This window comes from Oryctolagus cuniculus, chromosome 6 (genome assembly GCF_051225735.1).
Source record: "Oryctolagus cuniculus isolate XC-2025 breed Fujian yellow rabbit chromosome 6, ASM5122573v1, whole genome shotgun sequence".
In the NCBI taxonomy this organism is placed as follows: Eukaryota; Metazoa; Chordata; class Mammalia; order Lagomorpha; family Leporidae; genus Oryctolagus; species Oryctolagus cuniculus.
Window position 1 is genome coordinate 111952942 of NC_142872.1, and position 111704 is coordinate 112064645.

Genomic DNA, 111704 nt, shown 5'->3' on the forward strand with positions numbered 1-111704 from the left:
GAGAATGAAACCCCAGAATAGCAATTCTGAACCCCTGGAGACTTCTGGGCATAACTCCCAGGCTCATATTTCATAGATTTGTTTAATTAATAATTTATAAAAGATATACTCCACAAGTTATAATGCAGCTTCTAAAGAGTATTGCACTGAAAGGACTTTTTAAAATTATGACAAATCAAAACTGCCTTGAAGATGTAAAAACTATTATTTAGGGAAAACTCATTTCTCTTCTATATGATTAATATTGGTAGAACACATGAAAACAGTGTACAAGTGTTTTATGTTCTTTTCTGTTATCAGTCTTTCATATACTTCAGTAAAATGAGAGCAGGGGGCCGGCGCTGTGGTGTAATGGGTAAAACCGCCGCCTTCGATGCCGGCATCCCACACGGGCGCCAGTTGGAGTCCCGGCTGCTCCACTTCCAATCCAGCTCTCTACAGTGGCCTGGGATAGCAGTAGAAGATGGCCCAAATCCTTGGGCCCCTGCACCTGCATGGGAGACCCAGAAGAAGCTCCTGGCTCCTGGCTTCAGATCAGCGCATTAAGGCCAACTGGGGAGTGAACCAGCGCCTCTGTCTCTCTCTGCCTCTTCCTCTCTGTGTAACTCTTTCAATTAAATAAATAAATAAAACTTTAAAAATAAGATAAAATAAAACAATGAGAGCAAAACAAGTCCTCAGGGGTATCCCAAGGAGTGATACACTAGGAAGCTCTATAATATAATACCCACCTAAAACCCAAAGACATTTTTAGCTGGCGAAATGAAGAATTCACTTCATTTAGTATTAGTGTAGCTGCATTTTTTTTTTTCTGTTTTTCAAGTTGTAGTTTCTTTAGAGCCCCCTACTGGGATTAATTTTCTTTAAAGTGATCTCCTGCTTTCAACATCAATTTGAAGGTGTTTATCTTATTGACTTCCTTTTCCCCAAGGTGTGGGATTTGTGTTTGTAATGACAACTAGCATGGGGTTCTTTTAAGCCAATTTCACATGCACCACGATGTGTGGAATCAACAGTGCACAGCTACTGTCAGAGCTTTCTTCCATAAACAAAGAATGAGCCTCTGCATAGGAGCTCTTTGTCTGAAACGCAGAGCTGGTAGGGACTTTTCTGCCATCCTGGCTGAATTATTTCTCACTAACACTAATTCAGAAAAATTGAGACAAGTTAGCAATAACTTTCAATTACTGAAAATATTTTCTTTCTCTACACAAATGAATGATTCATGCTAACTTGCATATCTTTACATTTAGAACCAAACACAGAAGGAGTGGCTTCTGAACAATGTCAATTTTTAAAAAGCAATTTGTCTTATAACTACCTTAAAGGAGATGCATATTAGTAGTCATAACAAATTATGGGTAAAAATCCCTTCGACCAAATAAAAACACATGCTTTGCTTTTTTATGGTAGTGATTCAAAGAAGTCACTATCCATAGCATTGAATAGAGCGTCCCTGTTTCAGTACACAAATTTAAAAAAATAAAAGAAAGTATATGGCTATATTTTAGTGAGGTACCTAAAGGATTCCTGTCTTTTCAAGTTAGTAATTTGCATCCCAAGTCTTTTTAAAAAGGTAGCTAGAAATAAGCTTAATTACATGGAAAAGTATTCACAATATGTTAGTGGATGGGAAAAAAAGCCAAAAATAGCATATTCTCATTTTTTAAATCATTAGTGAAATAAGTTTCTGTGATGAGGAATGGAGGCCTCCAGCTAACAGGCAGCAAGAAACAGATCTGCTGACATCCATATGAGTGGACTTGGGAACAGATCCTGGACACACAACAGCGCTGGCCACTGCTTAATGTCAACTTCCTGTTTACCAAGCTCTGAGTAAACTTCCCAGCTTCCAGCCCTAGTAACATCGCTTACCCCAGGAAAGTTATGTAACTTCCTTGTCTCTCTTAGAGATTTTATCTGTGAAATTGACATCATAATACAATGTCATAGGGTTGTGAACAACTTAATTCCTGTGGGCACCTAAAACAGCACCTACCTAGACTCTTAAAAATGAACAAGAAATATTAGTTCTTGTGAGTCAATGGGCATTAAGGAGTTGCACCTGTTATCTACTGCCACAGAGCAAATTTTCACCAATTTTAGCAGTTTTAAAACAACAAACATTTATTTTCTCACATTTTTCTGAGGATCAAGCATCTGAGAGGTGAATCTGTCCCTGGGTCCCAGGAGGTCGTAGGCGTCTCAAGATTTCACTGAAACTGAGTGCCCCAAGTCTCTGCAGGCCTTCATTGGAGGCTTCCACTCCTCACCATGTGGGCTTCTCCCCGGGCTGTCTGAGTGTGCTGGAGTCTGGCCCTCCCCAAGTTATTAAGGAGTATGAACGTGGGTGATCAAAGAAGCAGGACAGCACCCAAAAAGAGGCTTCGCACGTTTCTAACGAACGTCATCTCAAAAGCAGAGAACAGTCACTTTGTCTGGGTATCCTTGGTCAGGCAGCTGGATCAGTGTGGGAGGGAACCACACAGGAGTGTGACTCCAGGAAGTGGGGACTTGGGGAAGCCATTTTGAAGGCTGGGTTCCCCTAGGATTGAACCAGGACTGCAGAGTCAGAGTGGTCTGGAGACAGACACTGTGAAGCTGTAGGGTCTCCATCGCTAGAGCTGTGCGAGCAGCTTTGATAGTGCTGGGCCTCTCTGGGGAAGAGCAATTTCTTTCTTTCTTTCTTTCTTTCTTTCTTTTTTTTTTTTTTTTTTTTTTTTTTTTTTTTTTTTTTTTTTTTTTACAGGCAGAGTGGACAGTGAGAGAGAGAGACAGAGAGAAAGGTTTTCCTTTGCCGTGGGTTCACCCTCCAATGGCCGCCTCGGCCGGCGCACCGCGCTGATCCGATGGCAGGAGCCAGGTGCTTCCTCCTGGTCTCCCATGGGGTGCAGGACCCAAGCACTTGGGCCATCCTCCACTGCACTCCCTGGCCACAGCAGAGAGCTGGCCTGGAAGAGGGGCAACCGGGACAGAATCTGGCGCCCCAACCGGGACTGGAACCCGGTGTGCCGGTGCCGCGAGGCAGAGGATTAGCCTAGTGAGCCGAGGCGCCGGCCGGGAAGAGCAATTTCAAGCACAGGTATGGTGGCACTTGAACATCTGTGTCTCTTCCAAACCTGGGATTGGAAGACCGTTTTTGATCATGTGATCAACACTAACCATAACGGGATAGTAAGCCTCTTGAGTCCTGGACCTTCGTGTCCATGCAAGTGTGGAAACCAAAAAAGAGATTTCCGTAAGTTTTTGCTAAGTCTGTAGCTCATGTACCGTTAAAACCATTTTCTGATTGAATAATTCAGAATTTATTGTGATCTCTGTGTTTATATATTTTAAAATGCATCTGTACCTTTGTGATCAAGTTTTTTGGTTTCACATTAAGTCATCTACATTGACTTCTGTTACAGGTCTTAAGAGACTTCTTCAGTATTGATTTATTTAAAAGGCAGAATTCGGGGAGGTGGGGAAGAGATCTTCCTCCACTGGTTCACTTTCCAGATGGTTGCAACATCTGGAACTGGACCAGTTTGAAGCCAGGAGCCAGGAGCCAGAAGTTTCTTTTGGTTCTTCCACGTGGGTGTTGGGGGCCCAAGTGTTTGGACAATCTTCTGCTGCTTTCCCAGGCCCATTAGCAGGGAGCTGGATTGGAAGTGGAGCAGCCAGGGCTCCATTTGGCACCTACTACATCAGAACATCAGCCCCCATTTTTCAACTTTTTAAAGGTCTAAGATAACTACCAACCCATATGATTTCAAGTAAAATATCTTGCAAGTAAGTTCAGCTGCCAGGAGGTATAAAAATGAATAAGAGGATCAAATCAGCCAAGATATTTAGGAAAAAAGTAGAAATACAATGAGAATAAATAAACACCAGTGACAGCTCAGTAAAGCTGAACATTTTAAAATTCTTCCCACTGCAGTACAGATTGTAGCTCCACATTTTTCTTTCATGAAAACAACGCATTTCTTTACCTGCACTTCAAACAGGTTGCCACTGAAACCTCTGATTAGAATATAATTCTGAGGGAAGAAACTACCAACAAGAGACTGTGTGATTCTAGGTCCTCTAAGAAGCAGATGTCACGACCTGACTAAATGGGCAAGAATTTTATTAGGTGAAATGTCCACGTGAAAGAAAGTAGGAGAGTGATGGGAAGGACTAGGAGAGCTGTTGAAGAGGTTTGGGACAAGGTGTCCTGCACTGCAACACAGGAAGTCATCAGGGAGTCCTTGTGCCCAAGTCAGCTGGGACGGGAGACCGCTGTCTCCTGGGAACAGATCTATTTAGCCTCCCCTCTATATTTAGTCATCAGGTGAGGAGCTGCTGTCCAGCCCTGTGACCTCTGTGCAAACTCAAGGGTGGATTTCAAAGTTCAGACCTGTGGCCCCCGTCAACTGTGTTTCCCACAGGAGTAGGTTACAAGACACAGATCTCCTGGCTGCCTTAGATACCCATTGCAGCTGTTATAAAAGAAAGCAACATTTAAACATCTATTTTCAAATGAACGTTTTAACAAATAAAAATCTTTTCATTACTTCTATTTGAAAATTTTGCATAGTTTTCCTAAATGTTTTGAAATTGATTATAGCTAAAATAAATCAACATTTCTTAATTATTTACTCATACATAAATTTCCCTACATCATTGTTTAAGACAAAAAAAAAAACTTTAATAGTTGACATGGAAAAGAACCTTGGCTCTTGTTTGACTTGTGGTTTCTATTCCTTTCTACAACTCATACAAAATACTTCTCATCTGTCTCTGATTTCCACACAAGTCTTGCTCTCCAAGGAAATACTTATCTCTTTCTAAAACACCCTCAATTGCATCCTTGCAATACTTTTCTCTCCAACAGTTAGTCTGCAACCAATTTTTCTCTTTGCAATGTTTTGGAGAAACCTGCTGTGGATTGAAATTGGAGGTCACAGCTTCCTTCCAAACATTAGTCTCAGAATGTAGGACACAGCCCTACAGCCCAAGAGAAGACTGTGGTCAACCAGCTGCAAACTGTGAAAGCTTTCAAGATCCAATGCTCTTCCTCATATTATCAACTCCTCTGGTGTCGAAATTTGTCAGGTGTCATTGGTTTCAGGAATACTCAAAATGTTTAACTCAAGATCTATGTCTCCATTATGTGAAATGCTATTCTGAAATGTTCTTTTAAGACATTGCTTCATGGTTAATTTACTTCAATTTACAAATACATGCTGAGTGCTTTAATGAAATAGTAAATTTTTGGGGAAAAATAAGCTCTTGGGTTATTAAAATTGCATTATTGGTTTGTCCTTATGTGTTTGTCTTTTTGAAATGTTGACTGTGTCATCACTTGTCAGGAAAACAGCTCAGACAAGAGTCAGATAAATAAAATTCACCATTTAAAAGCATCCAGTGGTTCAATATATACAGTCCATTGTTTCTCACCCTTGATCTCATGCATTATCAATAGTTCTCAAACTTTAACATGTATAAAAATAACCCAGGGTGCTAATTAAAATGCAAATTCTAAGATGCCCCAATATCAAAATTTCAGAGCCATTGAGCCTAGGAAAGAACCAAGAATCTGTGTTTTTAACAAGAACTCAATGCAATAAATGGTCTATAAACCACAATTTGAAAACCTGGTTTTGGAGCTTCAAATTTAGAAGTCATTAAAATTTAAGCCAAAGATGTACAATAATTCACCAATATTACTTATTGTCCTCCTAAAGAGTCACTTCATAGACCCTGATTCTTTAATCTCTAGGTGATAGGGATATGAAGCAGCCTCCATGTGAGCGCTCCTTAGCTGGCAGGCTCTGAAAAATTTGGGGGGCAGAGCACTGTGCACTTATTACGTCAGGAGTGTTGCTTTACTAACTCCTGCAGGATTTAGAATTTGAGGATTTTTCACTAATTTTGGAATATGTGCTGACTGCAGACTTTTTGAAAGCAACAAATAAAAGTTTGCTCTTAAAAATGACTATAGGAGCCAGCGCTGTGGTGTAGTGGGTAAAGCTGCTGCCTGCAGTGCCGGCATCCCATATGGGCGCTAGTTCGAGTCCCGGCTGCTGCACTTCCAATCCAACTTTCTGCTATAATCTGGGAAAGCAGTAGAAGATGGCCCAAGTCCTTGGGCCCCTGCACCTGCATGAGAGACCCAGAAAAAGCTCCTGGCTCTTGGCTTCGGATCGGCGCAGATCCGGCCGTTGCGGCCAACTAGGGGAGTAAGCCAGTGGATGGAAGACCTCTCTCTCTCTCTCTCTCTGCCTCTCTGTAACTCTGCCTTTCAAATAAATCTTTAAATAAATGACTTTAATTTCTAAATGTATGTGACTGTTCTTCTCTTACATTTTATATGTTATTACTTACTGAAGGTCTTACAGTGTATATAGTGCAATTTGGATTTTTTTCTAATTAGTGCATTCTTTATTTTCCTAAGACAAAAAAATATTTACCTAAAAGGTGATTTTAAATGGCTGACATGGAGTGCTATATAATTTAAGTACACATTCATTTATTACTGAATATTTAGTTCTCCCATGTTCAGATAGTGGGTTGCAGTATGACTGTCTTCTTCAGGAGTGAAGCATTTTCACATGTTTGTAGAAGTGCTGTCAGAAGACAGCCTACCTACAGTTTTCAATGGGGGTGTGTTTGGCTTATCTGACCCCTAGAGAAAGCGTTGTTTCAATATCCTTTTCCAACTTTACCACGTATTTATTTTTCTTATAATCTTGAAATAAAAACACAAATATTAATAAGAAACACAGGCAACAAAAATTCTTTTATTGAATTTTGCTAATATAAATAATTAATATTATGGTACAAAACATAGGTTAATACTTTTAGATCACTTAATGTATTTTGGAGAGAGAAGGAGAAATTATTTCTATTTATTGGTCTGTAGTAATACTAAATAAGAACACTGTGGTTCCTGGTTTTGAGCTTAACTTCTGCTAGTTTGTCCAAGAATTCATCAAAATCAATCTCATGATGCTATTCAGCAGTCCAAACAACCAGTTTTGTCTATCAATCTTCACTCATAATTGACAAAACAATTCTTTTTATTAATGTTAATCTTGAAAAGCTTCTTTGGCATGAAGTAATAGACACAAATAGGAAGAGTCTCACATGTGAAGTTAAATTGCCAAAAATTAATAAAAATCTAATTTTTGATGCAGGCATTTGGCTCACAGTTAAGGCGCTACTTGGGTTGCCCCCATTTGGTTGGAGTGCCTGGATTCCAGTCCAAGCTCCTCTGCTACCAATCCAGCTTTCTGCTAATATGCACCTTGGGAGACAGCAAATAATGGCTCAAGGATTTGGGTCCTTGCCACCCACACGTTGTAAGCTTTTGGGGAGTGACCAGTGAATCTAGAATCTCTGTCTATCTATCTTTCTGCCTTTCAAATAAAGTGAAAACAGATTAATGAGTAGTTTTTTAAAAAGAAAAATCTCTTTTCACAATAAACAAAATTGTAATGTTAATCATGTTCTCTGAGGTCAATACTAGTGGCTTTCAAATATTTTCCTTAACAAAAATTTTTCCTAATTTCTTTACAAAGCCATTCAATATAAATTTCTTTTACATTTGATAAAACTTTAAATGTTCCACCTGTTCAAAATTTGTTCAAACACACTTTAGGAACATTCATATCTCCTGGTTTTTTTGTTTTGTTTTGTTTTTTGACAGGTAGAGTTATAGACAGTGAGAGAGAGACAAAGAGAAAGGTCTTCCTTCTATTGGTTCACTCCCCAAATGGCCACTACGGCCGGCGCTGTGCCCATCTGAAGCCAGGAGCCAGGTGCTTCCTCCTGGTCTCCCATTCGGGTGCAGGGGCCCAAGCACCTGGGCCATCCTCCACTGCCTTCCCCGGGCCACAGCAGAGAGCTGGACTGGAAGAGGAGCAACCGGGACTAGAACCGGCGCCCATATGGGATGCCAGCGTCGCAGGCGGAGGATTAACCAAGTGAGCCACGGGGCCAGCCCAATCTCCTGTTCTTGTATTCAAAATAAACAATGATAGACTGAGTTTTTATTCTCGAAGCTAAATGAGGTATGGAGTTTTTACATGTTAAGAGTCAACTGTCGCCGGCACCACGGCTCAATAGGCTAATCCTCCACCTTGCAGCACCGGCACACCGGGTTCTAGCCCTGGTCGGGGTTGCTGGATTCTGTCCCGGTTGCCCCTCTTCCAGGCCAGCTCTCTGCTGTGGCCAGGGAGTGTAGTGGAGGATGGCCCAAGTGCTTAGGCCCTGCACCCCATGGGAGACCAGGATAAGCACCTGGCTCCTGCCTTCGGATCAGCACGATGCACCGGCCGCAGCGCACCGGCCGCGCCGGCCATTGGAGAGTGAAACAACGGCAAAAGGAGGACCTTTCTCTCTGTCTCTCTCTCTCACTGTCCACTCTGCCTGTCAAAAAAAAAAAAAAAAAAAAAAAGAGTCAACTTCAACTGTCTTCCTTTAGGATCTCTCCAAAATCATTGCCATGTAAAGTATAACACTTTATAAAAGATAATGTTAGAAATAGGAGAAACCACTGTTTGTCCTACACTCCCACTCAAAACAGCATTCGGCACAGAACACTTCACCTCCAGCCACCAAAGTGTGTGCACCTTTCCCCTCCACACACTTAGAAATTCTCCAGAGGACACCAGTGGGAAGACTACAGTTCACATCTGACACTGTCTACCTGGAGATAGCATCAGCTCCTCAGGGTATGGCTCAGTCCCATATAGCTACCCCACTTCAGATGTCACTGCAAGTCCCAGGTTGTGACCTGGGCTTCTGACCAATTGGCTACACCCCAGAGTTCCTAGGATCTTCTCCTCAGTTTCAATTAACCTGCTAGTACATCAGGAAACTCATTTACTGGCTTATTATAAAGGATGTTACAAAGGATAGAAATTATCAGCCAGAAGAACAAGTACATAGGGCAAGGAATGTGGGAAAAGGCTGGCCACATTCCAGGTCCCTCCATGTGTTCAGCAATCTGCTCTACCAACCTTGCTCTTTTGGGTTTTTATGGAGAATTCATTAAGATGTGATTGAAGCATTCACCATTGGTGATCAACTCCACCATGAGCAATTCTCCCCTTCCCAGAGGTGGGGTGGGGGCTGTGCTGAAAGTTCTGCCCCTCTTGTCACAGGGATGGCTCCCCTAGCAGCTAGTTCTCCATCCTGAAGTTCTCCAGGAGCCCTACGAGTCTTCTTTTTAGAATAAAAGATACTCTTATCACCCAGGAAATTCTAAGGGATTTAGGAGCTCCACGTCAAGAACATTAAAGCAAAATATTCTGGTGCCCCTATCTATTTTTTTTTTTTTTTTGGGACAGGCAGAGTGGACAGTGAGAGAGAGACAGAGAGAAAGGTCTTCCTTTTGCTGTTGGTTCACCCTCCAATGGCCACGGCGGCCAGCGTGCTGCAGCCAGTGCATCGCACTGATCCGAAGCCAGGAGCCAGGTGCTTCTCCTGGTCTCCCATGCGGGTGCAGGGCCCAAGCACTTGGGCCATCCTCCACTGCACTCCCAGGCCACAGCAGAGAGCTGGACTGGAAGAGAAGCAACCGGGACATAATCCGGCGCCCCAACCGGGACTAGAACCTGGTGTGTCAGTGCCGCAAGGTGGAGGATTAGCCTACTGAGCCGCGGCGCCGGCCCTGGTGCCCCTATCTAATAGGGAATTAGAAGTCCTGTGTAATGACTGGAGGTAAAGACTAATGAATCAATATTTATATGTTTCCAATTATATCACGATATCAAAGGTAAGTAGTAAAACTATATAAATTTGAAGCTTACATACTTACATATGTATTATTAAAATCCATAGTAATCCCAATATTTTTGCCTTAAACCAACAAAAGACTTGAAGGGAGATCATTTTATCAACATTGTTCAGAATCACTGGCACACAGTGATATAAAAAACAAATCCACTTTTTTTTTTAAGTTTTATTTATTTGTTTGAAGTCAGAGTTACACAGAAAGAGAAGGAGAGGTAGAAAGAGAGAGAGAGAGAGGTCTTCCATCCACTGGCTCACTCCCCAATTGGACACAACAGCCAGAGCACCAAGAGCTGTGCCAGTCCAAAGCCAGGAGCCAGGAGTTTCTTCCGAGTCTTCAACACGGGTGCAGGAGCCCAAGGACTTGGAACCATCTTCTACTGCTTTCCCAGGCCATAGCAGAGAGCTGGGTCGAAAGTGGAGCAGCCAGGATTCAAACCGGCGCCCATATGGGATGCCGGCACTGCAGGCAGAGGTTTTACCGCTATGCCACAGCTCCAGGCCCAACAAATCCACTTTTTAAGTGTGTTTTGCTTTCAAATTCTGTACAGACGGTGCTCTTCTTCTTCTTCACCTCAATGGAGGGACACCTGCTCCATTGCCCACCCTCAGTAAGCCCCTGACTGATTCCTCTTTGTGGGTGCCTCGGCTAAAGAAAGTCACCTGGTCCAAGGCCACACTCCTTTCCAGGGGCAGCACATACCAGGCTCCTGGGTCTCCAATAACCACCTCACCGAGGGCTGTTGGAGGAGTCTCAGGCTTTCTTGGAGTCAGCATCAGAGCTGAAGTTCTCCTTCTGCTCAAACTTCCTTCCTCCTACCCCCTTCCAGAGGTGTTGATCCTGGGGGCTCTCCCCAGTCAAAGTCTTGCATGCTAAAATAAAAACTAATGGTAAAACAAAAATAAACTTAAAAGCCCTGCCTGCTAAGGAACCCAACGTGGTACATTATTGTTTCAATTTTATGAAGACTCCAATAAAACCTGGTAGTTGGAATTAATATTTCTTTGTTTGCTAGAAAGATTAAAATATTTTCCTGATGTCTTTTGGTTTTTTGTACTTTGGTTTGTAAATTGTCAGTCTTTTGTTTTCTTTATCTTACTGATTTGTTCTTTATAAGTTAACGGTATTAACTTTTCTTTAAAGTTGTATTTATTTATTTGAAAGGCAGAGTGGCAGAGAGACACAGAGACAGACAGAGATCTTCTACTTGCTGGCTCACTCCCCTAATGACTGAAATGCCCAGGGCTGCACCCGACTGAAGCCAGAAGCCTAGATCTTCACCCAGGTCTCCCACATGAGTGGCAGGGGCCCAAGTACTTGGGCCATCTTCTACTGCTTTACCAGGCATATTAGCAGGGAACGGATCCCAAGTGGAGTAGCAGGGACTCCAAATGATGCCCATATGGAATGATCACGTTTCTAGTGGCAGCTTGACTCACTGTACCACGACACCAGCCCCCTAAGGTATTAACTCTGACTGACATATTCTCAGGCTTTCTCAAAGTTATATTTCCTTATTAGCCAGTGATCAAAACAAATTTTGTCAGCCTCATCGTTCAGCTTCATGATAATCTTTGAACATATAGATATTATTAAATATTTTTGCAAAAATTTTCCATTCCTTCCAATTACTGCTTATCTTTTTCATTAGTACTCAGGAAAAGCTTTTTATACTGCGTACATTATGCTGTCCAAATGTGCTGTCTACTTGGCCTCGGTTCTTTAGATTGAACACTTTCTCAATCTCTACCGCATGGATACCAAAGCAATTATAGCTCAGAGTTCAAGAATCAATAGAACTGGTTCTCACTGCTTTAGAGTTAAGTCGGGGGGCAGCACTGTGCCATGCTGGGTTAAGCTGCTGCCTGCAACACTGGCATCCCATGTAGGCACCAGCTAAATTCACAGCTTCTTCCTTCCAATCCCACTCCTGGCCAATGACCTGTAGAAGCAGTGGAGAATGGCCCAAATGCTGGGGCCTCTGCACCCACCTGGGAGGCCCAGATGAAGCTCCTGATTCCAGGCTTCGGTCTGGTCGAGCCCTAGTCATTGCCTCTATTTAGAGATGAAATTTCTTTCTGTCTCCCTCTTTATAATTCTGCCTTTCAAGAAAATAATTTCATATTTTAGGAAAAAAAGGAAGTTAAGTGGATTGAGAAAGTAATTATCGCTTTCTACCCCACGTAAATCTCACCCAAATCTTTGCTCATTCTGTTCATTGACCGTAAGTGCATGACGTCCCACCCTGTGTGTGCCACCTAGTGGTGGTTATTGAGAAGTACAGGTCACCCTCCTTTCCAGTCAAGAACAATCCCTTCACACAGTACAGAGCAGTTCTAAGGTCATCCGCAGAGTAAACTCAAATTTATAGAAAATTAATCATAGTTCATAAACAGATTTTAATAGAGGTTCATGAATTATAAACCTGGAGTCGTAAAATCTTTGTTTTACTCCCAGTTCTGCCATTATCGATTTGTGATGCTTTAACCTTTTTGAAGTTGCATTTATCTTGCTTTAAGAAGGCTGTTGTAGATGTCCCCAAGGCCTCTGCATTTCCAACATGTCCTATGATTTTAAAGAGAATCTAGTCAATCAATTTCTTAAACAGATGCTTATCTTACAGAAATAGAACCAGTGGATGAGAGGGCCATGGGAGCATATTTTGCTTTGCTAAGAAATAGATATTTCTAATACTTGGAAGAAACTGAAAATTTAATGATTAGCCTCAAAAATCATGAACCTGTCTGCATTTCTGCAGTTGGTATGACTCTATATCAAATGATCTCTGTGGGTCCTTCCCATACCGAGCTTGTATAAACTTTTTCTGATGCAAAATCATTGCTCTGTGACATTTTTCTAACCTTAAAAAATTATAAAATAATGACTTTATACCTATGATAATTTATTTTTCTTAGTTTGTATTTTCTCATAAAAATAGTATTAATGGCATTTTATAATGTCATATATTATTCTGAGCTGCTGAACTCCTCATCATTAGTTCCTGTAATTACAAGTTACTCCTACAGCAAGAGAGGCCCTGGGATCACTGCCATCAAAATAGCAAAAAATTTAAAATGGGAAATGTTTGGAAAGGAAAAGCAAACATTATCAGCCTCTTAAGTCTATAATGCTTGTGAATTCAGAAAAAGATAATTTATTCCAGTTAAAAAGGAATGGAATGTTTATAATACAGTATGTTTAGATGAGTTTATAATACTTCTAAATATTAATGTCATAAATCAGAATTTCCTAAGTCATGATCCAAAGAATACTAATCCTTTAGCTTTCTGAAGCTATTAATTAACTAAACAAAGGAAGTCACCATCCAATCAATTGGTTGGAAGATGCTGACAGAGGTTAAGCAGTTTTTTTTTTTTAAAAAAAAGATTTATTTATTTATTTGAAAGACAGAGTTATAAAGAGAGAGGAGAGGCAAAGAGAGAGAAGTCTTCCATCCACTGGTTCACTCCCCAATTGGCCGAAACAGCCAGAGCTGTGCCAATCTGAAGCCAGGAGCCAGGAGCTTCTTCCGGATCTCCCACTTGGGTGCAGGGGCCTAAAGACTTGAGCCATCTTCTACTGCCTTCCCAGGCCATAGCAGAGAGCTGGATGAGAAGTGGAGCAGCTGGAATAAGAACCCACATGGGATGCCAGCACTGCAGTTGGCAGCCCCACCTGCTACGCCATAGCACCGGCCCCAAGCAGTTTTAATTACAGAAAGAACATCTCAGAGCCTTTGAACCCTGACATCTAAGATGGGATGTACTATCTCTGTCTTTCGCAAACCTACTTGTTCAGAGAGCTCTTTTTTCCTAACAGAGCTTTTCCCAGGGATCCTTAAAACAACATATGTGGCTCTGAATGTATACAGTAGCTTGTGAAATAACAGCTGCAAGTTAAAAAGTCATTTGCCATGTAGGAGGAAGGGAGTGAAGATCTGGTGTTTGTGATGAAGCACTGATGACCAACAGTGGTTTGGAGAGTAAGAGCCAGGGATTAGCAGAGCTCCTGACGATGATGAGAAGTTGAAAGGATCTTTCTCTCTTTTTAGAAAAAGATTTATTTATTTATTTATTTGAAAGGCAGAGTTACAGAGAGGCAGAGACAGAGACAGAGAGAGAAGTCTTCCATCTGCTGGTTCACTCCTCAGATGGCAGAAATGACTGGAGCTGCGCTGATCAGAAACCAAGAGCCAGGATCTTCTTACAGGCCACCGTGAGGGTGCAGGGGTCCAGGACTTGGGCCATCTTCTACTGCTTTCCCAGGCCATAGCAGAGAGCTAAATGGGAAGTGGAGCAGCCGGGACTAGAACCAGTGCCCATATGGGATGCCAGCACTGCAGGTGGTAGCTTTACTTGCTACGCCACAGAGCTGGCCCTGAAAGAATCTCTTAAGGTCAATAACTGGAAGTCCTTTGTCAAAACTTTGATGCGACACCTAAAATATATATATTTACATATTATATATTTACATATTATATCTTTTTATGGAGCCAGCATCACCTTAATTCCTAAGCCGGAAAAAGATGCAGCATTGAAAGAGAATTACAGACCAATATCCCTGATGAACATAGATGCAAAAATCCTCAATAAAATTCTCGCCAATAGAATGCAACAACACATCAGAAAGATCATCCACCCAGGCCAAGTGGGATTTATCCCTGGTATGCAGGGATGGTTTAATGTGCGCAAGACAATCAATGTGATACACCACATTAACAGACTGCAGAAGAAAAACCATATGATTATCTCAATAGACGCCGAGAAAGCATTTGATAAAATACAACACCCATTCATGATGAAAACTCTAAGCAAACTGGGTTTGGAAGGAACATTCCTCAATACAATCAAAGCAATATATGAAAAACCCACAGCCAACATCCTATTGAATGGGGAAAAGTTGGAAGCATTTCCACTGAGATCTGGTACCAGACAGGGATGCCCACTCTCACCACTGCTATTCAATATAGTTCTGGAAGTTCTAGCCAGAGCTATTAGGCAAGAAAAAGAAATTAAAGGGATACAAATTGGGAAGGAAGAACTCAAACTATCCCTATTTGCAGATTTTATGATTCTTTATTTAGGGGACCCAAAGAACTCTACTAAGAGACTATTGGAACTCATAGAAGATTTTGGCAAAGTAGCAGGGTATAAAATCAATGCACAAAAATCAACAGCCTTTGTATACACAGACAATGCCATGGCTGAGGAAGAACTTCTAAGATCAATCCCATTCACAATAGCTACAAAAACAATCAAATACCTTGGAATAAACTTAACCAAGGACGTTAAAGATCTCTACAATGAGAATTACAAAACCTTAAAGAAAGAAATAGAAGAGGATACCAAGAAATGGAAAAATCTTCCATGCTCATGGATTGGAAGAATCAGTGTCATCAAAATGTCCATTCTCCCAAAAGCAATTTATAGATTCAATGCAATACCAATCAAGATACCAAAGACCTTCTTCTCAGATCTGGAAAAAATGGTGCTGAAATTTATATGGAGGCACAAGAGACCTTGAATAGCTAAAGCAATCTTGTACAACAAAAACAAAGCCGGAGGCATCACAATACCAGATTTCAGGACATACTACAGGGCAGTTGTAATCAAAACAGCATGGTACTGGTACAGAAACAGATGGATAAACCAATGGAACAGAATTGAAACACCAGAAATCAACCCAAACATCTACAGCCAACTTATATTTGATCAAGGATCTAAAACCAATTCCTGGAGCAAGGACAGTCTCTTCAATAAATGGTGCTGGGAAAACTGGATTTCCACGTGCAGAAGCATGAAGCAAGACCCCTACCTTACACCTTACACAAAAATCCACTCAACATGGATTAAAGACCTAAATCTACGACCTGACACCATCAAGTTACTAGAGAACATTGGAGAAACCCTTCAAGATATTGGCACAGGCAAAGAATTTCTGGAAAAGACCCGGGAGGCACAGGCAGTCAAAGCCAAAATCAACTATTGGGATTGCCTCAACTTGAGAAGTTTCTGTACTGCAAAAGAAACAGTCAGGAGAGTGAAGAGACAACCGACAGAATGGGAAAAAATATTTGCAAACTATGCAACAGATAAAGGGTTAATAACCAGAATCTACAAAGAGATCAAGAAACTCCACAACAACAAAACAAACAACCCAATTAAGAGATGGGCCAAGGACCTCAATAGACATTTTTCAAAAGAGGAAATCCAAATGGCCAAAGGCACATGAAAAATGTTCAAGGTCACTAGCAATCAGGGAAATGCAAATCAAAACCACAATGAGGTTTCACCTCACCCCGGTTAGAATGGCTCACATACAGAAATCTACCAACAACAGATGCTGGCGAGGATGTGGGGAAAAAGGGACACTAACCCACTGTTGGTGGGAATGCAAACTGGTCAAGCCACTATGGAAGTCAGTCTGGAGATTCCTCAGAAACCTGAAGATAACCCTACTGTTCGAACCAGCCATCCCACTCCTTGGAATTTACCCAAAGGAATTTAAATTGGCAAACAAAAAAGCGGTCTGCACCCTAATGTTTATTGCAGCACAATTCACAATAGCCAAGACCTGGAACCAACCTAAATGCCCATCAACGGTAGACTGGATAAAGAAATTATGGGATATGTATTCTTTAGAATACTATACCGCAGTAAGAAACAATGAAATCCAGTCATTTTCAACAAAATGGAGGAATCTGGAATACATCATGCTGAGTGAAGTAAGCCAGTCCCAAAGGGACAAATACCATATGTTCGCCCTGATCGGTGACAACTGATTGAACACCAAAAAGGAAACCTGTTGAAGTGAAATCGACACTATGAGAAATGGTGACTGGATCAGCATAGCCCTGACTGTTAATGAACAACTTAATACATTATCCCTTTTAGTAGTTTTTTTTGTCTGTTCTACTTAATATGACTGGTTTAATTCTGTAATTAATACACAGTTATTTTTAAGTGTTGAAATTTAACTGAAATGTGATCCCTGTTAAACATAAGAGTATGAATAAGAGAGGGAAGAGATGTACAATTTGGGACATGCTCAAGCTGACTTGCCCCAAATGGTAGAGTTAGAAACATACCAGGGGACTCCAATTTAATCCCATCGAGGTGGCATGTACCAATGCCATCTCACTAGTCCAAGTGATCAATTTCAGTTCACAATTGATCATAATGAAAGGACTAACAGTCAAAGGGAGCACATAAACAAGTCTAGTACCTGCTAACACTAACCGATAGAATAAAGGGGAGAGTGATCCAACATGGGAAGCGAGATACTCAGCAGACTCATAGAATGGCGGATGTCCTAAACAGCATTCTGGCCTCAGAATCAGCCCTAAAGGCACTCGGATCTGGCTGAAAAGCCCATGAGAGTATTTCAGGCATGGAAAGCCAAGACACTCTGGCAAAAAAAAAAAAAAAACCTAAATGAAAGATCTCTGTGAGTGAGATCCCAGTGGAAAGAACAGGTCTTCAAAGAAGGAGGTACCTTTCTCTGAAGGGAGGAGAGAACCTCCACTTTGACTATGACCTTGTCTAAACAAGATAAGAGTCGGAGAACTCAAGGGGCTTCCATAGCCTTGGAAATTCATGACTGGTGCACAGGGAGATTACTGATGCCATAAACAGGAGTGTCAATTTGTAAAGTCAACAACAGGAGTCACTGTGCACTTACTCCTCATGTAGGATCTCTGTCCTTAATGTGCTGTACATTGAGGCTTAATGCTATAACGAGTACTCAAACAGTATATTTCACTTTGTGTTTCTATAGGGGTGCAAACTGTTGAAATCTTTACTTAATGTATACTAAACTGATCTTCTGTTAAAAAAAAAAAAGAGAAGAAATTATCAATTCCCAACTTGACTCTCACTGGGATTAAACATGACAATAGGTCTGATCTGATTTCATCATCATTTAAAAAATCATCTATTATTTTTCACCTTATGTTTCTGTGTGGGAGCAAACTGTTGAAATATTTACTTAATGTATGCTAAACTGATCTTCTGTATATAAAGAGAATTGAAAATGAATCCTCATGTGAATGGAAGGGGAGAGGGAATGGGAAAGGGGAGGGTTGCGGGTGGGAGGGACGTTATGGGGGGGAAGCCATTGTAATCCATAAGCCATACTTTGGAAATTTATATTCATTAAATAAAAGTTAAAAAAAAAACTTTGATGCTACACCTAAAATATATATATTTACATATTATATTTTTGTATACATGATATTTATTTATATATAAATAGATTTGTGCATTATATATAAATATATAGAAAATAAAATATAAATATATTTTTATATTATATATTTATATATATAATTTATTTGAAAGGCAGAGTTACAGAGAGAGAAGAGACACAGAGAGAAGATCTTCCATCACTGGTTCATTCCCCAAGTGGTTGCAATGGCCAGGACTGGATCAGACCAAAGCCAGGAACCTGGAACTACATCTGGGTCTCCCCTGTGGGTGGCAGGGGCCCAAGTCCTTGGACCACTTTCAGCTGCTTTCCCTGTTGCATTAGCAAGGAACTGGATTGAAAGCAAAGCAACCAGGACTTGAACTGACACTACTGGTGTCACAGGCAGTGACTTAACCTGCTGCGCCATGACAGCAACCCCTGATGTGACACTTTTCAAATTAAAAATGTATAGGTTGGGGTGAACTGTGGCAAAGCTGTTTGAGTCACCACTTGAGATGCCAGCATCCCATAGCAGGGTGGCTGAGAACGAGCTCCACCTCCACTTTGGATCCAGCTGCCTGCTAATGTACCTGCGATGCAATAGATGATGACCCAGTGTTTGGGGCCCTGCCAATCAAATGGCGATCCAGATGAAGCTACTGGCTCCTGGATCGATCTCTCTCTCTCTTTCTCTCTCTCTCTCCTTTGCCCCGTCACTCTGACTTTCATATAAATAAATAACAAGTTAAAGAAACCAAATGTAGAGACTTGCTTGCCATAATGTGATGCTGACCTCTTGTGGTTTAACATCAAAACAACCCTTTGAAAAATTAATTCTGGCATCCTCAGCAACAAACATCTTAGTGTTTGAACTTCTTTCAATGTTCAGCTTAATTGTTATCAGAGGTTATTTTCTCAGAATGGTACCAGGAAAACTTTTTCTCATCAATTTATGTAATTGCTGAATTTTTTGCAGAAAGTATGCATTTCTCTTATAAGCAGAAAACAATAAAAATTGTTGAACCAATTCTCCCACAAGTGCAGGGGCCTAAGGATTTGGGCCATCCTCCACAGCTTTCTCCGGAGAATTAGTAGGGAGCTGTATTGGAAGTGGAGCGGACGGGACTAAATCGGCGGCCATATGGGATGCCAACACTGCAGGCCGAGGCTTAATCTGCTGAGCCACAGTGCTAACCCCTAAGCTTGTCTCTTCACTCCATTTCCACAAACTTCTTGTAGTACCTCATATAGGGAAAATGAGTATCTTTCTCAGGTAATTTTTCATTTTCTCTAAGTCAGTATATAGAAGTTAGATTAAAGAATGAACCAATGCCTATACATTTATAAGATAAACAGCCATTCCATGATTTTTAACTTCTTACCTTTGCTTGGTAGACAAATTTTACTTAAATATTAATTAACATTTAACAATTAATAATTAATTTTAATTAATAATTTAATATTGATTATATATTATATAATCATATATCATATTTTATTATATATTATATAACATAATATATTATATATTATTAATATTAATTAATAATGACTAATTTTTCTTATCAGATTAAAATCCTTGTTGTAGAATAAAATTTGCAATTAATATAAAAGCAAATACGGTCACAGAAGAACAATCAGGTGCAGGTTAAATCAATACACAAAAGCAAAACTATTATTTTGTTAAAGTATAAAAGGTGGACGCTCAGTGAAAATAGTACATAGGAAATCACTGACAAGACAGTTTTAATAGCTGACCAACACCTGAAATTGTTTTGGTCTTCTCTTCAGGAAGAAGAAAACATTAAAACACCTTTCAAACTTCAAATTATACCAAATCAACACAGTGTGAATGGCCCCTCTTCCAATTTCAAACATAAGGGACTCTTCTGGTTGAAATGGCCTGGAAAGTCAATGATTTTGATGACAGGTTCACAAATTCTCCGGTTTATAAGAAACAAGTTAATACAGGTGCGTGCCCCAGCCAGGGAACCTGATTGCTGTCGAGGGAGCAATCTTGATTTGCCTGCAGCGTGTCTGTCCTGAGACAGCTGGAGGCTTTCTACCTTTTCTCACTGCAGTCTGCTTTAATAAAATTGTGATTCTTGAGAACACACACAGGAATTAAGTCCAAATGGCTTTAAAACTCAATTTTATCAGCATGATGTTTTTCTTGAACTGATAGGAGAGGTTTGCTTTGTTTGATGTGTTCTTACTGGAAAACCTCACGTAGCACAAGTAGAGGGAAAGCTTAGAGGAGGTAACCACACACCCATGTTCGGCAGCTCAGCCCCTGATGGAGCTCATCTGCTCTTGGATCTCTGTGCCAGGGTGCAGATCGTAGCTTCCACAGAGGAAGGTAGGGCATCACCCCACCTAGTGCCATGCTACTACACTGCAGACTTTGCCCTTTTCAAACTTACATTAGAAACTGTGATCTTTTCCACATCCGTCCATGTTGTTGCAATGGCAAGATTTGTTTCTTTTTTTTTTTTTTTTTTGACAGGCAGAGCTAGACAGTGAGAGAGAGAGACAGAGAGTAAGGTCTTCCTTCTGTTGGTTCACCCCACAAATGGCTGCTATGGCCGGCGCTGCACCCATCTGAAGCCAGGAGCCAGGTACTTCTCCTGGTCTCCCATGCGGGTGCAGGTCCCAAGCACTTGGGCCATCCTCCACTGCACTCCCTGGCCACAGCAGAGAGCTGGACAGGAAGAGGAGCAACTGGGACAGAATCCGGCACCCCAACTGGGACTAGAATCCCGGGGTGTCGGTGCCACAGGCGGAGGATTAGCCTAGTGAGCCGCCGCGCCGGCCAGGATTTGTTTCTTTTTAATAGCTGAATATTATCTGACTATACACAGATATATAGATATCTATGTAGATATATTGTAATTTCTTTTTTGTTAATTGTATTCATATAAAGAGAACAGATTTCAGGCATTCCATAGCTACAGTTCCAGAAGACAAGCACACCTCCCTCCCTCCCTCCCCCGCAACTGTAATTTCTTTAATATTAAAAGTATTATTTTATATATAATATATAAATATATTATATATAAATATAATATATATTATATATAAATATATTATATTTATATATAATTTAATATTAAAATTGATCACTTGATGGACCACTGGGTTGTTTCCCTGTTTCAGTGATTCCCAGACTGTGATGAACTTGGAAGTGCAGGTATCTCTTTGAGATACTGATTTCATTTCTTTCTTTCTTTCTTTCTTTCTTTCTTTCTTTCTTTCTTTCTTTCTTTCTTTCTTTCTTTCTTTCTTTCTTTCTTTCTTTTTTTTACAGGCAGAGTGGATAGTGAGAGAGTGAGAGACAGAGAGAAAGGTCTTCCTTTTGCCGTTGGTTCACCCTCCAATGGCCGTCACGGCTGGCGCGCTGCGGCTGGCGTACCGCGCTGATCCGATGGCAGGAGCGGGTACTTATCCTGGTCTCCCATGGGGTGCAGGGCCCAAGCACTTGGGCCATCCTCCACTGCACTCCCTGGCCACAGCAGAGAGCTGGCCTGGAAGAGGGGCAACCGGGACAGAATCCAGCGCCCCGACCGGGACTAGAACCCGGTGTGCCGGCGCTGCAAGACGGAGAATTAGCCTATTGAGCCATCGCGCCGGCCTGATTTCATTTCTTTAGGATCTATATCCAGAAGCAAGATTAGAAAGACAAATACTGGACTATCTCACTTATCTGTGAAATCTGAAAACTTCGGCCTCATAGAGACAAAGAGTAGAATTAGAATGGCGGTTGCCAGGGGTTGGTAGGTGAAGGAAAAGGGGAGATGCTGAGCAAAGGGTACAATGTTCAGTTTTAGAAGCAATAAGCTCTGGGGATCTATCCACAGTGTGAGGATTATAATTAACAATACTGTATTGTGTTCTTGAAATTTCTTGAGAGTAAATCTTAGAAGTCTCACTATAACAGCAAAAAAAAAAAAATAGAATTTTGTGAAGTGATGAATAGGGTAATTAGCTAGTTTGAATGATTTCACAAGGTATACATACATCAAAAATTTATGTTCTAAGTAGTAAATGCATTCAAATTTTATTTGTCAAGTATACCTCAAAAAAGCTGGAGTGGAAATAAAAGCTACAAGATTAAATCAGAGCTTTTCAGAGAAATAACTGATTCTAGGTCTGGGAAAAATTCTACAAAATATGCAGGAAACATCCTGTTGTTATGGAAAGTAAGGAAACTATGAACAGCTATCAGACTTACAGCAAAAGAATATGTTGACTGTTTAAATACACATTAACAACTTTTTTATTTAAAAAAAAAACTTTGTTTCTCACTCTTGGGGGATACTAGAGAACCAATTCATTATCTAAATCTGGTAAGGAAATGGAACACATTAGGTATTTACTCTCCATTTCCTATACAAACTGTAAGCTAGGATAACTAACAATTGATGTCAGAATATTTCTTTTTTAGGGGAGAGTGATCCAACATGGGAAGTGAGATACTCAGCAGACTCATAGAATGGCAGATGTCCTAAATAGCACTCTGGCCTCAGAATCAGCCCTAAAGGCATTCAGATCTGGCTGAAAAGCCCATGAGAGTATTTCAGGCATGGAAAGCCAAGACACTCTGGCAAAAGATCTCTGTGAGTGAGATCTCAGTGGAAAGAACAGGTCTTCAAAGAAGGAGGTACCTTTCTCTGAAGGGAGGAGAGAACCTCCACTTTGACTATGACCTTGTCTAAACAAGATAAGAATCGGAGAACTCAGAGGGCTTCCATAGCCTTGGAAACTCATGACTGGAGCATAGGGAGATTACTGATGCCATAGACAGGAGTGTCAATTGGTAAAGTCAACAACAGGAGTCACTGTGCACTTACTCCTCATGTAGGATCTCTGTCCTTAATGTGCTGTGCATTGAGATTTAATGCTATAACGAGTACTCAAACAATATATTTCACTTTGTGTTTCTATGGGGGTGCAAACTGTTGAAATCTTTACTTAATGCATACTAAACTGATCCTCTGTAAAAAAAAAAAAAAAGAAAAGAAAAAGAAACTATCAACTCCCAACTTGACTCTCACTGGGATTAAACATGACAATAGGTCTGATCTGATTTCATCATCATTTAAAAAAAATCATCTATTATTTTTCACTTTATGTTTCTGTGTGGGAGCAAACTGTTGAAATCCTTACTTAATGTATACTAAGCTGATCTTCTGTATATTAAGATAATCGAAAATGAATCTTGATGTGAATGGAAGGGGAGAGGGAGTGGGAAAGGGGAGGGTTGTGGGTGGGAGGGACGGTATGGGGGGGAAGCCATTGTAATCCATAATTCGTACTTTGGAAATTTATATTCATTAAATAAAAGTTAAAAAAAAATTCCAATTAGATAATATAATGAATTTTAATACATTTTTACACATTAATCACCTATAAAATATTTCAAGATTATTCAAGTTCATTAGGTAAATAAAAATGTCTCTGATTTGAAATTTAAAAAAAAATATTTCTTTTTTGAAATTTTTGTGTATTTATCTGAGAGGCAGAGACAGACATAATGAGTTCCTGGTCACTTGTTCTCTCCCTAAATGCCCACTATGTCTAGGGCTGGGCTGAAACCAAAGTGGGGAGATGGGTGCTTAACCCAGGTCTCCCATGTGGATGGAAGCAACTCAATAACTCCGCCATCACTGCTGCCTCCCTGTCACTCCCCGTCTTCGTGGAGGAATGACACAGGACCCTGCGCTGTTCTTTTGTCTGCTCGGCCCTCCCCGGGTTTGCTGCTGGTTCTTCCCGGGTTGGCTACCATCCCTCCACCTCCGTGGAGGGGCGGGCCCCCTGCCACTTTCCCCACTTCCGCAGGGGAGCGGCACGCCGCCGGCCGGCTCTCTCGGGGGCTGCACAGGTGTTCCTTCAGATAGATGTTCCTCGTGCATGTTGTCTCTCTCCTCCTTTATAGTCCTCTTCCACCAATCCCAACTCTGCTACCCACACGCCGAGTACGCTGCTCTCCTCCAATCAGGAGCAGGTCCTACAGTTTATTGGTTGAACTGGAGGCAGCTGTGTAGAAGCTGTTTCTTCCTTCTCAGCGCCATATTGTGGGAGAGCAGATGCATAGAATAAGTCTTAATTCCAGTAACTTAGTCTAGTCCGAGTTGCTCCCAGTTGCTCCCCACACCTCCCAAGATCTACACCAGCAGGAAGCTGGAATCAGAAGCAGAGGCAGGTATCCAACCTTGGTACTGTGATATGGGACATGGGCATCTTAACCACTAGGCCAAATGCCTACCCTCAAATGCTTCTTTTTATGGAGGTACTCTAGTTAATAAGTGAAGAAAAATTATAAACCAAAATATAATCAATTTGTTTTTCCTGGATCTAGGTGGTGATCATAACTGGTTGCTTTAGTTTTTTTTTTTTTTTTTTTTTTTTTTTTTTTTTTTTTTTTTTTTTTTTACAGGCAGAGTTAGACAGTGAGAGAGAGAGAGACAGAGAGAAAGGTCTTCCTTCTGTTGGTTCACCCCCCCAAAAATGGTCGCCACGGCTGGCGCGCTGCCCCAGTCAGAAGCCAAGCCAGGTGCTTCCTCCTGGTGTCCCATGCGGGTGCAGGGCCCAAGGACTTGGGCCATCCTCCACTGCCTTCCCAGGCCACAGCAGAGAGCTGGACTGGAAGAGGAGCAACTGGGACAGAATCCGGTGCCCCAACTGGGACTAGAACCCAGGGTGCTGGCACCGCAGGCAGTTGCTTTAGTTTTAAAAAGTAAGAGACGTTGCATGTGTCCTGATGGAAGTATTCAGTACTGCCATGAGCTTTTTTTCACAAAAAATCATCTAGACTGAGAGAGGGAGAGTTCCCATGCAGTGGTTCACTCCTCGACTGTCCAAAATGGCCTCTGGCTTAGGCAGAATCAGGGAACCAGGAGCTCAATATAGAAGTGATCTAGCGGGGCCGGCGCTGTGGCGCAGTGGGTTAACGCCCTGGCCTGAAGCGCCAGCATCCCATTTGGGCCCCAGTTGGAGTCCCCGCTGCTCCACTTCTGATCCAGCTCTCTGCTATGGCCTGGGATAGCAGTACAAGATGGCCCAAGTCCTTGGGCCCCTGTGCCCGTGTAGGAGACCTGGAAGAGGCTCCTGGCTCCTGGCTCCTGGCTTCGGATCGGCACAACTCTGGCCATTGCAGCCAATTGGGGAGTGAACCAGCAGATAGAAGACTTCTCTCTCTGCTTCTCCTCTCTCTGTATAACTCTGACTTTCAAATAAAAAAATAATTCTTTAAAAAATGATCTAGCTTCCAGATCTAAATATTAATTTATAGGAATTATAGGGGACAGAGCAACCAGTTAAATGATACCTCAAGATGCAGTCAGCAAATTCTAATCAGTGAAAAATTCCCTAGGCTGTGTGACCTAGTTTCTTTAAAAAGCAGGTCTAGGGTGATGGAAAGTATATCTTAAAGAAAGTTAAGGGGATGGTACTGTGGCTTAGCTGGTAAACCCACCACCTGCAGTGCCAGCATCCCATATTGGGTGCTGGTTCAAGTCCTAGCTGCTCCACTTCCAATCCAGCTCTCTGTTATGGCCTGGAAAAGAAGTGGAAAATGGCCCAAGTCCTTGGGCCCCTGCACCCGTGTGGGAGACCTGGAAAAAGCTCCTGGCTCCTGCCTTCAGATCAGCATAGCTCTGGCCATTACCACCATCTGGGAAATGAACCAGAAGATGAAAGACTTTCTCTCTCTCTCTCTCTCTCTCTCTCTCTCTCTGCCTCTGCCTCTCTGTAAGTCTGCCTTTCAAATAAATAAATAAATATTTTTAAAAAAAGAGATGTGTAAGCCAATTTTAGTGTCTTCTCATTCAAAAAACTAATAAACATTATGAAGCAATTAATGATTGAGCATTTGCTGGAATTTAAATATGCTAATTGTGTTTTCGCTGTAAAAATGTCTTTATCTTTGAGATCCTTACTGAAATATGAGTAAAATAATACACGTTGGATTTATTTGAAAATAATTCAGAGTAGCGATGGAGTGAATAAATTTATAGATCAGGGACTGGCAAATTACAGCCCAGAGACCAAAGCTTGCCCATCAAATGTTTTTGCCAATAAAGTTTCATTGAAACACAGTCATGTTCATTTATTTGCATGTGGTCTATGAATGTTTCCCTACCACAATAATGGAGTTGAACAGTTTTGACAAAGACGGCATGACTCACAAAGCCTAAAATATTTACTATCTGATCCTACAGAGAAAGTTTTGGGTCCCTGGTATAGCTGAACCAAGATTGGTCATAAGTGGATAATAATTATTATTTTTAATTATTGAAAAGGTATTCTACAATTCTTTTTAAATATTTACTTAGTTATCTTCATTTATTTGGAAGGGAGAGAGAAAGAAAGAGAGAGAGAGAGAAAGAGAGGGAGATAAAGAGAGTTCTTCTATCTAATGGTTCAACTCTCTAAATGCCTGCAATAACCAGGGCTGGGTCAGGCCAAAGCCAAGAGCCAGGAACTCCGTCCAGGTCTCCCATGTAGGTGACAGAGACTCAAATACTTGAGCCATCATCTGTTTCCTCCCAAGGTTTGCATTAGCAGGAAGTTGGATTGGAAGCAGAAGTCAGATTCAAATCAGGCACTCAGATATCTCTAGTAACAGATATCCCAAGGCAGACATCTAAGCAGCAGCTTAACTTACTCTGCCACAATGCCTCCACCAAGAGTGTAATTATTGAAGCTAGGTGATCCATACACCTAGGTTAATTATAGTAGGATTTTCTTTTGTATATGCTTGAATGCAAAGTTCAAATGTTTTTTGTTTTGTTAAAGTACTGGTAACTTTATAGAAAGAGGCTTTGGCTTGGCCTTTGACTTTGTCACTATGGATGACATCTTGGGTCTACTCAATGGCACCTCCTACACAACACTCTGCCTCTACAAACCCTCCCGGGGGCTATGTGAGGGTAGTTAGTGCTGCCATCTTGACAAGCAGGTCAGGGTCCAGCAAGGTGCTGGCTTGCCTTCACACGTCTCAGACATCCAGAGGACCATTCTCAGGTGGCAGCTTTGACCTCCTTGGCTTCCTCCCTGTACACTGGAGAACATAATCCATCTGGAAGGAAACATTTTATGCCAGAATAACAGACATCATATCTCACCCAAGGAATATCTTCATTCTTTGGAAGGATAAATAGATCCTCTAATGCTGTGAAACCAATGACTCTTGGAGACTCTTATACTTGACAGAAAGTCACAATAAATCCTACATGTCTTACACAGATATGCACACATTTACCATGATATGTGTATGTATACCACCTTACTATTCAGATACACCTACCAAATGTAGTGTTTCCTAGAGGTACCTGGAATTAAATGTTCTTTGAGAACAATTTTCAGTTGTTTTAGAAACCTGACTGTATGGCCGGCGCCACGGCTCACTAGGCTAATCCTCCGCCTTGCAGCGCCAGCACACCGGGTTCTAGTCCCGGTCGGGGCGCCGGATTCTGTCCGGTTGCCCCTCTTCCAGGCCAGCTCTCTGCTGTGGCCAGGGAGTGCAATGGAGGATGGCCCAAGTGCTTGGGCCCTGTACCCCATAGGAGACCAGGATAAGTACCTGGCTCCTGCCATCGGATCAACGCGGTGCACCAGCCGCAGCACGCCAGCCACGGCAGACATTGGAGGGTGAACCAACGGCAAAGGAAGTCCTTTCTCTCTGTCTCTCTCTCTCTCTCACTGTCCACTCTGCCTATCAAAAAAAAAAAAAAAGAAACCTGACTGTACAAAGGAAATAGCCATTGAATATCTGCATCCCACAAGGCATACTACTGAACACCTGAAGGAGAGAAAAGTGGACTAGGTGCTGTGCTTAGCCTTAAGGAGCTCAATCTAGTCTTAAGTGATTGGGATGACCATGGTTTGCAGTTACAGGAGGAAGAGGATGAGCACTGCAGTAGGTTCATTTTATGAAGTATTTAGTGCTCATGCTCCCATGTGCTGATCATTTTTAGGATTATCTCATTCAATCCTTACAACATCTGCTGTATCGTTGTTCCCTTTTTATGCATAAAAACACTGGTGCTCAGAGGACATGAGTTAAACCCATGCATGCCTGTCATGCTCCCACTCCCACTCGCCTACACATCATTGCTAGTTTAGACACTGAAATTAAATTTCTTTTTTTGTCTCTACTGTAAGGACTCCTTTACAAGCTCCAGATCTTGTCACTGTGTTAGGTTTCCTCTCATCGTTCATGAGCTCGATCTCATTTTTGACGAATTCCTCTCACAGAAATGAGACATTCTTGCTTCTGCCAAGTTAGAAAGATAGCATGAAGGGCAAGAGAAAGGTTGCCTACCTCATCCATCAACTTCATATTAGCACAGACAATAGATCTGTCATTTCAAGAAAACATCAGAATGTGTCTCTACATACAAGATATCTCCAAAAAGGTCATGGAGAAGGCATAATATGAAAAAACAACACATGAATTTCAGAATTATATGTGCCAAAATAAGTTTTACCTTTTAATTCAATTTTTCCACAAACTTACCAAAGATTATTTATTTTCTTCCTAATCTGAGAGAAAGAGAGACAGAAACAAAGATAGGGAAAGATACAGAGCTTCCTACTGCTGGTTCCCTCCACAGATGCCTGCAACAGCCGGGAACTCAATCCGTGTTTCCCACATGAGTGGCAAAGATGCAATTACTTGAGCCATCACCTGCTGCCTCCCAGGATCTGCACTGGTAGGAAGCTGGAATCAGGAACCAGAGCCAGGAATCAAACACAGGCACTCCAAGGTGGGCTGTAGGTATCTTAACCAGCATCTTAACTACTAAACTGAAATACATGTCCAATTTTGCCATAAACTTTTGGAAGTACCATCCTATAGTATAAAATATGGTAGGGAATTTGAAATATGCTACATTATATTCATTTTTATAGTTTATATATTTCCTTATAAAATAATTAATATAAATATTAAGAAATTATGGGTCCAATGCTGCAGCACAGCAGGTTAAAATCCTGGCTTGCAGCACCGGCATCCTATATGGACACCATTTCGAGTCCTGGCTGCTGCACATCTGATCCAGCACCCTGATAATGTGCCTGGGAAAACAGCAGAAGATGGCCCAATTCCATGGACCTCTGCACCTACACAGAAGACCTGGAAGAAACTCTGGCTCCTGGCTTCAGATTGGCTCAGCTCCAGCTGTTACAGCCATTTGGGGAGTGAACCAGCAGATAGAAGACTTGTCTTTCTCTCTGCTCTGTCTTTCAAATAAATAAAATTTTAAAAGAGAACTTATTATTCAGTGTCAGATATTATGACTTTCTGGCTGTGATTTTAGAAAGGGTTCTTGTCTTTCAGAGACACATATTGAATATGGATATAATTATATGATATGATGTCTGATATAGGTATCAAAATAATCCATTGTGTGAGAGTATAGATTAAACAAGTTTAATCTAAAATATATCATTTTTGGAAATGGGTTATGAGCACATGGGCACTACTTTCTTTACTTTTGTATATGACAGAAACTTCCCATTATATAAAGGCTTGACAAGAAAAGCAAGTTTAAAGGAAAGCAAGAGCTGTTATTAGTTTCTGGAATAGATAAGTAATTGTGAAATATGGTGAACTAAAAACATGTTTTGCACACAGAAAACAAATTCAGTTTTCTTTTACCTGTTTCTAGGCCAATTTGTGAAGATCTTACAATATACATGCTTACCAACTGGATAGCTAAAAGGAAGGCTATGCATGTTTATTAAAAATCTTACTGAGAAAAATGATATGCAGCACCTGACTTATAAAAATAATAATGTAATGCCCTTTATTAAAAATTACATATAGTCCATTGATTTTCACAAGACTTTGATTGATTATTGTTGTCCAGTTCTTACATATGTAGTCAATCTATGGTTGCGACTCATTAACAAGTGTATCTCCAACATAAATGTTGGTTGATAGTTTTATTTACATTTATTGTCATACAAAATAACTGATTTGCAGCAAATAAGGAGACAACAGGAATAATTTCCAAACCTGTGACTCCATGAGCAGGGGAAATGATGAATCTGTTCCAATTTAGGAGAAAATGAATATTTAGGAGGGATGTTCTCCTCACATGCAGAAGTGGGTGCAAGTTCAAACACACACAGTTTAGAAACATGCTCCAACACAGGTTGTGTGGTATGGCAATAAGTCTTAAGTTCCTCTTGGGGTGCAGATTCTAGCATTAAAATGGAGCAAAGGGTGACCTTTGGATACTTATTGAGCCACGTGCACTTCTCTTGCAGGAGAACCTGGACCAGTCCAGGGAGGCTGGTGATTGCATTTCTGCCTGGAATATGACCAAAATCCTGAAAGACAACTTCAGAGAGCATCAAAGGTTTTAGAGTTTTGAACTAGAAATGAATCAGAATAAAGATTTCTGAACTGCTCAGGGCACTAGCTGTGACAGTACTAAAGACACTGAAGACATATTCAGAATTTCAGTTCATAATTTTAAAACTGGAAGAATATTTCTTCATATTTTGCAATCATAATGTTTGGTTATAGACACCACATAATTTTTAAAGATTTCATTTATTTATTTGAGAAGTAGAGTAACAGACAGAGAGAGGGAGAGACAGAAGAAGGTCTTCCATTTGCTGGTTCACTCCCCAAATGGCTGCAATGGCTGGAGCTGAGCCAATCCAAAGCCAGGAGCCAGGAGCTTCTTCCAGGTCTCCCATGTGGGTGCAGGGGCCCAAGCACTTGAGCCATCTTCCACTGATTTCTCAGGCCATAATCAGAGAGCTGGATCAGAAGAGGAGCAGCTGGGACATGAACTAGTGCCCATTTGGGGTGCCAGCACCATAGGTGGAGGCTTAGCCTACTACTGCACAGTGTCAGCCCCAACCACAAAGTTTTAAATTTAATTCTTTATTAACATTTTCTCTACCACTTTTTTAACATTGTATAATCAACCAAATAATAAATCAAGCCCTAAAGTGTAGCATTTACATATTTCATAGTATAAACTTCCCATAATTATTGGCTGCAAGCTATCATCATACTATGATTAAACCCAGAGATGCATAATAGCACATCATGATATTGATTATCTATCACACAGACACAACAAACATAGTAACCTCAAGTGCATAAATTTAGTAAAACATAGAGTAATTAGGAGAATATACATTTCTTTTTATAATTTATTGGTTTGAACTATATAATACTGCTGATATACAGTCATCTTTAGAGCTACAAAAGTGATCAATAAGTCACATGATTCAACATAAAATCAGGATATTTGAGCATGGTGGAGTTGTAGGGGAAGGGATAGATAATGATGACATAATAATAAGAGCCTCTACTATTTATTGATCACTTTCAAAGCCTGGGCACTGTGGAAGTTACATTTGATTCTTTCTAATTTTCAATAACTAAAGCAGAATTCTTCACAATTGATTCACTCTTATTTAGCTTCTCCCGAACAGTTTGGAAATACTAAGACAGACCAGAGATTTTCTGGCACCTTTACTCCAGTTGAGGACTTGACACAAATATGAAACAGTATATATGCAAATATTATTCAGAATTATTTCAGGTTTTTTTTTTTTTTTAAAGATTCAATCATTTAGAAGGCAGAGAGACAGAAAGAAAGGGAGAGATGCAAATCTTCTACCTGCTGGTTCACTTTCCAAACAGCTGCAAAAGCCAGGTCTGGGTCAGGCCAAAGCCCGGAACCATGAACTCCATCTTGGCAACTCCTTTTTGGAACATTAAACTCAACAATCATGTTGTGGTTTCATTAAATATTTACTACATTACAGCCATTCCTTATCTGTCACCAAAATAATAATACTGTGTGTACATACACATCTCAGACTAATCATAAGATTCAAATTGGAAGCAGAAAATGTAGAGTGCTTTGTCAATAGTCAGATTTTGCAAAGGCAGTGATATGCTATGCATCTGCTTCCCAAATTGCTGGAATCTGCCCCTACACTAAGTGGAAGCAGCTACCAACCTTTGGCAGTTTTAAAACAACAGTAATCGCCGGCGCCACGGCTCAATAGGCTAATCCTCCACCTTGCGGCGCGGGCACACCGGGTTCTAGTCCCGGTCGGGGCGCCGGATTCTATCCCAGTTGCCCCTCTTCCAGGCCAGCTCTCTGCTGTGGCCAGGGAGTGCAGTGGAGGATGGCCCAAGTGCTTGGGCCCTGCACCCCATGGGAGACCAGGAGAAGCACCTGGCTCCTGCCTTCGGATCGGCGCGGTGCGCCGGCTGTGGCGGCCATTGGAGGGTGAACCAATGGCAAAAGGAAGACCTTTCTCTCTGTCTCTCTTTCTCACTGTCTACTCTGTCTACTCTGCCTGTCAAAAAAAAAAAAAAAAAAAAAAAAACAAAAAACAAAAAACAAAAAACACAACAACAGTAATCATTTGTTTTACAAACACGTTCTATGGTGGAATTGATCTTTCAAACTACCTGCTCCTTTCTCATCTATATAGTACATTAAATTATCTTTTAATTAAAATCTTAAAATTGCAAGAAATGCAGAACAGATATGATCTATAATTGAAAGCTCAGCCAAGGGTAGGGATGTTTACAAAACATTCAAGTGTTTGAAATCTCCCAATGGCAACACTGGGAGAGCCAGTGCTGTGGGAGCGTAAGAGGTGAACCTGTATCCACCCTCCCACCTCCTTCTCCTGGCAGTGGTCTGCGCCTGCCCTGGGTTTTCCTCGATCCTCTGGCTGACTCACTGTTGCTGTAAAAACAGGGCCAACCACACTGTGTTGAAAGCCACTGAAACCGGAGGAAACTAGTCACAAAAACCCTGACCGTCAGCTGAGAGATTGCTCCGGTCACCTGATAACTACTAGCACTTTTCCCAGACTAGTTCAAGTCTTCAGGGGCTACGCAGGACTCCAGAGCCACTTCAGCCTAAATCAGCTACCATCTCATTCCTCATGCTTGAGAGTGCAGAGCTGTACTTCAATGTGGACCATGGCTACCTGGAGGGCCTGGTTCGAGGCTGCAAAGCCAGCCTCCTCACCCAGCAGGACTACCTCAACCTGGTCCAATGCGAGACTCTGGAAGGTAAGTGTAGCCCTTCTCTCCCTTATGAAGAAAGCAAGCCAGTGATACCACTTTCTGGAAGCAAGCAAAATGGTCTATTATCCCATGGCCTAGGAGTCCTGAGTAGGTATCTGTTCTGGAGTCCAGATATCTGGTGTCCATGAACTTGGATGAGGAAAAAAAAAAAAAAACACTAGTTTCAATATCCTCTAAGTGAAAAATAACATTTCCTTTCATTGCAAATATAAGCTACATATCAGTGTGGTTAGTATAGAAGTACCTGTAACTTTGGCATCAACAGAAATTCAATAATTTTATCTCTTTAATGTCCTTGTGGATACCTTGAAATGTCATTTAAGTTTTCTCTACTTCAAAGTTAGAGTAGATGTTATACTCATCCTTTAATCTTGATTTTTGATGTCATAATAAAGAAGTTTAATATTTATTAAACACATTTAAAGCTCTCTAAAAACTGCATTTTAAAACCTTTGGCTTCTTTTGTAATCCTTTTTATCTTTCTTTCACTTGTTTACAAACATTTGAAGAAGGGTTTCATCAAACTGCCAAGGCATGTATAGGAAAAAACAAAAGAAGATAGAACCTTCTCCAGAGAATTTCATTCTTGATTTTTATCTTTTTTAAAGAATTTTTCACTATTTACTATTTGAGTGTTGCCTTTAATGGAAGTTTAAGTGAAAAAAAAAAAATCAAGAGACGGGGACTGTGATAGAACCAGCCTTGGACTTACCAGCGCTTGCTTTGCCCTCTGCCATGTCCAAGCAGGTGACCCAAGATTCCAAACCTCTGTGCCTCAGAATCCTCATTCGTAAAATGTGATGGTGATGTCTGATTTACTGAGTTGCTGGGAGAAGTAAAAGAGATAAACATCCAGCAAACAGAAATTGCCTTTAAATCACAATTTTTTCAAAATTTTACCAAAGATTCAACATCTGAATTGGTATTTTTATTTTTTAAAGATTTATTTTTCATAGAGTGACATAAATATATTAATAATCAACTGCTTTAAAACTTCCAGATTATTCTAGAAAAGAGCAAGAAAGTACTAATGAGAAAAACTTCTAGGAAGAGTATTCAAAGGCAAACACAAACTTGAAAACCTTTTGAAGGTGACTTTGCAGGCTGAAGTCTCTTGTTTATGTTCTGACCAGTTAAAGCCTGTGCAGCTAAAGCTTGTTAGTATTGGAAACAGCTAGACTCTCACATGGTGACTAACTCTGTTGGCCACAAATAATTACAATATAACCCCAAATCCTACCCTAATTTAGCACATGAAATTAGGAGTTGGGTGGCTGAAGGATGTTAATCATGTCTGGAAAATCAGCATAAAATGAGGCAGAATGAAACTAAAGAACTCGGGGCAGAATAAGTGTTTCTGTCAGAAGTGTTACGAATAGATTTTATTAGTTGTCTCTCCAGCTTTAAAGTGAGCTAAGAAATGCAAAATCTAAATGCAAACAGTACCTAAAATATGTTCATTACACTGAGAACATGGTTTTGCCCTGTCACAAAAGAATTCAGAGAAACTAGGAAGCTATATCCAAAATTATATAAAGACTTCTAGAAAATCAAAAAGATAAAACTCAAGAATTGATCAAGAACTATTTCTCCCATTATTTTCTGCCAAAAGACCTTTGGACCAAACGACTGGGTTGAGGGAGAAGAGACAAGAGAAGTAAAGAGTGAAGGTAACGGATCTATCATCTAAATAGGGCCCGAGTTGGGCACCTTCATTTTTAGGGGGAAGAGAGGGAAAGCTTTGAAACCCTTTCAAAGACCTCAACAATGAGTTTCTTAGGAAAATGCAGGTAAGGGCATATACAGAATTTCCCACACAATATCAATGGACCATGGGTCACCCAAAGCCAGCTCTGCACCCTAGTTAAGAAATCTTGCCATGTACACCATTGCTTTATGGTTATTTTATCCTATGGCTTTTCTCTTCTCAAAAACGTTTTGTTTTTTTACAACTATGTCTGAAGTTGTATGCCAAACGACTGTCTGGTAAGTTCCAGAAATATCAAGTGTAAATCATCAGATCATATCTGGCTTATCATGGCTGCTGCAAAAATACATCAAAGTAAGGAATTCATGTCCTTGCTTAACAACAGTGAGGGCACAGACGCTTATGGCTGTCTCCAACCTTATAGACTGTAGGCATTGGAGACTAGAGAGAACTGTGGCTCTTATTCTGCCAAAATGCCATTGCCTCCTAATATGAATTGAAAATACATGACTAGGCCTGTGTTAAGTTGATAAGCATTCGATTCTCATACAGAAAATAGTCAGGGCTGCCCTACCTGATTGTCGTTTTATTGAAGTTGTGAAATGAGTAACTTGAGAAAAGCAATGCAACTATTGCATGTGTGACTTCACTGAGAGAGACCCAGCTACCTTCTGAACTGGATTCAGGGTTGAGAAGAAATCAAGGCCTTCTTGTATTACAAGCTAAGGGCATAAGGATTTCTGTTTACTTTTGCACAAAATATACACTATGCAAATTACAGATTTTAAAAAAGTAGGTAAAATGTCCACATGTTGAAAAAAAAAACAAACCTGGCAAAAATTTAATTTCCTTGTAATCTTTTAAAATCCTCTACACTTCAAAAGTGTTGTGCCATTAACAAATTGTTTTGGAACTGCTTACAGGGAACACATACATTTTCAGGTAAATTTAGAGAAGAGAAAATAAAGGTTGTGCAGAAAAGCTTTGAAAACTCCTAGTACTAATAATTGCCCTGACTGATGTACACAATCAGGTAAGTGTTATCAGAAATACTCATCTGTCCCTAGACATGCCCCTGACCGACAGGGACCTGAACCCGCGGCTGAGACAGACTCACAGAGCTGCTGTGACTCAGCCTTTCCTGGGTACAAAGTGGGAAGCTAGTTCACGTTGCCTTTGTCATGGGTGTTGCTTAGAGGCTGGAGAGGATCTCCATATGGACATTTTAAGGTCTTTTTTTTTTTTAGATTCTTTTTTTTTAATTTGAAAAGCAGAGTTACTGAGAAAGAGAGAGAGAGAGGGCGAGAGAGAGAGAGAGAGAGAAAGCGAGGAGGGGGGAGAGAGACAATCTTCCATCTGCTGGTTCACTTCCTCAAATGGCTGGAACGGCCTGGGCTGGGAAGGGCAGACCCGAAGTCAAGAGCCAGGGACTCCAGCTGGATCTTCCAAATGGGTGGCACGGACCTAAACACTTGAGCCATCTTCCACAGCTTTCCCAGATGCATTACCAGGGAGCTGGCTAGGAAGTGGAACAGTAGGACACAAAACAGCACTCCTATGGGATGTTGGCATTGCAGGTGGTGGCTTTTTCCACGGTGTCATGATGCTGGTGGCCGAAACTTTAAGGTCTTTAAAAGGTACTTTGAGCCAACATGACAACTTTAAAGAAGCACAAAACATTGTTTAAAATAATTTCCACCCTTCTGTTTTCATCAGTATTTTTAAAAATTACAAATAAGACAATTGTATAAGTATTCTTTCCTCTCTATAAAAGATGAGATGGTTAAATTGGTACATAAAGTTTAATAACAAGGGGTCTTTTCTAAAACATATGGTGAAAATGACCCCTGGCTCTGAGGGTATGGTAGAGTACTCTGGATGGAGCCTTTACTTTGTTCTCCTGGCCACAGTCTGTATTTTTTTCCCTTTTCGTTTTCTTTCTTTTTTGGGAGAGAATGAGGGGAGCCTGTTATATCTCAGTAACAATTATATCCCTTTTAAAGGATGTGACCTTCAATTCTTCTCCAACCATGCATTCAGAAAGGAATTAGTTCAAGAACTATATATTAAGCACTTTCTAGCTAAAGCCAAGGAAGTAAAGATGAGGAAAATATAGTCCCTGCCCTAAGAGGGCTCCTCCTCTGGAGGATAAAAATATTAGAAAAACAAGAAACGCTTAAGGAGGATAATTGGGCAGCATTTCTCAAAATTCCAAAAACTGGAAACAAATTAAGTGTCTCTATGTAGGAAACTGGTTAAATAGGTTATGAGATATTCTTATAATGAAATATTCTGTAGCTATTAGAAAAAAACTTGCATGTGGAAGCAGAATAAGAGGATATGGCAAGTTCACCAAGATATATTAAGTAAAAAAGGAGAAGAACCTTGTGTAGCATGATACTCTTTAACCAAAGGGGGGATAAGTTGAAAATACACTTTCTATAAGATTACCAGACATGAAGAAACTCTAAAAGGATCCAAAGGAATGAAAAGCAGGCATCACCTGGGCTAGGAATGAGTAGCAGGGGTGAGAGGTGCTAAGAGACTAGTGGACCTCTCATTATTTATTTGTACATATACTATGACCTATTTTTACATTTAAAATTAACATACTGGAGCGTGACTTATTTCAGAGTTCCCTGTGCTCCCTTACACATTATTTGTACTCTTAATTATGACACTTTTTCTTCCTAATATTAAAAATTCATATCCAACATTTTCCCATCTTGTATTAAAAATGCACATCCAGCACTGTCACTTTCTTGTTCAAAAATACATCAATGGCTTTCATCAGGCGAGGAAAACACTGCTCTTAGCTTAAGAGGCTCAGGAGGTCTGGCTCACTGATGTGCACCATTCCAGCATTTCTTCAGAACCTTCTGCATTTTCTAAAGCTATTCCATCAATCACAAATTCCATTAACCATCCAGTTTGCATGGGACACACTTATCCCCTTTTAAGTCCCCATTCAAGTCAGTTCCTCTCGAAGCCATTTGCCAGTAAAATGGACCTGACAAGTCTCCACTGCATGCTCTACTGTAACATGGAAGAGACCTCATTCTGGGATGTTTTGCATAGATATGTCACCCTGTGCCAAGACCTACGCTTCACTTGTCTCTCCAGATCCACAGACTATCACAGCTAGGGGCTTAACTTGTGAATGAGGAAATGAGCCATCTCCTAAACTTTTAAGCTTCTTAAGGGCAGAAACTACACCTTAGACTTTCCTCCCTCCTGCCTCTCAGAACCTATCATTGTTACAGGCAGGAATCTGAAAGCACACATTAGAAATGGGTTCAAGCGCTCAGCCTTGAGTATGGACCTTTCTTATCTGATATGTAGATGAAGTCTCCTTGGCTTAACTCTCACTTCACTAGCACGGTCATACATATCTGGAGATGTTTTGTAAACTGTCCCAGGCACTGCTGGACTATGCCAGTGAAATTCAGTGTGTATACAATAGGCATTAGTTTTCCTTCTTCTGCTAGACTTGGGAATTCCTGAAATAGTTTGTTCCGTGTCTTGGTTTTGATTGGTGGTGTTTGGTATATGACCGTTTAGCTGAGTCCATTCCCCTTTAGAGAGCGTCAGTTTTGGAAATACTCATTCTGATGAGTAAGAATCAAAACGAGTAGTTTCTGCTCTGGTAACACTCATTGATACACTCTGTGGCCACCAGTGTGGCCACTGGTATATTGGTCCTCAGTTTTAATTGCAAATTAAATAAAATTTTTGAGGCTCATCTATGTGGAAAAAATTCCATTCGGTGCTGTGGGGAATAAGAAAAACAATAAGACACTGTGTACAACCTAAAGTGCTATTGAGTTTAGAATATATCATAAAAATTAAAATTGGAAATATAAAATTGGTTTAAACCCACACACAAAGGTGAACCAAATGTCGAATATTAATAGGTTGGAAAAAGACCAATGAGATGGGATTTGGTGGAAGAAGAGTTAGATGACAAGACATTCTAGGCAGGCAGAGAAAACTCATGAATTACAGATAGGAAAATACAAAATATCTAGGTGGACGACAAGCCAGTTTGGCTGCAACACTGGAATACCTAGAGATAAGGCTGGCATTTAGGTTCGGAAAAATGTTGAAGTGCCTCTGTCTGATTATGGAGTTTCGAGATATTCAAACTAACATTGAAGGAGGACCAGACTGACATTGGAGCCTTCAGTGGAATACTTTTGAGCATGGAAAACATGCACAAGTTGTTTCTCTGAGCCTCAGTTCTTTCATCTATGAAATGGGGGTGATTGTTAAGGGTAAGAGACAATGTATATAGAAACCATTCTCTCAGTGATAAAACACTCCACAAATTCTATGAACATTGGGTGTTTTAAGATTTATTTATTATTTGAAATTCAGAGTTACAGAGAGAGAGGGAGAGACAGAGAGAGAGAGATCTTTCACCAACTGGTTAACTCCCCCTGATGACTGAAATGGTCAGGGCTGGGCTAGGCAGAAGCCAGGAGCCAGGGGCTTCATTTGGGTCTCCCATGTGGATGCAGGGGCCCAGACATTTGAGCCGTCTTGTGCTGCTTTTCCCAGGCCATTAGCAGGAAGTTGGATTGGAAGAGGGGCAGCCGGGACTTGAACTGGCCCCCATATGGGATGCTGATGTCACAGGCAGCAATTTTACCTGCTACCCCACAAAGCCAGCTCCTGTGAACATTGCTTTTAATCTGCCTAAATCTTCTAGCTGCTTGTAGGAGGATCATTACAAGATCAAAACAACAAAACAATTCTTAGGAAACATTAAAATAGAGGCAGGCAGAGCTTGAGGAGAAATGAGCCAGGAAAAAAATCAAAAGAAATCACCACAATATTCCAGGTGCAAATGGCCATCCTAAACCACAGGAGCAAAGGGCCAAAGTCAGCAGAAATGCGGATGCGGTGAAAGAAGCACCCCATGGACTCTGAAGTTTTGACAACATAAGAACAGCAGATAATTATCAAAGAGGAAGGGAACAATGCCTGATTTTTTAAAAAATATTTATTTGTTTGAAAGTCATAGTTGCAAAGAGAAAGAAGGAGAGGCAGAGAGAGAGAGAGAGAGAGAGAGAGAGAGAGAGAGGTCTTCCATCTGCTGGTTCACTCCCCAATTGGACACAATGGCCGGAGCTGTGCTGATCCAAAGCCAGGAGCCAGGAGCTTCTTCCGGGTCTCCCCCGTGGGTGCAGGGGCCCAAGGACTTGGGCCATCTTCTACTGCTTTCCCAGGCCATAGCAGAGAACTGGATCAGAAGTGGAGCAGCTGGGACTCCAATTAATGTCCATATGGGATGCCAGCACTGCAGGCAGTGGCTTTACCCACTACGCCCTGATGCCTGATTTCATAGATACCAATAAACATGAAAAAATTATAAGATCTGATGATCTATTTTAATATATTTGTTGAGAAAATACTGGCTTAGCAAATAAAAGCCAAAGTCCTTAGCCACTGAATGAAATGATTTTGAGTGTGGCTGAGTACACGTGAGAGGAGGAAATGAGTACTTTGTAGGGGCTTCTGGAGCTGGCTGTTTTCCTACCTGCATCATCTTTTTAATCCCTGCGATGACCTGAAAGTATGGACTCTGTATCCCTGTAGATGAGGAAACCGAGTTCCTGAAGGTCAGATAACTTCCCTAAATTCAGCTCCAGCACAGTTCGCTGTCTTGACTCATTCACTAGCCAAGTGATCTCAGACAGTTCCTTTAACGCTGGGACTGCAACCCAGAGATGTGAGTTTTCCATCATGACCTGAGGCACAAGCCTGCGGGCACACTCTACTCACACACTCCGTGATGGACTCTGACTTTTGTCAAAGTGGGCCAACCTATTTCTTTTATTCTATTGCCCTTTAGGATCTATTACATTGATTTAGTTGGTAGTGATTCCACAGTTTAGAAAGCATTTCATTTCTTCATTGTAATAACAAAGGCTTTTTTAAAAAATCACTTGCTACATTACCTTTCTCAAAAAAAAAAAAAAAAAAAAGCAGCATTGCTTTCTCAAATACTCCCTGTGGGAGGACCCCTCATTATTTTTAGTGGCTTGGGAGGTTCTGAACCCTACTCTTTTTCTAAGAAATCACTTAAGCTAATGCTTCAAAGTCTTTCAATCCTGCAGTAAAGATGCCTGTCTATCCCAAAATTATTTGCCTCAGAGTCCTGTTACCCAGATGTCTGTTTGGACAAGAATTTATGGAAAAACAAGACAATTAAGGGAACCCATTCTGAAAGCTGTAATACTGTGAGCACTGCTGCTATTACTGGCAGTCTGTCTTATCTCAGAGCAAACACTTCAGATCCAAGTGCCCCTTGGATCTCTATGATGATAGCGAAAGGAGCTGCCTTGATTTTTGTCTCTCCGCCCACTGCAGTACACAGGATTCCTGCGGGGACTGAAATACTACAGTCATTGACTTTCAGGATCGCATTGGCAGCTAAAAGGTTTGAAAATTATTTAACTTAAAAGAAACATATGTCATCTGAGCAAAATACCATGGTTTTGAAAGAAATACCATTTGTGTCACTTCTGTTGGCAAATATTCCTTGTTGCTGAGAATGCAAACTGTCAAATCACAGAAAAATCTGAGCTGCCAGAATAAAAGCCAAGTAAGCCATGGCAAAAAAATAAAAAAGCATAATTGTTCTAAGCTAATTAAATAGGTAATTGAGCAAATAAATTCAGCAGTCAGATAAAGAGCATCTCTGAGGCAAAATGTACTCCAGACGCCGAGAAAGAATGTCTGTATCCTGAATTTCAGCCAGTCATCAACCGCATTCTTTGCAGAGTTGCTCTTCCGCAGCCACTAGAACAGTCAATCCTTAGCCCAAAGTGACTCTCTGTTATTCTCAGAATAAAGATGTCATACCAAGCATTCCTTGTTGTCTACACCCTGCTCATTTCTTTGGCTTCAGTTCTTCTTAAATTTTATTTATTTTCACTTTAATTGAAAGTCAGAAAGAGAGAAAGAGAGATCTTCCATTTGGTGGTCCACTCCCCAAATGCCTTCCAAGAGCCAGGGTGGACCAGGTTGGGACTAGGCTAAAGCCAGAGACATGGACCTCAATCCAGGTGTTCCAGCTGGGACCCAAGAGCTTGAGTCATCGACTGCTGCCTCCCAGGGTGCTCACTGGCAGGAAGTTGGATCAGAAGCAGACCAGCCAGGACACAAACCAGTGATGACTTAAGTGGGCAAAGCACTCTTGTTTGGGCTTTAATTCTTACTTCTCCTTTTTCTAGCGCTTTTTAAAAAACTGACAAATAAAAATTGTATATATTCATCATGTACAGCATGATGTTTTGATTGTGTTTACCTGGTGGAATATTTAATTAACATATGCTTTGCCTCACATGCTTATTTTTTATGCTGAGAACACTTGAAATTGACTCTCTCGGTGACATTCAAAATACAATTTTTGATATTTTCTGTAGTCACTGTGTTGTACAAAAGCGCTCTAGAGATTATTCCATCTACCTAACCAAAATGTTCTATTCTTTGGCCAAAATCTCCCAAACATCTATTATCCTAGGCCCTGGTAACTACCATCCTATTTTCCATTCCTTTGAGTTCAACTTTTAAAAATTTAACATCCAAGTGCAGTATTTATCTCTCCTTGCCTGACTTATTTCACTTAATATTGTGTCCTCCATGGTCGTCCCTGTTGTTGCAAGTGACAGGATTTCCTTCTCTTTTTAAAGTTTTATTTATTTTCATTTTTATCTGAAATGAGAAATGAGAGCAATTTTCCATCCTCTGATTTATTCTCCAAAGGCCCCAAATAGCCAGGATTGTGTCAGGGCAAAGGCAGGAGCTCAGAACTCCATCTGGGTCTCCCAGTTGGATGGTAAGGACCCAGACACTTTAGCCATCATCTGTTCCCTACCTGGGGCCATATCTTCTTTGCCCAGTCATTTGCTGATGGGCACTTAGGGTGATTTCCTATTCTGGCTGTTGTATGTGATGCTGCAATGCACGTGAGTGTGCAGGTGGCTCTTTGACATACTGATTTCATTTCCTTTGGATTTATCCCCAGCACTGGGATTGCTGAATCATACGACAGCTCTATTTTTAATTTCATTCTGTTTCACTTAATGCTTCAATACTGCTGAACTTCTTTGAGCTTCTTGCTCATAACACAATGCTCACGGGATGCTTTTCTCCCACTCTCACACAGCACTTTAAGGCCATCTCTGGCCTAACTTATTTCTGGAAACTTGCCTGGGCTTCTCATTCCCATTCTTGTGGATCTTGGTCTTGTTTTCTGTCTTTTCAAAACACAAAATCTTTATCACCAATCTTACTACATTATTTAAATCGTTTGTACGCAGTTCCCTTCTCCCACACCAGATTATGAGTTCCCTTGAAGATGAGAAATATATTATCTCTGGTACATCTTTGGGTCTCTTGTAACTGACAGCACATAACGGATGCTTCATAAAGGTATGAATGAAAAATACAATAAGTTCTAGGATGCTCTATTGACTTTATTTATATGCAAGATGGTGCCAAAGACATTTTAGACATTCAGAAACACAGTTTGAGTGCTATTTAATCAATCACATAAATAAATGACATAACTAAGATAGAATAACTGCCTTTTGGAGTTAACATGCTTAAGAGAATATAACATCTTGTAATAGGTGGTATGGTAGAAGTATTTTCAAAGAACTTTGAAATTCAGCTGAATGCCATTGAATAGTTCTGCCTTAGGGAATTAAGGCTTTACTGAGCATATGATAATCCAACTGAATTGGCCCACAATAACACTCAGGTTTTAAAGATTTCTTTTATTTGTTTATTTGAGAGGTGGAGTTACAGACAGAGAAAGGGAGAGACAGAGAGAAAGGTCTTCCATCTGCTGGTTCACTCCCCAAATGGCCCACAATAGCTGGAGCTGGTCTGACCTGAAGCTAGGAGCTTCTTCTGGGTCTCCCACACAGGTACATGGGCCCAAGCACTTGGGCCATCTTCCACTGCCCTCCCAGACCACAGCAGAGAGCTGGATCAGAAGAGGAGCAGCAGGGACTTGAACCGGCACCCATATGGGAGCCTGTGCTGCAGACAGTGGCTTTACCTGCTATGCCACAGCACTGGCCCAACATGCAGATTTTAAGTGACTTTGAAGTTAGATGAACCTGACTTTGAATCAGTTTATCCCTCTGATCTTGAACAAATTAGTAATTTAGCTGAGTTTCAGTGCTCTTATCTTTAAAAGGCCATAAAAATCTTTTCTACCTCATTGGATTGCCATGAGTATTAAATGAGACAATTTAAGCTTAATACAATACCTGGCATATGATAAGTACTCAATAACTAGTAATTATTCTAGTATTATAACTAGACTGAATTACACATTATATAAGGAGCAAATCTGAAAAGGGATTGGGGGAGAAATTCTAAAGATTGGAGTGGGGTATGGGTGTTAGAAAACACGCAGTATGTGCAGGGGGAAGTGGCAAGTTAAGCTGGAACTCAATTCAATCCAATTATCTGAAAACCCAAGCTATTATCATTTTTTTTTTTTTGACAGGCAGAGTGGACAGAGAGAGAGAGAGACAGAGAGAAAGGTCCTCCTTTGCCGTTGGTTCACCCCTCAATGGCCGCCGCAGCCGGCGCACTGTGGCCAGCGCACCGCACTGATCCGATGGCAGGAGCCAGGTACTTATCCTGGTCTCCCATGGGGTGCAGGGCCCAAGCACTTGGGCCATCCTCCACTGCACTCCCTGGCCACAGCAGAGAGCTGGCCTGGAGGAGGGGCAACCGGGACAGAATCCAGCGCCCTGACTGGGACTAGAACCCGGTGTGCCGGCGCCGCAAGGCGGAGGATTAGCCTAGTGAGCTGCAGCGCCAGCCGCTATTATCATTTAAAAGATGTAAGGTAAAAAAAAAAAAAAAAAAGCCAGCACCGTGGCTCACTTGGCACCAGCACCCCAGGTTCTAGCCCCATTTGGGGCGCTGATTCTGTCCTGGTTGCTCCTCTTCCAGTCCAGCTCTCTGCTGTGGCCTGGGAAGGCAGTGGAGGATGGCCCAAGTGCTTGGGCCCTGCACCTGCATGGAAGACCAGGAGGAAGCACCTGGCTCCTGGCTTCAGATCGGTGCAGCACGCCGGCCGTAGCAGCCATTTAGGGGGTGAACCAATGGAAAAGGAAGACCTCTCTGTCTCTCTCTCTCTCTCACTAACTCTGCCTGTCAAAAAAAAAAAAAAAAAAAGATAAAGATGTAAGGCATAGTCTGGCGGAATGATGTTGGATTTCGAGATTAAGGAGACTCATCTAGTCTAAACTCAACCATTCTGTAACTCCACCATTTAGCTCCACTCAACTTGAATTTCTTCATCAGTAATGAAAGGACATCAAAACTGAGCCATGTCAGGTACTCCTTCCACTACCACCCCTCCTTATCCCCATGATAGTTATTACCAGTGAATTTCCTTTATCATCAATGTGGAGTGGAGCCTTAGTATTCTCTACAGTTTCCCAAGAAACTGTTTCTAAATGACTAAAACTGGCTCAGGTAAAATCTATTTGCCAGCTCTGGACTTGATGTTTGTTAGTATTTTTTCTTAGCTCTGCTAAGTAATATCACCTTTCTTATGGAATTGAGAATTTTTATGGTATGCTGGAATATATATATATGTATATATATATATACACACACACATATTCACATTAAATTGTTCATTAGAGATCAACACTCAGGTCCAAACCATATATGGGTCTTTTGTTAGAGTAATGAGATAATAAGCAATACTTAAAGTTGTCACAAATTCAATTAATGTTGAAAAAGCTTTTCATCCACGTTGGAAATGTAACCTGACTCGGGGCTTCATTTCATTTCAGATTTGAAAATTCATCTCCAGACCACTGATTATGGCAACTTCTTGAACAATCAAACAAATCCTCTTACTGTTTCCAAAATTGACACCGAGATGAGGCAGAAGCTGTGCAGAGAATTTGACTACTTCCGGAACCATTCCCTGGAGCCGCTCAGCACCTTTTTCACCTACATGACGTAAGTGACAATAGGAAGCCCCATTAAGCCCCAAAGTGATTGTGCAAGTGACCCCCAACAGTTACAGCGAGGTATTAGGACAGAAGGAAGCCCAAGAAATTTTCCCTTGTTTTGAACCTGAATATATTCTAGCTCCAGCAACTGATAAATTCACAGTGCCACATTATATATGTGTGGTGATGGCCTTTTCTAAAGTAATGCTTTCACTTTTCATTTGTAAAAATAACAAATAGTGCTGATGCTTAAGGTTACAACTGAAAGTAAACATATTGTGAAATTTTGAATGACTATTGAGATATCATAAATTTTTCATAAGGTCCTATCTACCTCTCCTGATGATCCTTGTAACAGTGTAAGTAGTCCCTGCTGTCATTAGGGGATATTACTTTTTTTTTAACCGGTGGTTCCAGTTTTTCAATGTGTGGACTCTTCACTCTAGAAAATGTGTGGTGTCCTCGCTTTGGCAGCCCATAGACTAAAAAAATGTTTGAACTTTTACACAATTGTAAATTGTACTTCTATTAATACAGCTAACATTAAATCCAGTGCTCACATGGGCCATTTGAAACATACTGCGTTGCTCTAGTTGTCCTAGCTAACAAGCTGAGAAAAAAGATTCACAGTAGATGAGCTGTGAATAATGCAGATAAAATTTAGATGTAAGGTACAGAACTATAAATGTTAGGGCTGGCATTTTGGAGTAGCAGGTAAAGCCACCGCCTGCAGTGCTGGCATCCCACATGGACCTGAGTTCATGTCTCGGCTACTCCACTTCTGATCCAGCTCCCTGATAATATCCTGTAAAAAGCAGCAGCAGATGGCCCAAGTGCTTGGGCTCTTGCTACCCACATGGGAGACTTGGAAAAACCTCCTGGCTGTTGGCGTAGGGCTGATCCAGCCATGGGTGTTGCACCCATCTGGGGAGTGAATCAGTAAATGAAAGATCTCTGTCTCTCCCTTTCTCTCTCTGTAACTCTGAGTCTCAAATAAATAAATCTTTAAAAAAAAAAAAGGAACTATGAAAGTTTAGATGTCAGGTATAAACTGCAGGTATAAACACAGAGACAGAGAGAAATCTTCCATCCACTGGTTCACTCCAAATGTCTATAACAGCCAAGGCTGAGCCAGTCCAAAGCCAGGAGTCTGGAACTCAATACAGCTCTCCCACATGTGTGACAAGGACAAAGTACCTCACATGTTACCCCTCAAGGTGCATGTTTAGCAGAAAGCTGGGTCAGAAGAGGAGGAGACGAAACTTGAACCAGGCACTCTGATATGGATTGCGGGCATCCCAATCAGTGAAGTTATTGCTGTGCCAACTTACTTGGCCTGCTATTGAAGATTTTCCATAATCTGGCTGTAGTTCAGTTCTGTAGTCTCCTCTCTCTGTTTCTCCCCCACTCCCACTTTCTGGCATGTCCCAAATCCAAACTGGCCTGCCACTCATGCAGGTGCCACCCTTCCCATTTACGTGCTTCAACCCCATGAACTGAGTGGAAGAAGCAGAACCAAATTCTACCCTTTTTCCAGGCTCAACAACAATGACAGCCCTTCTGGGAAGGCTTTCCAGAATTCCTGGACTGGGAATATCCAAATTTATGTCCAATCTTCATTCCTGACTCAATGTATATTTATAAATTCTTCAAAAAATATCAGCATCTTTGCTTTGCCTACAAATAACCATCAGAGGCAGGTTCAATGAGACAGGATGAATGTGTAAGTGGCTGAGGTGCTTTCTGAATGGACAGTATCACCTCTGTTTCGTTGACTGTGTTTGGGAACATGCGCTTCTTCAAGGACAGGGAAGAAAACAACCAGGCCTATCTGCCCAAGAAGACACTCCTTCTATCTGTCCCTTCTTCATTTCTCCGTCATCCATTCGACAGCATACAATGGTTCTGTCTTTGAGTCCAGTGAGTAAGAGAATAGAACTAAGAGCATCCAAATGTATCTGCTAAGCTGAACAAAGCTGGGTGTGTTCTAATTGCTACCCATGACTATAGTTTGAGGAGAAAATAATATGGCAGTCAGCAAGCTTTCTCACACAGTAGCAGATATTTCTTGGAACCTCACTGTGACAACCAGAAAACATTCCACAAACACAGAGCTGCATCCCAGGTCTTTGACACAAAAGAAAATCAGTATAAACTTTCTATTATTGATAGTGGGCAAGACCAGAATTAAAGGAAAGCCCTTCTCTTTGAGATTTCATATCAGATCATTTTGTTTGAGGATGCACTTTACTTAGTGAATAATATCTTTAGGAAAGAAATCAAGGGACATGATTACAGTCTTCCGAAATTTTGTAAAAGCACAAAGTAAAAGTCCCAGCTGCCTTATATATCCCCTTCTTCTATACTCAATTTTTTGCTCCCCAAATAATTTCTCATTTTCTTATGTGTTTGTTCTAGAAAAATCCTTACATTTGTATATATCTATTGGTATATACTCCTCCCACTCCATCTCCAAGTTTTAAATTACACTAATGGAATCATTATTTCAGCAGTTTTTTCCTACTAAATATTTCTTAGAAATATAATTATCACTGTTTTTCAATTTTTAGCCTCTATCTTTTATTTGTTAGCTTCTGAATATTTTACTCTGCTTAGAAAGTCTTCTCCACTCTAAATTCATAAATAAATTCATTTGTCTTTTTTTCCATTCATGTGTTGTTGGTTTTGCTTTGCTTTGTTTTTTATGCTTAGGCTTATCTTACAGTATATTTCAGTGTATAGAATGAGACTAGGAATTTAGCTTAAATTATTTTTCCCAACAGCGCTCTAATTGTTCCTGTCCCATTTCTAAAAATAAGCAAGTAGAAGACATGATCCTAGTCAAGGAAGGAAATCATTGTTGACATAACTCAGTGCTGATGTTCCTTCTTTGCCATCACTACTCCTTCTACAATCACCATGGGTTAAGGTTATCCTCGCCATTTTATTTGTAGGCAAGCAAAGATGCTGATATTTTTTTGAAGAATTTATAAATATACATTGAGTCAGGAATGAAGATTGGACATAAATTTGGATATTCCCAGTCCAGGAATTCTGGAAAGCCTTCCCAGAAGGGCTGTCGTTGTTGAGCCTGGAAAAAGGGTAGAATTTGGTTCTGCTTCTTCCACTCATTCATGGGGTTGAAGCACGTAAATGGGAAGGGTGGCACCTGCATGAGTGGCAGGCCAGTTTGGATTTGGGACATGCCAGAAAGTGGGAGTGGGGGAGAAACAGAGAGAGGAGACTACAGAACTGAACTACAGCCAGATCATGGAAAATCTTCTTTATTACATCAGCATGTTTTTCAAATGTACGTGTGTGTCTTATTGTGTTGGTGTCTGAAGGAACCTTACTAACACAAACATCTTTAGTAAGGAGAAATGCAAAACATAAAAGAGATGGTGTAAGAGGCCAAGTTTGCTCATGGGACTCTTTCATTCTCCCATTAGCGGTTGAGGTGAAGTAAAATATTGAGGCTTTGGAATGAATGAAACCCAAGTTGAGTTCTAATCTTCAACAGTCGTCCCCAAGCAGGGATCCCTCCTTCAAAAGTGCCTGTTCTGCATAACTACAGGGGCGTCACTGATTCCTGAGCTGAAGGATAAAATGGCCCTCGCTGTGTGGAAGTAGAAATGATGATCAAAATAGAAAGCAACATTCATGCAACGTTACCACTTGCTGGCAGCTGTGCTAAGTACTTTACAAACATCTCACTTAACCCTCCTGAAAGTCTAACTTGATTCTTATCACCATTCTGAAAATGAGGAAGCTAAAAGTTAAGTGCAGTAAATTGCCTGGATCTCAACTGTAATAAGTGAAGAGTCAAGATTGGAAGTAAATGTTGGCAGTAGGCTTATAAAACTATTCTATTCAATTTTAGTTGAGGTCAGAGATTCTGACCATGGTGATAACAAAGAATAGCCCCATTTTAACTGAGTTGAAAGCTACCAGGTTTTATACTTTTGAGCTGAGGTCAGACCTCACATAAAGGGAATTTTCCCAAAACATGCTGGGAAATGCACTAGTTCCAAGAATGACTGTGAGTCATTTGGGCAATAGTTCTTCTTATGTGATGATCTCACTGATTCATTGTTTCCTAATCACAGAATCTTAGATATGGAAGGAACCTTAGCATTGATTGAACAAGCATCCTCCTTTCATAATAAACTACCACGCTGAGACTTCCTTTACTATAAAAAACATATTAAAATGCACTGTTTCTTTAAAAAAGATTGCTTAAAATTCCTTATTTCTAGTCATTATCAGGATGTTTAAAATTGGAATACAAGGACACAGGTAATCACAAAGCCCTGAGTAGAAGGTTGATACAAAGTTAGAATTGCAAAAGTAGTTTTTGTTGTATTAATATTGTTACTAATGGATATATTTTAATTTATCTACCCTTCCTATTGGCTATATACTCTTTTAATTCATCCTTTTTGTATCTCTATCTGGACTTGTCAGTATATAGTGGTCTTTAAATATTGCCGACTCAATATATAACCCTGTATTTAGCAGCAACTTACACAGAGCTAAAAAATACATACAAAAAACTCAGTGTTTTATATTTTATATGGCACTTGAATATTGGTTATTTATTGCCCAATATGTTAGAAATAAGAAGTGGATATCACACCAACGGATAGATTCTGTGAGGTCAATTTAGTGTGTTTTTTAAATTAATACATTTATCCAGGGTTTATATTCTCCAATTAGTCTCTGTCTACAACACTCTTTGGTCTCACAAGCTCCATGTAGCCTGCTTATCAGACCCCTAAAGAGATTTACTTCAAACTAGAAGCGTTACTTGGATCGCTACACGAGAACTCTGCAAAGGTGCTTCTATCTCCATTTTTAAATTAGAGAAACTGAGGGTCAGTGAATTAATATTTTGCCCAGATCACAAAAGTAAGACTAGACAGGAATTCCACTCCAGTCCATCAGTCTAGAAAGGTAGTGATCTTGCCACCACTCCGGTAGTTTATAAAATGACAAGCCAATCAGAACCGTATGAGGGTCTTCACAAATATGCCATTGCTGAACCCTACTTCAGAACGTCCTGATCTAACTGGCCTTGGAGTAGGGCCCATCTGTATTTTAGGATGTGCCTAAGTTATTCCAATGAGTAACTTTGAAGTGTCTCATCATGTCGTCTCTTAACAGTTATGTATACTGATGGCACTATGTGCTTCTCAGGAGACCAGATACCTCAACTGCTCCAATGCCCACATGGTCTGAAACTCAGTCCATGGTTTGTGCCAAATTGCCAGGTCACTTGTCAGTCCAGCAGTATCCAGTTTCTCTCTGCGGAGTGTAGAGATTCATTATGATAGCAACAAGTGTACAAATAGGGAAAAGGTTTCTCACAGTGCTGAAATCACTTTTCTTATTTCTCTTCCAGGATATTTTGCAAAGCAAAGTGTCTAGCTAACACCCATGAACTTCCATTAATTGGAATTACATCTTGTCCTATTGGGAAATGCCCAAGGCAGCTTTACAGAAATGATTGAGGCAATCCTAGTAGAGTCGAAACATAAATTGATACAATAAATACAGTCTAAAACCTTACAAATTTTATGTGACATAATTGCTGTACATGTGAACTTGTTCTGAAAAACTAGAACAGATATTTTTACATACTTAATAGCAGGAATATCTGGAAGTTTTGAGCACTATAATTATACACAGTTGTGTGAAACAAAGGAATGAATCCAATAGCATTTTGCTGAAGAGACTATTTAATATAAGCCGGGTTGTTTTATTTTCTTCCTCCTACCCAACACTTCTCAGCAGCATTTCAACATCTCATCTCCTTTTACATTAGCCCCTCTTTTAAAGCATTCTCTCAAGCATTCAAAATATCCCCCTGTAGGGGCCAAAAGACTTCTGAGTATAGGATGATACAGTCTTCAGGGCTTCCACGGTGATCTGAGAATTAAAGGACCGCGAAAAGATATCTGTGGCTAAAGGCCACAAACTGAAGAAAGCTTTGCAGAGTCCCTCCCAGAGAATAATCAGAGCACTTTACTGCCCCCAGGCTGCGTTGGAAGCCATCTCTGCGCATTGCACTCTGCTGTACACCTGGGTGCTGTACAGCTGGGCTTGTCTGAGAGGTTTTTCCAGATGCTGAATGTCCAGTGCTAAAACCAGGGAAGGTCTTAGCAAACCAGATAAGCTGGCCACTCTATCACTTGATAGTCAACACATGAATCACACACTCTGGTTCACCGAGAGATCACATTCTAGTGATAATGTCCCCAAATGGTGGAAAAAATAAGACAAACTTAAGCAAAAGCCACGTTAGAGCCTTGAACATTCAATTAGAGGAACCTAGAGGACTGGAACTCTAATTCTGCTTTAAAAGATGCAGATAGGGTCAGCACTGTAGCATAGCAGGTTAAGCCAAAACCTGTGATGCTGGCATTCCACATGGGTGCCGGTTTGTGTTCCAGCTGCTTCCTTCTGATCCAGCTGCCCCTGCCAATGGCTTGGAAAAGGCAGCAGAAGATGGCTGATGTGCTTGGGCCCCTGTCTGCTACACGGGAGACCCAGAGAAAGTTCCTGGCTCCTGGCTTAGGCCTGGCTCAGCCCTAGCTATTGCAGCAACTTGGGGAGTAAACCAGTAGATGGAAAATTTTCTGTGTGTCTCTCTTCTCTCTCTCTGTAACTCTGACTTTCAAGTAAATAAATAAATTCTAAAGGAGCTGTCACTGTGGCGTAGCAGGTAAAGCTGCTGCCAGCAATACCCGCATCCCATATGAGCGCCAGTTCGAGCCCCGGCTACTCCATTTCCGATCTAGCTCTCTGCTATGGCCTGGGAAAGCAGTAGAAGATGGTCAAGTGCTTGTGCCGCTACACCCATGTGGGAGATCCAGAGGAAGCTCCTGGCTCCTGGCTCCTGGCTTCGGATTAGCCAGCTCCGGCCACTGCGGCCATTTGGGAAGTAAACCAGTGAACGGAAGATTCTCTAACTCTGCCTTTCGATGACATAAATAAATCTTTAAAAATAAATGAATAAATAAATCCTTAAGAAAAAGATGTTGCAGAGTAAGTAAAATTTGAGCCAATATTTAAAATGGACATAGATGGAAGGAATAAGTGAAGCATGAAGGGAATTTGTGTTTGGAGATGACAAGTCATCTCTGCTCCAGCTGGAACCTGGACAGAAGCAGGAGGAGCATGGGCTGGGAGAGGACAGCAAAGAGCCTGGCCAGGGTCAGGGTTTGACCCTAAGTCTCCAAGGAGAAACTACCTAGTAGGGAAGTCTTTCAGAGAGGTGCTGCCTTTTGCATGCTTCAAGTGTGCTACACACGGTGCCCTTCACTTAGTGGTCACACAGCCTGTAAGGTGAGGAGTATTTCACTCCCAGAAGACCATAACATAGAGTGGAGGAACACTTCTACCACCTCTGCTGTGTGACCACAGGCAGATTAACACTAAGCACTAGTGTCTCATCTAGCCAATGGGAGAGTCCCTGTTTTTAGGAGTATTGTGCACATGGTACTTGTTCAAGAGTTAGCAAGTGATAACATGGTGCTTATTTCCTGGAGCATACTTGAAAATAAAATGTCCAGAGCAAGTGTTTCTCCTAGCAGTCAAAATGCCAGTTAAGATGCCCACGTCTTCAGCACAGGGATTGGAATGCTGCTTGAGACACCCACATCCTGAATCCAAGGGCCTTGTTCGAGTCCCAGCTCCTCTGCTTCTGATCGAGTTTTCCATTAAGATGTATTCTAGGCCCAAGGACGTATGTCACTGCCACTCACAGAGGAGACCCACATTGAGTTCCAGGCTTCTGCCTGGCCTAGCCCTGGTAGTTGCCAGCACTTTGGGAGTAAACCAGCAAATGGAAGATATTCTCTCTCTCTCCTCTCTCCTCTCCTCTCCTCTCCTCTCCTCTCCTCTCCTCTCCTCTCCTCTCCTCTCCTCTCTTCCCTTCTCCTCTCCTCTCCACTTTCAAATAAAATGAAAATAAACCATTTTTTTTTAAATGATGCCCACATTCCACTTGTCAGTAGCTACACTGGACACCTGGCTCTGGCTGCTGATTCCATCTTCCTGCTCATGCAGACATGTGGAGATCTGGGTTGTGTTCCAGACTCTTAGCTGTTCCAGGAATTTGGGGAGTGAACCAGTGAGTGGAAGCTCTCTCGTTCCCCTCCACCCTTTCTTTCTCACAAATACAATTAATAAAATAAGGTAGGAATGAAAGGGAGTTTCACAATAAATAAATAAGTAAAGTATCTAAGTCCTTGTAGCTAGTAAGTAGAGCATCTAAGATGTAACTTCAGGGCACTCCAAATAGTGTTGCAAAGTTGCTACTTCTAAAAAAATGTTTTGAATTTTGAATTTTTACTGCCTTGCAAAGTGAGGGGACTGATCTTATGTATATTTTAGGAAAGTGATTCTGCTGGTTTTATAAAACATATATTCCATCAGATTTAAAGAAGAAGCTATTGAGAAAATTTAGACTGGAAATATCAAGCACAGAGATAAGGAGGGGACAATGTTTTTTTTTAACTTTTATTTAATAAATATAAATTTCCAAAGTATAGCTTTTGGATTACAGTGGCTTTTCTCCCCCATAACCTCCCTCCCATCTGCAACTATCCTATCTCCCTTTCCCTCTCCCATCCCATTCACATCAAGATTCATTTTCTTTTTTTTTTTTTTTTTTTTGACAGGCAGAGTGGACAGTGAGAGAGAGAGAGGGAGACAGAGAGAAAGGTCTTCCTTTGCCGTTAGTTCACCCTCCAATGGCCGCCACGGCCAGCGTGCTGCGGCCGGCGTACCACGCTGATCTGATGGCAGGAGCCAGGTGCTTCTCCTGGTCTCCCATGATGGTGCAGGGCCCAAGCACTTGGGCCATCCTCCACTGTACTCCCTGGCCACAGCAGAGAGCTGGCCTGGAAGAGAGGCAACCGGGACAGAATCCGGTGCCCCGACCGGGACTAGAACCTGGTGTGCCGGCGCCGCAAGGCAGAGGATTAGCCTAGTGAGCCACGGCGCCAGCCAAGATTCATTTTCAATTATCTTTATATACAGAAGATCAATTTAGTGTATACTAAGTAAAGATTTCAACAGTTTGCACCCACACAGAAACACAAAGTGTAAAGCACTATTTGAGTACTAGTTATACCATTAATTCACATAGTACAACACATTAAAGACAGAGATCCTACATGGGGAGTAGGTGCACAGTGACTCCTGTTGTCTATTTAACAATTGACACTCTTGTTTATGGTGTCAGTAATCACCAAGGCTGTTGTCATGAGTTGCCAAGGCTACGGAAGCCTCTTGAGTTCACCAACTCTGATCTTATTTAGACAAGGTCATAGGCAAAGTGGAAGTTCTCTCCTCTTTTCAGAGAAAGGTACCTCCTTCTTTGATGGCCCGTTCTTTCCACTGGGATCTCACTCGCAGAGATCTTTCTTTTAGTGGTTTTTGTTTGTTTGTTTGTTTTTTTGTTTTGTTTTTCCAGAGTGTCTTGGCTTTCCATGCCTGAAATACTCTCATGGGCTTTTTAGATAGATCCGAATGCCTTAAGGGCTGATTCTGAGGCCAGAGTGCTGTTTAGGACATCTGCCATTCTGAGCCTGCTGTGTATCCTGCTTCCCACGTTGGATTGTTCTCTCCTTTTTAATTCTATCAGTTAGTATTAGCAGACACTTGTCTTATTTATGTGATCTCTTTGACTCTTAATCCTATCATTATGATCCATTGTGAACTGAAACTGATCACTTTGACTAGTGAGATGGCATTGGTGCATGCCACCTTGATGGGATTGAATTGGAATTCCATGGCCCGTCTCTAACTCTACCGTTTAGGGCAAGTCTGATTGAGCATGTACATCTCCTCCTTCTCTTATTCCCACTCTTATATTTAACAGGGATCACTTTTCAGTTAAATTTAAACACCTAAGAATAATTGTGTGTTAATTAAAGAGTTCAACCAATAGTATTAAGTAGAACAAAGAGGGCCGGCGCCGTGGCTCACTAGGCTAATCCTCCACCTGTGGCGCTGGCACCCCGGGGTTCTAGTCCCAGTTGGGGAGCCGGATTCTGTCCCGGTTGCTCCTCTTCCAGGCCAGCTCTCTGCTGTGGCCCAGGAAGGCAGTGGAGGATGGCCCAAGTGCTTGGGCACTGCACCCGCATGGGAGACCAGGAGAAGCACCTGGCTCCTGGCTTCGGATGGGCGCAGCACGCCAGCCGTAGCAGCCATTGGGGGGGGGGGGTGAACCAAGGGAAGGAAGACCTTTCTCTCTGTCTCTCACTGTCTAACTCTGCCTGTCAAAAAAAAAAAATTATAAGTAGAACAAAAAAGTACTAAAAGGGACAAAGTATTAAGTTGTTCCTCAACAGTCAGGACAAGGGCTTATCAAGTCATTGTTTCTCACAGTGTCCATTTCACTTCAACAGGTTTCCTTTTTGGAGGAGGGGACAATGTTTAGATGCATAGTTGAGGTAGACTTATCAGAATTAAGTATCTTGATATATGATGAGTGAAAGAAAGCAAGAAATGATACCTAGGTGTTCTAAGATGAGGAAAAAGAGGATTTGCAAGTAAGGCAAAGGTTTTAATTTTTTTTAATAAAAAAGAATAGGAGAGGCCAGCATTGTGGCGTAGCAGATTAAGCAGCCACCTGTCAGGCTGGCATCCCATGTGGGTGCCAGCTGGATTCCCTGCTGCTCCACTTCTGATCCACCTCCCTGCTGATGTTCCTGGAAAAGCAGTGGAGAATGGCCCAAGTGCTTGGGCCCCTATACACATGTAGGAGACCGGGAAGAAGCTCCTTGCTCCTGGTTTCAGCTTGGCTCAGCACCGGCCGTTGCAGCCATCTGGGGAGTGAACAAATGGAAGATTTCTCTCTCTCACTCACTCTCTCTCTCTCTCTCTCTCTCTCTGTGTGTAACTCTGCATTTCAAATAAATAAATCTTTAAAAATAGAATAGGAAATCCACTGAAAATTACAGAAAAGCAATTCACCCTTAATCCCACCTTCATTTGGCATATCACCATACTCTTTTTCTATATAATACATTCTTTTATCTATTTTCTTCTACTTAAAAGAGAGAGAGAGAGATTTTCCATTTGATGGTTCACTCCCTCAAATGCCTACAATAGTCAGGCCTGGGCCAGGCCAAAATCAGGAGCTAGTAACTCCATCCAGATCTCCCACATGGGTGGCAGGGACCCAAGTACTTGGGCCATAATCTGCTGCCTTCCAGGTACATTAACTGGAAACTGGATCAAAAACTGTGTAGCTGGGTGGCAAACCAGCATGCCAATATGGGATACGTGTATACCAGGCACTGACTTAAACCACCGCACCACAACTTCCACTGCTTGTTGTCTGTATATCTAAGAACTAAAATCACTGTCAGTTCTAACTTTGACTCTTATTTTTTCTATAAATGATATGGCCTTCCATCATCATGAACATCTTCAGTGTATTGAGTTTTGTGTTTTCTTTATCTCAAACTCTTGCATAGAACATAGTATTTTATCAGCTGAATTGTGATTTATAACAATCAAATTCCCAATAATATTATGAGGTTAACTATTTGGCACCTGTATTCATTTGTAATACTGAATCTCTGGCCAGAAAAATCTCTTCTGAGTCTTCAAGATTGGCTGCTGTAAGGGCTTTGCATCCAGAGACTCAGTGGGGAGCAAGCATAAGGCAAAAGTGCCTCATCTACAGTTGCTGGTTAGGCCTGCAATGTTTAAAACTCTCAAGCACTTTGTGAACCGAGAAGCACAGGAGCTGTTGTGAAAGAGCAATACTTGGCCTATCTGCTATGGAATGATAATCACTTAATCAGCAGAACATTATTAAGCAACTGCTATGAGTGAAGGCCTATGCTACATTCTAACATTAGAAATGAAATGAATATGGACTTTGTTCTCCAACTGGTGGAAGAGTTATTTAAGGTGCAGATTCCAAGACCATGTTTCTAAACATTATAATGAAGTAAGTCCTGGAATGTAGTCTGTGAATTGTACTCTTCCTCTACCACCCATGTCAGAGATCCAAATGGAGTTTTGGGCTCCTGGTTTCAGCCCGGCCCAGCCCCGGCAGATGTGACTGGTTGGGGAGTGAGCCAAAAAAAAAAAAAAAAGCCCTCCAAATGACAATGGTGAAAATGAGAAACTCTTACAACCAGTAAGTAAACTTTCCCCTGGGTCCATAATATACCAGCTGTGGGACCTCAACAACAGTCTCATAGTCACTCCAAGCCTTGATATCCTCATTGGTAATAGAGAAATAGTGATTTTATACAATGCAAAGTTGTGTGTTTTATTTAAATTGTATTTTGTGAAGCTGAGTACAAATGAAAATACAGGGTCCCCTATTTTAAAACATGTTCAGTGATTTCAAGGGAACACTAGCAGGACCAAACATGGGGTCCTGTGTGACTGCATAGATTGCCCACCTATAAAACCGCCTGATTGGAAAAAATACATGACACAACAGGTTAAGCATCTACTTGCAACTCCAGCATGCTATACTGGAGTGCCACTTGAATCCCAGCTGCTCAGCTTCTGACTCAGTTTCCTGATAATGCACCCGGGAGGGCAGTGGAGGGTGGCCCAAGAGCTTGGACCATCTGTAGGGGAGACAAGCATGAGGTTTCAAAAAAAAATCTAAAAAGAAAAAGCAAATATACTAGATCAAAAGGCAAATATTTTGGGGTTGGTGATTTGGGTAACAGGTTGAGTCAATACTTGCAGGGCCAACATGCCATATGGACACAGATTCCAGTCCTGGATGCTCCACTTCCAATCCAGTGTGCCTGGGAAAGCAGAGGAGGATGACCCAAGTCCGTGGGAACCTACCCCAACATGGGAAACCCAGATGAACCTCTTGGCTCCTGAACTGGGCCTGGCCCAGCCCCAGCCATTGCAGCCATTTGGGGGGTGAACCAGCAGAAGGAGGATTTTTCTCTACCTCTACCTATCCCTCTCTTTGTAACTCTGCCTTTCAAATAAACGAATCTTTTTATTTAAAAAAAAAAGAAAAAATGCATATTTAAACATTATATATCCACAGAGATACACCCCTACTAGAGATGCACACCTGCTTAAAACTGTAGCTAAGGTTATTTGTGTGATGGAGCATAATGTTCACTTATGAGAGTGACAAAATGTTGCAGAGGTGGTGATGCCCAAGCTAAGGCTTGAAGGATGGGGCTGTGCTTGCACTTGGATATGTCTGGACTGAAGCAAATCCAGCAAGAAAAAAAGAAAACAGGTTTAACTGGTACTGCTGTTGGGCTACTGATGTCAAAGGATGTTAGCAAAATTAGCAATTGAAGATTAAGGAGGTTAAAGAAATAGATGTGAATCAGCTTAAGATGCGGTTGCTACAAGAGTTCTATGGCAGTGTATCAAATCAGGGTCAAGGTAGGCATGTTCTTTCCTTAAAGCTTTGTAACCTTTCCGGCTAGGCATCAAGCAACCACCAGGGGGCAAGAGCGATCCCAGTTACCCTCCCCAGCGTTTGTTGTCGGATTTAAGGCAGAACCATAAGCTTGTTTTTTTGGAACAGGCTGAAATCCACATTGATACTGATCCAGATATCCATTGCTCTAATTTTATTTTACCTTGAGAATTATTTTATTTGAAAAGAAATGTGTGTGTGTGTTTTTAAAAAAAGGAAAGAAATTTTGCTGAAATGTATTTAGTGCTTGTTACAAGTCAGTATTATAATTTCACATATATTATTTTCATTTAATTCTCACAACAACCTTATAAGGTGGCACTTTAGAAATAAGGAAACAGATTAAGTAAAGATGATATTTTAGGACCCAAGTCCCAAAACTCAGAAATAAACCACCGATGAGTTTTGATGCATATCTTTCCCATTTTTTTCTATGTGAAAACATTTTATAAATATGCATATGTTTATGTGTAACATAAATAGAAATAGTTGCTTTTATGGTTTGTTCTAGAACAGAGGGACAATGTTATGTATTGTCTACAGTTCGTCCTTTTTTTTTTTTTTTTTTGGTCATACTATTGTGAGTTTATTTCTGGATTTTTTTTTTACCTTTTATTTAGTAAATATAAATTTCCAAAGTATAGTTTATGGATTACAGTTTTTTAATGTAACCTGCTATGAATTTTCCACATAAGTGTGTATATATATAGATCTACCTTATTTAGTGACTACATTGTACTCCATTGTGTTCATATACCACAATTTATTTAATGATCCATCTATGTCCATCTATGTTGGTTCATTTCTTTGATATTTCAGGTAGAGCAGCAACAGATAGCATTGCACATTTACCTTCACTTTCTTCTGCTAAAATAATTTCTCTAGGATGGATTCTCAAAAGTGAAACTGCTTTATTAAAGGATATACAGGCTTTAGATTTTCATAGCAATTAGCAGATTGCTTTTTTTTTTTTAAGATTTTCCAATTTTTTTGAAAGAGTTACACAGAGAGAAGGAGAAGCAGAGAGGTCTTCCATCTGCTGGTTTACTCCCCAGATGGCCGCAACGGCCAGAGCTGCACCATTCCGAAGCCAGGAGCCAGGTGACCTAGCCATCTTCCACTGCTTTCTCAGGCCATAACAGAGAGCTGGGTTGGAAGTGGAGCAGCTGGGACACCCACGTGGGACACTGGCACTGCAGGTGGCGGCTTCACCTGCTACGCCACAGCGCCAGCCCCAGCAGATTGCTCTTTAATACTCCACCGATGTTTGAAATTCTTTTTTTCCTATCCTCTTGGCTGTGCTTTTTTTCTTTCCTTATCAAAAAAAATAAAATAAAATAAAAAATAAAAAAAGAGGATTCTCCAAAACCTGTTATGACTGGTGTTTTAAATATGATAAAGATGATGGGTCAGCACCGTGGCATAGTGGGTAAAGCTGCTGCCTGCAGTACCAGCATCCCATATGGCTGCTGGTTTTAGTCCTGGCTGCTCTACTTCCAATCCAATTCTCTGCTATGGCCTGGGAAAGCAGTAGAAGATGGCCCAAGTCCTTGGGCCCCTGTACCCATGTGGGAGACCTGGAAGAAGCTGCTGGCAACTGGATTTGGATCAGCTCAGCTCCAGCCATTGTGTCCATTTGGGGAGTGATCCAGCAGATGGAAGATTTCTCTCTGCCTCTGCCTCTCTGTAGCTCTGCCTTTAAAATAAATAAATAAATCTGTAAAAAAAAAAAAAAAAAAAAAAAGGCTGATATCCACTTCTCAGGTTTTTTGACCATTGGAGAGCAGCCTGTAACAGTTTGTTTAGCTGATCTAAGTGGCAAAAAGTCCTCTTCCACTGATGTCGGTCTGTGAGTTACCAGAATACTCACATGAAAGACTGCAGAGGGGGCAACACTGCAGCAATTGCTCTATTATTGTAACTCTCTTGGGTGAAAAAAATTACATTAAAGCAAGAAATAGGCATCTGTGTCTCATTGTAAAATACCAAGTAGCAAATTATTTCCTTTACTTCTCTTTGCCTAATGAGTTAACAGGGTCGTGTGAACATAGAGAAAAATTTTATTCATTGGTTGACAAAAATGATCTTTATGTCCTTATTCCATGCAAAGTAAGATTCAGGCCTCCTGAAGGCCACACTAAAAATGTATTGTCTTCCCATCTTTATAGCTGATAAAGATGGGGAAGAGTGGCCATCAATAACTATATTTGAAATGAGCATGTAAAATGATTTATGCAAGAGCAGACAGTTAAATAGCAGCAGAATTAGTACTGGAATCCAGGTCCTATGCCATATTAGATATATAATAAAAGGACAGGCATTTGACCCAAAGGTTAGGAAGCTACTTGGGGCTACTACATCCTGTATCTAAATGCCTGGTTCAAGTTCTAGCTCTGCTTCCAATTCCAGCTTCCTGCTAATGTGCACCTTGGGAGGCAAGGTGATGGCTCAAGTAGTTGTGTTGGGTTACCCATGTGGGAGACCTGGATTGAGTGCTAGGCTCTGGGCTTCAACTGGGACCAACCCCAAGCACTGTGAGCATTCGGGGAGTGAACCAGTGGGTACGAGATCTCTCTATCTATCTCTCTCTGACTTTCTCTGTCTACGGCTTGCTACCTTTTAAATGAATATTTTTTAAAAGTATGTAATAAACATATGTGAATGAATGAGCTAACTTCCTTATGCTTATCACCTCTAATTTCACCCCAGGACAAATACAAATCCAGAAATTTAGAGAGAAAAATATGTCAATTCTAGCTGTCAACATTTTCACAACTTAAGGGAAAATGTGGAATTTGAATATGGTCTTTAAGGATGGGCAGAGTTTCAACTTTAGCAATTGATGAGGAAGGGAAAGTTTACACATTTGGAGAAGAATAGGAACAAAACACCAATATAGAAGAAGACAAATAAGTTTGAGGAATTTTTAATCCAAACAGATGGGTTAGACCAGGATTGTAGAGAATCCTAAATACTAACAAGTCTTCTTTAGTTTCCAAAGCTACTGAGGGTTCGGGGAAATGCATCGTGATCAGCATTTTTGTTCTAAAATGTGCTATTATAGGCAGTGCTGACTTCTGAATAATTTTTCAGTATTTTATTTTCTAAAAGTAAAAAATGAATGTGACAGCAAAATTAATTTCTTTTAAAAATTCTTTTAATTTCACTTCCTTTCTTTAAAAAAGGAAGCTTCAGATAAGTAAGAAATGTTACCCCAAAACATCAGATTTCAAGAGGAAGCAGAATGTTGACGGGAATATTCTAAATCGCAGCAGACTATACTAAATCAGGCAAAAATGTCAGGATTGTACTATATGAACCTATGTGGTTTAGCATTTGATTGAACAAATCCAGGACATAATAAATATTTACCAGTAGAATGAAGAAAAGCTTTCATTAGAAAACTACAAATTTTAAAATAGTTCCAACCATGACTCTTATTGTCCCTATTACTATTGTAACTGTTGGGGCTGTTAAGAGTAGAGCAGCGCCTCTTGCTAAAGGAGTTTCACTGCAGAATGAAATAATGGAAAACTGCACCAAGGGGCTAGCACTGTGGTATAGTAGGTTAAGCTGCTGCCTGCACACCAGCATCCCATATGGGTTTCAGTTCATGTCCTGGCGGCTCCACTTCCAAACCAGCTCCCTACTAATGACTTGGGAAAAGCAGTGGAAGATGGTGAAAGTGCTTGGGCCCCTGCCACCCATGTGGGAGACCTAGATGAAATTCTTGGCTCCTGGCTTTGGCTGGGTCCAGGCGTGGCCACTACAGCCATCTGGGGAGTGAACCAGGGGATGGAAGATTTCTCTCTCTCTCTCTCTCTCTCTCTGTCCTTCTCTCTCTCTTCCTCTGTCTGAAAAAAAAAAAAAAAAAACTGCACCAAATATATTTCTCACACAAATACCCCAATCTTTTATATGAACAATTACCCTGGAAATGTATTTTGTAATCCTACCTCTGTATTTTCCACATGTACAAACAAGACTTAGGCAACACATCACATGATCCAGGTCACCTAACACAGAATCATCATTGAGAACACTGTGCTATATGTTGCAGGTGACAGGGTGCTCACCCGACTGCCAAGAGAGGAAGGAAACCAAAGCAATCAAGACCTGAAATAAGGATGTGGTTCCCAGGGTTAAGAAAAATCTTAGTGGCAGTACTTTAGGCCATGAATCTGTGTAATCACCATAATCACCGAGTTACTATTCAATCAGGCTCAAAGGAAGAAGTTCAGACTGAGTGGGGCAGTGCCTCCATCTAACAAAAGGTTCAGGCATTTTCATATATGAAAGTGGTAATCATTTATGACTGCCAATTAGCAAGCATTGTTTCAAGATTAGTGATTACATTCCCAAAGAGATAACATTGAAGCTTTTGAAGTTCAGATATCTTAAAGGACACCTATAAAATAATGACCCTGACCTCACCAAGACTACTCAGGGTTGTAAGATGCACAAGAGATGGTAACATGTGTGACAAAAGACAAAAGAGGTATAAATCAGAGCTGGGGGCTATCCCAACTGTTCATCTGTGGTCCTGGAGATTTTTCTCATCTTCCAAACAACTGTACTCAGCTTCTTTTCTCTTTGACACAGGGCTTGATAACCTTTTCTTATCATCAAAGGGCAACAGGTAAACTAGAAGGGCTTCTATTAGCTAGAACTAAAGGTAAAACCACACAGATGTAGAATCTCAGGCTTACTAAAAAGTATAGATATGGCAAATTTTTTACACTAGAGATTACATGGTTTTTAATTTCCTGCTGCCATTCCTGCAAAGTTCAGATCATAGGAAAATATTTTCTTCTAAGAGTGCATGATTCTCCTTCTTTCTGTAAGACACTCCGTAGTGCTTTATTACGTATTAGTTATCCTGTTGCCAACAATTCAAAGGTGAGTAAATATTTTCCCTTTTAAAACTGAGGAGACAGAGCTCCTGTTAAACTGGTTTTTCAGTGGCAGAGCTTGCTTAAAATCAGGTTTATCTGTTTCAAAGCCATGCTTCTTCCACTGCAACAACTTCTTTATGATTTACAAACTGCTTTCGTACGCATGGTTTCATTTGCACAGTGACCCTGCGAAGGAAGCACTAGTTTACCCCTTCTCAGTCAGTGATACCAAGTTCATTGAAAGAATTATCTAAACACTTCTATTTTCTCAGTCATTTACTCAACTCACTTCAGCTGTGTTTCCTACCCATTGTGCCATCAAAACTATTCTGGTTGCTAAGGCCAGTGGCTACTTTTTCCGCCACTTTCTAGGTCTCTATGGCATTCACTGTTGTTGAGATCCTTGTTCCATTTATTCTATGACAACGCTTTTCCTTTGTGCTCCTTTTACCATTCTGACTCCTTATTCTACCTTACAGAGTCTCCTTTGTGCACACTAAGAACTTTCCAGAAGATCTGTCCTATTCTCTCCTTTAAAAGCTATACTTTATTTTTTAATGATTTTACCCACAAAATAGCTAGAGAATGCATCAGAGACCAATTAGTGAAGGGCATTATATACAATGACTAGAAATTCTAAAGGCAAGAGGAAGCTACTGGTATATTTTCAGGAAAAAAAAAATAAGGATTGCAGAAAGAGAAACACAGAAGAGGTATTCATGTCTTGCAATTATGTACCTGAGGCACCTATGAGAAAATCAGGTAGTCATATCCACAAAAAGGAAGTAAAAAATTTGGATTCAAGGCTAGGGAGCGAGGTTTTGACTAGAGCTGAAGATTTACAAATAGTCTCATCCTATGTAGCAAAAGAAAAGTGTGGCCATGAATGAGATCTTAGGGAATCTTCAGAATGAGAATAACATTAAAACGAATCCTTGGTTGTATACATATATATTTCTTTGCTCTCTCAGCTGAGAAGATCTAAAAGAAACAACACCGCAGGAACAAGCTCAACTTGTACCCAGATCTTGACTTCTAATATCGTTTCCTATAAAAGGAGTAAAGTAACTTGAGAAATAGCTGATTCTGGGATGGGGTAACAAATGAATAGGATGAGCATGGACTATCTTGTGATGGCAGAAAATAAGTAAGTGCCAAAAACAAAAATAAATAAGAAAAACACACAATTCAAACATATTAAGCAACACAGGTGCCAAATGAAAAAACTCCCAGTAGGCCAAAATGTGGAGCAATTTGAGTAGTGAAATAAAAGAAGTAGCATCCAAGAATAAAATACCCATGAGTCCCTCTTATTTTAAGTAAACAATTGAAGATTTATTAAATGGAGAAGGGACATATGCCCTTTACAGAAGAATTCCAACTAATTGATGTAGATGCCCCACTCTCAAGGAGAGGAACCATAAATCCTCACTTCTTAAGTGTGCTGTCCATAGAGACTTCCTTCCAAAAAGTGTAATAAGGACAAGGCAGTGGGCGGGTGGAGTAATTTTATATCGGGGAATTCTAACAAACACCACATCAGCCAGGCGATCAAGCTCAGTATCAACAGTCATAAATTAGGTTATATATATATGTGTATCTATATATATTTGAGGCTCTCTCCCAGCCTCGAATCCAAATTTTTTACTTCCTTTTTGTGGATATGACTACATGTGTGTGTGTGTGTGTATATATATATATATATATAGAGAGAGAGAGAGAGAGAGAGAAAGGTGGTACCTTACCAATGTGGTCTTATTTCTAGTAATTTATAACTCAGGTCTTATCATAAAAAAAGACAAATTACAGGGACAGGCATTTGGCCTACTCATTAAGATACTGATTCAAATGCCTGCATTGCTTATCAGAGTGCATAGGTTCAAAGCCTGGTTCCGGCTTCCAGCCATTGCAGACCCTGGGAGGCAGCAGGTAATGTCTTTGGTGGTTGGGTTCCTCCCACCCATGTGGGAGCACTTGAGTACTTGATTGAGTTCCTGGCTTACGGTTTCAGCCCTGACCCTGCCCTGGCCATTACAGACATTGGAGAGTGAGCCAGCAGAGAATGCCTTCTCATTGTCACTCTGCCCATCAATCAAAAAAGAAAAAAAAAGAAAAAGAAAAAAGGAAAAGACAAATTTCAGTAGTGGATCATCTATCAGGGTTCTGAGCAAAAATTTGAAAATCTACCCCAACCTAGAGAAGCCTGAGGAAATAGGATAACTCATGAACACAATGTTGTATCTTCAATGGCATCTTGTAGCAGGAAAAGGACACTGGGAAAAGCTAAGGAAATAGGAGTAAATGATGGACTTTATAATAATGTCCTAATGTGGATTCATTAAGTGTAACAAGCGCACCATACTAATTTAAGATGTTAATAATAGGGGAAATGAGGTTAGAAGTATACAGCATCTCTCTGTACTGTCTTCTCGATTTTTCTGTGAATCTAAAGTTGCTTAAAAAAGTCAAGTGTATTAAAAATAGTTATTAAAAACAGAGCTCTTGTATTCTCAGGTGTAGAATATTTAAGGGACAGACAGGGAAAAGAAGACAACAAATGGACTGACCGAAAATAACTGACCTGGGAGATAAGCAAACCCAAGACAGGTTATCACACTGTGCAGGAGCAGATAGGAGCAGATGCTGCAGAGGAATGTTCAACACCGACCGCATAATACTGGAAAGCTGAAGAAGGCCCCGGCCACAGACTCAAGCCCTCCTTTACTGCGTCAGTCTGTCCTCCTCCCTAGGGACCCTGCAGGGAAGGGGGAGGCCATAGCTACTCTTCCCATTTTTTCTCTTTTGATTCTGTTTTAAGGGCCTGAGTTAACCTGCATCTCTGCTTGCTCTTATTTAAAGCTCATAAGCACACCACAAATCTTAAATCTCTCCTTCACTAACCCAGAGGCTCTATTCGTTTTTATTCTAGAGACAAACGACATTGTGGCCAGTGGTTCTTGTATAGTGACCAATGTCCCTTCTGCCCACTTAAACCAGTGATCACCACCCTTTTGTCCTATACCCCAGCTATTAAAGAAGTGACAAGATGACCACAATTAAAAATGGCTGTATGTCATATTTAAGTATAAATTCTAGCATATGCATAAATCATTCTTCAAACATTTGTGTTCGCAAACATACCCACAAAATAAAATTTAAAGAAGGAAATTGAAATTCATCCACAGAATAATTTCAAATACTCTCTGAGAAAGCAATCTTGTTACTGTGATAATATCTCTCTAGTATACAGGATGGCTTTCCAAGAGTTTGCAGATAGAGTAATTGTAAGGTGACTCACATCATATCCTGAATGCCTATATAAATATATAGGCACTGAAACTACCTAAGAACATTTGCAGTTAGGGCATCATACGGGCTCCACTTTGTCATCTCCTTATTCACAGCAGACCATTTTCTACCTGCTTCTAAAATGCACCAGGACACACAGCCCTGAGGTATCACAAGCCTCAGGGCAGTAAGAAAACTATGGGACTAACTGAGGTATTCCTATCTTGCAGGACTATAAAGTCTGAAAGGTGGAGAGAAGGCAGATTGGCTAAGAAACCTGAGACCCCAGGAACGACTTGGTGAATTCCCTAGGTTTCCTTATTGCCTTAGAGTGTTGGAGAATCTTATAGCTCAGAAAAACAATGGAACCAAACAAAAAAAGCCCATTCTATCTAAATGGTGAAGAAAGAGGCAGCCTAGCCAAGAGAAAATCTTTAGATTAAAAAATGCCCTACTACAGCCAAACACCATGGAAAATCTGCAACCCACTTGTCCCCTATAAGCTGAGTGGGGAACAGAGACATTCCACCTTCCTTCACCACTCACTGCCAGAATTGAAGTCAGAGGGCCAAACACAAACCTAGACCTTTAAAAAAAATTACTTATTTTCATCCTATTTGGAAGGGAGAGAGCCAGAGAGAGAGAGAATCTTCTTTCTGTTGGCTCACTCTTCAAATGCCAGTCAGCCAGGGCTAGGCCAGGCCAAAACCAGGAACATGGAACTTCATCTATGTTTCCTACACAGGTAGCAGGGGCCCAGGTACCTTAGCCATCATCCACATTAGCATTAGCTAATTAGCATTAGCAGAAAGCTGGATCAGAAGTGGAGGATCTGGGACCAATACCCAGGCACTATGATATGAATGTGGGCATCCCAAGCAGAGACTCAACCACTGAGCCAAACTTTGGCTTGGGGGACTTTGACCGCTTCCCAGCATTATCAAATCCTCTTTTCCATTTTGGTGGCAATAGAGGCCACACTCAGAGCAGAAATGAGTCTAAAAAATAAAGGAGGAGAAGGTGGATGCCAAAAAAAAGCTTTCAAAGAAATAATGGCTGAAAACTTCCCAGATTTGGCCAAGCCAAAGACACACATGTACTGATTCTAGAGGGTTAGTGAGCCCCAAACAAGTTAAATTAAATTATAAGTTAAATAATTGCACCAAGGTATGTCATAATCAAACTTCTGAAACACAAATAATTTTGAAAGCCACAAAAGAGGAACAGCACCTTACCCACAGAGGAAAAGCAATTTGGATGATAGCAGATTTCTGAGCAGAAACTATGGAACCCAGAGGAAGTGGTGCAACATTTTTCAAGTGATGAGAGAAAAGAAATGTCAACAGAGCAAATCTTTTTAAAAATGCATTTGAAAGGCAGAGTTACACAGAGAGAGGGAGAGACAGTGCGGTGGAGGTGGGGGGGAGAGAGAGAGAGAGAGAGAGAATATGAAGCTTCCATCCACTGGTTCACTCACAAAAAGACTGCAACAGCCAGGACTAGGCCAGGCCAAAACCAGAAGCCAGGAACTCTATCTATCCTGGTTTCCCACCTGGGTGGCAGGGGCCCAAGAACTTCAGCCATCTTTCTTCACTTTCCAAGACTCATTAGCAGGGAGCTGAGTCAAAAGTGGAGCAGCTGTGACACAAACCAGCACTTAGGTGGGATTCCAGAGTTACAGGCTGCTATTTAATCCACTACATCACAACATTAGCCTCCATTAGCCTCAATCCAGCATTTCTTTTTTAAGATTTTATTTATTTGTTTGAGAGGTAGAGTTACAGACAGGAGAGAGAGAGAGGTTTTCCATCCGCTGGTTCATTCTCCACGATGGCTGCAACATCCAAAGCTGAGCCAATCCAAAGCCAGGAGCCAGCAGCTTCTTCCAGGTCTCCCACATGGGTACAGGGGCCCAAGGACTTGGACCATCCTCTACTGCTTTCCCAGGCCACAGCAAAGAGCTGGATGGGAAGAGGAGCAGCCAGGACTTGAACAAGTGCCCATATGGGTTTCCTGCACCATAGGCAGAGGATTAGCCCACTGCGCCACAGCACTGGCCCATCATAGCATTTTATACCCAGGGAAAATATCCTTCAGGAATGAAAAAATAATAAGATATTCCCTGATGAAGGAAAACAGAGAATTTGTCACCAGCAAGCCACTCCAAAAGAGTAACAAAACAAAGTTCTTGAAACAGAAAGGAAATGATAGAAAAAGGAATCTTGAAACAATTTGAAAGATCAAACAGCAGAAAGCATATTTGGCAGTTATAGCAAAAAGCATCACATTGCCTTATCTCAATGTACATAGAAGAGATATTTAAGACAATTATAAATAGGAGGGCAAAGGAACTTAAAAGGAAGTAAAGTCTTTATACTGTGCTAAAACTGATACAGCCATGCTGGAAAATAGTTTTGCAATTTATTTATTTATGTAAAAAGCAGAATGACAGGGAAGAAGAAAAAGAAAGGGAAGAGGATAAAAGAGCGAGATCAAGATCAATCTTCCATCTGCTGGTTTGCTCCCTAAATGGCTCTAATAGCCAACGTTGGGCTGGGCCAAAGCCAGGAGCCAGGAACTCCATCTGGGTCTCCCACACAGGTGGCAGAGACTTTGGCCGTCATCTGCTTGGCACATTAGCAGGGAGTTGGATGAAAAGAAAATTAGCTAGGATTCAAAGCCACATTCTGATATGCAATGTGGGTGTCCCAAGCAGCAACTTAACCTGCTATGCCACAACACAGGCCTCTTGCAATTTCTTAAAAACCTAAACATACCCTTACCATGCATCTCAGCAGACTACATTTCTGGGTATTTATCCAAGAAAACTTAAAATTAGTTCCACATCAAAACCACCACACAAGTGTCCCTGATAGTTTCTATGTCCAATAGCCAAACAATTGAACAAAGCAAAATGCCCATCAGTCAGATGAATGGTTAAACACACCCATGTCATATCAATCCCACAGAATACAACTTACCATTAAAAAGGTCAAGTAAGGGCCAGCATTGTGGCAAAGCAGGTTCAAGTACCAGTTGCTCTACTTCTAATTCAGCTTCCTGCTGATGTACCTGGGAAGACAATAGATGATGACCTAAGTAAGTACTGGGGTTCCTTCCATGCATGTAGGAGACCCATATGGAGCTCCTGGCTCCTGGCTCCTTGCATTGGTCTGGCTAGACTTGGCTGTTGTAGTCATTTGAAAAGTGAGCCACCAAATGGAAGCTTTCTCTCTCTCTCTCTCTCTCTCTCTTTCTCTCCCTCCTTCCTTCCTTCCCCTCCTCCCTCCCTATGTCTGTGTGTGTCTCCCTTTCTCTCTGTCACTCTGACTTTAAAATACATTTTTAAAATCATTTGAAAAGTACAAAGAAACAATTATTTACATGCAACAACTTGAATGTGTTATCTGTATCTAAAGGCTGTGAATTAAAATATCCAATCCCAAAATGTCACATATTGTGCAAGTATACTTCTAGTTCTCAATTTTAAAATGGCAGAACTATAGAGAAGAATAGATTTGTGTTTTCTAGGGGCTGGGATGGTAGATGAGAAAGGAGTGGATGTGGGGTAGGCGTTGTGGTATGACACCAGCATGCTCTATCAAAGTGCCTGGGAGTGTCACCTCCTTTTCTGATTCAGCTACTGATACACCTTGGAGGCAGCAGTTGCCACTCATGCGAGCCACCTAGATGGAGTTCCTGGCTCCTGGTTTCAGCTTAACCCAGCACTGGCTATTGCAGGCATTTGGGGTACGAAACAGTGGGATGGAAGATCCCAACTTCTCTCTGTATCTCCCTCACTGTCTCTCCTCTCTGTCATTGCCTTTCAAATAAGTGAATAAATCTTTTTACAAAATTTTAAGGGGCAGGTGGTGCCATGAAGGGGAAACACACTGCAAATCTTCACCAGTTTTTCTTAGAAAGCACTTCTTTTTCTGTCTCATGCCAGAATGCTTACTGAGTGACAGTCCTTGCTCAGCTATGGCTCTTGCCACTGATGTATTAGAATGTTTACCCATAAACAAACAGTTCTTCTAACTCACCAAATGAGGGCTCTAAATAGTTTGAGACTTAAGCAATTGCTAATTCAGCCAAGAATTCGATAGTTATCATGCAGAAAATGTATTTGTTATCTTCAAGATCCTTAAATAAGAGAGTAAGAAGAGAAAGACCAGCTCTAAGAACAAGAAGAAAAGTTAAAATATTATCTGGCTTGAGCTGTGTTATCAACACCTACCAGGGAACCAGACCTTTGGCTCTTGGAGTCCCATTCTGCTGCTTCTCAGCCGTGTGATCTTGGCAAAGTTTTGAATTCCTCTGTGCTTCAGTGTCCTTATCAGTTAAGAGGTGATGAGAATGGTCCTTACAGCATTGAACTGTTGTAAAGCTGGACTGAAGACCTACAAATAATGCCTGCCACACAAGGAAAACTTTAGGAAGAGTTGCCATTTAAAAACGTGCATTTTTGCAACCAAAAATATTGCTGAAATTGAGTAATTTACTCTATCATTATTGTAGTTGATGTCATTATTTTCACAGGCGTCAAAATCAGGCTTATAGAATAAAACATTTGGAAAACACTAAAAATAATAATGCATGTCTAGATCTAGAAGAAAAATTGACCTGAACGAATGAGCAGTAAGCCTGACTCTGTGATTATGTATGAGCACAATCATTTAAAACATCAAGGACTTGGACTAGGTGAACCACCAGGTGTCTTCAGGTTCAAACATTACTCAGGCAACATTAGCAATCATTTCATTCCTAACCACTACCATATGCATAGCCCCGGAAGTCCATAAAGACTACAATCTGGAGAAAATAAGTTGTCTTCTGGGCACCTTATCTTCCGCCACTCCCATATCCAGTGTTAATTATATACCTAGTGCACATGTGTGATGGGGAGGAGAGAGGAGACAGGAAAGTGACACACCTTACCCACCCCACACCCCCACCCCAGAATGTGCCAATCTCTGAGTTTTCACTTCATTTCCTAAATAACACTATGATAACAGGTATTGGCATTCCATTTTCAAAGCAAACAGGGCCACTCAAATAATACCAGTTGAAATTAAATCGAACCCAATCTATGAGACCCTTTCTCCTTGCAATGGAGAAGCTAGCCTAATTATTTGTTAAAAAAAAAAAAAGAAGAAGAAGAAGAAGAAGAAGAAGAAGAAGAAGAAGAAGAAGAAAGTGCTCAGTACACACATGCACATACTTTAAAGGTATAGGCTTAGATATTGCATGTGGGTGAAAACCTACTCACAGCCTTGACATTGATTGCCTATCAGTATTGGTCTGCAGGTCCCCTGCAAACTGGGAGTATTTGCAGCTTATATGCTTTTACAATCCAAGGTTGAAATAGAGAACACTTAAATGTCTAGAGTCTGCTAAGGAACTTATTAAGCGCTGGCAGTTCCCCTCTCAGGTAATTGCCTTTGAGCCATGAAGGGACAGTTAAATAAGCACTTCTATTTTAATATAATTTTCAAGAGATAAAAATGATTCTAAAATCCCAGGATGTCTAAATTTGGTACTGCTGTTTGGGAGGTGAAGAAACTTTACTGTCATGTGCTTTTTATAAAGGGATAATTCCTGCTTCAAAATCGTCTTTAGTTAAGATCTTTATTGAGGTAAACTGTGGATGTTCTACAATGCTCTTCTGGCCAAAAACGAGCTCTTGCACAGGATGTCAGTAACCCGCGCTGCCAGTCATCAATGACAATGCCTCCCAGGGTCTGAGTTAGTGTTCTATCCAGGGAAAAGTGTAATTTTTCACATCTGTCTTGAGTCAGTGATTAAGCTCCCATCACTGTCAAACCTAGAGACCCTCCAGGTGTCATTGGGCTGCCCCTTCCACATCTGATCTGCAACCTCACTTTCTCACTCCTCTTTCCCTTCAGCACCTAAATATCTTCACTTCCCTTTAACCTCAGAAAAACAAAAAGCAAATACTAAAACTAAAAAACAGCTTCCTTGGCCTCCAGATCTCCATCTGAATATTGAATATTGTCTCTTCCTCTTAGGTCAGCTTTTTTTTTTTTTTTACAGGCAGAGTTAGACAGTGAGAGAGAGAGAGACAGAGAGAAAGGTCTTCCCTCCGTTGGTTCACCCCCCCAGATGGCTGCTACGGTCAGCGTGCTGCGCCCATCTGAAGCCAAGAGCCAGGTGCTTCCTCCTGGTCTCCCATGCAGGTGCAGGGCCCAAGCACTTGGGCCATCCTCCACTGCCTTCCCAGGCCACAGCAGAGAGCTGGACTGGAAGAGGAGCAACTGGGACTAGAACCGGCGCCCCAACCAGAACTAGAACCCCCGGGGTGCTGGCACCACAGGCAGAGGATTAGCCTAGTGAGCCGCAGCGCCGGCCTCTGAGGTCAGCTTTTAGGGTGAACTCATTTTTGAGCCTCTTAATTACCATTCGTTTTAAACAGAGTAGTCAGGCGTCTTCCTTCCTTGCTCTTTCCTCCCCAACAAGAACACTCCAGAGTGATTCATTGCCTTCCCAGATGAAATCTCATTGCTGTATCCTATTGATGTCTGCCTCAATGTTTACCGTGGTTCACCTGTGGCCTCTACACTCTGATCACTTCTTCCTAGAAGTCTCCAGAACTTCCCAGAATTCACTGCCCTTGTTTCTTAGCTCTCGTCTGGTCATTTCTCCCTGTCTCCTTCAAAGTTCTTAAAGGTCGGGGTTCCCTGGAATTTTCAGGAAATCAGTCTTCCCATGCCCTCTAGGATGTGATCCTAATTATTCCTAAGACTTTAGCTTCTCCTTTCAGTCAACTACTCTGACTCCCTCTGACCACCCCACTGCTAGCCCCCTGCCCAGGCTCTCTTGTCTGCACACATGTTCAAGACCCAGGATTTGTAAGTGCATTTGGAGTCTCCTTTCAGTAGCTCCTAGCATCTTAAATTAATTTTGTCCAAAAAATCCACACCCACCACTACCCCCTCTCCCTCCAATGCTCTCACCTCAATAAATGGCTACACAACCTGTTCAACCTAGAAATCTACAAATGGACCTCAACCACCAAAGCAGCATAATATGAGATTTAAGAGTTAAGATTCCAAAAGCAGACTGCCTGAATTTTATTCTCCACTCTCCCATTTGTTAGCTGTGTGTCATTATGGGCTAGATTTTGATCTCTCTAGACTTGGAATATCTGCTGTGCAAATGAAATAATAATAGTACCCACTTCATACTGTTGTTACCATGATTAAATAACTTTTGTAAAGTGCCTCACCATATGTGTTGCAGTGAATGTTTTCATTCTTCCTGTTTTGTTTTAATAATTCTTGCAATACTTATAATTCTTCTAGCACTCTTATTGTTTTCATAGTTCTCCTATTTCAATATTTAATGCATGGATCATGATACTCCTTAGTTTAAAAGCATTCAGTATTCTCCACTGTCCCCAGCATGCGAATTCTGAGTCTTGCCTTTCAGGACCCAGCATGCCCTCCCCTGAGCCTTGGCTCCAGGCGAAAGCAGCATCCTGAATATCCTATGCTCTCATCTTGGCACTTCTCAGATTCTCTTCCTTCTGTCTGAAACACTCTTCCCCAATTCCCAGCCTCTTTTGCCTAGACAATTCCTGCTGCCGCTTCAAGTTTCAGCTTGAATACCACTTCCCTAGGAAATCTGATCCCTGGACTGGTCCCAGTTACATCCTCACACCACCCTATAATTTCTGTTGCATAGCGTGTATGCTTCCTTGTAATTTACTGAAATTTTTTTTCCAGTTCTTCCCTTAAGCTGTGTTCACTTTGAAGAGAGGAACTGGGTCTTGTTTGCTTCTTGACCTCATTGCTTAGAATATCCAGTGTGCTGAGCACATGAGTGAACAAGCACATGCACCCAGAATGTCCCAGGAAGAGCCCAAACCAAGTAAAGAAATCACATGAAATATGAACTTCGGGACTCTTGGGAATCTGAGGGGGAAGGGTAGGCTGAAAAATTCACTATTTGGTCTCATAGCGGGAAAGGAACACCGAATAGTTTTAGAATTCTATTTGAGTCCTCTGTTAGGCTTCATTGCAGATTTAAATAGTATTTCAAGTAGGATGAGATGCTCTAGATCTATATTTCTAAACTTTTCAAGCCCAGAGTCCATTCAGATAAAATAATTTCACAGTCACCCCCTCCCAACACTTTGACAGTTTCTGTAGGAGCTGTTTTCTGCATATTCCCACCAGCCACGCTTTCATTCTGCTTTTGTTAGTTGTTATAACAATGAATATGGTTTTTCGAACAGTGACACCTCCAGAGAGTCAGCTATGTTCCACCCACTCACATCTCTTAATCCCCCAAAGTTAAAATAAAAAAAGAATAAAATTCCTTTTAATGATAGAAAATGTGTCTGAGCTGTATGGTTTATTTGTGGGATGCTTCTTATCTTAAGGTTTTCCTAATGAGTCAGTCTTCCTGTAAACCAGGTGCAGTTACATGATAGACAACGTGATCCTGCTGATGAATGGTGCACTACAAAAAAAATCCGTGAAGGAAATTCTGGTGAAGTGCCATCCACTGGGCCGGTTCACAGAAATGGAAGCAGTGAACATTGCAGAGACAACTTCGGATCTCTTTAATGCTGTACTGGTGGAAACACCGCTAGGTATGAATACATAGGTCATTATGTGTATGTTATCATAGTCATTAGAAAATGTACACCTAAATCATTTCTTTTCTATAAACACAGTGTCATATCATGAACTTGAAACCAGGCTCTGGATGGTCCCACCAAAGTGATTTGAGGCAATTAAATTCACCTCAGTGTCCTCATTTTAGAAATAATTGTTACCTTACTATAACAGAGTTTTGGAAACTCAGTTTTAGTATAACTCAATGCCTGGCATATAATAAGATTGCAAATGATAAATATTGTATTAGATTACATGGAGCAGGGGACTTTCTACAAATCTTGTGAATAGTTCTGTGGTAAGAGTTAAATAAATTGAAGGATAGTCAGTGTTTAGGGTAATGTTTAGGGCTTTTCCACAGTAAATGTTTGATAAAAATTCACTCCTGTCATCCTGATTACTGTTAACCTTATTGAGTCTGTGGATTGCAACTCTACAGTGTTCTCAGCAGTAGTAAGGAGTGGCTGGTGTATTCAGGAGATATTTTCTGTGGTTTATAATCTTGCTATTGATTCATTTATTTTGTATGATAATTTCTGCTTTCAGCTCCATTCTTTCAAGACTGTATGTCTGAAAATACTCTAGATGAACTGAATATTGAATTGCTGCGCAATAAACTGTATAAGGTAATGGTTTTCCCAAATATGCTTCTCTTGATTATATATCATAACTAGAGTTATTTATTAAAAGTTACTTTGCCCATTAGCCAAATTCTGCAATTATGAAGCTATGCATACTTGGAATCTACCTTTTATAGCCCTGGCCTATCTTCTAGTTAAAAACATGTGTCAGCATCTGCAGCTAGCAAGACTTTTGAGGGGAAATAGCATCTCTTATTCTTTTATGTTCTTGGTTCCTTGCACATTGCCTGGTACATAAAAGGTATTAATTGTATGCTGATAAGTAAATGGATAGAAAAGTTATATGAACTGTATCAATCCATTTAAAGCTAACATAATACATAGTAAATAGTATGTAAACTCTATCTTTGTTCTTGATTCTGTTAGAGTCCCTGAATCTCATAGTTATCTTGCCCATACGATTTTAATGTACAGTGTGCAACAATATCAGAATGACCAACTGGTAGACAGACATGGCATCATAGGTACCATTGCATAATCTGTGCTGATTATTGTTAGTTTTACTGAGTGTGTGGATTGCAATTCTACAGTGTTCTCATCAGTAGTGAGCAGAGGCTGGTGTGCTCATGAGACATTTTCTTTGGTTTGTAACCTTGCGATTGATTCACTTATTTTGCATGATAATGTCTGCTTTTAGCTCCATTCTTTCAAGACTGTATTCTGAAGATATGACAACTATGTTGCCCACATTCAGTAGCTCTATGTCCATTTTTACTCACATACCCATAGCATCTTTGCACACTCACATAGAAACTCAATGGTTACTGCTTCTCTCTCTCTCCATATATGTGTGTACACACACATATATATAATTTTATACACACACACACACACACACACATATATATATAATGTTATACTCAAATACATGGTTCTCTCAAAAGTATTGCATTGCAGGCAATTTGCCTCTTCATACAGAGACTTATTGCAATGCAGGCAATTTGCCTCTTCATACTGAGATTTATGGGCTTGGAAGAGGCATCTTTGGAACATACCTAACAGAAGATACTGTTAGAAGGCACTTAAAGGCCTTAACTCATTAATTCACCTGCAAAACTATGACATTCATCCTATCGCCATTCTTCAAATGAGAAGAAGGGCAGCAGTCAGTTAACTTGTAAGTATTAGAGTTTGCATTCAAATTCAAGCAGGCTGAGCCTACAGCCCAAACTCTCTTGTCTTTCCAAATCATCTCCATATTTAAAGCCATCCCAAATGCGTTTTTAAGAGATTAAATATCAGCATAGGGCCCCTAGAAGCATTTTTCTGAACTCATAAAAGGACTTTGCAGTCTTACTAGAATAGTAAAAATTAACTATGTGAACTATGTCCAAGAACCATGCAAAAAAAAATCTTGTTAAGTCATTATGTTTTTTAAATGGAGCTCTTTCTTAGTCTATGCAACATGCTAAAACATGAAAGTCTACCAAATTTATTATAAAATAGCTCTCTATTGAAGAAGTAATTCAATTTCCATTAAAGCATTTAATAGGAAGTTTCCAAAAGGAAAATACATTCATTTTATTGTCTTACGTTCTTTCTTCTTTTTAAGTCCTATCTTGAAGCATTCTATAAATTCTGTAAGAATCATGGTGATGTCACGGCAGAAATTATGTGTCCCATTCTTGAGGTAAGGAAGAGTCTTGTAATTTTTTATGCCAAAAAATGTGCCTATACAATGTTTGTTGTTTTGACCCTAATTCTATTTCTTTATGTTAGAAGCTTCTATCTAGAAATGAAATAAGCAGTACATATTATTGTTTATTTTATTTGTTGTTAGGAATAGTATTTCCCAAGTTTTCTATATAGAAGAGTTGATTTGGAATTAGAACAGAAAAAGCTTATAAAAGTTTGGTCATGATTCATTTTGATGTAGTATGTAGAAAGTAGATTATAATTAAACTAAAAATTTAGTGTACTATGAGCAGTTGGTGAACTATAAGTACTCCTATAATGATCATCAAAATTCCCTCCAATGAAGGAAGACTGAGCAGCTGGGAAATCCCCGAAACTTGACACCAAAGTCCACTGTGGATCCAGCCACAGTGATAATTGAACCCTAAAATAAAGTCCACAGCAAACAACTCTTGAGCATCCCAGTTTGGCAGGAAGACTCCTTCAACTAGGCAATTCCTGGTTGGCAAGCTCATTTCATTATGCAGAAAATGCCACCTTTGGTGTCCACTTCTCTAGTGGATGCTACACTATTTGTAATTTCTCACTATCGGCAGAGATTTCATCAATGCTCAGAGGTCCTCTTGCATGAGAATGTTGGCCTGCAAGTGTATGGAGACTGAGGCATGGATCAGAAGTATCTGAGGGCATCCTGGATAGAATTTGCACTTGAATTTTTTTTTTGACAGGCAGAGTTAGACAGTGAGAGAGAGAGAGAGAGAGAGAGAGAGAGAGAGACAGAGAGAAAGGTCTTCCCTCTGTTGGTTCACCCCCTCAAATGGCTGCTACGGCCGGCGCACTGCACTGATCCGAAGCCAGGAGCCAGGTGCTTCCTCCTGGTCTCCCATGCAGGTGCAGGGCCCAAGCACTTGGGCCATCCTTCACTGCCTTCCTGGGCCACAGCAGAGAGCTGGACTGGAAGAGGAACAACCGGGACTAGAACCCGGTGCCCCAGCCGGTACTAGAACCCAGGGTATCAGTGCTACAGGCAGAGGATTAACCAAGTGAGCCGCGGTGCCGGCCAACACTCAAATATTTTATTTACATCTCTTGCTTGGTTCCTAATTCATTGAAATGAAATAAAAAAGAATAAGAAAAAACATTTTGGGCTTTATCTAAACCATTGCTTTGCCTTGTGAAACTAAGTTTTATTTAAAGAACATTCTTAATGACGAAGCTATGTGTTATAGTGACTTCACTGGTGGGCGGATATTTAAATAGCTTGAAGACTTCTGATTTTAAGAAAAGCCTAGGGGTTGGCACTGTGGCGTAGTGGTTAAAGCCACCACCTGCAGTGCCAGCATCCCATATGGGTCCCAGTTCGAGTCCTGGCTGCTCCACTTTTGATCCAGCTGTCTGCTATGGCCTACGAAAGCAATATAAAAAGGCCCAAGTCCTTGGGCCTCTGCATCCACATGGGAGACCAGAAGCTCTTGGCTCCTGGCTTTGGATCGGCGCAGCTCCGGCTGTGTGGCCAAGTGGGGAGTGAACCTCTCTCTTTCTCTGCCTCTCCTCTCTGTGTAACTCTTTAAATAAATAAATAAATCTTTAAAAAAATTAAAGGAAGAAGGCCAGTGCCGTGGCTCACTTGGTTAATCCTCTGCCTGCAGCGCTGGCATCCCCATACGGGTGCCTGTTCTAGTCCCGGTTGCTCCTCTTCCAGTCCAGCTCTCTGCTGTGGCCTGGGAAGGCAGTAGAAGATGGCCCAGGTGCTTGGGCTTCTGCACCCGCATGGGAGACCAGGAGGAAGCACCTGGCTCCTGGCTTTGGATCTGCGCAGTGCCGGCAGATTAGTTAGTGGGAAGATTTGATCAAACACAGTATGCCCACTGTTCTCATTTTCCCTTTCTGAACCTCATGGCACTATCAGATTAGATTAGATTTTTTTCAAACTGCTCCAAAAATAAAAATCTATCTTCAACTATGTTTATATAGAGATACCAGCTATACATGGCATACAATAATAATCTTCATATTGATTTGTCAGAGATCTGTCAGTTTTACATATACTGACATTTGGGGAGTGAACCAATGGAAGGAAGACATTTCTCTCTGTCTCTCTCTCTCACTGTCTAAAACTCTACCTGTCCAATAAATTTAAAAAGAAAGAAAGAAAGAAAAGCCTAACAAACGTAGCCTTTAGGCAAAAATTTTAAAGAAAAACTAGCATCATCATCTGCATATATTTTAATCTAATGTTCTAAAACTGCATGTGATAAAATTAGCTCCCCTCAAACCATCTAATCATTATAATTTTACTGTTAAAGATAATTTGCTATCCCCTGTTAAAATTCTTAAAATAAAACCAAAATCGTCCTTGAAATAAACATCATAACACTGGAGAGCTGCAAAAAACTTTTGGTCCATACCTATAGTACACAGAAAGTGATCATCACATAAATAAATAATATTTATTTCATGGCATACCAAGTGTCAGAAAGTTACGTAGTCTCTTTCAGACATTCTGATCCTATAACACAGACAACCCAGTGACTCTGTGAAGCTTCCCCCCCTTTTCCCATAAGTTTTCCTACTAGCCACACTTTATGAAGCCATATTATCTATGGATCAAAAGTATAGTTTCTACTTTAGATGATTCTTGTGGTCTAGCAATGGTTTGTGTCCTTTATACCCACAAAATATGTGAAAGGAAAGTTGTGTTAAAATTTACAACTTTACAATAGGTATATAATGACATTATTAATAGCTAATGTTTACTATGTACTAGATACTGAGTGTCTTATCTACATGAATTCACTTGGACTTTAAAGCTTCACAAGATGGGAATTTTAACATCAACTTTTCAGAAGGGGCAACTGGGTCTTAGAGAAGGACATCATGCAGCTAATACATGGTGGTTTCGAGATCTGAACCCACGCAGCCTGGTTCCAGTTCCTAAGTGTTTATTAGGAAAAATGTTCCACTCTGCAATATTCCCTGTGCAGTTAATTCGCCATTCATAATTTTTTGTATATAAGTGAGTGTTAATTCACAAGCAAGATCCTACTGTGTACACATAAAAATCAGAAATAGGCAACAATTATGTCTTTAGAATCCTTAGAAATGTAAAAATAGACAGCATAGTATTAGAAAAATGCTTGTTAGTGGGAAGATTTGATCAAACACAGTATGCCCACTGTTCTCATTTTCCCTTTCTGAACCTCATGGCACTATCAGATTAGATTAATTTCTTCAGACTGCTCTAAAAATAAAAATCTATCTTCAACTATATTTATAGAGATACCAGCTATACATGGCATGCAATAATAATCTTCATATTGATTTGTCAGAGATCTGTCAGTTTTACATAAATTCATACAATTTTAGATTGTGTAATACCTTTGTTTTTATTTGTGTAACTACAGAGGACTTAAAGTTGATAAAGTTCCATGGATTTTCATTTAATCACATTTGGCTGTAGACTACAAAAGTATTAATATGGTGGAAAAGAACATTAGTATAGGCTTGCATGTCAAAATGCGACAATTACCAAATTGTACCTTCATATAAAAGAAATTGACTTACGTTCAAGACAAACACACTGTATTATGTCATCTGCCTTTTATTACTGCTCCTCTGTCTATATGGCTAATGGAATACCAAAAAAGAAGCATGTAGTGTTTGTTTTATGTCTCTTTGTGCACATGACAATTAGGCTGGGCTTGATTCCAGTTCACTTTATTCTCTTCCATTGCGATTGACACCTACACCCAGCAGCTCCCACAGGGTGTATACTTCTTCTAGTAAGGAAATGGCAAGTATATGTGACCCAATCTGTGTGAAATGTACTAATAATGACGTAGAACAACAGTATGTGTTTAATATCTCGTAACAGTAACAAAAATAAGTTATGGTTTTAGAATCAATGAGTATCTATAAGGAAGAATGAAAGGAAAGACATAAGGCATCTAACAAATAACAGTACTTCAAAAAGCATGGAAAAATGGAATGAAAAGAAAAGTTTGCTTTCATGTAAAAAAATTGAAATCTTCCCACAATTTCTTTATAAGATGCATTTTCCCTGAGCTTTTTCCAGTCCCATTGTACACTGAACCACACAACATGCCAATTCTCTTGCAAAGGGAATAGGATTAAATCAAATTAGTATCACCCCAATTAGATGCTAAGCTAAACTATGCTTCAGGATAGTCAATAAACAGTCCTTTTATAATTCCAAAGTTACAATTTTTTCAAAAAGAGGATGCATACACTAACACATACAGAATCTCTAGACTAGAAGAATAAGATGGCTATACAGTTATAATAAAAAGAAAATTAAGTACGGTAGAAGTTCAAAGGAAATCATATCCAATTAGGAAAGAAGTATAAGGGCCTGTTATGGAGAGGGTGAAATCTGATGCTGATGTGACAACATGTAGAGTTATTGAGTGGAATATTGACATTGTAGGCCATTTGAAGTGCTAAGCAGGACAAGGAGCTGGAAAGTGGAAGGAGTGTTCAGACAACCTATTGTTATCAGTTAAAACCCTTCCTTCTTGACCTGGTGTGTGAATCCCTTTACGTTCTCTCCCCAACTACCTGTCCTCACTTTTCTAACTGCTGCCCCTGTGTTTGAATTGCAACCAAACTATCCTGCTTTATTTGATACAGCCTTCTCCTCTGCCATGGCCTCTATTGTCTAGCATTTCTGCAGTGCTGTCTACCCTGCTCTATTTTCCTCCTTAAAATCCTAACGTCTTAGAAAGAGAAGCACATAAAAGAACATCTGGGGCAATTACCTCCACTGTGACTCCTCCTGCCCTAATTTTTATTTTAAGATTTCTTATTGGCAGGAAATCTCCCTCTTACATTTCTTCTCTTATCCCTAGAAGGCCTAAAATTATAGACAGGACTGGTTATATTCAGTAGCCAGAAGCAGCTGCCTTTGCTTCCAAATAAGGCCACTCCCTGCGTCTGGCTCACCCGTAAAAAGCAATCAAAAGGATCACACACAGCTAACTCACTCTCCTTCTGGTAGGACACACCTGTTCTAACAAAAAAGTTTGAGTGAAATCTTCGCAAGTCTGGCTGTATTGTGGGCTAGTTAGTCAAAAAAAAAATGCTTAAAGGATAAAGTAGAGCAATCCTCTTTAGCTTTCATATGTATAAGAATGACCCCAGAATTTTGTTAAAACGTAGATTCTGGTTGAGTAGGTTGGAACTGTGGCCTGAGACTCTGCATTTCTCCTGAGCTTCTGGGTGATATCAAAGCTATTGGGCCACAAAACACACTTTGAGTGGCAACATTGGAGAAGATATTGGAGATTTTCAAAAGTAGTAAAGTCATAGACTACTCTGCTAAACTCAGTAAACAGCTAAGATCTTCCTATGTGTCAGGCACTGGCTATTCAAAAATGAACAGTGAACAAGAGAGATGTTTCCTCAAAGATTTTAGAGAGTAGTAAGAAGTAAAAAAAAAAAAAAAGATTTTAGAGTGTAGGCACATATTTCAAAATACTGTGGTACCAGGGTAATTCAGGCACCTAGCAGAGAGAGTCTTAGCCCCAGTGCACCATGGCAAACCAGGCAGAGAGGAAGCATCTGGAAGATAGATTGGGGTGGAATGAGTAGGGTATATAGGAGGAGAACCATGGAGACCAAAGGGAAAGAAAAGAAATTTCAAGGAAGACTGAGTGGTTAGATGAAATAGAGAAGCCTGCTAAGGAGCTAGGAGCTCATTTGCAAAGTGGTGTCCAACACAGAGAGAAAGCAGGCCATGAATGCATGTTGACCTGCCCTGGAGATCATAGAGCCAAACTCTATCATCTTACAAATAAGGAGACTTAGACACCAAGAGGAAGATACCTCTCTTCATACCATATAATCTTTAGAGAGTTAAACATATTGATGTCTGACCAAGAACATTAAAAAAAAGAACTAAAACCAAGAAAGTCCAAACAAACAATAGTAGCACAAAGTGTCATTATATAATTTCTAGTTGACATCCACATTTAGAAAGGGAACTTAGAATGCACCACATGCACTTTTTGTTCCCAGCCCCCTGCTAGGCACCTCAACTTCCATTATCTTGTTCTATGCCTGACTGTACCCCAAGAAGTAGGTATGATCCCCATTTTAATGAAAGAGACATTTGTTTGCTCTAGTGGCCAATGTGACAGGGATACATAACTCATTGCAGAGTACCTGGGAAATAAACTTCATGGACATTTAAGAGCCACAGGCCACCACCGCTGCAGAGTGTTCCTTTTCTGGCAGGCGAAGTTGCTCCATTCCGAGAAGAGTCTAAGGGAACATTAATAACATATGTCTGCTTTATAATTAGACATAGATCGGGAAAGGCCTGCAGATCACTTCAGAAATGAACTTGCTTAGGGTTGTGTTTACGTTGGGTAGATTATTACAATGCATTCCTTTTATGTCTTGCAAATTCAGTTCGAGGCCGACCGACGTGCTTTTATTATCACTCTTAACTCCTTTGGCACTGAATTGAGCAAGGAAGACCGGGAGACCCTCTATCCGACCTGTGGCAAGCTTTATCCTGAGGGGCTGCGCCTCTTGGCTCAAGCGGAAGACTTTGACCAGATGAAGAGAGTAGCAGAACATTACGGAGTATGTGATGACACCGGCTCCCTAAGTACCCTGTGTTCTTTGATCACATGTGTTTTGGAGCATCACACAGCAAATCTTACCAAAGAAGTTATGACGTTTGTGAGTTAGCAAGTGGTGTTGCTTGCTGAATTAGCTTTACCAAAGAAATACTTCAAGTTTCTCGTCCAAACTGGTGCTTTCTAAGGTTCCTGCCAAGTCTGCATTTGCTTAAATCTCCAAGGAGTGGTCATCTGAGTGCTTCTTTTGAAGTGCTTGATAAAGCAAGTTTCCCAAGAGATTGGTGTGGTGTTCTGGAAATATGAGCTCATGTCCAAGTTATGTAAAATAGCCTGACCCAGGGGTCCTTTCAAGTACCCACTGGGGAAACAGGCGTAGGTACAGAACGAAATGTCTACAGGGATTGCAAGGGGGAATAAGGATGTACTGGTTTTTCCACTTGCTTTGCTGAGTGGCCAGAATTCAGCAAAGCAAAGAGAGCTGCTCATGTCCTTCCCCTACTCCAGCATCCAACCGCTCTTGAAGGGCCTGGAGCTTCAGATCTGTGTGATACAGCTTGTCCCCAGTTCATTCCCTAGGGCAAGTAGACAATCAGGGACACACCCTCTAGTAGGTGCTCCTGGACTAGAATCATCCTCATTTTCCCCTGTAGCTTTCTAAAGCCCCCTTGGAAGGATAAAAATCCATGAATGATGCCTAAATCTTCGCAACATCTCACAGGTGATTGCATGAGATCCTTTAACATATATTCAGATTTGAGCTTCTCCCAAATTTCAATCCTTGCCACACTTACAATTCCTTGTGAATTTTTTCACTTATCAAAGAACCCATGAAACTACAAGCATGCAAACCACAAGCATTCACTGAGCCTCCATAATGTTCCTAGCTAGCCCCAAGAACATAAGAGATAGCTCAAGCAGTGTATATTCACAGTAGAATTGCTTTTGCCTCTGCCTTTAGCCCTAAATAAGCAATAGGTTGTAATGCCAGCCACTCTCTTGTTATTTAGATATTTTCATGTTTCCTCAGGAAATCCAAAGATCATCCAAAGAACATTCAGGAATTCTGGTATAGCTTTTAAAAAAAAAGATGCATATTTCTGTATTGCTGGGGAATATATTTGTATATGTTTGTAAATAAGTGAAAATTTCTTTAGCATTAATTTCTCATCTTTGTTTTTAAGGTATACAAGCCGTTGTTTGATGCTGTAGGTGGCAGTGGGGGAAAGACATTGGAGGATGTGTTTTATGAACGTGAGGTATATATATAAGTGGAAATGTTATGTGGGTTTTAAATATTTTCTTACTTTGGATTTTCTTTTCACAGTTGATCAGCTCAGTTGTTTAGGCAGATCTGTAGTTGTTAGTCAAAAGTGTATTAGTATTTCTGCCGTAGAGAGCCAGGATCCTGGGGCTCGCATATGACAGCTTCCTGTAGAGCTGTCCTCTTCAGAGAGATGTACAGTCACTGAAGCTTTGGGAAGAATGCAGCTATTTCATAATTAGCTACAGAAGCAAAGCTAGGTTGTCATCATGATCAATACTGAATACACTCCTTCTGCTTGGCGCATCTCACTAATTCCTTCTTCAGAAAGGATTTATCTTTGTTTATAACATAACACATGGGCAAAATTGTAACCCTTAGGAATTAGAAATCTGTTTAGAGAGTCTAGATTCTTTTTCTCTAAAAAGATGTAAGAATACTTAATCCATTTATGGTCAATTTCTAGGCGACTGTACTATAGAACAAAGGGCTTTTTGATGGTGTTGGTACCAAGTAGGATCCCTTGAGCCTAGAAGATTTTTCCACTGTATTCTATTCATTTCTCTAAATCCATTGGCCCTTCCTAATCTATCCTGATTAAAACTAATTGCAAACCCTGAAAGTTACCCAAACTTTAGGGTAGACTGGCTCCAGAAAACAGATTAGGAAACTTTCTGTAAGGCCTGCACTTTAAATACTTTCCAACAGCTCTGCAGTGCTTATCGTAGAGACATTAAAGCAAGGCAAATTGTCTATCGTGTCAGGGGTGTTTTAAAATTCCACAGTATTGCACCATTCCTGCAAAGGAGGCTGATGAGGAAGCTGCATTTGGCACAAAAAATGAGTGCCTACTCCTGAGAGCAGAAGTGGCTTCCACTTCCTCTCTGCTTAGCTTGAGGTTTTCAAAGCTGCATGAGCACTAACTAACTAACTCTCCTTTTTTTCTGTCTTAAGTGTCAACATTGAAAAAAAAAAAGAATTGTTTTACGTCAAAGTTTATTACAATTAAAAATAATTTTTTTAAAATTTTCTTTTACACATTTAACTTCTGCAGGGGAAAAAAAAACAACTCTATGTAAAGTTGTTGCAGAAGATCCTAAGCAAGTTTAAAATGTCACTCAAAGTCCCAGGAGCCTGTGACATTGCCCTGAAGGGGACTTAAATGGCCTAAAAACAATGTAAAATTTTAAAAGCTGTGGCCAAGAAGAAATACTTTACCCACATGAGTTAAGCCCCCTAGCTAGAATTCACATAAATTTTACAACAAAATTACAAACATACCCCAAAATATACCTGGAAATATATGTGCTAAAAGTACTGCCAAGATTTGGAACTGTCTTGTGATTCCATAAACTTGCTTTATAAACTACTGTTGCCTGTTTATCAAACTGACAGTCTCCCTTGAGAACTTACTGAATTGCCAGTTTTTCTCTATTTGGTCCAACTTGGAAATTTTCTATTTAAATACAAGTCAGTACTAAACAGTGCAAACCATTCTGCAGCTTAATTATTTCGTAAAGGTAGTATGTTCAAAATAACCTGATTGTGCATGTTATTTTTTTTCCTTCCTTAGGTACAAATGAATGTGCTGGCATTCAACAGGCAGTTCCACTATGGTGTGTTTTATGCTTACGTAAAGCTGAAGGAACAAGAAATGAGAAATATTGTATGGATAGCAGAATGCATCTCACAGAGACATCGAACTAAAATCAACAGTTATATTCCAATTTTGTAACTGGGGGTGGGGGTACCCAAATGCAGAGAATCAGAAATATTAAAAGGAAGTTCTTGAAGAAGACAAAAGTAATTGTGTTACATTATCTAGGTTACATAAAGGTAAACCACGCGAGACCTTCATGAATCATAGATCTGCTGGCTACACAATAAGATAACTCTGAAACAAATCATTCCTCCCTGCTACACCAGCAGCCTGAAATCTTATTTCCACATTTATATCTCTTTTTTTTATTGGGCCTCAGCCATTCATTTTACTTAACCCTATGGTACTTTTCCTATTCTTATTTGGTCATGTTAAAAGTCAGACCTAACAAACTTGTTTCATTCTTACTTTTTTGTACTCCTCCACATGTTCAAGTACTGAGTTTCTGCTTTACCTTTTAGCTGTCTGTGCCTTCCCAAGACCCAAAGCTATATGTAGCCAATCATGGACCACATTTGATGGGAATTTATTTTGCACACTTTGCTGGCAGACTTGAGAAGCCCATGTGATTCCAAATCATAATCCCTAGACACAAGTAGTATTAAATTTGTTAATAAATTTTCTCCGAGCTTACTTTAAATAAAATGTATATCTGTCTTTCTTGCGGTTCCTTCATATTTTGCATGAGAAGAGAATAAACCCACTAATTATATGTTATTTATTCAAAAGCAAAAAGCATAGGTTCAGTTTCCAATTTGATAGAACTGGTGCAAAGAGCTACCCAGAAACACTGCTCAAGTCCTTTCTTTAAATGTAAAGGATATTCATATATATATATATATATATATATATATATATATATATAAAATCTGTATTTGTTATGTTTAAAAAATTAAACAAGTATACATATTTGAAAATTCTTCAAACAAGAATATTTACAGAGTATACATAATGAAAATATAGAATTAGCTGCACAGACAAGGAGTAAATTAATTTTCCTACAAAAATCCAACTCTTTTTTTTAAAAAGGTTTATTTATTTACTTGAAAGGCAGAGTTACACAGAGAGAGGAAGACATAGATACCTCTTCCATCCGCTGGCCCACTCCCCAAATGGCTGCAATGACCAGGGTTCAGCCAGTTGAAGCCAGTAATCTGGAATGCCATCGAGGTATCTCACATGGGTGCAGGGGCCCAAACATTTGGGCCATCCACCACTGCTTTCCCAGGCACATTAGCAGGGAGCTGGATCAGAAGTGGAGCATCTGGGACTCGAACCAGTGCTCATTTGGAATGCTGGCATTATAGGCAGTGGCTTTACTCCTTGAACCACAATTCCTGCCCCCAATCAACTTTTTAAGTAAAATATTTGTTATTCTAGTGATAGGGGTTTTTAAGAATAAGGAAAAATTGTGGCTCATATAACTGGAAGGAAAGACAGCCTCCCAGCCTCACATCTATGTAGATACCTGCGGGTCAGTGTGTGGAGGGCTCCAGTACACACCTGTTGGCTATAACCAAAGCACCTGCTGACCAAGCATGGCTTCTGGTCTAGAAAGTACGCCACTTACCTTGCTAGGGCATCTGTCCTTCAACCTAAGGCTTAGACCCTGTGATATCTATATACTCTGTATTAGATTTTAACCTGTGGTAGGTAATCTTCACTGGGAGGCTTAATTAAGGCTTAGCCTTTCTTTACAGTTAGAAAGCAAGAGAAAGATGTAGTAGAGAGAAATTTGGAGGTGATTCTCAGACTGTGACCTTCCCACCCCACCTCTGCAGGATAGGAATAGGAGCCCTTAGGCTATAGGATGAATTTGCATTCCCTTTCTCTGTTATATATAAACAAGGGTACCAATCTGCTAACGCCCCTTTTTAGTCACCCAGGAGTCAAACAGCCCCTTGAGGCAAATAGAATGAGCCTCTCTCTTAGATAAGGATACAGCATAGCATTTGAAGGACTTGCTTTGAAGTTTCATAGCTTTTAAGTGGCCCAGCTGGGATCTGATCACATGGCTCAGGGAGCTGGTCTATGGTGCAGAATACAGGCCTTTGAAAAATATTTTAACATATCTGAGAGAACTTCAAAAAGTTTGTGGAAAATTGAATTTAAAAAAAAGTTTATTTTACTGCAAAAATAAATTTGAAATCCATGCAGAAGGCCCCTCATAAACTGAGGTCAAAAGATCAAGTACTGGCCGGCACCACAGCTCAATAGGCTAATCCTCCGCCTGCAGCGCCGGCACCCCGGGGTTCTAGTCCCAGTCTGGGCGCCAGATTCTGTCCCGGTTGTTCCTCTTCCAGTCCAGCTCTCTGCTGTGGCCCAGGAAGGCAGTGGAGGATGGCCCAAGTGCTTGGGCCCTGCACCCGCATGGGAGACCAGGAGAGGCACCTGGCTCCTGGCTTTGGATCGGTGCAGTGCGCCAGCCGTAGCGGCCATTTGGGGGGTGAACCAATGGAGGGAAGACCTTTCTCTCTGTCTCTCTCCCTCACTGTCTAACTCTGCCTGTAAAAAAAAAAAAATAAAAAAAAAAATAAAAAAAAAATTGTTGGAGTTGAGCCAGGCCTATGCCAGGAGCCCAGAGACCTTACAACTTGAGCCATCACTTGCTGTCTCCCAGGGTCCATATTAATAAGAAGCTAGAATCAGAAGTGGAGCCAGGACTTGAATCCAAGCACCTCACTAGAGTATGGGGGATCCCAAGTAATATGTGTGGGTGGCAGGAGCCCAAAAACTTGGGTCATTTCCTGCTGCTTTCCCAGGCCATTAGCAGGGAGTTTGTTGGAAAGTGGAGCAGCTGGGACACCAACTGGCACACATCGCCACAATGCTGGCCCTAAAGATTATTCTGAAAACAACAACAACAACAAAATGTAGAGCTAAGATTTCAATAATCACCATGATTTGGTATTTTTAAAAATACCAATATTCAATTTTTTTTTTAGAGTCGCATGGGTTACGATCATAAATCCAGTTCCTAGTGTCCAGAGTATGTGGTTGTACTCCAGGATTCACACTGGTGGTGTGATAACAGTAATGTATACAGAATAAATCCTCCAGAGCCTAAAAGGGTTTGTGAGTGGAAGTGTCATAGGAAAGTTCTGCAAGATTCATGCATTCAAAGGAATCAATGATGTTATAGGAAATAAACATTTCATAGTTTAGCTGTGACATACACTAGATGTAACTGTGAAATATCAGGATTATTTTAGTTATAATTTTTTTGAGATTTATTTATTTATTTGAAAGTCAGAGTTACACAGAGAGAGGAGAGGCAGAGAGAGAGGTCTTCCATCTGATGGTTTACTCCCCAATTTGCTGCAACGGCCAGAGCTGTGCCAATCTGAAGCCAGGAGCCAGGAGCTTCTTCCAGGTCTCCCACGTGGGTGCAGAGGTCCAAGGACTTGGGCCATCTTCTACTGCTTTCCCAGACCATAGCAGAGAGCTGGATCAGAAGTGGAGCAGCCAGGTCTCTAACTGGTGCCCATATGAGATGGCGGTGCTTCAGGCTAGGGCGTTAACCCACTGCGCCACAGTACTGGCCCCTTAGTTACAAAATTTAACATCAGCCTTTAACATTGACTTTAATTGTTCAGGTTCAGATCTTCTTTAAGAATCACTTGTGGGGGAGGTGCACTGTGGCACAGAGGATTAAACCATAGCTACAGTGCAGGCATCTCACATGGGCTCCAGTTTGAGTCCTGGCTGTTCTACCTCTTTTTTTTTTTTTTTTTTTTTTTTTTTTTTTTTTTTTTGACAGGCAGAGTGGATAGTGAGAGAGAGAGAGAAAGGTCTTCCTTTTGCCATTGGTTCACCCTCCAATGGCCGCCACGGCCAGTGCGCTGCGGCTGGCACACCGCACTGATCCGAAGCCAGGTGCTTCTCCTGGTCTCCCATGGGGTGCAGGGCCCAAGCACTTGGGCCATCCTCCACTGCCTTCCCGGGCCACAGCAGAGAGCTGGCCTGGAAGAGGGGCAACCGGGACAGAATCCGGTGCCCCGACCGGGACTAGAACCCAGTGTGCTGGCGCCACTAGGTGGAGGATTAGCCTATTAAGCCGCGGCGCCGGCCTGTTCTACTTCTAATCCAGCTCCCTGCTAATGTGCCTGGGAAAGCAGCAGAGGATGGCCCAACCGCTTAGATCCCTGCACCCATGTGGGAGACCCAGAAGAAGCTCCTGGTTCCAGGCTTTGGCCTGCCCAGCCCCAGTCTTTGTGGCCATTTGGAGAATCAAACAGTGATTGCAAGATACCTCTCTCTGTGTCTCTTTTCTGTGTAACTCCGACTTTCAAATAAATAAATAAATCTTAAAAGAAGAAGAAGAAAAAAAAAAGAATCCGCTGGGGCCATCATTGTAGCGCAACAGCTTAAGCTTTTGCCTGCAGTGTTATCATCCCATATGAGCCTCAGCTCTTCCTTCTGCTCCAGCTCTCTGCTAATGTGTGGGAAGCCATGGAAACTGGCCCAAGTACTTGGGCCTCTGCCACCCATGTGGGAAACCTGGATGGAGTTTCTGGCTCCTGGCTTTGGCCTGGCCCAGTCCTGGCCATTATGGCTCTTTGTGGAGTGAACCAGCAGATGGAAGCTCTCTTTCTCTCTATGTGACTCTTCCTTTCAAATAAATAAACCTTAAACAAAAAAAAGGAATCCATGAGCACTATGGACATCTTGCCTCAGAACAATGGACCAGAGATTCTCTAAAATCCACTCATGAGCAACCTATAGACAACAAGTTACAAACTAAATTGTGTAGATGAGGAAGAAAAGTACAAGTCAGAGAGTAATGAAAGGGAAAGGATTTTAATTTTAAGAACAGAATATAGGTATTCATGGCTTTCCTGTCTCTTAGAAAGGGGTCCTACTGGGCTGAGCAACCAGCCTCAGGATGGGAGCACCTGAGTAAGTAGAGAAGGGCTTCCCACCTGGCCAAAAAAATCAGTCATGTCAATCAGGGAGAGGGAGCAAGTATGAAGGTTACAACTAGCATGCTCTTGTACTAAATTGAGATTATCATTCGGAGCACCCATATTGTTTCTTACAACTATTGATGTCCTTATCCACCAAACGCATTGCCCAATGCTGCTGTTTATTGTTAGTGTTTTGCAAGAAGTGCAAACTTTATGAATTGATTAAAAATTAAATTCTGACCAGCTGGTCTTTCCTGAAGCATATTTCTAGGACTGACTGATCAAATGGGAAAATTACTTTTAAGGCTTCATCTTCAGTGAAGTGGGAGAAAATTGTGCTCTCACATTCCCTTGTGGCACCTAGAAATACATCATTTCTACCTTTTTGGTCATCTTTTATTGCTTAAGGCCAAATAAAAATAAGTCAGGTGGAAGAGTAAAGAGTAGGCAGGACAGATGCACAATCTCCTCAGTAAATACTGTAAATCCAGGAAGAGCAGGTGGGCATGTAAGTGCCTTTCCCAGAAGGAAACATAGATCTTCGTGTCCAGGGAGAAGCCTATGCTAGCCTGCGTTGACAAGAACGTTTTCAGGAAAGACTATGGAATGAGTGATTGCATCCAAATAAAAACCAGCTGGACACACTGCTAACCACTTCCTAAGCCACCTGGAAAGCATAAATTGACTTAGGACACAAGTAATTTGAAAATAGGGAAAGGTGGCAGCAAACAAAGTAGAAATCAGCCATCAGGTCAGAGGTATAGATAAGTAACATATATATATATAACATAGCATATGCAACAGGGCATAGATAAGTAAAAGCACATCTTGTGAATGTTGAATAAGAAGCATACTCCTTCTAAGTCAAGCTAACATTTAATGTTTTTTCCCCTAAGTTCTCTTAGGCTTTCTGTATTTTCCCAGTAGGATTTAGCTATTACAGGGTAAACACTGAATTTCATTAGGAAAGAATAGACTCAGATCAAGAAAATAAATTCAGATTTTAAATGTAACTCACAGGCACTAAGGAGGCAACAGGGTAGAATTCCTTATGGGCCAAGGGAAAGCAGTGGCGGTAGCTTGCTGAACATCCAGAGGATCCACCTTAACAGTCAGTGAAGGGCTCTCCGGTCCACTTCCAAAAACTCACCTCAGACTCAGCAAATGGCTGAGAGTGTTCCTTCGTCTCTGGCATCTTGTGAGCATGCTTGCAGCACAAAGGGGAGTCTTACTTTTTGTTAAATAGAAATTATAAACAAGGGCCTGGTTATTGTTTAAAGCTGATGCCAATTGAGGATCTTCTTGCAAAAGTGCTAACACCTCTGCTGAATGAAATTTTAGGAACCAAATGATACTACCAAAAGCCACGATTTAAGAAAAGGGGCGTTTGAACATTCATTGGAAATGCTTTGGGGCATGTATGTTACATTTCTTTTGTACTTATTTTTATTTGTTGGCTCACTTCCCAAATGCCCAGGAGCTGGGAACTCAATCCAGGTTTCCCACTTGAGTGGCAGGGACCTAACTCCTTAAGCCACTCCCTGCTCCCTCCCAGGGTATGCATTAGCAGGAAGCTGGAATCCAGAGCAGAGCCAGAACCTAAACACAACACCCATGGGATGTAGGGTCTTAGCTATTGTTAAACACTCACCCTACATTTGTTTTTTCAAATCAGAGTTTCTCGGCCTGTGTATTAGTGTACACAACTGTGCGGCAGTAGGGTGGAGACGTTGATTCTCATGGTGCCTGGATGCCCTGACCTCCAGTTTCCTCTGCCCTCATCAGCCTTGTCTGTCTGTTCCCAGGTGCCATACAGATGTGATCCTTTTATGTGTACACAGTGATGTGGAAAATAAGGGAAGCAGTTTTAACCAAGCAAGATAGCAGAACTTATTTTTATATTTTTACAATACCCTGTGTGGGTCTCAAAACACCTGGTCACACAATTTAGCTTTTCTATTCCTTAGAGATTAACATCATCCACATTCACTGTAGCTAGGACTTATTTGTCTTAGAGCAAAAATGTAAACTTATTATCCACATGACATCTCCATAAATAAGTTGATATTCATGTATGATCCATTAATTTGTCTATAGTAACTCTATTTTCCTAGTCATATCTTGACCTAACACCCTTAGTACATGATACTGAATATTCCTTCTGTCTCCTCATTCATTTTAGCCTTCTAGGAAATGTATGTTAGTTTCCTCACTGCTATCTGAACATTTTTCCTGAAGAGACCAAGAACTGAGATGTATGATTCAAGCAGGATACTGAAATATAGGTATAAAATGAATTCTTAGAGAAACAGAGTCTACAACTTACAATGCCTCAACTTACAATTTTTTGACTTTACAAAGGTGTAAAAGCCATAGTAGTTGTAACAATACATGGACTTTCGAATTTTGCTCTTTTCCCAGGCTAGTGATAGACAATATGACACTTTTTCATGTTGGACAGTAGACCACATTTTACAATCCGGCCACACAACCATGAGGATGAACAACTGATACTCTACAGTGCACTGTGTTGCTAAGCTATGGTGTTCCCTAGGTTAGGTATTGTGGGGAGCAACTCGGACTAGACTAAGTTACTGGAATTAAGACTTATTCTATGCATCTGCTCTCCCACAATATGGCGCTGGGAGAGGAGAAAACAGCTTCTACGCAGCTGCCTCTTGCCAACTTGAGTGATGACCTCCAGGAGCTGATCCTGCTCCTGATTGGAGGAGAGCAGCGTACTCGGCGTGTGGACAGCCGAGTTGGGATTGGCGGAAGAGGACTATAAAGGAGGAGAGAGACAACATGCACCAGGAACATCTAAGGGGAACATCTATCTGAGGGAACACCTGTGCAGCCCCCGAGAGAGCCGGCCGGCGGTGTGCCACTCCCCTGCGGAAGTGGGGAAAGTGGCCAGGGGGAACCGCCCTTCCACGGAGGTGGAAGGGATAGTAGCCAACCCGGGAAGAACCAGCAGCAAACCTGGGGAGGGCCGAGCAGACGAAAGAACAGCGCAGGGTCCTGTGTCGTTCCTCCACGAAGACAGGGAGCGACAGGTATGTGAAATGCATTTTTGACATGATATTTTCAATTCATGATGGGTTTATCTGGACATAATCCCATTCTAAGTTGAGTAGCATATATAGAAATTGAGCTAGAATGGACACAAGTTTTCCAAACGAAGAAAGTAAATTTGAGGAAGCTAAGAGTGAAGAGTCCAACACAGATGTAAATTGTCCTGATTCTACAATACACATGAAGCTACTTCAAAAAGTTCATGGAAAAATGAAGTTTAAAATAAGTTTAAGGAACTGGTATTTCATCTGGCAGGTAGAAAGCCCATGTCTCACATTGGAGTACCTGGGTTCTATTTTTAGCTCCAGCTTCTGACTCCAACTTCCTGACAATGCAGGCACTGGAAGATAATGATGATGGCTTGAGTGATTGTAGGTCTCCTACACCATCCATGTAGGAGACATGAGTAGTATTCCCACTTCCTAGTTTTGGACATAGCACAGCCCCAGCTGTTATGGGCTTTTCAGAAGTGAATCAGCAAATGGGAGCATGTACTCGCTAATAAATAAATAAAATTTAACAACCCCCAAAATTGTGTAATATTTGTTGTAAAGAACTGGTTAATTCCCTCATCTATGGATTGTATTGGAAGAGAAAAAAATCAGACAATTATCAGATGAAATGAGATTTATTTTACCATGTAGTGTTTGTTTACTCACCTAATTTAGTTAACTGTCCTACAAGTGTTCAAGACATGCAGATCAAGGCAGAAGCACAGAATATTCCATTTTAGTGATGATAATTAATGAATAATTTGAGGGGAGATATATAAGAAAAAGTAAAAGTATAGAAATTATTTCAATTAATTCCATTATTGGACTCAGTGTCTATACACCAGGCACAAAGTCACAAACCATTCATCCCATCAAGAACAGAAAGGTGCTCAGATAGGCTACAATTAAGCTACAGGAATATTTAAGATTTTCTGAAATAATTGTTTGGGAAATTTCACATTTCACTCAGTATGCTCTCCTGATCATTAAGTAGCATTTAAGCATCTGTTCAAAATAAACAATTTTTTTTTTAAAGTGGACCCATTGAAGAGGGAAGGAGGATAGGGTGCTCTATAATAGATTCCTTCAGGCACAGCTTAAAATTAAGAAGTAAACTATGTCCATGGGGCCGGCGCTATGGTGTAGCGGGTAATGCTGCCTCCTGCAGTGCCGGCATCCCATAGGGGCGCTGGTTCGAGTCTTGGCTTCTCCATTTCCCACTGAGCTCTCTGCTATGGCCTGGGGAGGCAGTGGAAGACGGCCCAACCCTTTGGGCCCCTGCAACCATGTGGGAGACCCGGAGGAAACTCCTGGCTCCCAGCTTCTGGCTTTGGATTGGCATGGCTCTGGCCATTGTGGCATCTGGGGTGTGAACTAGTGGATGGAAGACCTATCTCTTTCCCTCCCCCTCCCACTCCTCTTCCCCTCTCCCTTCCCCTCCCCTCTCCTTCCCTCTCCCTCTCCCTCTACCATGCCCAAACACAGATCAAAAACCACATGAAGTCACCATTGCAAAACCTCTGTAGTTATATAGTTCTCTTTCAAGGTGAAGAATGCTGCAAATGCACTCACTGTGAACTAGCCCTGTGTTTCCTCAGTTACACCTGCTTCTACTAGGCACTGAAGCAATGAATCTAAGTTCATCAAATGCAACATCCCAAAAATAAAACAGCTTCAAGAACACACCTCCCAAATGGATCAGTTTTGTTGTCCTAATACTATAATACATGTAAATCTAGAAAGATTTATAAAATACAGGCCTCGGTTAAGGATCCTTAAAGGGCATAAAAGATGAAGATATTTGGGACTTCTTGGTTATTACCTGTTACTGTTCTGACTGCCTGTGCTTAGGTCATTTCACTGGAACTCAAATCACAGTAAAGTTGAAATATTCTAAAATAGGGCTCCCTCAAAGAGTATTATTTGCTTCAGTAACACAGGAATAGAGCCCTAAAAGATCAATGTGTTAAATGATTTCAGAAATGATCTCTGCTTACCATTTTCACACTTTGGGACAGTGAAAAATGTCCAATCTCCATGGAGGGGCTCCCCTCTCAAACTGTGATTGCCTCATCCTCCTTTTTCTTTGCTAGACAGAGTCCAGCTGATGAGGGCTTTATAAATAAATACCTTGACCTCAGAAACAGCCCTTAAGGCATTCGGATCCAGCTAAAAAGCCCATGAGAGTTTCACAGGCATGGAAAGCCAAGATACTCTGGCAAAAAAAAAGACCTAAATGAAAGATGAAAGATCTCTGTGAGTGAGATCCCAGCGGAAAGAACAGGCCATCAAAGAAGGAAGCACCTTTCTCTGAAGGGAGGAGAGAACTTCCACTTTGGCTATGGCCTTGTCTAAATAAGATCAGAGTTGGTGAACTCAAGAGGCTTCCATAGCCTTGGCAGTTCATGACAAGAGCTTCGGGTGATTACTGACGTCATAAACAAGAGTGTCAATTGTTAAATCAACAACAGGAGTCACTGTGCACTTACTCCCCATGTAGGATCTCTGTCCTTAATGTGATGTACTATGAGAATTAATAGCAAAACTACTACTCAAATAGTATTCTATACTTTGTGTATATGTGTGGTTGCAGTCTATTGAAATCTTTACTTAGTATATACTAAGTTAATCTTATGTATATAAAGATAATTGAAAATGAATCTTGATAAAGAATGGGATGGGAGAGGGAGTGGGAGATGGGATGTTTGCTGGTGGGAGGGAGGTTATGGGGGGGAAAAGCCGCTATAATCCAAAAGTTGTACTTTGGAAATTTATATTTATTAAATAAAAGTTGAAAAAAAAATAAATGCCTTGACTCTTGTTGGACATGAAACAAAATCAGACTCAAAGAAATTGACTTGCTAAAGTAGAAAAGGAAATGAGTCTGAGAGTCGGAGAAATTGGAGTCTGTCTTCTTATTGCTGTAACTTGTGGCCTTAGACAAGTTACCTAGTTTTTCATATAAATTTATTGATGGTTGCTTATTTTAAAAGAGAGAGAGAGAGAGAGAGAGAGAGAGAGAGAGAGAGATCGGTCTTCCATCCACTAGTTCCCTCCTCAAATGCCCACAACAGTCAAGGCTGGACCAGGCCAAAGCCAGAAGCCGGAAACTCAATCCAGGTCTCCGACATGGGTGGCAAGGATACACTTACCTAAGCCATCACCTGCTGCCTCCCATCATGCACATCAACAGGAAGCTGGAGTTGGGAGCAGAGCTAGGACTTGAACCTAGGAACTCTGATATGGAACGTGGGCATCTCAAGTGGTGTCTTAACCACTTCACCAAATGTCTTCCCCAAATTACTGAATTTTGAAAATTCAGTTTCCCCGTCTGTGAAAATAAGATAACTACATGTACTTCTTGAGATTCCCATAGAGTTTAATGAAATAATATGTATAAAGGCTTAGTCCAGCCTGACACAAAGTAGATGCTTCATAAATGTTCTATTCATACCCCTTTGGACTCACTTGCTTTAGAATGACTTGCATGTGGAACTATCCCAGTGACGAGATGGAATCACTTGGAAAGGGAACAGCATGTCTTATTTACTGTATCTTCATTAGTTTCCACAAAAAATTGCTCAAAACACCTCATGCATGTATTTTAAATAAAATCAAATGTGGACTTATGCCCAAAATATTTTAATTTAATTTTACATATTTTAATTTCTAATTGAGGACCCTTACCCTCTGTATCAACCAGCATTACACTGTGTAGTCTCTCGTGCACAGTGATTTCTTCGATTGTCACCTGAGGCCTTCCTCCCCCAATCCCTTAGAGCAGGTCCTGTGCTTGTTTTCAGCTGCAGTTTCTCCTCAAATCTCTCCCATGTCCTTCATGGGTCTGTCGGTGGCAACTGACTACGTCCTTAGGCACCTGCACTTTGTTTCCTGAGACTCACTGCTCCTCTTTCTTTCTTTTTTTGACAGGCAGAGTTAGACAGTGAGAGAGAGAGACAGAGAGAAAGGTCTTCCTTCTATTGGTTCACCCCCCCAAATGGCCACTGTGCCGATCCGAAGCCAGGAGCCAGGTGCTTCCTCCTGGTCTCCCATGCAGGTGCAGGGCCCAAGCACTTGGGCCATCCTCCACTGCACTCCCAGACCACAGCAGAGAGCTGGACTGGAAGAGGAGCAACTGGGACAGAACTGTCACCCCAAATGGGACTAGAACCTGGAGTACTGGTGCCACAGGCAGAGGATTAGCCTAGTGAGCCACGGTGCCAGTCACTGCTCCTCTTCTTTCAGTCCTCATGACCTCCCCATGACTCAACACAGTCTCATAATAAAATCTACAGAAATTTGAATAAAAATGTTTTCTCTTAAACGGAGGCTCCAACAACATATAAACCCTTCTCACAAGCTGAGGATGCCTTTCCAAAACCCTTTACAAAATAAGAGTTGCCTCTGGGGCTACTAAGCTGAATTCAGCCACTTGTCTGTCTTGGAAATGACTCCAGACAAGTACATGGTTTGTAGTCTTGTAAGGACTTTTTGGTGTAATTTTCTTGGTCCTTCTCTCACTCTCCATTAATAGACGTTCCTTTTAATTACTTTTCTCCTGCTTTCTTCAGTGGCATCTGCTTTGCTGCTTGTTAACTGGGAGCTATAAAACTAAACTTTTACGCTGGCTTGAATTAGTTCTAAAATAGGAGTAAATGGAGTTCGAGTAAGCCTTAGCACCTGGACCTTGTGATGCTGTTTTGAATTCTCAGTAAGCTTTTTTGTTTGATGGATTAGTTTCTATTTCCTGAGAGCTGAGATTACTTTGTTGAATAACCACTGGGTACGTGCAGAGTTTTTTATAATATTATCATTGTTGTTGACAGGAAGTAGTGGAGCTGAATCAGCAGACGGATATGTCATCTCAATCAGTATTAAATAATGCCTTGTGACGATACTGGAGATGCAGTTGCCAAATTACATTATAACACCAAGCCTTTGATTCCTTCTGATTATTAAGTATTCCACTGAATATGTGTGTGATAGCAAAATAGTAGAGGACATTTTTTCCCCAATGTTCTGCCAAATCTCTGCTTGACTTTAACACTTTGGCTGAGCACATTTCCCCTTTCTGTTTCCAGTGGATAAATTTTGCATTCTTTAGTTCCTGTCATTTAAGATTATGTTTTCCAAAAGGCTGTATCTTATAACCTCTCATTTTTTGGAAAAGAATTTTACAGGATGAGTGTTAGGCTAATTAGAGAGTAAAGCTGCTCAGAGCAAGCTGCTATGGAAAAGCAACAGATACTGCGTCAACTATGTCATGTTCATGGGCACTGAGGGCAAGTGGACTGAATATCTAGGAACAATTTAAGACAGAACCCTTTACTAAGTTAATAGGACGTTTTATACTTGAAGTGAAGAATCTGTTTATTGAAGGTGAAAATGCATTCTTCTATGGAAAACAAGGAAAAATGACACCTGAAAAGAAAAAAATCTTTAAATTGAGAATATTGTTTGTTTTTGGAAAAGCTGATTGTAAATATATCTGCCTCTGTTTTTGCTAAATCTAATCTCTTAGAAGGCTGCAATATCTTTATGCTCCAAGAGCTTCACCAGTGGTGTATGAAGATCTATTAACCCACAGAACAGAATCAGCTAAATTTGCAGTCCTTTTGTGATTTAATGATTTGGGCTTTGGTTAAGATTCTTTTATTTGCAAGGAAAGAAACTGACGCTAATTCATGCCAGTGAACTAGGGGGATGTGTTGAACAAATTGCTCAAAAAAATCCAAAGAACGGGATCTATAGTCCTCGGAGAGGACACGAAAAGCAGCAGATCCGGGGAAATAATCGAGGCTGGCTGCTCATGAACATCTCTGCAGGAGAATCACATCATGACTCAGCTCCGAGAGCCTTCAGTTTTTCATATATCAATTAATTTTCAAATGCTTGGAGAGGAAGTATCCTATTGGCCCAGCCAGACTTAGCATCTCTCCCCTTGGATTAATACCAGCGTCAAGGATACTGGGTAGAACCTGAAAGGAAAGGCAGTACCACTCAGGAAATCAATGCCTATTGAGCAGCAACCTCCTTTTGGATTCGTGTTATTGGTGAGTTCATAATGAGGCTCTGGATCCATGCAGCCATAAACAAAACTTGCATTATCCTGTATTCTCATCTTATTCTTTTTTAAAAAATTTTATTTATGTATTTATTTATTTGGGAGGCAGAAAGAGAGAAATATAAACAGAAAAACAGAGAAAGACTTTGCATCTGCTGATTTACTACCCAAATGCTCACAATAGCCCAGGCTGGGCCAAACTGAAACCAGAAGCCGGGAACTCAATCCAGGTCTCCATGTGCATGGCAAGGACCTAATTACTTAGGCCATCAATTGCACCTCCCAAGATGTACATAAACAGGAAGCTGGAATCAGGAGCAGAGCCAGGACTTGAATCCAGGCACTCTGATACGCAATGTGGGTATCTGAACCAGCATCTTAACTGATAGGCCAACTGCTCTCCCCTTGTGCTTTTCTTTTAAAGAATTATTTTCTTATTTGAAAGGCAGAGCATCAGGGAGCCAGAGCCAGAGAGAGCAAGAGAGAGAGCAGGGGGCGGGAGAGAGATGTTTCAACTGCTCATTCACTCTCCAAATATCCTCAACAACTAGGGCTAGGCCAAGCCGAAGCCAGGAGCCAGGAACTTCATCCTATTCTTCTACATGAGTGTTAGCGGCCCTCGCACTTGGACCGTCACCCGCTGCCTTCTCAGGCACATTAACAAGGAGTTGGACCAGAAGCAGAGCAGCTAGGACTCAAACTGGTACTCCAGGTGCCAGTGTCACAAGTGGCAGCTTAACCCACAGCACCACATGCTGCCCCTCCTTTACCTTTTAAAATGAATAATTCATCACTTTATTGAGTACCAGCAAGTGTGTGCCAGGAGGAAGACAACACTCCAGGTATAAAAAGATAAGCTACCATTCAAATAGAAGATGCACATGTGTAAGTAAAGTGATAAACATTATGACAGATCCTTATCTAATTCAGGTTCACCCATATTTAGGGAGTTAAAAGTTTTGAAGGAAAGTATCAATCTACGCACACCTGAAGATGCTAGGGAAACTTTTGCAGAATATTTGGGTTAATTTTTGAAAGATAAGTGGTGGGGGCAGTGCTGTGGCATAGTGGGCTAAGCCTCTACCTGCAGAGGCAGCATCCCATATGGATGCCGGTTCATGTCCCAGCTCCTCTTCTGATCCAGCTCTCTGCTATGGCCTGGGAAAGCAGTAGAGGATGGTCCAAGTGCTTGAGCCCCTGCACTCATGTGGGAGACCCAGAAGACGCTCCTGTCTCCTGGCTTTGGTCTGACCCAGCTCTGGCCTTTGCAGCCATTTAGGGAATGAACCCGCAGATGGAAGACTTTTCTCTCTGTCTCTTCCTCTCTCTGTAACTCTAACTCTCAAATAAATAAATAAACTCTTTAAAAAAAAGAACAGCAAGTTTTAACCTTGGTTTAAAAGAAAAGAAGAAAGAAAGTGGGAATTTGTTATGAAAGGAGAAGAAATGCATAACCTATATGAAAATGTATATGTCAAAGTATGTAGTACACACACAGAGAGAACAGGCTTTATTTGGGAGTCCTATTATTTGCTCAGTATTGTCAGAGTTTTGGAATTTGAAAGATAAAATGTTGAAAATGAGTCTGGAGAGCTCTCTGCTGTGGCCCGGGGAAGCAGTAGAAGATGGCCCAAAGTCTTGGGCCCCTGCACCCACATGGGAGACCCAAAGGAGGCTCCTGGCTCCTGGCTTCGGATCAGCGCAGCTCAGGCCATTGCAGCCATTTGGAGATTGAACCAACAGACAGAAGACCTTTCTCTCTGTCTCTCCCTCTCACTGTCTAACTCTGCCTCTCAAATAAATAAACAAAAACCTTAAAAAAGAAAAGAAAAGAAAATGAGCCTGGAGAGAGAAGCAAGTCCTTGAAATTTCTGTTATACAACATCAGGGTAAGTGAACTTGGTGCTTAGACATTAAGACTTAGAGAGTCATTACAGGTTTTATGATTTGGGTAGGTGACATGACCAAGGTTAGTTTTTTAGAAAGACCACTTCAGTAACATGGAGAAAGGTTCAGATAAGAGAATACCTGGGGTCGGCATTGTGGCTTAGCAGGTTAAGCCTCCGCCTATGACACCAGCATCCCATATGGGCATCGGTTTGAGACCCAGTTGCTCTACTTCCTAACTAGCTCCCTGCTAATGTGCTGCAAAACAATGAAAGATGGTCCAAGTACTTGGGCCCCTGCACCCATGTGAGAGATCAGGAAGAACCTCCATGCTGCTGGCTTTAGACTGGCTCAGCCCTGGCCATTGTGACCATTTGGGGAGTGAACCAGCAGATGGAAGATCTTTCTCTCTCTGTCTCTCCTCCTCTCTCTGTAACTCTGCCTTTCAAATAAATGAAATAAATAAAAAAGAAATCTGAGAGAGACAGAGAGAGAGGAGTGTGTGTGTGTGTGGTGTGTGTGTGTGTGTGTGTGAGAGAGAGAGAGAGAGAGAAAGAGAGAGAGAGAATCCAGCTATCAAGTTAGCTACAATGGAACAGAAAAAGGGTATCCAGGAAATTCAGTCTTCAGGCAGCAGAGCGCATAGTACGATTACTATCTGAGATAAGGAACTTACAAAGACAATGCTAAACCCAATTGGAGACCTAATGCATGCATAGGTCTGCAGTCAGAAGAAGAAGGAGAGTCTAGAGACTGGTACTTCTGAGTCAACACCATCAAAAAGTGTTTTAAATTTATGGTTATTGATGAGGTTTCACATAGAGAATATTTAGAATGGAACAACCAAATGGAACCCTGACAGGGATGGATCAAGAAAAGAAGACTGAGTTAGAAAGCCTAGAATAACAGGCAGACGACCCAGTAAAAATCATCACAGAGAAAGAACAGAGCAAAAGGAAGGGAGTTACAAGAACAAGTATGTATCAGGATTCGACTTGACTGCAGGTCATAATTCATTTTTTTTAAAGACGTATTTATTTGAAAGGCAAAGTCTCAGAGAGACTGATTGGAAAGGCGAGTGACAGAGAGAGAAGGAGAGGCAGAGAGATCTTCCATCTGTTGGTTTATTCCCCAAATGGCATCAACAACTGAGGCTGGGCCAGACTAAAACCAGAAGCCAGGATCTCCATCCAGGTCTTTGCACTGATGGCTGACACCCAGTACTTGGGCCATCTTTCTCCTCCTTCCCAGGAGCATTAACACAAAACTAAACAGAGCAGCAGGGAATCGAACCAGTGATTCATTGCACCAAAATGCTGGCCCCAGGTTATAATTCTTTCTCATGTAGACTAGCTGTGGAGTTCTTATAAGACAAAGACTAAATGGCGCTCATTGAATTAATGAGCGCCAATCTTGACAAAAATAGTTTCTTGGAGTGGTAAGACTATAACTCAAACTACAGCTGATGCTGAACTGACTTTAAGATAAGGAAAAAGAAAGATGAGTATAGCTGCCACTTTTAGCAAGTTGGGCCATTAAAAGGAAAGGTGATAAGTAAAATCATAGTTAGCTCAGCACCTTCATGACAACGGAGCCCAGCTAACACTTTGGTGGCCTATGTGCAAACTAAAGCAGAAGTCAATCATCAGAGAGGTGGGTATGGAGGTATGGAGCAATTTGCTTATCCTAGACTCTTCTTCCTCTTCCTGTTCCATTCAAAGTAGCACCATCTACATGGGATGGGATGACGAACTATGTCGTATTTCTTGTATGACCCTTTCCCAAGTCAGGGTTAATCTGTAGAGGGTAAATATAATTCAAGTTGATCCAAAGAACCCAAGCCCATGAACCACTTGAATGAATGACATGTGACTAATTTACTCAAATGAGCCAAGATATATATCTCTGTTTGGGGATTTTTAGATTTTTTACCAAGGAAATATTGGGTTAATTTCGCTTTGGTGATTGAAACTATGATCTGCAAAATTGGTTGTCACCATGCTTTTCATGATGTTTTGAAAAGCAAACTGCAATGAGAAAGAGAAATGAACATTTAAGGGAATGTGATGATAAATACTAACAGAACGAGAAAAAGATAAGCACTCTGGCAGCATTCGGATCCTTGCTTCTGCTTGTTTCTGAGATTCAGCAACACCCTTGCTCTTACAGGATCCTTATACTAAAATTCCTCTTTGTGCTTAAGTAAATTGTGGCTGTTTCTGTCCTTTATCTTCAAAAGTGCCCAAGTAATACTGAGAGAAACGTGCTTATATATTTAGAAAAAAAGATGTGGAAGAAAGATACAAAAAGATGAATATGAGAATGCATGCAAGCTTGAAATCCTACCTCAGCTTCCTTTTGAGGTAATAGTCCTTGGCCCCAAATCACTGTTCTTGTGACCCCAGTGACCTCTCTTTTTTTTTTAAAGATTCATTTATTTATTTGAAAATCAGAGTTACACAGAGAGAGAAGGAGAGGCAGAGAGAGAGAGAGAGGTCTTCCATCTGCTGGTTCACTCCCCGGTTGGCCACAAGGGCCAGGAGCTTCTTCTCACACGGATGCAGGGGCCCAAGCACTTGGTCCATCTTCTACTGCTTTCCCAGGCCACAGCAGAGAGCTGGATAGGAAGTGGAGCAGCCAGGACTTGAACAGGTGCCTAAATGGGATGCCTGTCTTTTGCACAAAAATGGATGCAACTAGAAACCATTATACTTAATGAAATAAGCCAGTCCCAAAAAGACAAATACCATATGTTCTCCCTGACCTGTGGTAACTAATAGAGTATAAAAATGTAATGTATAATTATTTGCATTGCTGTCTGCATAAGATTATTCCTGTGTATAAACTGTTGAGAGGAAAGGGCTTAAAGTCTAAATGAACTTAATTATTACAACCACACAGGAAATATTTAGATGTAACATTGTCACTGGTTCCACTTCATTGAAATAAATTATGAATAACTAAATGACCAAAATAAATTGTATAGAAGTGGGCTGGCACCACAGCTCACTAGGCTAATCCCCCTCCTGCGGCACCAGCACCCCGGGTTCTAGTCCCGGTCGGGACGCTGGATTCTGTCCCGGTTGCTCCTCTTCCAGTCCAGCTCTCTGCTGTGGCCCAGGAAGGCAGTGGAGGATGGCCCAAGTGCTTGGGCCCTGTACCTGCATGGGAGACCAGGAGGAAGCACCTGGCTCCTGGCTTCAGATTGGCGCAGCATGCCATAGCGGCCATTTGGGGGGGTGAACCAATGGAAGGAAGACCTTTCTCTCTCTCTCTCTCTCTCTCTCTCTCTCTCACTGTCTAACTCTGCCTGTCAAAAACAAAACAAAAAGCAAAAAAAAAAAAAAAAACCAAAATTGTATAGGAGTGAAATGGTCATTTATACATTCAATTATTGTTTATAGCCATTGTCTATATTTCCACTAAACTAGGGCCTTTTTGCTTTTTACTTGTTAAACCTCTTATTTGGTGAAATATTAAGCCTTTTTACTGTAATGTAAATTTAAAATATGTTACCTCAAAAACAAAACAAAAAAGAAATAAGGGTAGAAGGAAAGAGGATGGGAGGTAAGAGGGGAATATCATATGTTCTTAGATATGTATCTAGAAATCATATTGAATCTGTTAAAAATTAATTAAAATGAAAATGAATAATGAACTAGTCCAAGTGATCAATTTCAGTTAGCAATTGATCATAATGATAGGACTAAGAGTCAAAGAGATCACATAAACAAGACTAGTGTCTGCTAATACTAACTGATAGAATTAAGAAGGAGAGAACGATCCAACATGGGAAGCGGGATACACAGCAGACTCATAGAATGGCAGATATCCTAAACAGCACTCTGGCCTCAGAATCAGCCCTTAAGGCATTCGGTTCTGGCTGAAGAGCCCGTGAGAGTATTTCAGGCATGGAAAGCCAAGACACTCCAGAAAAAAAAAAATCTCTGCACGTGAGATCCCAGTGGAAAGAACGGACCATCAAAGAAGGAGGTACTTTTTCTCTGAAGGGAGGAGAGAACTTCCACTTTGACTATGACCTTGTGTATATAAGATTGGAGTTGGCGAATTTAAAAGGCTTCCATAGCCTTGGTAACTCATGACAAGAGCCTAGGGTGATTACTGACGCCATAAACAAGAGTGTCAATTTGCTAAGTCAACAACAGGAGTCACTGTGCACTTACTCCTTATGTAGGATCTCTTTCCTTAATGTGTTGTACAATGTGAATTAACACTATAACTAGTACTCAAACAGTATTTTTCACTCTGTGTTTCTGTGTGGGTGCAAACTGTTGAAATCTTTACTTAATTTATACTAAATTGATCTTCTGTATATAAGATAATTGAAAATGAATCTTGATGTGAATGGAATGGGAGAGGGAGCAGGAGATGGGAGGGGTACGGGTAGGGGGGGCTGTGTGGGGGGAAAAAGGCCATTGTAATCCATAAACTGTACTTTGGAAATTTATATTTATTAAATAAAGTTAAAAAAAGAAAATTAATACTGAAAAAAAGTGAAACTCTTCCCCGTTTCAATTCCCATCAACCCCAGAACCTGTCTTTACTTCTCAACATAATCTAGATAGCCTTTAAATAACTGTCTATTTGATCTGATTTGACTGAGGTTTTGCTCTTTGCTAACACTGGGGAGTTCTTGGACAAGCTCCTGCCTGAATCAGCATTCAGCAATCAGAATTGAGCCTCCGCCATCCATGGGACATGCTCTCTTTCCTGGGCTTCCGTGACAATCCTCTCGTCTGGCTTTCCTCCTGCCTTTTGGGCATCCCTCTTTCCTTAACCCAGCTTCTTCTGCCTGGCCTTTAAATTCTGTAAGTTCTAACTGCTGCAAGTTTTCAAAATGGGTTCGTAAGTGTCCTCATTTTTCTCACCTGATATTTTCTTCTTAGACAAGGCAATAACACCTTAAGTCATTATCATCTAATTGAATATTAGACGAAATATTATCTGTAACCCAAACCTCAACTCGCTTCCAAATGCGCATATCTCACTGCCCATCATCAAAACTCTGCAGGTGCAAAACAGATCTCAGGACCTTTCCCCCCAAAATCTGTTGCCACCCACCCCCAAGGGGTTTCTTTCTTGATACCACTGCCCTACACTCTTCCAGTTTTCAAGTCAGAAACCTGTGATATATACTGGACACAATCTCCCTTATGCGTTAGTCTAACAGAAAGATTTCTTAACGCTGTTGTCAAAATATTTTTTAAGGAGCAGACATTATGGTGCAGCTGGTTAAGCTACCACCTGGGACACCCGCATCCCATATTGGAGTCCCTAGGATTGAATCCTGGCTATTCCATTCCTGATTCAGCTTCCTGCCAACGTGCCTTGGAGGCAGTGGATGATGGCACAAGTAGTTGAGTTCCTGCCACCCATGTGGAGGGCCAGAGTGGAGCTCTTGGCTCCTGGCTTCAGCCTGCCCCAGGCTTGTCTCCTGCAGGCATTCGGGAAGTCAATCAATAGCTGCAAGATTTACCTTTCTGTCTCTCCCCTTCTGTCTTTCTCTGTCACTGTCTTTCAAGTAAATAAATCTTTTTTTTTTAAATAGCTTTCTAGAAACACACACTCTTCTTTATACACTCTCATAGTTAAAATATAGTATCAAACTATTTCCTTGCAGAAGAGCTTTACTTAAATTATCAGATCTTTCTTTTTTAATAAAAGTTTTATTTTATTTATTTGGAAGGAGATGTGTGTGTGTGTGTGTGTGTGTGTGTTTACACAGAGAGAGAGGCCTCCCATTCTCTGATTTACTCCCCAAATGGCTATAATGACCAGGCTGGCCAGGCCAAAGCCAGGAGCCTGGAACTCCACCCAGGTCTCCCACATAGGTGGCAGGGGCCCAAGAATGTGGCTCATCTTCCACTGCTTTCCCAGGTCATTAGCAGCGAGTTGGATCGGAAGTGGAGCAGGGGCTTGTATGGAATGCTGGCATCACAGGCCATGGCTTAACATCCTGTGTCACTACACCAGCCCTTTCAGATCTCTCTTGGAAAACACTTTCAGTGGCTTCTGATGAAGTGAAAATTGCATCATCATCAAAATTATTAAAGTTATAGCTATGGCAGGATTTTCCATTTATGTGGAAAAGAAGTATGTTCATACTGATTTCCCTATAGCTACTTGTAAGGATTCATTCATTTTGTCATATGGCTCTCTTCCTCCCAATGAATATTTTCTTTTGCTCTTATGGCAGTAAATGCAAATCATATTTAATTTAGCATGTGAACCAATTAGGTTAGGCAATACTTTTGGCAAATATATTTTTTCTTGATTTATCTATTTCTTCCACATTATCATATCTTAATTTGGGGAGATGAAGACACTCCAGCTTGTGATAATGTGGGGTACCAGTTGCTACCATAATCACTGACTTTGTTTTTAAATTGATACCACATACAATTGGGTAGATATTTTTCGATTAATATTGGGTATCTAGTCAATCTTCTATGACTCCAGGTTCAAATAATGTCCATATTTGACCCAACAGGAGCAAAGATTCAATATGGAATAATCAGATCAAGCCTCTCCCCTTCTGCTTTTCCTATTCCAGATTTGAATGTCATCCAGTGATGCAGTGCCCCTCGTTTGTAAAGTTGCACATTTATGCATCACCTTATTAAATTTGCTTGTGTGTCTATCATTCTGAGAGTGTTTCATGTTCTTCAATGAAGCATTGTTCTGGTTTTATATTGTCTTTCCCTGTCAGTACACATTATTAGTTGTAATTATTCTCTGGCTCCAAGTCCACACAAAATGAACAGACAATTGAACCGTCAATTGCATCTAATCCATGTAGACAACAAGCCAACTACTTAGAACAAAAGTAAACTCATTATTTTCCTTAATGAGAGAAATGCTCTATGGTTTTGCTTGGGTTCTCTATGCTCTTCTGCTGTCTTTGTACTTTCTCTGTATATTTACTTTATTGAACATTTTTTCTGCCTTTTATTTTTTGGCCAAGTATTATAATTTAAACACTAATGTTCTGTCCAAGTTTGTAATTGTTCTCTTTTCATAAAACCTAAAACTTACACATCTTACTAGACACTATTGCTTAATACTTTATCCTAATTTGATATTTTGTAAAGACTAAATAGTTTTCATTTTATGATATTACTTTACCTGACCATTCGGTCACAAGACACTTATAATTTTGCTCCATCAAGCCTATGGACACATCAGGTGAAAAACTTCATGCAGAAAAGTAGTTATGGCCTAAAAACCTGGCTTTGTGTAGAAATGCTATTTTTTCAAATTATAGACTATTATGTCTAAAACATCTCTGCTTCTTACTCCATTATCTCTGTTTTTCAAGTCCTTCCTGATCCCTTCAGACTAGATCAGGTCCCCGCATTAAACAGCCTTAAAGAGGGGGCCAGCGCCGTGGCTCACTTGGTAAATCCTCTGCCTGCGGTGCCAGCATCCCATCTAGGTGCCGGGTCCTAGTCCTGGTTGCTCCTCTTCCAGTCCAGCTCTGCTATGGCCCAGAGGGCAGTGGAAGATGGCCCAGGTGCTTGGGCCCCTGCACCCACGTGGGAGACTAGGAAGAAGTACCTGGCTCCTGGGTTTGGACTGGCGCAGCACCAGCTGTAGTGGCCTTTTGGGGAGTGAACCAATGGAAGGAAGACCTTTCTCTCTGTCTCTCTCTTTCACTGCCTATAACTCTAACTGTCAAATAAATAAATAATAAAAAGCCTTATAATACCATGTTCTTTTCTTGTATAACTTTTACTCATAGTTCAGTTTGTAGCTCTTTTCAGATTGTATAAGTAATATTTAAGTTTCCCTGAACACTATAATTTCCATGAAGGCAGAGATTGAGTTAATTTAAGACAGGCTAAAATACTTCAACAAAGAGAATCCCATATGACTCAACTTACACATGCTGCAAGTCTATTTCTGTTCTATACCATTCCAGAGCACGGCAA

General features: G+C 40.9%; 1 protein-coding gene and 1 long non-coding RNA gene across 3 annotated transcripts; one reads left to right on the forward strand and one right to left on the reverse strand.

The window, feature by feature from the left end:
• Positions 1-32732: 32732 nt before the first annotated feature.
• ATP6V0D2 (ATPase H+ transporting V0 subunit d2) lies at positions 32733-88471 on the forward strand. Its single transcript, XM_002710673.6, has 8 exons — positions 32733-33023; positions 45588-45759; positions 75818-75996; positions 76568-76647; positions 78215-78292; positions 84730-84906; positions 86087-86161; positions 87740-88471. Exons 1-8 carry the CDS (start codon positions 32894-32896, stop codon positions 87899-87901), a joined length of 1053 nt encoding a protein of 350 aa, XP_002710719.1. The 5' UTR covers positions 32733-32893; the 3' UTR covers positions 87902-88471.
• On the reverse strand, positions 70361-93984 carry LOC149126260 (uncharacterized). 2 transcript variants are annotated; one of them, XR_016235786.1, is made up of 3 exons: positions 93884-93984; positions 71617-71792; positions 70361-70451 (listed from the first exon to the last, which is right to left on the reverse strand). It is a non-coding gene; the product is annotated as an uncharacterized LOC149126260 (long non-coding RNA). The 2 variants fall into 2 exon arrangements; XR_016235785.1 differs by having other exon boundaries at positions 93752-93977.
• Positions 93985-111704: the final 17720 nt, after the last annotated feature.

What these genes read in the sequence shown, in the direction of transcription:
- ATP6V0D2 (XM_002710673.6), top strand. Translation starts at nt 32,894, where the DNA reads ATGCTTGAGAGTGCAGAGCTGTACTTCAATGTGGACCATGGCTACCTG. An exon ending in CCAATGCGAGACTCTGGAAG is followed by an intron (nt 33,024 to 45,587) that starts GTAAGTGTAGCC and finishes ATTTCATTTCAG; the next exon opens with ATTTGAAAATTCATCTCCAG. An exon ending in TGCGCAATAAACTGTATAAG is followed by an intron (nt 76,648 to 78,214) that starts GTAATGGTTTTC and finishes CTTCTTTTTAAG; the next exon opens with TCCTATCTTGAAGCATTCTA.